Genomic DNA, 142,818 nt, shown 5'->3' with positions numbered 1-142,818 from the left:
TTTTCTTTTCTTTTCTTTTCTTTTCTTTTCTTTTCTTTTCTTTTCTTTTCTCCTCTCTTCTTTCTTTCTTTCTTTCTTTCTTTCTTTCTTTCTTTCTTTCTTCACCCCCTCTTCCTCCTCCTTTTACATTTTTAGGTCACCTCCAACATTTATAACAGGGTTCTATTTTGCTCTATTTTTTTAAGTTTATTTATTTATTTTGAGAAAGACAGAGACAGCACAAGACAGAGGGAGAGAGAGAGAAAATCCCAAGTAGGCTCCACACTGTCAGTGCAGAGCCCAATGTGGGGCTTGAACTCACGGACTGTGAGACTATGACCTGAGCTGAAACCAAGAGTCGGATGCTTAACCGACCCACCCACCCAGGTTCCCTATAACAGGGTTTTAAACAAAACTTTAAAGCTGCTTCATTTCGTGCTGGCTTACAGAGATCTGCGGAGATCTGTGTCCCTGACTCCATTGCTATTTGCTGACCCAACAACACGACTCTGGAAATTTGGGCCTCTTTTCCCAACCCCAATTCGTAGTACTTTCTTTTCTGGAGCTAATTTTACTTCAGGATAATATATTTGCCCTCCCCTCTTGTTAGTTTGTTTCATTTTATTTTATTTCATTTCATTTATTGTATTTTATTATTTTTAATGTTTATTTTTGAGAGAAGCGGGGTAGCGGGGTGGGGGGGGGGAAGGGGACAGAGAGAGAAGGGGACTGACGATCCCAAGGAGGCTCCATGCTGACAGCACAGAGCCCGACTCAGGACTGGAACTCACAAACCATGAGATCATGACCTGAACAGAAGCTGGACCCTCAACCAACTGAAGCACCCAGGCACCTTGTTTTTTTTTTGTTTTTGTTTTTGTTTTTTTTTGTCTTTGTTTTTGTTTTTTTTTGTCTTTTGTTTTTTTTTAAACCAATGTGCGTATGCAATTCATGAGAAGGCTTCATTTTTTCTACTTGTTCCTCCCTCAAAATTTGCTCTTTCTTACTTGCCCCCCAAACTTCCCGTCTCAGTCCAGCTTTCTTCATAAATGCCTGCCAGTCTCCCGATCTGAAGATAAATAAGCCGTAAGGATGTAACACACAACACAGTGACTGTAGTTAACAATAGTGCATAGATCTTGGAAGATCTCACATCACAAGAAAACAAGTTGTAACTATGTGTGGTGATGGGTGTTGAATAGACTTTGTATGGCGATTACTTCACAATATACACATATATCAAATCCTGCTGTTGTGTACCTTAAACTCATACAAAGTTATGTGCCCATTGTATCTCACTAAAACTGGGGGGTAAAAAATTCAGTCCCTTTCTCCAGTTATGGGGAGAATTCCTTCCAGCAATTCCTCATAGTCCAAAGTGAGTATTTTGAAAATAACTAATCCCTTTCTCATACAGTTTCTTTTTAAAAATTTTTAATGTTTTATTTATTTTTGAGAGAGAGAGCGTGAGTGGGGGAGGGGTGGAGAGAGAGGGGGGACAGAGGATCTGAAGCAGGCTCCAGGCTCTGTGCTGACAGCACAGACTCGGGGCTCGAACTCATGAACTGCAAGATCATGACCTGAGCCAAAGGCAGACGCTCAACCGACTGAGCCACCCAGCCATGTATTCTCAAATACGATTTTCAAAAAGACCAAATCAATAAGCGTGCCATGGTTAATTCACAGGGTGGGAGGCAGGCTTGCATGTGGGGAAGGGAGCAAACACAATGGTTTCTAAGGTTCTCTTCTCCCTCCCACACTTGCCCCACAAGCACAGGATTTCTGAAGCATGCAGACTTTGCAGACCCTCCTAGTATTTTCCTCTGACTTCCTTTGGCAATTTTCCCCGGCAAGGCATGTTGATGTGGGCTACTGTACCTGGCCGGGTCTCACCAGTTGTCAGGACCCCGCTGGAAAATGACTCTGGTCGTTGTCTTTCCCACCGTCCTTCCCCGGAGGTTAGAACGCCTTTCTGAGTTCCATCGCCCTCTGAAATGCGAGCAGGCACAGATGAATGGGATCCATGAGTATAATCCAAACAACTAGGTGAGGGGGTGGAGGGGAGAAAAAGGAGAAGGATTTTCACCAAACTAGGTTGAAGTTTTCATGGACTGGGAGACGGACAGGAATGAGAAAGAGAGAGAGAGAGAGAGGAGTTTTGAATTCTCTTCTAAGATGTTCCTCTCACTGACCACTAAATTCAAGTGCACCTGTTTCTCACTGTCAAAGGTCAGAGCGGTCCGTGTGTCTGGCGTGCCTCCATTTCAGCATGCGTCGTAAGTATAATCTGAAAGCCCTTTTAATCGTCTGACAACGTCATCTGAATGCTCACTAGGTGGTAATGGTAATGCCACGCCAAAAATCACACATGAAAATCAGCAGGTGTCCGTGTGGAATTTAAATGGCATACATTGCTATGATAAAGGCCAAAGAGGCACTGTGATGCATTGTGCTGTTAGACACCAAGGTAATTCTAGAGAATATTAGATCGTGTTGGGGGAAGACAGAAAGCATAACAACAGAACTGTTGCCAGTGATGGCAGACTTGCGGAGTCCAGGAGTGTATTTCTCCTGCCTTAAGTACACTTTTAAAATAGGTGGGTTTTCCAAGAAAGCATCTTTGCACCAAACATGGCATCCACGGTCACTGATGAGACTCCCGTTTTCACATCTCGGGACTGCTGACCACGAGGGACATTTATCTAGGCTCTAAGATCTTCGCCCAGTCCTGGTCTCCTCCTTGCTGGTGCGAGGTCCCAGAACAACCACCAGCCCAGGTGCAAAGGAAACCTGGGGTGCTGGAGGGGACAGAAGGTACCAGGAGTTGGGGAAACCTCTCTCGTGTGTCTTTTGGTGGCAAACAGCACTGACCTGAATGGTTCCAGAAACCCATGAGCCGTGATGAATAACACTTCCCTTTCACTGACGATATAAAAGAATCAGTTAAGTTTCTCCCTTCAGAGACACTGTGATTGGATTAATTGAAGTGAGAACTTCTCATTCAATATCAAGGAAATCTTCAAGCTGAGAGAATAATCAGAACATAGCTCGAGTTATCGCACCAGAGGGATGTAAGTTTTGACGTGGGGGAAAAAAGCAAATGCAGAAATCGGGTATTGTGTCATGTGTGAAAATACTCCCTAGTGGTCGGTAGTCAGTCTTCTGCGGCACGATAGCTTAGCATTAAAGATTTACAGAAGGCACTGTGGGTGGGCACATTTCCTGGAATTGGGGCACAGCCTCCGGGGATTGTGCCTGTGATGATGGCAGCCACCACCGAAGAGTGATATCCTTTAGAATAGGCATCCATGAGGGTGTCATGAGTAGAGTGTAGACTGAAGCCAGAAATAAACCACAGAGAACTCACAGAAGAACCCAGCACGCAGCCACTAGGGTCAGAGCTGCAGGGTATTAATGATAATTAGGGAGATCAGTAAAGTGTTAAAAATAAGGGCAACAGCCCATCCACCAGGGATTCCTACTACAACCACTTGAAATACTTGTGTAGACAGATTGGGGGAAAAACAAGGCAATTTCCTGATTTGCTCCGTTGGGCAGGATGTCCTCAATTCTTCCGTAGATGACTCTTGGCAGAGAGACCTTAGTCATTCCCTCTGCCAGGAGCTTCTGGGATTAATGGGGTGACATCCTTTGGCTGGCAAGGATTTCCTTCTGGAATAAACCAGGAGTTGAGGAGTAGAGCCTTACTGATGAAATCAACGCACGTCTCACAACCCTGACCTTCTCATCTTTTCCCAAGTCCCTTTGGCCAATGCTGTTTTCACACTGTCTTATCTTGATTTTTTTTTGCTTTCTCTCACCCACCTTATGCCATCCCTGCATCAGAGTGAGTTTAGCATGCAGTAAACTCCTTCCATCTTTAAGCTTTCTGACTCTATAACTACAGCTTTATTTGTGCTAGACTCTGGCTGTATGAGTTGGAGCAAACCTCTCTCTGTCCCCACACCACATGTGGTTTGCATTAACATCAGGAAGAATGTCTCATGCCAACCCTTGAGCTGAGCCCAGTGTGCCATACAATGCAATGGTATCCATTTCTTCCCTCCCACTCTGAAGCTCTCTAGTCATTGCAGGTAAACGCCCTGATGCTCTCTGTATTGAGTCCGAAGGTAAGTCAGAAGGAACCTAGAACTCAGCAGACAGCTCAAATAACCCACGGGCTGCAGACATCATGACTAGGAGTGTAGTATGCCAGGAAAAGAATGAGCTAAAGGTGTGATGAGTGAGACAGGTGGACCAAATGACATTGCTCGGGCAAATTATATAGAGTCCACAAAGGCAGGTCTGGATGGATATCCAAAAGGCCAAAGCAAGGGTGCCTGAACTATGGAATTGTCGTGGTAACAGGCAACTTCTAGAGAAAGTACTGGATTCTCCCCTCCTAATCTAAAAAAAAGTGCTTCCTCAGTGCTGCTGGATGCAATTTGAAGTTGCAGAAATACAGTTAAAAGCTCCCGTTGTGTCATGGAGGGCCCTTCTAGGATGTCTCTGTACTTCCGAACTGTTAATAGAGTAAGAGCGACTGAAAGGGTCTTCTCCTCTGTCCTCTTAGAAGGTCGAGAAAATCTGGATGTGACCCCTGGAAAGAAGTGCTAAGATAGACCCTTGGGGGCTTGGGGTAGGTCTTGACAGTGCTGGAACGGTTAACCCCAAAGATCCCTTTGAACTCCAAGATTAAATTGAATTCAAAGTTAACTGAGATTTTCTGCACCACGGTTGACATTTTATCGACAGTTCTGGGCATTTGCTTATGCCCCTGGCCAATCGTATCGAATGCTTGGATTTGGGTCCACGGGGTTGGGACAAAGATCAGATTGCTTTGCTGTCTTTCAAATTCTGAGTTGTTAGAAAATTTTAAAAGTTAATGTGTCGTTTGTTATTCCTGAAGAAGGTAGTGTAGGTTGAGGATATAATTAGGATTGAAGCAGAGAACATCGTTTAGTGGCAATAGTTGGAATCACTGAGTTCATGGAGGTTTTTTTTGGTTTGTTTTTTCATTGCCTTCAAATACTGTTTTTTTGTTTGTTTGTGTTTTACTTAGAGCACGGGCAAAAGAGAAAAAGACACTGTGATTTGCCAAATTCTTTAATATCAACCCACCTTCCCTATTACAGCCCTTCGGAGTGTTACAGTGAGTGGCCCAAAGGAACAAGGAAGAGGACATGATGTACCTTCCAGGTCCAGAATGGAAGTTGAAATCTCAGAACACTTCATAAATCTGGGGGGTGGGAGGGGGTCCCTTATGCCTGTTGCCAACACTGAGCCTCCAATCCCAGGGCCGGGCTGAATGGCGCCTTTCCTTCCAGCCTCTCAGACCTGGAGCGTGACACCGAGGTGCCACAAGAAGGTCCCTGAGGGCCAGCTGGCTCCACCTTTCATTGTTCTACTGAAAGGAAGTCAGAGTGTTCATCCATTCTTTTTATTTTTAGGAAGCAAAATGGAGACAAAGATAGGCAAAGAGGTTGAAACCCTGACCGCCATTAGCTTCAACCCCCAAAATATAGTAGAAACCTGTGACCCTTTTGTGCTTCAAGGCTCCAGCTAAGCCCACTGAAGCTGCCATGTATTGCTAAGAGTATGATGACAAAATTGCTTTTCTTAATTGCTCTTAAATGTAATGAAGCAGAAAACGGAAGGCAGGCCTTTCGATTCTTAGCCTCATCAGTAGCTAATGAATCAAGCATTCCGTCCCTGGATACCATGGGTTTTAACTAGCACTAGGTGCAGGATTTATTGGGGCGGATGGCTACGACGTGAGATGCCGCTCTGGAAAATTCCCTTGGAGTTGGAGAGCTGTGCACCCACCGGGGCAGCCTGGTGCTGCGGGACAGATGCATTTCCTGCCCTGGTTCCTTCACTTGGGCTCTGTAACCAAAGAGGTCCCTCATGACGAATTCCTCCAACACTTTTAAAACCACATTTCCCATGAAGGTCTTTCTGAGGTGAGGTAAAAGCTAACGGGAAGCACAGTGAGGGGCCAGGGTCAGGTTGCACTTGAGAAGTTTATTATGATTCACACAATGCTGTGGACCCGGCAGACATATCCACTCCTCTGTGACATCGTAAATGTAGAAGCAAGCAAGTTTGACAGTCCCTTTCCCTGACTTGTCCCTGGAGCAGAGACAGAATCCCTCCCAGCCCACACAAGGAAGGCTGTGTTAGTGGGAAAAGGTATTTCCCAAGCCTCATCGGAAGGGTAACTTCTTGGAAATCCTAACCAATATTACTGTCGGTGATAGCTAATATCTATCAAGGACCTATGCCATACGAAGCACTACTCTCAGCACCTGATGTACATAACTTTATCGAACGTTTACAACAATTCTACAGACTTGAAGCCATTGTTGCTCTTGATTTACCAATGCGAAGGAAGCAAATTAAAACCACGATCATCCGCTTCTGTGATCTTAGTGGACCCAGATATCTTCCAGGTACCCATATTCGAGGTATAGGGTGGGAGGCTGAAGTGTGGTGAAGTTAATCAGGCTATAACAAGAGTAAGCTGTCATTTGAGATGCCAGGAATCCCGTCCATTTTCCTTTATAAGCCTCTTTTCCTCGTTTTATCCCTTTGTATTCCCTGAGCTCTAGAGCAGGGGTAGCAAAGAAGTTGTCATCACATGCACCAGCTTCAATCAATTGGTAGTGGCTCCCCAAAGCGTATGGTTGGGGAAGATTCTTGGGGCAAATCGGGGTTTGCTATGTCAAAGTACTATGATCAGCTAGCGATGTCTTCTGTGGGTACGAAGGGAGCATACAAGGCAGGTGACCCAGGTAATGTACGTACCCACAGTTGTGCCATTGTACCTCTGCTGATGCTCCACTAATGACCCAAAACAATAAACTCACATATTAACTTAGGTATTCTGAAGAGCTTCTCTGTGGTGGCACTGTGCTGTTTCCTGCCCTCACGCCACCAAAAATAATCCCACCTATCTTCTGAGAGCACAGTCAAAGACGACTACACTGAAGAATGGGTTCACTGTCCTAAGGCTGGAGATTCAAAGAAAAGTCTCAACAGAGACTGGCCAGCAATCCGAATTATTTAACTGGAATCTCAGAGTAAAACTGACCTAGCTCTGCATTGTATCTCAGGTTTGAGAATGTTTTTCTCTCACCAGGGAGGCAAGAGGTGGAGTTGGGGGTGAGCGTGGAGAGTAGAACAGACTGAGGAGGAGAGAAGAGGGCATTAGGGCTTCAGGAACGGTTCTGTGAACTTAGCCCAGGAGTTAAAGAACCTAGTGTCCCAGGTGGGGGTGGAGAGGGGGAGGAAGGGGAGGGAGAAGGTCTTCCCAAGTGTATGGACAGTGACCAGAGTGGCAGCTCAGCAGGAAACTGGAAGTAGGAGCATGTAAGTTCTGAGCTCTTCGCTCCCAGAGGACATCATTTTGAATCATAAATAATATAGTAAAGCTAGCTGCATCCGTGCAAGAGTAACATGGAGACCAGATATGATAAAAGCAACCCAGGGAAGGGAAAAACAATATGATGGGGACCTTCTTAGCAACTAGTAGGTTATATCAAAAAGTGATAGTTCTGGAATTCACCTTTTTAGAAGCAAGGGATTTGACGATAACTTCAGATCAGCAAAGGAAGTACTCTTATTCTTCAAGGGACTCCACATGAGAATGTATCAAGAAAAAAAAGACAAGAGTGCTATAAATGCAAGTTATTCTACTCAGTCAGAGGAACTTGAAAGCCTTGTTGTACACAGGAATTAAAAGCCACCTTACATTGGTTATAGAAGCCTTTCTATGAGTGGTTACCAATCTTAGCAAATGTAGTTGATAAGTCTGGGTCTTTTATTGACAAAAACACGGATACAGTTATGAACAGCTCTGTGCTTACAAGTCAGAAGTGGGACGTAATGGGTGGGGGAAGAGATTGCCAGCAGATGTAAACTTAGGGGTGAAGGATCTCCCTAGACATTTAGATACTAGAGCTGAAGGAAACCGTAGCATCAACTTTATTCCCTTCATTCATCAGACAAGGGAACGTGTGGCAGACAGACTCTAAAGTGCCCCCCAACATCCCCCACATCCTGGTGTACATGCCTCTGAATAATCCCCTCCCCATGGCGTATGGTCAGGACTTTCTTCTGGCCAACAGAATATGGCAAGAGTTATGAGTCTCATTCCTGTGATCAGGTTATATGACACAAGATTTCATCTTGCTAGCTGACTCACTCAGGAGACTCTCCTTGCTGACTTGATGAAGCAGGCAGGCATGTTGAGGAAATCTACATGGAGAGGAACTGTGGTGGCCTCTAAGAGCTGAGTGGCTTCCAGCTGACAGTCAGCAAGAACTAACTGGGTCCTTGGTTCTATAACCTCAAAAACCCAAAATTCCACCAACAAGTTGTATGAGCTTGGAAGCAAATTCTTCCTCAGACTAACCTCCAGATAAGATGGCAGGGGCACCTGGGTGGCTCGGTCGGTTAAGCGGCCGACTTCAGCTCAGGTCATGATCTCATGGTCCGTGAGTTCGAGCCCCGCGTCAGGCTCTGTGCTGACAGCTCAGAGCCTGGAGCCTGTTTCAGATTCTGTGTCTCCCTCTCTCTGACCCTCCCCCGTTCATGCTCTGTCTCTCTCTGTCTCAAAAATAAATAAACGTTAAAAAAAAAAATTAAAAAAAAAAAAAAAGATGGCAGCCTGAGTGATTGCAGCTTTGTGAAACCCCAATCAGAAGATTCAACTAAGCTGTGCCTGGACTACTGACCCACAGAAACTGTGAGCTAAGAAGCTTGTGGCAATTTGTTCTGTAGCAATAGATAACACACACACACACACACACACACACACACACACACCAGGGGAAATAGATAATTATTCTATGGTGAATTTAGTGTACCTCAGTAAATATTTATTTTAAGCCCTCTGAATGTATGGTACTTCTCAAGATTGAATTGTGTTCCCCCAAAGAGATCTGTTAAAATCCTAGTCCCAGTTACCTGTGAAATTGGCTCTGTTTGGTCTTTGAGAATCTAAACAAGTTAAGATGAGGTCATACTATTTAAAAACAGTAAAGTTTGAAATAGAACTATCATATGACCCAGCAATTCCACTTCTTGGTATTTATCTGAAGAAAATGAAAACTCAAAATAATACGTGTACCGCCATGTTCACTGCAACATTATTTACAATAGCCAAGATAAGGAAACAACCTAAATGCCCATCGATAAATGAATGGATAAAGAAAACGTGGAATACATACACAATAGAATGCTATTCAGCCATAAAAAAGAATGAAATCTTGCCATTTCTGACCATACAGAGGGACCTAGAGAGCATTAAGAAATAAGTCGGATAGAGAAACACAAATACTATATAATTTCACTTATATGTGGAATCTAAACAAACAAACAAAAAATAAGCTCATAGTTACAGAGACAAGACGGGTGGTTGCCAAGGACAAGGTGTGGGGAGTTAATGAAATGGGTGAAGGTGGTCAAAAGGTACAAACTTCTAGTTATAAAATAGGTAAGTTATGAGGATGTAACATACAGCATGATGACTATAGCTAATAATACTGTATTATAGACTTAAAAGTTTTCTAAGAGGGTAGATCTTAAAAGTTCTTACCATAAGAAAAAATTAATAACTATGTATGGTGATGGATGTTAACTAGACTCATTCTGGTGATCATTTCACAATGTATACAATTATCAAATAATTATGCTGTATGCCTGAAACTAATACAGTGCTATATGTCAATTATACTCCAATAAGGAAAAAAACCCAAAGAGCTTAGAGCATACTACACTAGATGGTGGGCCCTGAATCTAATGACTTACAATGTTTTTATAAAGACAGTGCATTTGGACAGAGAGGGCTCACAGATACATAGAGAAGGAAGATGGCTATACGAAGACAGAAACATAAATTCCAGTGATATACCAAGGAAAGACAAGGATTCTGGAAACCACCAGAAACTAGAAGAGGCATGGAACAGACTCTCCTTCAGAGTCTACAGAAGGAACCAATCCTGCCAACACCTTGATGTCAGACTTCTGGACTCTTTACCTATAAGAGAATAAATTTCTGTTGTTTTAAGCTACTCAGTTTGTGGGGATTTGTTAGGGCAGCCCAAAGAAACCAAAGAACATGCCTTGGAAGTAAGCTTATTGATGCACATTCTCAATGTTCCCAAATCTGAGTGCTTTTTTAAAGTGATAAGATCCCAGGACAGAGTTTAGAGAGGTGAAAGACCAAATGAGAGCAGTGCAGAAATGAGGTGTGTGCACATGCTTATTTAAACCACATGTGATCAACCGTAACAAGCAGATGGTAGGTAGGATTTAATGTTAGATGTTAAATAGAAGAAACATAGTTCTTTTGTTTTTGTCACGAAACTATAAAGACGAGGCAATGTGACAAGCCCACTTTTCTTACACATATCACATAAGAATAAAACTCATTATGTTAAATAATCCACTTCCATGAGCAAAAAAGATAAGTTGGAATCATAAAAATAGCCAGTTAATCCAAAGGAAGACATCAATACATAGAGAAAAAAGCACAGATGAGTCAGCTAGAAAACAAATATCAAGGTGATAGATTTAAACCTAATTATATCAATAATCACATTAAATGTGAATGTTCTAATTACCTCAATTAAATTGCAGAGACTGTCATAATGGAAAAAACAGGAAGACCCAACTATATGCTGCCTACAAGACAAGTACTTCAAATATAATGACACAAAGTGATTAAAAGAAAAAGAATGGAAAAATAAGACTTGCCATGCTAACACTAATCAAAATAAAGCTTGAGTGACTATTAATTCTAGACAAAGTATATTTCCAAGAAAAGAATATAACCAGGGGTAAAGAAGACTACTTCATAATGGTAAAGAGGTCAATTCATCAAAGGTACATAGTAATCCTAAATGTATATATGTACCTAATAAGAGAACTTCAAGATGTATAAAATAAAATCCAATAAAACTGTAAGAAGAAATAGAAAACTTTTTGGACTGTTGGATGTATTTGTTATTTTGAATATAGTGATGGTTTCATAGTTTTTATGTATCTCAAAACTTCTCAAGCCATAAGCTTTAAATATGTATAGTTTATTATGTTCGACTGTATTTCAACAGAGCTGTTAAAAAGTATTTTTGAAATCCAAAAGAATAAAATGAACAAATAATAAATAAATTAACATTAATTTTTGCTTTGTCAAAAAACCCAAACCCTCCCATGTTTTGCTTTTGGACCAAAAGGAAGTTAGACATAGTTGATTTTAAGGAAGGAAAAGAACATATACAAGTCTAAGGTTTTGGTCATTTTCATTGTCAAAAACATAAGACTAACTTTAATGTTGAAATAATGTTTACCTCATCAGTAATATTGGGATCTGTAAGCATTATGTTCTATAAATAAGCATCAATAAATGAGAGCAACTAACCTATTGTATGAAATGGGTGCCTTTTATTAAATAAAATAAAAACAGAAGCAAAATTATTTTTTTAAACAGAAATAACACTGAAGGGAAAATGTTCAACAAAACCTGTGAAGACGAATGTTTTAAACTCTTTAAACCTTTATCACAGAAAACATATGTATTTCTGGTTACATAAAAGGAGACAGAAAACCTGGTGTCATGATACAATTTGATAAATACATATAAAATGAGATTTTCCAGCTTTAAGTTTAAATTTGTAATCTGTTGTCATTGTCTATAATTTTCCTGATAATTTTGCCATAGTGAATTTACATGTAATACATGAAATAGTTCCCAGTTTAAATTACTGAAGTACAAAAGGTACAGAATTAAGAAAATTCTCAGAGAAGCATTTTGAATAAGAGGCCTTCACAACTTTTGTAAGAAATTATCAATGAGGATGGACATAAAACAGGAGAAGAAATTGTATTTCCTCAGAGAAAGAACCTGATGAGTTCTCTCAGATGGGCTAAACTTTTGCAATACTAAAAAAATTCAAAGACTTGAAGCATATAAAAGCTACCTTTTTGACGACTTAGTCACAGAAAAATATTTTAAAAGACCTTTGAGAGGAGCTTTTTTTAAATGTTAATGATCATCAAATATGGTCAAAAATCTTGGAACTTCAAATAGAGCACCTCCTTAATATAGCATATGCATAAATATAATTACTACTTCAACGAATATGAGAAAACAAATTGCATCAAATCACCACCCACCACCACAAATGATCTTTCAGTTCCCTTTCCACTACAGGGGGAAGAAAATAAACAGAAATATACAATCGGCTTCACAGGACCAAACCAATAAGGGAAACTATTAATTTTCTTGTTTTTTATGAACCTTGATATATTTGCAAAAATCCTTGGGAAGCCCACGTTTACCCTTGAAAAGCTACAACTTATAATTTAAGAAAAGGCAGGGAAGCTAAAACTGTTGAGCCAACTTGATAGATATATAAAATGCTAATCGCCCTAGTCTATAAAGCTGGGAGCCTTGTAAAGTTTTATTTCATAGCATAGAAGTCCTATTTCATGGTAAATATCTTCATCTTGTGAAACCACTGCTAAGACCATTTCATCATGTGGAAGTTTTGCAACTGTAAGCATGAATTAATTCCATGACCTCAAAGCATTCTGATAAACAGAGCATCCCCGTTTGATTAACCTAGTTTTTAGAGTTGTTGGGTTGAACAGCAACCTTGTCAGGGTATGAATCATCTCCCATCAAGCCTTTTTCTCTAAAGCTTATTACTTGAAAAACCAATCAATTTTTAACTTCTGTATCACCATCATTTTCCTCTTCTAATGAAAATATATGTTTCTATCCTAGATGATTCTATACTAGATGATTGCGGGGTGTGGCATAGACTACTTAATCTACCCGATTGCTGTGCCATGAAATGATTCTTTTTAAAAAATGTTTATTTATTGGGGCACCTGGGTGGCTCAGTCGGGTAAGCATCTGAGTTCGGCTCAGGTCACGATCTCACGGTTTGCGAGTTCGAGCCCTGCGTGGGGCTCTGTGCTGACAGCTTGGAGCCTGGAGCCTGCTTCAGACTCTGTGTCTCCTTCTCTCTCTGCCCCTCCCCTGCTTGTTCTCTCTCTCTCTCAAATTTAAAAAAATAAAAATAAAATAAAAACATTTATTTATTTTGAGAGAGAGAGAGAGAGAGAGAGAGAGAGAGCGCTCATGGGGGAGGAGCAGAGAGAAAAGGAAAAAGAGAATACCAAGCACGATCTGAGCCACCAGCACAGATCCCAACGCAGGCCTCAACCTCACCAACCATGAGATCATGACCCGAGATGCCATCGAGAGTTTGGCACTTAGCCACCCAAGTGCCCCTGAAATGATTCTTTAAATAAAGAAAATACTCTGCCACGTTGCTGCCAAGGTGTTACTGAGGAAGTGTCATTGAACTTAGGTGTTTTAGGAGTATACAGTAATGAAAATGGAAATATCTCACCTTTAGGGAGACTGACCTCTAACCAAAGAAAACCCGTAGTCTGTGTCGTCAAGACTTGTGCAAACTCTAATGTGGTCTACAAGTGAAATGTGACATCACTAGGATTCCCCCAGCAGACAGTTTGATGAAACCTGCATTTATATATTTGCTCACAGCTGGTAGGGACCTTCAAAACCATTCAACCTACTCCTTGATGAGAAAATGGAGACTCTAAGAGCCCTGAAGGATTGATGTAAAACCACAGGATAGTTCCAGGCAGAGCAAAACTCTAGGACCTGCTTGGGGTTGCTCCTTACAGAGCCTCACAACTGTGTAGTGGGATGACCTACTCTATCAAGCAACCCCAAGTGTTTACCTTCTTTTTATTGAAAAAAAAAATGTTTTTAAGTAAGTCTTACCCCTAAAGTGGGGCTCAAACTCACGACGCTGAGGTCAAGAGTCGCCTGCTTTCCTGACTGAGCCAGCCAGGGAGCTCAGGGATTTGCCTTCTGTTGGATGACTGATGGTGGGGAAGCCTAGCTGGTGTCCCTCCTGCCCACGACTTGTTTCAGGAAAATGTGGGGATGTAACTATGGAATGACGAACATGAACTCTGTCAGTGAGTTGAAATGACTCCTCTCTGTCAGTGAGTTGAAATGATTTCTACTTAGTTAATTAGACAGATTTAAGGTTTGGAAACTTTTGGTGCGTTTCTGAACAATCTTCTAGTTTCAAGGGACAATGCTATTAAAGTGTAATCCAGTGATCCCAAGTTGCATTATCTCTGCGCAGAGGCCCGAAAGTGCGTAGAAAGATAGGATGTGGACGTATGTGGGCATGTTCGTGCAAACTACAGTCCTTTTCCAGAATCCAGAATCATCCACAAATCTTCTAAACAAAAGCTGAAACTCATGTTCTCTTGGCTATGTCCCAGGCATTGAGATAAGCACTTTTTTCACATAATATTTCAATCCTCTTAACAACTGTATGGGGTGTTAGTATTATCGTTCTTTCTTTACAGGATAGAACACTGGGGAGCAGAGAGATTAGGTGTGCTTCTCAGAGTCACACAGCTCGACATTGACAAATTTAGAATCCAAATCAAATGCCCACCCTCTTAATAATCCCCACTAACTCTCAGGAATAAAGATGTATGGCGGAAAAATCAGGCCCTTTCAGAAGGGTCTAAGAAGGGTGCGAGGTGATTTTTTGTTGTTATATTAACGTATCTAGTGTCCCTGGTATCACTGTGGGTTCAGGCCTGTGCTGGTCAGTTTTATCTGGTCCTATCAGTTCAAACTAAAATACATCATCGGGCGCCGGGGTGGCTCAGTTGGTGAAGTGTCTGACTCTTCGTTTCGGCTCAGGTCATGATCTCCCAGTGGGATAGAACCCCACGTCGGGCTCTGCGCTGGCAGCACGGAGCCTGCTTGGGATTCTCTCTCTTTCTTTCTCTGCTTCTCCCCCCTTCGTGCTGTCTCTGTCTCTCTCAAAATAAATAAATAAACTTAAAAAATAAAATAAAATGAGGCACCAGGGGGGCTTAGTCAGTTAGGCATCTGACCACGGCTCAGGTCACGAGCTCACGGTTCGTGGGTTTGAGCCCCGCGTCGGGCTCTGTGCTGACAGCTTGGAGCCTGGAGCCTGCCTTGGATTCTGTGTCTTCCCTCTCTCTGCCCCTCCTATGCTCATGTTCTGTCTCTCTCTGTCTCTTAATAATACATAAACATTTAAAAAAATTTTTTTTATAAAACAAAGAGACAGGCTTGGACATACCTCCTGAGCCTGGAGTTACTGGAGGAAGAGGCTAGAAAGGAGGAAACCCAGCTATAGAGATAGAAGACAACACTAACCTACTGGGTGGAATTATGTGAGATTGGAAGCTTGATCACAGAAAAGCAAAATGAACCTAACCGTTAGAATTTGAAGGCTATGTTGGGGCGCCTGGGTGGCTCAGTCGGTTAAGCATCCGACTTCAGCTCAGGTCATGATCTCGCGGTCCATGAGTTCAAGCCCTGCGTCGGGCTCTGGGCTGATGGCTCAGAGCCTGGAGCCTGCTTCCGATTCTGTGTCTCCCTCTCTCTCTGCCCCTCCCCCGTTCATGCTCTGTCTCTGTCTCAAAAATAAATAAAACGTTAAAAAAAATTAAAAAAAAAAATTTGAAGGCTATGTCAAGGCAGGTGGGACCTCAGTGTGTGTGGCTGTCTACTTAAGACTTAGGCATCTATTGGGGCACCTGGGTGACTCAGTCGGTTGAGCGTCCGGCTTCGGCTCAGGTCATGATCTTGTGGTTCATGAGTTCGAGCCCCACATTGGGCTCTGTGCTGACAGCTTGGAGCCTGGAGCCTGCTTCGCATTCTGTGTCTCCCTCTCTCTCTGCCCCTCCCCCATTCATCCTTTGTCTCTCAAGAAAAAAATAAACATTAAAAAATTAAAAAAAAACATTTAGGCATCTATTCCCATCTAAAGACAGGATGAGGCTGTGAACCTGCTGGGGTGGCTCTGCATTTGTTCCCAGTCGTATTTTTCTGATCTGCATTTTTCAAGAGACAGCAGCAAGAATTCACACAGATTCTTTATTCGTGGTAACACTTGTTTTCTGATGCTTTTTTAAAAAGCGAAAACCATGAATAACTTTTATTCACAGTGATTCTCCTAAGGAGGCTTAAGCTTACATTTTGCTTATGTGTTCTGAATAAAGGAGAAATCATGACCAAGTGAAGAAGCAGTGGCTATGAAGAAGCAGTGGCTATGTTTACAGTTCCGTGGAGCCCAACAAGCCAGCCCAGAGACTCTATTGGTGAATATATTATGTGAAAAGGAAATGTGAATGGCATCTGCTCTCTGGAACTTGCTTGGTCACGGCCGGTAGCCAAAGACACGGACCACTCACTGAAGTCCAGAGTAGGTGGAAGGGGGTCTCCTGAGTGTTATATACCAACAAAAAAGCATCTCCAATGTTCAAACCAAGAATCTGGCAATACCTGGGGTAAAGGCGAGATTGAACATGGTCTTTGGGGGAAGGCTGTGTGCCAGTGTGTGCGTGTGGGTTCATGAACGTGGGCGCCCTTTCCGCGTGTTTACTGTGATGAGGCAGAAGAAGGTACAGGGTGGTCGGCTTCAAGAGCCCAGAAGGAAAAGAACAGACAAGTTGGGCAAATCAGGCACCAGTCAATTGAAGCCACCATATGCTTTCATGGTAGATGATCAGCAGAGTGTCCAAGGTGTGGGAAGTTTGAAAGAAGACAGAAAAAGCAGTTGAAGAAAGTAGAGGAGTTGCAGTGTCCTGTTGTGGTAAGAAAAAAAGGGAAGCTGATTTCATCTCAGGGACAGAGATGGGGAGAGAGGACAGAAAAGGGCAAGAACATGAGAAGCAAGTTTGGATATTACTAGTTGTTAAAAGTCCCCCTAGGAAAATTTTAGGAAAGGGGCCTCCAAAGACTTTGAGTTAAGGAATAAGAACAGAAGAACAAAAACCCTCCTTTTTCCTCATACCTACTAGGATGACTATTATTTTAAAGAAGGAAGGGAGGGAGGGAGGGAGAGAGAGAGAGAGAGAGAAAGAGAAAGAAAGAAGAAAGAAAGAAAGAAAGAAAGAAAGAAAGAAAGAAAGAAAGAAAAGAAAGAAAAGAAAGAAAAGAAAGAAAAGAAAAGAAAAAAGAAAAGAAAGGTTAAAGAAGGAAGAAAGGAAGGAAGGCAGTAGGAAGAAAGGAAAAGAAACAAAGAAAAAACGACAGGTGTTGGGGAAGATGTAGACAAATTGGAAACTCATGCATTGCCGTTGTGGAAAATACTTTGGTGGTTGTTCAAAAAGTTAAGCATGGAACGACTCTGTGATCCAGAAATCCCACTTTGTGACATGTACCCCAAAGCCAGAGACCCTAGCACATATTTGCACACCCATGTTCATAGCAGCATTATTCGCAATAGCCAAAAGGTAGAAACAACCAAGTGTCCATTGACAGATGACTAAACATGTGAAATACACATGCAATGAAATACTATTTAGCCTTAAAAACGAAGTACATTCTCATCCATTCCACAATGTGGATGACCCTTATCAACATTATAAGTGAAGTGACCCAAGCACAAAATGACAAATGGCATGATTCCGCTTCTATGAGGTACCTAGAAGGGTCAAACTCACACAGACAGAAAGCAGAACAGAGATCACCGAGGCTGAGAGTAGTAGGATGGGGAGTTATTGTCCAATGGGTACAAAATTTCTGTTAGGGGTGATGACAAAGTTCTGAAAATGGTTGGTGGTAATGGTTGCAGAACAACACTGTGGATGTACTTAATGTCACTGAATTATCCACATAATAATGGTTAAGATGGTAAATTTTATGTGATGTGTATTTTATCCCCAATTTGTCTTAGATGATCCTTTTTGGAAAAGGGAGTTCAAAAGACACCTTGGGACCTGAGTCAATTCCCACAAATGAAAATTGACTGGATTTAATGGTCAGGACCGTAGAGGCAAGGACTCAAAGCAACAGATACTGGCTTTTGTGGTCACTCAGTGACACTCTTTGGACAAACTCTAGACTCAGAAATCATCTTTATGTCCAATCAGGAGGCAAGGAACACTGTCCCCAATTCCAAATGGTTGTCAAGGGTGAGTTCTCTCAGTAGTAAAGGATTGAAGGATTCCTACCTCCTTCTTTTGCAAAAGTAAGGGATAGTGCAGGGGGTGGAGGGAAACAAGAATATGAAAATTTGCAGAGAACAGCACATGTGAAAGGAAAAACATGCCCTATCTGGACCAGATCAAAGTGATGGTGAAAGCAATGGTTAGAGCAAGAATGAATGAGTTTCTTTATATTTTACTGTTCAAGGTGGGGGCGGGGGTAGTCTGTAAATTAAAGGCCTAAAAGGGATGGGTTAAGATAGGCTCAATTTAGAAGCTGTCATTAAGGACTTCGTTTTCCCCAACAGAACTTTTTCAGAATCCAGAAAAGATGGGACCTCAGAGCCAAGGGGACATGGTAATGCATGGACTTCAAGGAAAATAGGCAGAAACTCACAGTTCAAAGACAGTTATCACTCCTCCGACGTTGACAGGTGTCACCAAGTGATACAAGGAAGAAAGGTTCCGTGGCCAGCCAGCACTGAGTCTTACTGATAAAAGCACATTTTGCTTACAGTTTTCAGTGGCCCATGTGAAATAGGTAAGATGATTGATTTAATGACAACCGTTTTGAGAGACAGAAGAAAAATAATTATTAGCGATGGCCCCAACCCTAAAATGTTTCCAGACATTTCAGTTGTGACGAGCACAGTTTATGCTCTGCATTTTTTTTAGTAAATCAAAAAAGTAAAAATCCAAACAATAACAACAACAACAACAACAACAACAACAACAAACCACCCTGAAGTTCAGTAGCACTGAATGATTCATGCAACACTTCCTTATTTGTGGTCAAATCAAGACTATTCACCAAATTATGCACAAGATATCGGGTCTCATCATTAAGGCACAGGAAGCTGATGAATTAAAGGAACATCCTTTTTTTTTCTTTAAGTAAGTAGGATCAAGAAAATGGGTGATTTGGATAAGCTATGGTTTCCTTTCAAGGTATAAATAGGTGTGAAGAGCCAGGGAAATCTCATGAGTACATAGTCACATTATTTATCACGTAGCTGTTTCCCAGGACTCAGTGAATGGACAAACATCTTCAATAATGTAGGAAATGAAGATGTTCCTGAAGACAGACAGACAGACAGCACTGGGGAAAGGCAGATTCGGCGCAGTTTTAGACGCCTAGAAAGCATCGTAGTGGTAACAGCAGAAATAAGGGAAACGATAGTAAAAATGATGGCAATCGGGCTGGAGAAATTCGAGCTAGGGTAATTGCAGTGTAAACATGGCAGGAATGAATGGGCATGGAAGAGTAGAGAACAGGCTGGTGACAAAGCTAGGGACGCACCCTGAAAGACTGATGTGCACGACCGACTCAAGAAGGGATAACACGGCTACATCCCCAGAAAGTTTCCAATGCCATATGCTGGAAGGCTGGCGGAAAGGAGATGTTTCTCTAAAGAGAGCTTTTCTCGAAATGGAAAGGCACCATCTGAGAAAAGGTAAAGGAGATCAAAGGAGGTAGAAAAAAAAAAAAAAGGCCAACTTTTGAAATGAAAAATAAGGTATAATGCTGGGGCCAGATGGTTGCCAAAAAAGGGGAAGGCATAATTATGAGTCCCATTGAAAGCCAAGGAGGAATAATGACAGAAATAACTTTTCACTTAAGGATCTGGATACAGGGAAGTAGGAGAATATTAAAGGGTAACAGTTCACGCAGAAGAGAAATAATATGGTAGGAAGGCAGGTGGAAAGAAAAAGAATGAAAAGACGTCTGCAAGGAATTCTGTGGAGGGGATATGTGGAGTTTGTTGGAAATGAGAAAATATGATCACGTATAGACTCTTTCTTAATCTAGAAAGAAGGGAAAACAAGAGCAAAAAAGTTATTCCAGCCTAAAGTTGGATGTAAGAATGCTCGGAATCATTTTACATAAAGTAAGTTGTTGTTGTTATTATAGAGTATTTAGTTGGATGTTGCCTAACAAAGAACGGATCTGGAATTTAAAGACTAACATCAAGTGGTCCAGTAGAATTAGGTTGGAACTCTAGGTGCGACTGGATGGCTCAGTTGGTTGAGCATCCAACCTTGATCTCAGCTCAGGTCTTGATCTCAGGGTTATGAGTTCAGGCCCCGTGTTAAGCTCTGTGCTGTGTGTGAACCTGCTTAAAAAGAATACGTTTAACCTCTAAAGGTCTCGGTTGATGGGAGACTATCAAGAACTCTTGTTCATGCTGAAAAATGGCAGTGAAAGTCTTCTCGCTTCCTACTGCTCTCTGGTTGACCAGCTGTTGCTGGCTCGAAATAAAGAAATATGAGCTTAGAGAAGACTTTCTGGGAAAGCAGGTGGTGCTGGGTGGGGGGGGCGGGGGATGCCACTGCCCAGGCCAGAGGCAGACAGCCCTTCAGAAGTGGGATGCCAAGTTGTTGACCCCGTTCTTCAGGTCTATGGTGAGAGGTGGGGTACTGGAAACCTGGTTATGTGTCCTTCCAACAACGTCTCTGTCTCCCGTCAAAAAATGTGCCCACATTCTTGCATTTTCTGTGTCATCCCTCCTGGTGTCTACATCGTTCAGACTATCTTCCCCAAAGCCAAAGCCGAGAGCAGTTTCCCCAGGAATCGGAAGTAGGAAGTGGACGCCATTGCGCATGGTGCATTTGAAGAGAGGGACGAGCGTAGGCTGGTAGAGGCGGGGATGCTGGAATCACAGGACACAGGTAGCACATAGGAAGAGAAGGCGCTAGAAAGTGAAGGTAGCATGGAGTGGGATAGGTGGGACAAGTCCTATTTGCAATGAAAACAAAGCCCCAGGGATGGAAGTAGACACTCTGGGCTTACTAGAAAGGGGCTTCAAGACAGAAGTGGGGGCATCTGGGTGGCTCAGTCAGTTAAGTGTCCGACTTCAGCTCAGGTCGTGATCTCACGGTTCATGGGTTCGAGCCCCGCGTTGGGCTCTGTGCTGACAGCTCAGAGCCTGGAGCCTGCTTTGGATTCTGTGTCTCCCTCTCTCTCTGCCCCTCCCCTAGTCACATTCTCTCCCTCTCTCTCTCAAAAAATGAATAAACGTTTTTAAAAATTAAAAAAAAAAAAGGAACGTGAAGCACAGAGACTGTAGTGTGTCCATGTGTGGACCAGACAGTGACCTAAAAGCCCTCTTAGGAGTTAACGGCTAGCACCACGCTAAAAATCCAACCAGGCAGAGCTAATTAAGGGTACCATTCCTCCTATCTGATCCTTCTGACGCACATAAGATATCAGACCCAGGGACAGTGGGATGAAAAGGGCTGACAGCAGAAGGTATGTCCCCTATTAATTGTCACCTTTTATTCTGATAGTAACACTCAAGGGGACGAAGTTGTTGAACATGTAACTATTAAAGGAACACGACTGACAGCTTCAACGGAAGGGGAAAATGAGGGTGGTAGCCTGAAACATACTCACATTTCCTAACAGCCCACAATGGGTCCATACATTAGAAACAATTTCTGTTTTCAGTTTTATTTCCTCCTGGCATAACTAAAATCCATCATTTTGTTACTCTGGGTATAAAGTTGCTCGGTCCCATTAATTGCTCCAAATTTTCAGGCTTTAAAGGGTGGGTCTCCCATGCCAACATTCCATGATGGGACGAACGGGTTTGGGAGTTTCCCGATCCACGTTTTCCTTCCATACACTTGAGAGGCTGAATGCAAATCTGCTTGCCCGTTGATGTGCCAAGCACCGGATAAGCTACGATAATGTGGATGTTTCCCCAACAAGGCTTGAGGTTTGGGTTTGAAATGGCCCATTCTTCAGGAATTGTAGGATAGGACAGGAAAATAGGTAGGGTCCCTTATTTACACAAGAAGAATTGTATTGGACTGACCCTCAGCCACGCTTCCCCATGTGTGACACTCCTAAGCTCTTCTCTTCCCTGATTCTGTGGAAATCACACACAAAGTTCTGGGCTTTCTGGAAAGCATGGCAGTTAAGAATCTGCCTTTCTTTGCCATCGCTCAGCAGTTTGGAGCCCTTTGTAAACCCTAGCACCCCCGTCTGACTTCAGCTGTTTACCAGAAGTGGGGCCATTTACTTCTGTCTCTGGACACGTTGGTTACGTCAGGTAACAAGAAATATGGCTATGGCGCTGTCGTGGAGGCACAAGACACCGCAAGACTTGAACGTAAAAAAGCCTTCAGACACGTTTTATTGGGAAGCTGTTTTTCCCCCTCGAAGTTGATGGATTCCACTTCACAGAAATGCCATTGTCTGTTTGTTGTTAGGAGCTCCTGGACCTCGGCTGGAAAAACTCAGTTCAGTGATGTTTCTCTTTCGTGCTCGTCCTGACAAAGTGTGACACGAAACATAGATCTGCTTACTACGATGGGATCACTCTCGGACTTGGAGAAAGAAGGGTTTTCAAGAGCAAAACCTAGAGTGACAAGGGAAAGAATTACTGGGCAAGCGTTCAGTAGAATCTGGTTTTTACACCCGCTTTGGACCCGCACTCGCTGGATAGGCTTTACTTCTTCTTAAACCAGGAATCTCAGCACCGCCGAGATTTGGGGTAGGATGATTCGTTGTTGCGGGAGCTCACCTGTGCATCATCGGTCTTGAGCAGCATCCCTGGGATCTGCCCACTAGAAGCACCCTACACTCCATCACTTTTGAGTCAACAGAAGTATCTCCAGACACCCTTCCTGGGAAGCAAAGGCGTCTTTTGTTCTCTTAAGTGTTCCTTTCCTTATCTGTAAGGTGCAATTCAACAGAGCGGAGAGCTGCTGTTGGTTTAAGGGGATGCCTCTGACAGGGCAATCTGCCACGTGAATGGAACGTGCTATTATCTAATACACATGTTTAGGTATTCACACACTGAATTGGAGATATCTCCACGTGGAACAGATTGAGCAGGTCTCGGCCGACAGAACCGGATGAAGGGGTTTAGGAGAAATTATTCCTCTTTGCAACAACAGCAAAATCAAGAGTGAAGAATGTCCAGACCCAGGAATGGTTTAAACCCCCACGTAACCAGTTATAGAAAGAATTTAAGTGCCAAATGGTGACCGGATCCGTGAGGTTTGTTCCGACTTTGGAGCTCTTTGAAGATAAAATCACAGTGGGATTAATACTCTGCAATAATGAAGGAGCTTATTAATGTCCAGTGGTTAGGATAAATGAGTTCCCCTTGAAAGTTACCAAGTTACCTAGAGAATTATATGCTCTTCTGGAGACAGAATTCTCCACCTCTAAGAAGCGTGTAGGAGGTCAGCATGGCTATGGAACAGACAACTTAAGAGAAAGCTTGGCTAAGATGTTCACAGCAAAGACAAAACCTGGGGCGCTTAGGTGGCTCAGTAGGTTGAGTGTCTGAGTCTTGATTTTGGCTCCGGTCATGATCTCAAGGTCATGGGATGGAGCTCTATGTCAAGCTCTGCAGGGGGAGTATAGCCTGTTTGGGATTCTTTCCCTCCCTCTCCCTTTGCCCCTCCCCCACTTACTCTCTCTCTAAAAAAAATCTTAAAACCCCCCTACTATTTGATATAGCTAAATGGACAAAAGAAATGTGAAGCCAAGTCCACACACAGCAGGAGTTAAGTGCAATTTCTGCTCTGGAGGAAACTTCCAGTACACTGACTCTAGATCTGTTTGGCTGGGATCTATAACTTCTGACCCTCTTATGAAACTTGAGAAGTTAGAAAGCTCTCCTGGCTGGCTCTAGAGTCATTCATTTTTTTAAAAAATAATATGAATTTCAAAAAAAAAAATCTACATGCAAGAAGAGGTGCTTTGAACTCAATTCTGTTCTTTTATTATTTCTTAACACAACAAGAGGAAAATGGCGGAATCCAACTGTCAGATGCGCTAGGTTCCCTGCACAAGGCACATCTGCGCAATGCCAGGCAAATGCTTACCAAGGAATCAGAGGCATGAACAAAATGAGTTAAGAGAAAAGATGCAAAGAGTTTCAGATGAGTATCTCGTTTCTCAAAGTGAGGATTTAAGAATAACAAAACCAGGGGTGCTGCCTTGGAAAATTAAGGGCACGGAAGGCAAGGCAATCAACTGGGCAAAGGAGATGGGGAATTGGGGTTTTCTTAACTCTCCTAAGTGGTATATTCGTACAGAAAATTCAAGGGTCTGGAGCAATGTTGGAACACCTTGAAACTTAAATAATTTTTTCCCCTTCATTTGAATCCCGTGTTCGGTCTCTCCGGAAAGATTTACTTCCCTTGAGGCAGCGTCTATGGTTGAGGCACATTTGGCTGCACATTTGCAGACAACTCTAGTTTCTTTTCGTTGACCGCGCCGGAGAAGAAAAAGAATTATTATTTTAGGAGACTGTAGGGTCTGGTCCTTTAAATTTTTGGCAGATACGGAAAACTTCCATGAGATGGGAGACATTTTCCTCTTGGGTTTACAACTGTAATAAAAGGTTGCTGACAGACTAATTATAAATGTTTTATATATTTCGTGCATATGTGCTTCTCTCTAAACCAATTTAATTCCCATTAATGCTAGTCTTGTTAATGCCCACTCAGAGAGGAAAGGAATACTCTTAATAAACTATTGATTTATTTGAGCTATTTAAAGGGAGGGGGAGGAGAGAAATAGATGGGGAGAAGAAAAAAACTGCCATTTTACCCAAATCTGTGTTTCTTAGAATATTTTCCGAACATTAATGAATATTCGGTTATCCCTGGTATGAATAGGAAACAGGGGGAGAAAGAAAGTGACAGTGACAGTCTTCGACCCGTGAAAAATAATAACATTTATTTTTTTTTTCTTAGTATTAGCTCCAAGATTAGAAATGACACATTACAAAGAGAAGCAGGTTTTCTTTGTTAAAAAAAAAGAGGTAACAAAAAAGGAGGTTCATACGTATAAGCTCTTGCTGAAGTGGGTTTTTCTTTAAAAAAAAAAAAAAAAAGGACAGTGAACACCACACATAGGTAACTTATGCTCCTACCATTTTTTTCCTGTTCCTAGTGTGAGTGTCCGTCTGGTTCTCCAGACACAGATCCAGTAATTTCTCTCAGCCTCAACAAAACCAAGATTTCTAGATCTCAGGGTACTTCAACAAGCTAAGACTGGCCCTTAAAAGACGTTATGTCCACGTCTGAGCGGTGTCCTCGAACACGGGTGACTCCTTGTGGCTTAGCGTGTCACAAAGCTAGCCTGGAACTTCAGAAGGCGACAGGAAACCCTCGCTGTCCCATCTCCGATCGTCCTCAGACTAGCTAACCGTCTCTAAAAGGATACATGCCTCACTTCCAATTCTCTCTGGAACAAGTGGCAGGATATAGGGAACAGGTAGAAGATGGGGTTTTGCCCAAGGTCCACCATCTGGCCTTACAAGAAGTCATTTAACGTCCCTGAGACTCAGTCGCCTTCTCTGTAAAAAGGGAATCATAATCTTTATGTGCTATGTGCTTACCTCACCCTCGGATGAGGACGGGAAAAGGTGCTTTATTCCAAAGTTCTATGGTAACTGGGAAGCGGTGTACAAATATGGGAGTATTATTAACTGGGAAATGCTTTTTGAAAAGTGGTGCAAGAAAAAAAAAGTGACAAGGGAGGAAATAGAAGCAGAGATCATTTTATCTGGGACCTGTGGAAAGACAGACAAGAGACAGAGAGGCAGAGACAGACACCGAGATCGATCGATTTACCCTCAGGATTTCCCTCAATGGCCACCAACGCTCATGGTTTATAACTGTGTACAGAACACATAAAATAAAAGTAGAAAACTGAAAGTATTTAGACCAGTGAGGTTTTCCTTTTTTGCTGGTCCAAATGTCGGCACGTGGAAGGCGAGACGCGGGCGGAGGCCAGAACACTCTCTTTAACATTCACTGGGGGGAAAAAAAATTTGGAAACAAATATTTTCAGCACAAATATTAAACTGCCTTTTCCCTACCGAGTGGTAAAAAAATATATTATATTTTGATATTTTTCTTTTTCTTTTTAAATTATACTGTTATCCATCCCAGCCGAAGTCCTGGCCGGTCATCTGGTAGAACTTCAAGTTGAACGGCCGGTAGAACTCGCGCAGCAGGCGGACCACCTCGCGGTCGATCTCCGGGTGGGTCCTGCCCTTGGTCTTGCCCAGGCAGTGGGGCTTGCTGCTGCCCTCGGCCTTCTTGAGGCAGGGGAAGCCCTTGGTCTTGTTGAAGTAGAAGTGCTTGTCGGTGATGATCCTCTTGAGGCCCAGGAAGTCCTGCACGCGGCCCAGCTCGCCGGCCGGGTCGCTGATGAGCCGCTCCCCGCTCACGAAGAGCATCTGGCCGATGGGGAAGTGGCGCAGCCAGTGCTCCAGGTGCTTGGCGTAGATGCCGATCTGGATGGCGCTCCACGACGTGTCGATGAGGCCCGTCGTGCGGTTCTTGAACGTCAGGCTCTCGAAGGTGGGGATGTCGGGCCGCTTGGACAGCGTCTGCGTGTAGTCCGAGATGGCCCGGGTCACCGGGTCGCGCACCACCACGATGAGCTTGGTGTCCTTGGACATGGCCGAGATGCGCGCGGGCGCCTCGCGGGTCACGAAGTAGCTGGGCGTCTTCTCCATGGTGATCTGCCCGTCCAGGGTCCTCGGCATCAGGTCCCTGGGGAAAGCAAAAGGTCACGTGAGAGCCTAAAAAAGGAGCGACCTCCCCAGCTGTACAGAGAGAGCGCATTCCGAGGAGGGACGCGTCCTGTAGACCCGGGAGCCAGGGTGCCGGAGCTCAGGGCTGACTCTGCCACTTCCTAGATGGAGAGGTTGATCCAATACTGTGCCTCGAGGGAAACAACAACATTATGGATCTCATACAGCGTTAGTGATGCTTAAGGGAGTTAATATATCTCAATCCCTTAGAAGAGTGGCACAGAATAAGAGCTATGCAATTTAGTATTATTATTTAAAAAAGTTAACATTTATTTATTTTTGAGAGAGAGATTGAGAGGGAGAGAGAGGGAGCATGAGCAGGGGAGGAGCAGAGAGAGAGAGAAGGAGACACAGAGTCCAAAGCAGGCTCCAGGCTCTGAGCTGTCAACACAGAGCCCGACTTGGGGCTTGAACTCAGAACTGGGAGATCATGACCTGTGCCGAAGTCAGACGCTTGACGGACTGAGCCACCTAGATGTCCCTTATTATTATTATCATTATTATTATTATTATTATCAGCCCACAATGCTGTAAAAAAATAACCCTGATCAAATTCTTCAGGCAAATTAGACATAATAAACACATGACTACTATGAGAAGGTATTAAAATACCCTGAACATTTTCTGCAGTTTTCTTATAAACAAAGCAATTGGATTTAACCTAATGCCCCTGCATAGTACACAGCATACTTCCCTTTAGAATTTCTGAATGTTCCTGTAACAGACAAGACTTATTAAACTTAATCTAATAATTTGAAAAGGTGTCACTCCAACAGTCTACATCCATTGGCTCGATTATGGCATTATTATCATGTTATATTTTCACGACAACAAAGTGAATTCTGGCTCTCTGTTCAGAACATTCTTGATTCTTGTCTGCTCATTTTTCCTGATGAACGTTAGCATCACTTGGCCACGCTGAAAGAAAAATATGCCACTGGAGTCTTGATGGAGCAGACATTGCTATCCAGTTCAAGCACGTGGTCTTACTGGGAACTGATGGGTTTCAGGACCAGTCAAAAAGTGTGAGTAAGAGAGGGGCACCTGGTGGCTCAGTCGATTAAGCATCCTACTGTTGACTGCAACTCAAGTCATGGTGTCACAGGTTGTGGGATCGAGTCCCAGGTCGAGCTGACAGTGCAGAGCCTGCTTGGGATTCTCTCTCTCTCTCTCTCTCTCTCTCTCTCTCCCCCTCTCTCTGCACCTCCCCCACTCATTCTTTCTCTCTCTCTCTCTCAAAATAAATAAATAAACAGGGGCGACTGGGTGGCTCAGTCAGTTAACGTGTCTGACTTCAGCTCAGGTCATGATCTCACAGTTCATGAGTTTGAGCCCCGTGTTGGGCTCTGTGCTGACAGCTCGGAGCCTGAAACCTACTTTGGATTCTGTGTCTCCCTCCCTCTCTCTCTCTCTCTGCCCCTCCCCTGCTTGCTCTCTGTCTCTCGAAAATAAATAAAAGTTAAAAAAAATTAAAAATAAACAAATAAACATGTTTTTAAAGTGTGAGGAGGAGAGTTAACCTATTTATTCTTCCATTTTAAACGTACTACTTACCATTAAACCCCCCCATCTGATATAAAAGCACTGTCTCCCTAATTACAAGTTTTATAAGAAATAGCTGTTGCACAAATCATTACTAGAACAAATGTATTTTGGAGATTTATTTCAATGACTAAATTTGTTCTTTGATCCATCATAAGAAGAATCGAACTTCTAAATGTTCTTACACTGGATTCACTTTTATTCCTGGAATACAGACCGTTTCTGATCTATTTTTCTTTTAATATAGACCTGTATTTGGCTCATCGTTATTTTCTTTTGGATTTTCATTCATATTCATTATGAGCTGTTCCGGTCATTTTTCTCTTGATCAATAGCTTAATCAATTGTTAGACTATGAAATATTACACAAATGAGTTGAGCAATGTTTTGTATTTTTCCATTTCCTAGAGAAGTTTAAGTAGAAAATAATTTTCTGTTCTTTAAATTTGGGGGGCATTACCTACAAAGCCATCTAATACTGGTTCTTGCGGGAGGCAGGATAGGAAAGAAACTAGAATTTTCTTTTTTTTTTTTTAACGTTTATTTATTTTTGAGACAGAGAGAGAGAGAGCATGAACAGGGGAGGGTCAGAGAAAGAGGGATACACAGAATCTGAAACAGGCTCCAGGCTCTGAGCTGTCAGCAAAGAGCCCGACGCGGGGCTCGAACCCACGGACCGCGAGATCATGACCTGAGCCGAAGTCGGACACTTACCGACTGAGCCACCCAGGCGCCCCAGAAACTAGAATTTTCAAAAACCTTTTCAGTTTTACTTACTTATTTTTTGTAAATACTCTGTCTTGTGTCAATTTTGGCAATTAAGATGTTTCTAAGTCACCCAGCCTTACATCCCAGTCTTGACCGTAATTTTACAGTCTCCCATAATTTTGTGTTTTCTGCCTTTCTTTCTGCTTTCTAGATTCGTTTATCTTTTTAAATTCATTTATTTGCATTTTAGCTTTTTTAATGCTCCCTTTTGTCTTTTTCTTTTTCTGCTCTGTTGTTCTTCAAATTCATTTCGCAGGATGCTTCATTTATTTTCAATCTCTCTTCTCCAGTAATAAAATCATTTTGAGACCATTATTTCCCCTTGACGTAGAAATTTGGTCAAGTTTCACGTTTTCACACACTGTTGTCATTTTCATAAATATGTTAATTGTGTTTTATACTTTTTATTTCCTTTTTAATCCAGGTATTATCTGGGATTGCTTTTTACTTTTATTTCTAAAGGTGGGTTTACTGTTTTTTCCTCTTAATTTGGTTATGCGTTTCTAGTTTGCCTCTGGAGTAAAATAATGCTAACGTTATATTAAGAAAAATTTCAAACACACCCCGAAGTAGAGAGAAAGGTAATGCAAATCTCATGTACGTTACATCCAACGTCAAAAAAAAAAAAAACAAAACTAGTGGCCAATTTCACGTCATTCATAACACCCTCCATTTCTACTCCCTCCCTCCACAAATAAATTACCCGAAAGTCTGTCTCAGATGTCATATCAACTGGTTCATAAACATTCTGGTTCCCCAACAGCTGTTGGCAAGGATGTGGAGAAAGGGGGATCCTCACACACTATTGGTGGGCACGCAAACTGGTGTAGCCACTTTGGAAAACAATAGGGAGGCTCCTCAAAAAGTTAAAAATAGAGCTACCCATGACCCAGCAATTGCACTACTAGGTATTTATCCAAAGAACAGAAAAATACTAATTCAAAGGGATACATGCACCCCAATGTTTATAGCAACATTACCTACAATAGGCAAACTATGGAAACAGCCCAAGTGTCCATCGGTGGATGAATGGATAAAGAAGATGTGGTATATATACAACAGAATATCACTCAGCCATCAGAAAAGAATAAAATCTTGCCATTTGCAATGACATGGATGGAGCTGGAGAGTATTACGCTAAGTGAAATAAGCCAGTCAGAGAAAGACAAATACCATATGATTTCACTCATATGTGGAATTTAAGAACTAAAACAAATGAGAAAAAAAGGAAAAAAAAAGAGAGAGAGAGAGAAGCAAACCAAGAAACAGAGTCTTCTTAACTTGGAAAACAAATTGATGGTTATGAGAGGGGGGGGATGGGTAAAATGGGCGAGGAGGATTAAGGAGGGCACTTACGATGAGCACCGGGTGATGTGTGGAATTCCTGAATCGCTGTATCGTACCCCTGAAACTAGCATTATCACACTGTATGTTAACTGACTGTGGAGTTTACATGAAAACTTAAAAAAAGCAACAGCAATTCTGCTTCCTCGTGGCAGATTCCTCAATATTTGTGGCAATACGCCACTGACGTTGGGTCAGTTTAGTAATGCTGGGTATTCTCAGATTCTTGCGGTCTTGGCTACTTCAGTCAGGTTATCTTCACTTTCTTCCTTGGAGAAGGACTTGAGAAGTAGATATCTGATTTCTGTTGCTTTTCGTTGTTTTAAGAAATCTGCAATTCTTTCTGCAAAAGGACCTTTCACGTTACCCATCCTCTCCCACTCCTTAAATACGCCTTCCGGTCGGGGTTAAGATTCCGCCAAGACCAGAGTTCAGTGTTGCCATGAGGAAGACCCAGATTGCGGTCACTGCCTTATGCAGCACTGGTGTCTCTGTGTGACCTCCATTCACGGACTCGTCACGGTGACGCTCCCCACAGAGATCTGACAAACTGGCTAGGCCAATCCCCTTTGGAAGCTTAGGTTACGCTTTTCCAAGATGAGCCAGGAGATCCATCCAGATACTGTTGGCATAAATCAGTGAAGGAAATTTGAGCACCTGTGTGAAAAGGTCTGGGGCAGCAAAAGCAAACGTTCAATGTCAGTGACGTGATACGAAAAAGGATTGGCTGATGAAAAAAAAAAGTACACATTCTTGCCTCCTTTCCTATGATCTCGGACTTTCAAACTACTCTACCTCCTTTTTTGGCCAGTAAAATAGAGAAAACAGAGTTCGCTCAGAAACTGCTGGTTGGTGATCTCAATCCGCCCCCCCCCCCTCCTGTCTCTGGAGAACGCACAGATTCCCCAGCAGCCTTTCAGCAGAGATTATGGCTACAGATTGTGCTGCACCAGAGGAAACCCGGCTAACGTCCCTGAAAAAAGAAACCATATTTCAAATGATCTCAACAGAGAAGGGGAAAGAGCTATCCAAGATAGGCGTTTAAAAGAGGAAACAGCTCAAATGGGATTTCAGAAGAAAAACACATTCGTTACTGTCATCCACAGGATGAAGAAACGGACTGGTTTTAACAGGGCGGGTGGGGATGGGGAGTCGGAGTTAACTGGAAGCTGCCTGCAGGCTACTTTCTTCAGAAACCAAGTAATCATCGTCTACGCAGATCCTTAACCAAGCTGACGCTGTAAAAGGACTCGCGACAGGATTCGCTGAAGAGGAATCTCCTTTTTAATTTCTTTATTCCTTTCCACACTGCAAGTTGAATTGTCACGGTCAAACTCGAGCTCATCTATCACAGGAAAGGAAATGCACGTGTAATTTGGAATATCTTACTTCAAACTGTTGAGGACAACCTGCAAACCAACCTTCCTTATTGAGTGAGGCATAGACTGGGACCCTACGCCGTGCCAGGACTTGGGCCCCGAATGGGCAGGGAGAAAGCCATCCCGGTATCATGACAGTTTTGAAGAAACACCAGACAGGCTAAAGGAGAAGAAAGGTGTGTGCAGTAAGACGCGTGAAGTTTCCCTAAAAACAGAACGAGTTGGGGTGGGGAGTGAGAAATTCAATTGGTAGATAGGAGGGTATGTCCTACGAGGCCTCAATTCCCAGCTATGTACCCTATCCCAACTTCACCTCTCAACAGTGACACAGATTTAGAGACAGTGGTAGCAGGTATGGAGATAGGGAAATGGGTAAAACCAGAATTTCGAGGGGCGCCTGGGTGGCTCAGTCCGTTGAGGTCATCATCTCACAGCTTGTGGGTTCGACCCCGCGTCGGGCTCTGTGCCGACAGCTCAGAGCCTGGAGCCTGCTTCCGATTCTGTGTCTCCCTCTCTCTTGCTGCCTCCCCCTCCCTGCTCATGCTCTGTCTCCCGGTCTCAAATAAAAAACATTAAAAAATTTTTTTAGAATTTTGAGGAAACATTAGATAAGCTTGTTCCCCCCCGCCCCGAGGAAGCCAAGGGTAAGAGGGGATCTCACAAGCAAATGAAGGATTATTACAAAGTGGATGGCACCAACAGGGACACAGCAGGAATCCCAGCGGCCAAAAAGCGAAAGCAACCAAGTGACCATCGGCAGATGAACGGATACACAAAACAGGCCCCATACGCACAATGGAATATGCTTCAGCCTTAAAAAGCAAGGGGAGTCTGACATGTGCTCCAACAAAGGACGAACCTTGACAACATTATGGTCTGAAAAATAAGCCAGTCACAGAAGGACTGTGACTCTATGTATGTGAGGTCTCTAGAGCCATCACGTTCATAGGAACAGAAAGTCGAATGGTTGTTCCCACGAGCTGTGGGGGCGGAGGGGAGAGCTGTTTAACCGTACACAGTTTTAATTTTGTGAGATGGAAAGAGTTCTGGGGAATGATTGCTCCACGATGTAAATGCACTCAACACTACCGAACTGTTCACTTAAGAGCGGTTACGATGGGAAATATTACGTTCTGTCGATTGTTATCATGTTGTCATTCGTTAAAGAAAAAAACACAACGCACCAAGAAGACAAGGCTTCCAATTGCATCCACAGAATTTAATCAGACAGAAGAGCCTTTCTGGTTTTGCAGATCATGAAGAATTCAGCACAAGGTACTGAGAGAGGCTGTGGTTTTCGCTCTCCTCTTGCTAGACCAAAGGGGAATATAAGAATTTATGTCGTATCTGGAGCTGTCTGGTTAAGAAATGAGGTTTGTGGCTTGCTTCTTGCCCACTGCTGGCTGGGTGACTGTGAGTGAGTCATTCAACCTCTCTAATCTCCGCTTACTCACCTCACCCGAAAAAAATCAAGCCAAAGGGCTCAGAAATCTGGACCATAAGCAGTACTGACACGACCATTATAGCAAGGGACATACCAAGATTGTTCTCGAGAAGGGGATGCCTGGTGTTTAGAATTTCCAGCTTCCAGGAAAACCCCATCCAGTCCAGATCACAAGGGTCCAGAGAAGATCAGAGACCCTCTGACATGTTCCCGGGACATCTGCACACCTGTCCACTAGAGGCCCTGTGTGTATGATGTTCAGACAAGGACAGTGCCTGGTTTGAAAGCCACAGCCTGGCAAAGCCAAGTTATTTGGAAGGACTGGCCTGTTCCGGTGGAAGAGAGGTGAGCTCAGTTCTTCAACTCCTTCCCATGCCATGTGGCACACCTGTCCCCAGAAGGAAACTGTTTGGGAATACTTCCATGTGCCTCGGGATGTTGTGCTACCCAGATGCCCTAGGATTTCACTTTGGATCTGATCAGTCTCACTGGGATCAATCTCTGTGGGCCTCCAGTTGTATTTGAGCAGTTTTCCAGATGTCTGTGGTACAGGAAATGGCCAAGTAGGAACCATAATACACCTGCTAAATAGTCTGTTCTTTTTTACCTAAGCCCTAAGTCAACTGAGTACTTTGTGATAGGAGTACTCAGGTGACCCAGAAGACTTTTCCTTCTGCCACACTGCTGAACAGATAGATCTGCCTCCATGTCCAGTGACAGTCCCAGAGACAAGGCCACCCGCCACTCTAGTGCTGTGTGCACCACCATCACCTGGCACAGTCAAGGGCACCACCAAGAGGTAGCCCTTGATGGCACTCACAACACATAGTCATCACGCGTGTAATACATTCAAGAAAGTATAAAAGAGAACCGACCTCATTATGTGCTTCACCCTTTGTATTCATTTGGGCCATTTCCTCTGAATTCACACTGACCTCATATTGCCTTCCTGCTGGAACTGCTGCTGGCCCTCTCCAGAGGTACTTCTTCCTTAAAAAATTACCCTCCCTCATTGTGTTTTTAGTTTGGTTAACCAGTTATTCACATGGAAAAATAAATCTCGGTCTCTCCCCACAGAGAGAAGGCAACTCCAGATGGCTGGTACACATAAACACGAATGACAAAATAATAAAAACTTTTGTAAGGAAACCTAGGAGAGCATCTTAATGATTGAGGGGGGCAAGTATTTCTGAAGTGTCTTAAAAGAATAACCACAAAGAATGATGAATTGGACTATATTAAAAATAGGAACTCCTGTTCATCAAACGGTTCCATTAAGAGAGTAAGAAGACAGGTGTTAAAAGAAGGTATTTAAAATACATTTACCTGACAAAAGATGCATATCCGTAATACATGAAGAGTTCCTACACCATCAACGAGTTAAAAAAAACTAGACATCATAAAAGAAAAATGGGCAAATGTCTTGAACAGGCACTGCATACAAAAATTAAAGTACCCAAATCGTCAATAAACATATGAAAAGGTACTGCACTTCATTAGTCATCAAGGAAATGCATATTAAAACACAGTAACACACACCCAACGTGGATGGCTAGAAGAAAAACCACAGAGAATTCCAAATATGGGGAAAGATGTGCAACAACTGGCTCCCTGTTGGTCTGAGTATAAACTGGCATAAAGACTTTAGAAAACTATTTGGAACTATTCACCAAAGCAGAACATATGCATACCCTATGGCCTAGCAATTGTGCTCCCAGGACCATATGCAATAGAAATCATACCCTATGTATGCATAGGTGGCTGGGTGGCTCAGTCGGTTGAGTGTCCGACTTCGGCTCAGGTCATGATCTCACAGTTCGTGAGTTCAAGCCCCACGTCGGGTTCTGTGCTGACAGGTCAGAGCCCAGAGCCTGCCTCAGATTCTGTGCCTCCCTCTCTCTCTGCCCCTCCCCTGCTCATGCTCTGTCTCTATCTCTCTCAAAGGTGAATAAACATTAAAACAAAAATTATAAATCATACATATGTTCATCAAAAGACATGGTCATGAACATTCACAGTTAATCACAAGAGCCCCAAAGACAAGCTCCCCAAATATCCATCAAAAATAGAAGCATATATATGTATACATGTATGTATACATATATGTAAATTCATGTATGCATATGCATATACATGTGTGTATGTGTGTGTGTGTGTGTGTGTGTATCGTTTTTGATGATGTAAATTGTGAGTGAATCCCCAAAACACAACGTTATTAACAAACACAAGCCAGAGACAAAATTGTATATACTGAATGATTTCTCTTCTAAAAAGTTCAAAAACAGGCAAAATCCACGTACAGTGTTAGATGTCAGGACAGTGGATGCCCTTGGGGGAGGGAGAGACTGGAACAGGGCACAAGGTGCCTCTGGAGAGATGGAAGTAACCCCCCCTCCATAATGCAGGATTTGTGTCCTTTTCTGGATTCGGTTACATTGCGGTAAAACGTTTCCAACACTTATAAAAAAATAAATGGACCAATTCTCCCTAATTCTCCAAGAAAAACATGCCATTCAAAACAGTGCGTTTGCTAAACCAACTGCATCTCCAACTGGTGGAAATTCAGATCATAAAGGAAAAGGAGCTCAGCTCCCATACACGGGAATCAGTGGTCCTCTCAATGACCTCTCCCCCCGCCCTCGCCCAGATCAGTGATCAGAACAGGAGCCACCTAACCTCTGTCCCACACCCGGGCCACTGATTCTCATGGCTCTGTAAGCACAGCAGTGTTCACAGCATCAGGCATCACAGCGGATGTGTCTCTAGAGCGTCAACAGCGGTGATAAAGAATGCATTATGTTTGCAAAAACAGTTTAGCAATTGCTTCAAGCTTTACCCGGATCCAGGAGGGATAAGACAGGCATCGTGCTCCCCAGTTTTTCTGACGAGCAGGCTGAGATTCAGAGAGCCTAAGTGGCATACACAAGTTCCCGTAGGCAGTACGGAAGGTGACGGATGGGTGCCCCAGTGCCTAGTGCAAGCTCATGTCCACTGCATCGGATAAGAGGAAGTCAGCAGACAGAAGGAACGGGATGAGAATACACTGAAGATGGCTTGGATGGGCAAATCCGACAGGTGGAGAATGTGGGATCGTGAGACACCTGCCCAGAGGGTATCTGTGAAGACCCTGGGAGCCCCAAACTCTGAACTGAATGCAGATAAGAAATGTGTCTGCACGCTGGGATGGACGAGGAAACAAAGTAGGTGGTTAGTTGGGGTAGGAGGCTCTGCTAACATGAGCTAAAGACCTAGACTGTGGGCGGGGGGGGGGGGGGGGGGGGGGGGGGGGGTTGGGGGGGGAGGCTTATGCGGGAAAGGAAGAGGTCTTTTGATGAGGCTGAAAAGCTGAATTACGATGGAAACAAAGCAGTTTTCGAAGAAGATCCCAAAGGCCTACACATGGAAAATGCCAGGAAATTTACTGAAACGAATAAACACTCCCCCCCACCCCCGCCAAAAAAAAGTTATTTTGAAGAAAGAAGTGGGCTCCCTTTTCCCCCAGAAAGGAAAAGAATATGTTTTTCTTTCAGTAGAGTTGAGGCTAATTTTTAAAGGTTAGGATTTCTGCTTAAGAATTCTAATGAGGACAAAGCATTATTGATTTTACAATAAAATATGGCCCGGATGGATCACCTACCTCCACGAGGACAACATGGTTTTACAGGAAACTCAAAACTGGGACTAGGAAAGCGAATTCATCTTGATTTTGCTGTTCCTAAAATGTGCGACCTTGAGCGAATCACATCAGTTCTCTGGGCCTCGACATCAAAACAAGAGGTCACTGCTAGACCGGCTAGGAGACGAAGATTCACAGATAGGGCTTTGTGAAAAATAACAGACACAGGGCAGCCAAAAATTCAAACGGAGGTATCTGAAGACAGAAGCCAATGAACACTTACTAAGCATTTACCGTAGGCAGACCCCCATCTGACGTCTATTTCTCGCATCTCACGACAGCAGCGAAAAGCTAGAATTGTTAATATCATTTCCCAGTTGGAGATCGGTTCAGAGAGGGAATGGGACTTGTCCAAAGACACACGGTGATGAGTGAAAAGAGACAGAATATGAAAATCTTTGAACCTCCCCAGGCATGCCAGCAGCCTTAGCAGGACTCTTGCGGTTGCTGTAACTGGCCACCTTCGATATTCTGTCAAAATGTATCAGCATGCCTGACGTTTCTTCCCTACTCGTCACACCGTCACACCGCGAAAAATGTTTCTGCTTGGAATCCTGCAAACAGGCAGGAAGAGCTAGAACGTGGTTTCCAAAGGCTTTCTTCCTAAAGGAAAGTCCCTGAGCTGTAACACACAGGTAATTTACCTTGAGGAGTCAATAAATCTGGCCCTGGTGCTCACGCTCACCACGCATTTTCTTACTCTGTACAACCAGTGTGTCTGCTTTTGGAAGCCTCTGGCAGCAGAAAATGCTAGGAAACACATGCTCTTTGCATGGCCTTGGCGTGAAGGTGGTTCCCAGGGGTCCCTGATGCCGTGAGCCTGGGGCAGGAAAGCTCCCAGCGCTGTCAGCCCGCCACCCCTCGGGCCAAGGTCCCAACACATCAGTATTTCTTTTCCTGCTGCTGTGATGTCGGACCCCCCTCCAAACGTGACTTGTAAGGCTGGAAATAAAACTCCCTTTAGCTGTTGTTTGAGTTGGCTTCTGTGGGAGAGGAAGACTTATGTTCTTGAACCGGCTCCCACACTGACCGAATCAAGATATAGGATTCTTTTTTTTTTTTTTTTAATGTTTATTTATTTTTGGGGAGAGACAGACCATGAGCAGGGGAGGGGCAGAGAGAGAGAGAGAGAGAGAGAGAGAGAATCTGAAAGCAGGCTGCAGGCTTTGAGCTGTCAGCACAGAGTCCAACGCAGGGCTCGAACTCACGGACTGTGAGATCATGACCTGAGCCGAAGTCGGACGCTCAACCGACTGAGCCACCCCAGGTGCCCTAGACGTGCGATTCTAGTAACCAAACTGTGGTCAAGGTACGTCAACATCAATGCTAAAAACCTGGTATACTTCCTAGGGCCACTGATAGCAGATTCCTTCTAAAACTGTGAACGGCCAAGTAAAAAAAGAGAAAGGGTTCTTCACTCTCCCCAGGCTTGATGACAAAGGGAGAAAGCTCATTTAAAAGAACCGACTGGGGCACCTGCGTGAGTCAGTCGGTTGTGCGTCCGACTCCGGCTCAGGTCGTGATCTCACAGCTCATGAGTTCGAGCCCCGAGTCGGGCTCTGTGCTGACAGCTCGGAGCCTGGAACCTGCTTCTGATTCTGTCTGTCTGTCTCTCTCTCTCTCTCTCTCTCTCTCTCCCCCCCCCCCTCACGCTCTCTCTCTCTCTCCCTCAAAAAAAAATAAACAAAAAAAAAAAAAAAAAAAAAAAAACGACCAAACAGGGGCACCTGGGTGGCTCAGTGATTTTGACACAGGTCAAGACCTCACGGTTTGTGAGTTCAAGCCCCACACCAGGTTCTGTGCTGTCAGCAGGGAGCCTGCTTGGGATCCTCTGTCCTCTCTCTCTGCCCCTGCCCCACTCATGCTTGCTCTCTCTCTCTCTTAAAAAAAAAAAATATTAAAAAAATAATAACCAAGCAAACAAAAAACACATTATGTTCCTTGGCACTCCAGGGGAGGAGAGAAAATTCAATGCTTCTTGGTTGATAATTGGGGCAGGGCGGGGGGGAGGGCTTCATGAAATGGCAGAAAATACATCTGTATCCAGGTCAGAGAGGAGGATAATCCTGAAAGGGAAGGAGCTGGGGTCATCCTAGATCATAAATTCAAGCACTAATCCTTTATGTCTGTGTAGGACCATGGGTTTCCCAAGCAATGACACAAATTATCTCATTCATCGACTCTTAGGAAGTACAGAAATAGACCAGTTTTTTACAAGGCTCGTTGCCTCAACCCCCTGATTTTCTCCTTCCAAGTTTACTTCACTGGGGAATTTAGGCATTTGTCAGATTTAAAATATCATTTTTAACTCTGTATCCATGGGCCCCCAATTCTGTTCTTAAAAGGCGTCTGGCTCTTGGGAAGTGACACACTTGTCCCAATGTTGTATGAAGATATCAGAGAATATCCAGGGTCACCTGCGGGGCTCAGTCCATTGAGCATCCGACTTCGGCTCAGGTCACGATCTCACGGTTCTTGGGTCATCAGGCTCTGAGAGCCTCACATCAGGCTCTGTGCTGACAGCTCGGGGCCTGGAGCCCACTTTGGATTCTGTGTCTCCCTCTCTCTCTCCCCTTCCTCTGCTCGTGCTCTGTCTCTGTCTCTCTCCAAAATAAACATAAAATGAAATAAAATAAAATCAGAGTAGAAATAAGTCTTAAAGAATGATTCTACATTTCGTTACAATAAAGGACTATACATAGCAAAGGTAAAGTATAATTAAATTAGTGAGGATCTCAAGGTTGTTATTTATAGACCCTTAGAAGTGTGTGTGTGTAAGAGAGAGAGAGAGAGAGAGAGAGAGAGAGAAAGAGGGAGGTTGAAAGAGGAGACTGCTTATAGGGAGACAAGAGATGGAGAAAGTGAGAACAAAGAAGTCAAGAATGTTCTAGAAAAGGCTAGTGCTGAGTATTAGAATAGGAAGGATCTCAGAACCCTCGCTGATCCAGCCCCATCATTTCAGGTGCAGAAAGGTCTGAGAAGTCAGCTGAAGGGAGACAAAGCTTAGCACAGACTCTGGTCCACTGAGCCCCTCCGGTTCCCTCTCTTTCTGTAATAGGACATTCTTCTCTAATCCTAGAAATACCCTACGCACAGGGCTCGACCACCTTTACGTTTCAAGTCCCTGGAAGATAAAATCCCCCCGTAGAGGGAAAATTCCCTTACAGTGCTTCTGAGGCAGAAAGTGACATTGAACGTGAGCCCTGATTACAAGAATTGGTTTTTCTTGGTCCCGTCTGGTAGTTTACCCGGCGTTAGGAGATCAACAATCTAGAAGGGGAGTATGGGGTTGCTAACCGAAGTGGGGGCCGAGGGTGGGCACGTCTCCCGGCTCTGTGGCGGCTGCCCCCACAAAGCCCCATCAAGGCTTGTCTTGGCCTTGACAGGAGTTTTATAAATGATCCGTTTGAGAGCTGTGCTATCAGCTGTGTGCTACTGTGGACAGCTGCTTCGATGCAGAGCTCTCTCATAGCCTGGAATTATCAGCTCTTTGCATATGTGCTGCTGGAGATAAGGAAAGAAACGTGTTTTCCTTGCCTGGAAATGGACAATCTAAGGACAGTGGGAAAGGTAAGAGAGAGGTGCGGAGGGCAGGATGCAGAGAAACCAGAAGGAAGGTCCTTTGTTACATTTGTGCAATGTTTGCTTCTTTCCGTTGCTTTATTTTTTCCCTTCTGTTTGTTACAATCCGGACACAGAGTAGGTGCCAAGTCAATGTGTCTCTCTTTAATTTTTTTTTAAACTTTATTTATTTCAGGGACAGAGACAGAGCACAAGCAGGGGAGGGGCAGGGAGAGCCAGACACAGAATCCGAAGCAGGCTGCAGGCTCCGAGCTGTCAGCACAGAGCCCGACGTGGGGCTCGAACTCACGAACCGCGAGATCATGACCTGAGCCAAAGTTGGACACTTAACCGACTGAGCCACCCAGGCGCCTCTCAATGTGTCTTTTAAGTTTCCAACAGGAAAAGCGACGCTACGGTTTTGCATGATCTGGGGGATTAGGACTGCCTGGAGGTTCTTACTAAAATTGCCAGCAGGTGACCCCCGCCACCAGCTTTTGGTTTTGAACAGTAGAAAAGGATACACAGTCTGTCCCACGCACAGAATGTCACCCGTATGCTATAAAGAAAACCTCCAAAATCATGACATCATCGTGAAACGAGGCACACAGACAAAATAAACTTTGGGAAAGCCGTCAACGAGTGTCCATTAGACACGGTCGGTCGATGTGGCTGTCCCACACGCCATTCTGAAGGGGAAAGCCATCAAAGCTCCTCCAGGGACCCCGGGGAACGGCATCAGCGGTGCCCTTCGACAAGAAACAGCCCTGCTCAGAGCCCTCCCCTCGCCCCAAATTCAGAAAGTCCTCGCTGCACACATACAAATTTATTAGCCTATCGACACAACCTATTACCACAGACATCCACTCTCACGACTAACGCTGCTCAGGTCCCGGAAGAAGCTTCCACAAGTCTCCCCCCGTGTCTTTAAAGCAAACGGCTGAATGCCGACAACTGACACGGGTCTGGGCTTCTGCTGACTTGGACACGAAGGTGGACACAGATCTGGTTCCGGGAAGGTTTGAGGGAGGGAAGCAGTTCGCGGCGAGAAGAGACAAGTGGCTTATCGAATGGTGCTGATCACAGAGCACGCAGTACCTACTGGATACGAAAGTAGCAGGTGCACCAGCTCGGCTAGTGATGCTGAGCGTTCATGTCCTGGCTTCACCTCTTCTTCCAATTCACGGCCCCAGAGGTGCTCACAGGCCAGCTCTGTGCTCACAACAGGTGCATTGGGAGGTGGAGGGACGTTCCGCATCACAAAGCGAATGGTGCTACTCAAAACCTCGTGAATACGTAGGGTCCGGGGGAAACAGGCAAAGCAGGACACGGAAGTCTTTGCCTGGGCAGCCCGGTGGATGCTGAAAGCCAGGCTTCGGAACGGTTCTAATTTTATGAAAATGTTTCATAATGTGCAATCCCCATTTTTAAAAACGAAGCGTTAAGGAAGACGTTTGTTGGGATGAGCACCGGGTGTTACGCATAGGGGATGAGCCAATGGATTCTAACTCCTGAAATCATTATTGCACTGCAAGGTAACTAACTTGGGTGTAAATTAAAAACAAAACATCGGGGCGCCTGGGTGGCTCAGTCGGTTAAGCGTCTGACTTCGGCTCAGGTCACGATCTCACGGCTTGTGAGTTCGAGCCCCGCGTCGGGCTCTGTGCTGACAGCTCAGAGCCTGGAGCCTGCTTTGGATTCTGTGTCTCCCTCTCTCTCTCTCTCTCTCAGCCCCTCCCCTGCTCACACTCTGCCTCTGTCTCTCCAAAATAAATAAATTTAAAACATTTAAAATAAAATAAAATACTATCTGGGCCCTTTCAGAAAAACGCCTTTTCCAATCCCTGCTTTGGATAGTTTTTGTCAATAGGACAAAATTATAACAGAATCAGCATCTGCCTGAAATTAAGCATAAAAAACGGAAGATACCGTGGAAGTACAGACTAGCTCATGATTTGTGTGTGTCCTAATTTTACGACCCGTCTAAGCATTGCTGACCCATCAACAGAATACCCAGCTGAGCAACAGGAGGACATCTAGTTACCTCTGGCATTTGACCAATACTTTCAGACATGTAAAAAAAAAAAAACAATAGATTTCAACATACTTTTCTGTTCCGTTGTTAGGAAAGAATATCCCTAAATAGAGGAGAAGAGAATATATGTCATTTAACAGTTTATTAGCTTACGGGACCTCCACTTGCATTCGTGTTCAGGGACCGGACGGCGTGGAGGTCAGGGCTGAGGGAAGTCACGGGACTCAGAAATGTCATCCTAAAAAAGAAGCAGGCACACAAAGGAGGCTCTGGTTCCAATCAAGCCCGAGGGCCCTCAGGAGCTGGACTTTCCAAATGAGAGATGTCACAGACATGCTCTCACAATATCTGAGTGATTGCACAGGGGAAGAAAAAAGTCACAGGATCTAGGGTGAGACCATCCAGAAAACACCTGCATTCCGAATGTACGTTGTTTTAACGTTTTTAAGTTTTACTTATTTATTTTGAGAGAGCGAGCGACCGAGCACAAGCAGGGGAGGGGCAGAGAGAGGGAGAGAGAGAGAGAATCCCAAGCAGGTCCCCCTGCTGTCAACACAGAGCCTGATGCGGGGCTGGAACTCACGAACTGTGAGATCACGACCTGAGCCAAAACCAAGACTCAGGTGCTTCAGCGGCTGAGCCACCGAGGCGCCCCTACTCTGAAATCTTTACTAATTAGAATAGCAGGTCAATAGTGGAAAAGGGAGAACAATACAGTAGTAACTATTGAAGTCTGAAGTTTAACGAATAAGAAACAAAGACAACGGAAGGGGTACGTTGTCTTTTGTCTCCAGAACACTGGCAGATCAGACTTACAGATTTTTAATAATTATCGCGATTTCCACCTACTAATATTCCAAGGAATGCTCTACAGAGTTCTGGGGCCAAAACACCTTTCCATGAGTGAGTGATAGGACTCTTTCATGGAATTTTGGAATACGTGGAGGGTTTTGTTTTCTTTGGTCTCTTACACCAGACAAATGCCAGTAAAGAGAAGGAGATCTTCTGGCTTCCGACCAACAGAACTGTGACAGACCTTAGGGCATAGAATTCTGGCAACAGTGAGAGAAATCTGGAACCCCTATTCATAGACAGACCCTTGGGAAGGGGGCCACAGGGAAACACCGGGCTGGGGTGGGAAGGATCACAACAGGCAGGAGGTTGGAGGAAGGATGCTTGACGTTTAAAGCCACGAGTATATTTTTAATATAAAAAAAAATGAAATAAAAATTGCACACGTCAAAAAGCTACACCACAGAAATAGGAGAAAAATCAGAGAAGCATGCAATCCTAAAAAGGAGAAGTACCCAAAACCCATCACTCAGATGCAGCATTTTAAAATATATCCATCTAGACTATGCATTTCTTCATAACTGATTTGTAAAATGAAATTATTTTGTGCATATGCCGTTCTACACTGCTTTTTAAAAGCACTAGGGATAAACAGAAAACATCACTCCTGGTACGAACTACGCATCGACTTCATTTTAAATGACTGTGCAGTATCCCATTGTACGAATCGCCATAAAGTGTTTGCTGAATCCCTTACCATTGGGCACTTAGGTTGTTTCCATAGGTAAAGATTCTAATGTTTTATTATTTTCTTGACCTGGAAAGGAAAGCATGTGTATTTTGTTTGTTATTTATTTTTATTTCTTTTTTTGAGAGAGCGAGCGAGTGTGCGAGCAAGGGAGAGGGGCAGAAAGAGAGAGAGAGAGAGTCTCAAATAGACTCCACACTCAGCTTGGAGCCCGGGAGCCCGATGTAGGGCTCCATACTACGACCCTGGGATCATGACCTGAGCCAAAGTCAAGAGTTGGGCACTCAACCGACTGAGCCACCCAGGTGCCCAAGGTAGGTATGTTTTGAAAGTTTTTAAATCGTGTTGCAAACTTGTCTTCTATGAAGGTTATTTACACTTTGTCCTTGAATTTTAATGTATTTTTTGAATATCTTATTTCTACTTCAGTAGATTAAGGTACATGTTTTTCATGGCCTAATTAATACTATGCATTTTGGCATTGCACAATAACTGCTGATAAACATAGGAAAATGATGTTTCAATATTTTAATACTTACATTTTAAACTAGTGAGCATTTTCCCAGATGTTTATTAGTTATATGATTTTTTTAAAGACATTTCCTGGTTATGTATTTCTTTTGCTGGGATGCTTTCTTCCTTAGATTTTAAGCATTTTCCTTATATTGACAATACTTACACATTTTTATGTATGTGTTTATATACACTTACATGTTTTTGTATATATGTAGCAAATGTTCTGATTTGTCATTTTTAATCTCTTTGTTTACGGTATTTACAATTTTTTAGTATTTATTTAATTTGAGGGGGGAGGGGCAGAGAGAGAGAGAGAGAGAGAGGGAATCCCAAGCAGGCTCCTTGCCATCAGCACACAGCCTGTCGACCAGGAGATCATGACTTGAGCCAAAATCAAGAGTCGGTGCTTAACCCACTGAGCCACCCAGGCGCCCTGGTATTTACAGAAATTTTTAATTTTTTAAAATGTTTATTTATTTTTAAGACAGAGAGAACAGAGCAGGAGCAGGGGAGGGACAGAGAGAGAGGGAGACACAGAATCCGAAGCAGGCTCCAGGCTCCGAGCTGTCAGCACAGAGCCCGACGCGGGGCTCGACCCCATGAACTGTGAGATCATGACCTGAGTCGAAGTCGGACCCTTAACCGGCTGAGCCACCCAGGAGCCCTGGTATTTACAAAAACTTTTAAACGTCTTTACATCTTCCAGGTCTTTTCTTTATGACCCTTGTTTTTCTTTGATGATGTTTTCTACGTAGGGTTGTGCTGCTGCTAACATGAAACAGACATTCATCTCTGATTTTAAGTTTATTCTGAAATTCATTTTCAGTGACTGCTGAGATTGAATTCTAATTTTTTTTAAATGACAGATAACTGACTTTTCATCCAGGACTGACACTCCATATTTGAAATCCCATGTCAATGTCGTGTGTGTTAAGTTCTGCTATTCTATGTTTATGTTGGCACTAGAAGGACACTTTTAAAATTATTATAACTTCAGGATATGTCTTAAATCTAAAATGACATGGCTTCTGTCTTCTATTCTTGAAAATGTTTTCTTTTTATTTTATGTATTAAATGGGTTTTTTTTCCAAAAGAAGGAATTACAAAATATGTGCATCAACTCCTCTTCCCCTCTTCACCTCCACTGGCACCAACAACACCATTACATGCACGGACTAATTTAGGAAGAAACGACAGCTCGCTGTATTGAATCCGTCAATCTACAAAGATGAGCTGGCTTTCATTCATACAGATTTTCTTTTACGTTCCTAATAAAACTTATCTTTTATTTCGTATTTAAATGAACACACGGCAAAACTGGCTTTTTTTAGGAGCATGGTTCTATGAAATTCGATAGGTATCTAGATTCGTGTGACCATGACCTCAAGTCAGCGTATAAAACACATCTATCACTCTGATGTTGTGCTCTCGCTTGGTAGTCTTACCCTCTCCTTCATCCCTAACCCCCAGCAAATGTTGATCTGCTTTCCATCACTGCAATTTTGACTTTCTGAGAATATCAGATAAATGGAAATTTTTGTCATATAACCTTTTGAGCCTGGCTTCTTTCACTCAGCATAGTGCCTCTGAGAACCATTCAAGCGGCTGCATGCATCAAGAGCTTGTTCTTTTTCAATGTTGAGTAGTATTCCACTGTATGGACATACCACAGCTTTTTTCTTATTCATTCACATGTTGAGGACAGTCGCGTCGGGTCCAGTTTTCAGCCATCATGAACAGAACTGCTATAAACCATCTGGTGTAGGTTTGTGTGAACTGATTTTTTTTTTCTCTCTCAGATAACTAGCAAGTTGTCTGGTTTCCAGGTCGTTCAATAAGTTATATATTTAACTTCCCAAGAAACTGCCAAATTATTATTTTTTTATTTTACAGAGAGAGAAAGAGAGAGTGTGGGCAACAGAGACAGAGAGAGAGAGAGAGGGAGAGAATCCTAAACAGGCTACATGCTTAGTGCGGAACCCGATGTGGGGCTTTGATCCCACAGCCCTGGGATCATGACCTGAGCCAGAATCAGGAGTCAGCCGCTCAACCTACTGAGCCACCCAGGCGCCCTGCCAAATTATTTGAAAGAGTAGCAATACTATTCACATTTCCAAAGCAATGTATGAGAATTCCAATTGTTTCAGCCCTTGTCAACACTTGATACTCTGTGAAGGTTGTGTTTTGTTTTTGTTTTGTTTCTTTGGTGTGTGTGTGTGTGTGTGTGTGTGTGTGTGTGTGTGTTTGGTCTTTCTAACAGTTATGCAGTGGTATCTCATCGTGGTTTTCATTTACATTTTCCTAATGGCTAATGAGACTGAACATCTTTTCATTTGCTCAACTGCCTCTTTGGGGAAATGTCTGTTGAAGTTTTTGGCCCATTTTTTAAATTGGGTTGTTAATTTATGTTTTTTTACTTCTGAGTTTTGAAAGTTCTTTATATATTCTTTAAAAAAATTTTAAGCTGTACATTTATTTATTTTTTAAGTAAACTCTACTGGCAACTTGGGGCTCTAACTCAGGACCCCAAGATCAAGGACCACATGCTCTGCAGACTGTGCTGGCCAGGTGCCCTGTAAAATTCTTTATAAATTCTACCTAGACGTCCTTGTTTAGATACGGGATTCTGAAATGTTTTCCCAGTCTGTGGTTGGTCTTCTCGTTTTGTTTTTTTTTTTTTCATGACTGCTTGACTATTTAGTGATGATTAAATTTTGAACTTTTTTTTCCCGTTCTTTTTTATTTGGGGGGAGAACATTTAAATGCTACTCCCTTAGCAAATTTCAATTATGCAACTGTGTTCCCAACTACAGTCACCATGTTTTATGTTAGATCCTCAGGGTTTACTCATCTTGTAAATGAGAGTTTGTGCCCTTTTACCAGCCTGTCCCTACCTCCCCAACCCCAAGCATTCAGTAGCCACGTTTCTTTTTGTTTTAAATCTGATTTTAATGGTCTATTTATTTTTGAGAGAGAGGGAGAGACAGAGTATGAGAGGAGGAGGGGAAGAGAGAGAGGGAGACACAGAATCTGAAGCAGGTTCCAGGCTCTGAGCTGTCAGCACAGAGCCCGACGTGGGGCTCGAACTCATGAGCTGTGAGATCATGACCTGAGCCGAAGTTGGACACTTAACCAACTGAGCCACCCAGGCACCCCAGTTTTTTTGTTCTTAATGTTAGTTTTGGGGAAGAAGGGGCAGAGAGAGAGGGAGACCTAGAATCCAAAGCAAGCTCCAGGCTCTAAGCTGTCAGCACAGAGCCCGGCGTGGGACTCAAACTCATGAAGTGCAAGGTCATGACCTGAGCCAAAGTTGGACACTTAACCAACTGAGCCACCCAGGCACCCCTGGTAACCACTTTTCTGTTCTCTGTTTCACTTTGACTTTTCTTTTTAGGTCCTCATAAAAGTGATACTACATAGTACCTGTCTTTCTTTTAGCAGTGTCTTTGGCTGAGCAAAAGTTTTAATATTGATGAAGTTCAATTTATCCATTTATTTCCTGGATTATGCTTTTGGTGCCATGTTTATGAACTCTTTGGTCACAAGTCCCCAGTGAAGTTTTTTATAGGCAGGTTGTGTGTATTTCTTGTTGCCATTATTCCTAAATAGCTATTTTTGCTACTATTTTGAATGGGTTATTGACTTTTCATTTTATCTAAATATACCTTAAAATGTTTATTAAGATGCAGAAGTCCTATGTCCTACGTGGCAATTTTCGTTGAAACTCTTTCTTCCAATAAATTGAACATATCTTTGTTTACACAGAATTATGGTTATGTAATGTCAAACAGGTCACATGGCATATTTGTGACAGATGTTTCCATTTGCATCTATCTCATTATCAATAGCCTACAAGAATACATGAGTGTCAAAAATATTTTAGGGGTAGACTAGATATCTAAAATATAGATTAAGAAAAATAAAATAAAATATAGATTAAGATATGGATATGACAGAATACATATTCTGGCCACTTGCACACTTGTTACGAGGTAAGAATTAAGAACTATGACGGATGGGCAAGTCGGTCATAATGATGATCTAACCTCAAGTACCCAGATTTGCCTCTGGTGTAGTCAAGTCTGACATGGGGCCATGCTCCTACGAACTGAAGGCAGTAAGTTTTTAACCTAAGTTCTGAGAGTAAGAATCGAGAGGTAGCGAGCCCACGTGAGTGTATGTAAAAATGTGAGGGTGAGCATATGTGCATTTTTCTGGGCAAAAAGACTGAAATTTCATCATTCTCTAAAAAACACCATTCCATTCCAAGAAGGCACATGCCTGTTCTCTCCCCATTCTCTCATTTCAAACATATCCAACTCACTGTACAATTTCAACAAGTATGTTTGAACGAATGAACGAATAAATATTTACTGAATTACTCTTATATGGTCAAGACATTACAAGTGTATCTTACATCTGCATCTTACAAGCGTAAGATTTTTCTTGTTTATTCATTTATTTTGAGAGAGAGAGAGAGTGCGCAAGAGGGGCAGAGAGAGAGAGAGAGAGAGAGAGAATCCTAAGCGGGATCCAGGCCGTCAGCATAGAGCCTGACACAGGACTCGAACTCATGAACCTGTAAAATCATGACTTGAGCCAAAACCAAGAATCAGAGGCTCAAGTGACTGAGCCACCCAGTGATTTTTTATTCAGCAAACATTTAGTGACTGCCTCCTTTGGCCAAGGACCCTAACTGGAACATGGAACTTCACGGACAAAAGGGCAATGATCCTCCTCTCAAAGAGAAAGGCGTAACAACAAATGTATTTCAGTGGGAGAAGTACCAGGATGGGAGTGTTCATTATGTTTGGAGAAGGAGCGCCTGACCTGCTTAAGGACTGTGGAGAAGCTTCACAAATACAGTGGTGGTTGGGTGGAGACCAGAGTGCTGATGACAACTGAGCTCTAAGTAGCTTCCAGAACACGTCAATGGCACATGCTGGGAACTTGAAGTTATTGCAGAGTGAGTGTGATACGGAGGCTGGGAGCCCATCTTCAATTGTGTACATTCTCTTTACCATGGATTTTGCTAGTGTTTATCAAAGTCAAATCAGAGAAGCGTGAGCATTCCAGAAGAAATAGCGTTTGAAAACACAGAGCTGTTAAGAGACAGTGGCTCAGTCTTGCGGGAGGATAAAGTGCGATGGATCCCTAAGTCCTGAATATACAGGTTCAATTTCCAGAAATACCAGTATAAATACACAAGCATTTATGCAATCAGGTGCACACGATAGCACTGTCAAAATGGTCTCCAAAACAGGAAACGACTTAAATGTCCATCATTAAGAGACCGGATAAAAACTTCTGGTACGCTCCTATAATGGAATATTTTCAGTGTTAAAGAGATCGAATTACATCTTTTCAAATTAAGATCTTTTCAAATCTGTTTGAAGTTAAGTAAGGTCTTCAAACTAGCGTAAGCCATGAAGTGATAGGGTATTATCTCATATTTTTAAAAGCCTACAATATAAAAAAAACAATGCTTGTGTGTTACGAGACGTTCAGTGATCATTAGGTGGATAGTGCTGATGGCCCCGATTTTTTGCACCTGTCTCCATCCTTGCCTTTTGCCATGGATTTTGCAGCTTTTTTGAATCCTGAGTGGAATCTCTTTTCCCGTTCCTTGGTACTGAGTTCAGTCACGTGACTTGCCTTGCTCTGGCCGGTGGACATTAGCAAGGGTATAGTTACTTCAAGGAGAGGCTTGAAAAGCCTCTGGTCTATCCCACTCGTGCTCTTGAGCATGGCCACTACTGTGAGGACATGTCTGGACCAGGCTTCTGGAGGATGACAGACAAGGAGGACAGAGTTGAGTCACCCAAGTTATCCGAGCAAAGACCACCCTAGATCAGCCTTCAGCCAGCGGATTCCCAGACATGTGAGCAGACCCAGACAAGATCAGAGAGCCATCTGGCTGAATCACGGCTGACCACAGACACATGAACAAGGCTGGCTCAGATCGCAAACCAAGCGTGGAACCCAGCAGCCTTGTAAAATAAAGAACTGTATGTCTCTGAGGTTTTGTGGTAATGCCATGGAATATTATTTCAGCCACAGATAACTAATACGCTGTATTTGTATATAACACAGGCTTACCAAATATCTGGACAGATGCACACCGGCTATTAATAGTGGTTACCTCCAGGGAATGGAATGGGCGGTCAAACACTGAAAGCATTGCTGTACTCTCTAAGAAACGGGGTTGCTGCTTCTGATTTGATTCGTTGTCCTTCTCTACCCCGTTCTTTAAATGTCAAAAATAGAGTAGATAAGAAAATAGATCCTGATTCTGGCAGCTGCCTGCCGCCTGAAGGGTAAGTCTAAATGGTTACAGCACCGACTCTATGTGCAAAAGTGTTAGAACAGCCCGCTTTTGTTCTGGTCTGGACACTAATAGAACATCGGTGAATGAGCCACGTAACCACTCTTTTTTAGCCCATTTTTCTGCTGTAAAGGTGCAAGGGGTTCCTGGGGGGGGGGGGGTGGTCACTGAGATAATCATGGTGTCTACTCTGAATGATAGAAGCCATGACGGAAACTGTTCAAGCTACCTGAAACGACGTACCAATGAGCAAATACTCTGAAGGTACTTAGCATGCCGATGATGATGAGGATGATGACGACGATGGCGGTGGTGTGTGTATTTCTAGCCCCAGGGACAGCCACCTGATCTCTTAAACCCCTTGAGGTTGATCTAGTTTGTGGACTAGGTGATTAAAATAAATGAGATCAGGTGGCTGGATACTGATGCGTACAGTTATTTCACTCATTCATACCAACCATCCAGAAGAAGATGTGGTTAATGCTTAACCTTCACCAAGTCTAGAAAAAGACAGTAATTACAAACTACTATGGATTTGGTTGGACTTCCCTCCCCACGTTAAGCTTCAACAAGTGCTGTTAACTGCCTGCGGGGCGTTTAAAATAACTGTAGAAACCCAAAATATCAGGGAAGCATCCCTTGGTGAGAAGCACAGAACTGAGAGGTAGGAGGTATTTGGTCCCATTTCCTCATAGGTGGATGAGCCACAATATCAAAATTTCTCTTTGTCTATGTGTCCTCATCCATTTAATGGAAATAGCCAAAGTTCTCCTGTTATGAAAATCAAATTCAGCCATTTGCCATCATCTCCCTACTTCTACGTTAAAAATAGTGAGACGTCTGGCAAAGGATCAATAATGAACCGATGAGCTATTGCTATGGACCCTCTCCCTATCTCTTATAACCAAAAGATTTTCACTTTATTATTATTATTAGGAAGTACGAGTGGGGGGAGGGGGCAGCGAGAGAGAGCGGGGGGGGGGGGGAGGAGGAGAATCCCCAAGCAGGCTCCACACTTAGCATGGAGCCCGACATGGGGCTCAGTCCCAGGATCCTTGGGATCATGACCTGAGCCAAAATCAAGAGTGGGAGGCTCAACCGACTGAGCCACCCAGGCGCTCCTTGACTCGTTATTAATGTCCCTTTCTGGTATGCTTTACTTTCCAAATGTCCACTTGGGGAGATAGAAAAGATCGGCTAGAGTCAGGGAAGTTCCATGATTACCCAGTCCTCTTAAACCCATAGTACAGTCAAGGGAAAACACACCTTTATGAATCATACCAGACCAACCATACACTTACATTTAAATGTAAATATAAATGTTTATTTACAAGTGCCTACCTAAGAGACATAAAATAATTTGTCCAACATCATACGAATCAAATAGGGACAAAAATCTAAGACCCTGCCCTCCATGTCAGAACAGCCTCTCCAACATTCCCCAACCAGTGCATGTCTGTAGAAGCAACCCATAGCGATCTGTAGAGCTAAAAATTCGAAAGAATGTGCAAAACATTTCCACTCAGATAAATCGCTTATTCCCAGAAAAACTAGAATAACATCCCTACATGTTGAGTTTGTTGAGAGCTTGCAGAGACAGCCTCAAACCTTTTATTTTCTAGTCTAAAAAAATTTTTTTAATGTTTATTTTTGAGAGAGAGAGACAGAGGCAGAGCATGAGTGGGGAAGGGGCAGAGAGAGAGGAAGACACAAGACTCCGAAGCAGACTCCAGGCTCGGAGCCATCAGCACAGAGCCCGACGCGGGGCTCGAACTCCTGAACAGCAAGATCATGACTTAGGTTGAAGTTGGATGCTCAACCGACTGAGCCACCCGGGTAGCCCCTCAACCCCTTTAAATAAAAGCAACTTCATATGCTTCCTCCCAGATTCTCAGTGGCTCATGCGAGCTCTGATGAACGTGCCCAGGGCCACTGCCGTCCCTTCCTCCTCCCCAGCAGCAGCTGTCTGTGGTGGCACAGTCCCCAAACCCACATTACTGAGTTGTACCCACAACCTGCTTCTTGGCCATGTTGTTCTCCAGATCACGTTAAAAGTCCCCCCGCCTTGCGTGGCGTCTCGCCTTCTGATTCTTTGCTAAACGCCCATTTCTTCTGAAGGGTACAAAACCGCCTCAGCGTCCCTGCCCCAGCAGTCAGGATGTTCTCTGCTTACAGATGTCTCCAGCCCTTTCCAAACTCTAGTCTTGATCTTGGGAAAAGAAGTAATTAGCCTGATGGGGAGTAAACTGCCATGTCAGCAATTTTCTCACTACTGGGTTTTGAAGAAACAGAGGCGCAAGCAGGTCAGGAAAAAGTGGACCGCTGCTGGGTGTTCATGCCCCACTAAGCTCAAATACCAACCACTCCACCCAGAGCTCATTAGTTCTGACCCAACACTGCTAATTGCCCTGAGCGCTGAATCAGCTTTCATGGACACTTGGAGACACACTCATTAACGTTTTAACCTCAAAGTGCCCCGTACTTTGAAGACCTAAGTCTCACAAGTTGACGTAAACTCGAAGAAGAGCATACACCGGGCACTCGAATAAGGCAAAACGGGTCTGCTTTGTGGGGTCCCCATGAAGACAAAAGTTGTTATTATCCCTCCGGAAAGACCCCTGGCATATTATTATTATAGGCAACGTTCCCCCTCTCTTGGAAACTCGAGCATAGAGGTGTTTCTAGATTGGTAGGTTTTCGATCAGGGTTTCTCAACCTCAACGCTACTGACACTTTGGGATGGATAATTCTTTGTTGTGGAGCTGTCCCGTGGAACGTGGGGTTTGAGCAGCGTCCCCAATCCCCACCCACCAGATGCCAGTAACACGCTCCCCCCTGCCCCCAGAGCATGACAACAACCACACATGTCTCCAGACATGGCCCAATGTCACCTGGGAAGCAAAATCACCCCTTATTCAGAGTCAGTGCTTTACAAGATTGTCACCTACATTAAAAAAATAGAATAAAATAGGGGCGCCTGGGTGGCTCAGCCAGTTGAGTGTCAGACTTACACTCAGGTCACAACCTCACAGTTCATGAGTTCGAGCCCCACATCGGGCTCTGTGCTGACAATGCAGAGCCTGCTTGGGATTCTCTCTCTGTCTCCCTCTCTGCCCCTCTCCCGCTCGTTCTCTCCTTCTTTCTCTCTAAAATAAACATTAAGAAAATTTTTAAAAAGAATTGAATAAAATAAGATAGGATAGAAATTATCAGAGTGAATTAAGGGAAAGTATTCTTTCATGAACATATATTTCACACTTGTTTACTTGTATGATTATGCATATAAATAATGTGAATTTTAAAAATATGAATAATACTGGGGCGCCTGGGTGGCGCAGTCGGTTAAGCGTCCGACTTCAGCCAGGTCACGATCTCGCGGTCTGTGAGTTCGAGCCCCGCGTCAGGCTCTGGGCTGATGGCTCGGAGCCTGGAGCCTGTTTCAGATTCTGTGTCTCCCTCTCTCTCTGCCCGTCCCCCGTTCATGCTCTGTCTGTCTCTCTCTGTCCCAAAAATAAATAAAAAACGTTGAAAAAAAAAATTTAAAAAAAAATATGAATAATACTGATAGAGTACATCAACTTTCAAAAAAGTATTTATCTGTGTTACTGCTAAATTTCCCACTTAGAAACGTCTAATTTTTTTCTCAGTGATTTATGGCATGCTTTTTGGGGTTGTTTTTAATTTAATATAGTTTTCTACCAAAACTAATGAAATTTTGTCTTCTATCAAGTTAAGGCAATTATGGTAATATATCTGTACCGTAGATACACAAAACTACCAAAATGGAACATCACGGGTCATCTAGCAAATTAGCGAGTCTTTGTGCTGAAGGACAATGTGTGAAGCCAGATCTTGCCATGTGAGGATTTATCGTCTATTTCAGGATAAAATCTATTAAATAATGTCTGTGAACATCTCACTTTGTGGACAGATCACACAGAGTTCGTTGGTGAATACTGGAGTCGTACAAGAAATGGTATTTGCTCAGTTAAGGCCATCCGACACAAATCCATAAAAACTAGAACATGCATATAATGGTCAAATAATGTTTAACAACACCAAAGCTATTTCAAGTTTCATAGGCCACTCATGTACACACATGTACACACACACACACACACACACACACACATACACAAAGTGAGTTCAGAAGAGGACGCTCCTGGTTTGTGCCATATTACCACGAAACATTGAAGTGCGATTTTGTAGGTATTGGTAGAGCGAGTTTTTAAGCTGAAATGGGTATCTGGAATGAGCTATAAATGCTGAGTGTTTGGAAATGAAATAAATGGGGGAAGATAGGAATCAGAGGCAGAAGGAATATCAAAAGGGAGAAGTTATACCAGCCAGCAAGTTCATAAAGGACAGCGGAGTAACTCGATCTCAAGGGTCCAGCATGTAAGACTCTGGGATCAAGCAAAAAGATCAAGCCAAGTTTTGTCCATTCTCTTCTTACGTGCGATCCTTTCTGGGGGAAAAAAAAGTGATTTCAAGATCTGGTCATGTAGTTGTATAGAAAGCGGGTGAAATAATAAGAAAAAGGCCAAGAATGAGGCCAGTCCCGTTATTTTCTTGAGAAGGAAAAGGATGGGTTCCTTGAGACAAACGATTTAACAATTGGTAACGACAAAGCCTGGACTTGGGGTAAAATCAGAAAGAAAAGACAGCAAAGGAAGAGGGTGGTGTTGGTGGGGAACAAAACCAGTGGGTGGATCTTTAAAAAGTGGTCCTGGGGGAGCCTGGGTGGCTCGACATCAAGCATCCGACTCTTGGTTTTGGTTTAGGTCATGATCTCATGGTTCATGGGTTCAAGCCCCACACTGGGCTCTGAGCTGACAGTGTGGAGCCTCCTTGGGATTCTCTCTCTCTCGCTCCTCTCCTGCCCCTGTGGTGGGGCAGGGTTTCTTAGGCTTCAGATAAGAGATGTGGGTTAGTTTTATAGGGAGAAACTCCTAACAGTTTTCTCTCCCTTAGTTTTGCCTGCTCTTCTTTAGTCGTTTTCAATTTAATTTGGATTCTCTTTCAACAGCTGATGTCCTCTCTGCTTTCTGCAGACAGTTTTGGTGATGGGTACCTTTTTGATAGAGAACGTATTTCTAGTCTGTTTCAAATTCATTACCTTAAAGTTATATAGTGTGTGTTTTCCGTGGTCTTCGATATTTCTGGCCACAGCTATTCTCATCGTTTTACTCTATTTTGCTTCTTTCTTAGTTTTTGGATTTCAACATTGACTCGGCTCATTTCCATTCTTTTCTAGAGTGATATTAAAATATATAAACGTGAATTCATTCCACTTACGTCACTGACTACAGAGGCATGACAGCTATTTAGTTGATCATCTGGCTTTTCTCTAACTGACCTGTAACCGAAGATTTGATTTCCTCTTGAATTCAAGGATTTAAAGAAAAGAGGTTTTAATCTTGTCATTACTTTCATTTGTCCTTGTTATTATTATTTTTTACTTGTGGTCAAAGTGTGAGTTTCATATTATTTAAACTTTCAGGGAACTTACTATGCTTTTTATGGCCAAGTATATAAACATTTCTGTAAATGTTTCACAGACTTTTGAAAAGGCCACCTGTTTTCTGTTTGTAGGATTAGGTAGCCTTCTGATACTTATTTTTTTAAGTGTATTTTGGAGACTCCCATGTTTTTTATTCATACTTTCCCAACTGCTCTGGCATAGATTCAAATGGATGTGTTGGAATGTTTTACTGCTATTGTGATATTTTAAGCAATTTCTGCTTGTTCTGTGAATTATATCAGTGCTAATTTCCTGGTTAGGATATTGTACTATAGTGACACAAGATGTTTCTATTGAGGGAAGTAGGTGAAGGGTACACAGGAACTTTCTGTCCACTTATTTGCAATCCTGCAAATCTATAATTATTTCAAAATAAAAAGTAAAAAAAAAACCCCACAAAACGTAAAATGTATTTGCATTTCTAACAGCTTTCATATACCTTGGTGCTACATGGTTATGCCATCTGGTACATAAAGGTTCACGAAAATTAAGCTACAGGTTGTACTCTTGATTATTGTTTTAAAAATTTTTTTAACCTTTATTTTTGAGAGAGAGAGAGAGAGAGGGAGAGCACAAGTGGGGGAGGGGAGAGAGAGAGGGAGACACGGAATCTGAAGCCGGCTCCAGGCTCTGAGCTGTCAGCACAGAGCCTGACACGGGGCTCGAACTCACGGACCGTGAGATCATGACCTGAGCTGAAGTCGGACGCTTAACCGACCAAGCCACCCAGGCGCCCCATCTTGATTATTAACAGTAGATCTCATTTTAAGTGTTTGATCTTGAATTTTATATTGATGCCAATTCTGTCATGCCAGCTAGCTTAATTTCCTTTCTTTTTTTCCTTTGAGTGTGTGTGTATGTGTGTGCACATGCGTATGTGTGTCCACGTGTGTGTGGGCATGCACATGCCCACACACCTAAGTCAGCTTTGGCCCTTCTTCTATTTGTAAACACTACTCCATATTGTTTTTTTAAGTCTCTTGAAAACAAGAGTAATCACAGATTACTAACTCCCTTTTCTTTTTAAAATTGTTAACGTTGACTCATGTTTGAGAAACAGAGCGAGATTGAGCAGGGGAGGGGCAGAGAGAGAGGGACACACAGAATCCCAAGCAGGCTCCAGGCTCTGAGCTGTCAGCTCAGAGCCCGACATGGGGCTCGAACTCATGAACCATGAGATCATGACCTGAGCTGTAGTGAGATGCTTAACCGACTGAGCCACCCAGGCGCCCCTGCTAATTCCCTTTTCTACTATAGAACTCCATCCAGTTAACTCGTTTTTATCGTAAACTGTCTTTACATTAACCATGTCTTTTTCTCCCTCGAAAGTCTGTAGTATCAGGCTACTGCTTTTTGAAAGACGATATTTTGAGAAAGACGTCTCAGGGAAACATCATTTTTCTTCTTTTAGGGGAACCTGTGCTTGTCATCTAGATGATTAAGATTTTTTGTTTTTCCCCCTTCATCCTTTGAGAAACTTTTCTCTGTGGAATCAGGATACATGGAGGGCCGTGTTCATTACTTCTGCATGGTATTTGGTTAGCCTTTTGAACTGAAAACTTAAATCTTGCTGGGAAATGAATGAGAGATTTTTCCAAGTTTTCTCTTATTTCACACTGAAACTCTAGATCCTGGGGGATTCTTCCAGTCGGTGATATTCTCTGAAAGGACTAAGCCTTATGTTTGATCATGTGCCCTTGCTGTTGCCCTTACAGGGTGCCAGAGGTGAATCCATATTTGTTCACAGTTAGGGCAGGGATGGCTTTTGTTTTTCTGAGTTCCTGCTGAAATCTGTCAGGGCCAGAGGAAGGGAAAAGAGAAATGTTACCTTATTATCTGGGCTTTACTTGGTCTAATTAAAAGTCAAATGGGGGTTGAGCATCCGACTTCGGCTCAGGTCATGATCTCATGGTCCATGGGTTCGAGCCCCACATCGGGCTCTGTGCTGTCAGCTCAGAGCCTGGAACCTGCTTCGAATTCTGTGTCACCCTCTCTTCTCTGTTCCTCCCTTGCTCACGCTCTGTCTCTGATTCTCAAAGATAAACGTTAAAAAAAAATTTTTTTTTTTTTTTAATTTATTTTTGGGACAGAGAGAGACAGAGCATGAACGGGGGAGGGGCAGAGAGAGAGGGAGACACAGAATTGGAAACAGGCTCCAGGCTCCGAGCCATCAGCCCAGAGCCTGACTCGGGGCTCGAACTCACGGACCGCGAGATCATGACCTGGCTGAAGTCGGACGCTTAACCGACTGCGCCACCCAGGCGCCCCTAAAAAAAAAAAAGTTTTTTTAAGTCACATATATATATAGAGAAGGAGGGGTGTGAGCACAGGAGCTGCCGGGTCCAGGGACACCAGGCATGAGCTGTGCTGAGCCCCCACCTGCCGCTGGAGGGGGCGGGATCAGGGCGGCAGGACCCACCTAGTTGTCTGCAGGTGTGAACGCTGCCCCATCAACCTTGGCCCTTGGGGTCTCCCCAGGGTACACCTGTGTCTGCCCTTGGGTCACTGCACTACAGCCTACTCTCCCCAAGGTCCCAGTATCTGAGGGTACAGGCTTCCAAGTGGGTCCTTCTGTTCTCTTCCCTGGCTCCTGGGCTGCCTGCCCTTTCCCTAATCCAAATTCCCCTGCGTTGTATCTTAGAGGGGTTTACGAGTTTTTTGGTAGATTGATGGCGCCTTGCTTTTGTTTCATTACGGATACTGTTTGTTCCTCATTACTATTATTTCTTTGGCCATTTCATTGGGGATTTGGGAGAAGGGGAAACTTGCATTCATACTAGCATATTACCATTCTACCATATTCTCTGGTTTGGCCTGTGATTTTTTTTAATGTTTATTTTTGAGAGAAAGAGAGAGAGAGAGAGAGAGAGAGAGAGGAGCAGAGAGAGAGGGAGACACAGAATCGGAAGCAGGCTCCAGGCTCTGAGCTGTCAGCACAGAGCCCGACACGGGGCTCGAACTTCCAAACCATGAGATCATGACCTGAGCCAAAGTCGGATGCTTAACCGACTGAGCCACCCAGGCGCCCCCTGAGGGAATTTCTGTAGTAAATGCGGCCCCATTGAGACAAGCGCGTCACTATTCTGGGGATAAGGAGCCCCATTTCCAGAGACTTCCTGCACATCTGGATGTGCCAGCCTGAAACACCCTGCCCCCTTTCCACGCCTCAGCCCCAAGAGCTACGGCCGGCCAGGAGAAAATACCAAATCCCAACAACTGGAACCCAGCAGTCTGCGTCTGCACTCAAGCTTCCGCTCCTCACGTTTATCCTTTCAATTGATTTCCCCCCCCCCCCTTCTGCCTGGGCTTTAAAGACACAGACAGAATAGAGGCGTCCTATGTCCACAAAATGACACTTTAGGGGAAGGGGAGGGAGGGAATGGGGCATGACAAAGAAAAAGACACAGAATGCTCAAGGGACCCAGAGTTGATTCTGTCTAATTATACTTTTTAAATTCCCCTAATTGTTCTGTTTAATTATTGATGTGGAAAGTGTTCCCTTTTAGGGAGTTGAGCCATCAAGAGCCCTCAGGACCAAGAAGACAGACATCACCTGCTTTGGGTTGGGTAATTAAGGCATTACTGGTCACCAGTAGAGGGGGGAAGACCCCTGTGGGAGAGTGGAGCCCCCCCCTTCCCCACCACCACGCCCTCAAAGAGCACCAAGAGCCAGTGAAAAGACAGCAGAGCTTTGAAAAGTGCATCTAAGACAGCCTTGGAGCCACTACGGTTTCTAGAAAGAGCGATGGATAAACAGAAAGGAAAACAGACACTCTGCTGTGATTCAGACCCATTCTGCTTATTGATTTTCCTCCTTCTACAAACAAAAATCTGTTCCAATTCCCAACTATGGCCGCAGCTGATCTGCTGTTGTTGGGTTCCAGGTCCCTTCATTATCCATAATTGTTTGGGGACTGCAAGTCATAAAAGCCTACTATTTAAAGTGTCAGGGCTGGGTTTTTTTGATGTGTCATTGAACTATTATAGCCTATTATAGATATCATTAATATTTGCCTCATTTTCTACCCAAAATCCATCAACAGGATGAATACAGTATCTTTTGGCCCCCAGGAAGAGAGTGCTTGCTGGGTACAGATAAATGGATACACAGATGTCAGTGGAATGAAAACAGCTAGACTGACCTACTAGATTCTGATTTGGGACTCAAGTCAGTATGGATCATACAAGGAAGGAAGTCATAATCCAGTGCGGGTGAAAAATGGTGCCGTGTCCTTGTCTGTAAAACGTGGAGGCTCACCTGCATGATAACGAAAGCCCCTTCGAGTTCTCACACGCTGGGTATGTGGGTCATGGAATAAAAAGTCCGAGAGGCAGCAAAAAGAGAGAAGACACGAGATGAGCTACTCTGATCCTTCTTCACGAAAAGGACTCGTATCGTAGCCCAGCTGTGGGAAGTGCCATCAGCTGACAGCTTCCAGCTGTTGCGAGTCCTTCCATGGGGTCAATCTCAGCGGCACAGGAGCTGAGCCCCGTCTGCGGGAATTGGGACCTTCTTCGATGAGCAATCTTTACGTTGGCTCTGTCCAATCCAGCTTACTTCCCTGTTCCTGTGCAGGTGGCTACCTCCAAGACCTCATTTATACTCCTAACTCCTTCTAAGGATCTGCTTTCTGGAGAGTTCAAATGGTGACAAAGCATGAATTACAAACGAAGTGGCCTACAGCTCCGGAAAGGAAGTCTGGCCACCGGAACCACACTGGGGCCAGCCAAGTCATGAAGAGAGTGGCATGTGAATGTATCTTTGAAGAATGAGTTGGTGGAGGGGGGATGCCTGGGTGGCTCGGTCGGTTAAGCATCCAACTCAGGTCATGATCTCACGGTCTGTGAGCTGGAGCCCCACGTCCAGCTCTGTGTCTTCCTCTCTCTCTGCCCTTCCCCCTTCTGTGTCTCTCTCCAAAAATAATAAACATTAAATTTTTTTTTAATTTTTTGAAAATAAAAAGAACGAGTGGGGGTTGGATGGACAGAATAAAGAAAACAGGCATCTCAATCACGGGGATGGACACACGCGCAAAGGAACAAGGACGTAATAGCTGTGGATGTGGGACAATGGATAGTGCCTGGGAATGAAGTATATGCAGTGGTGGGGGCGGGCAGGGAGATAAAGCTGGAAAGTATGGGGTCCAAGATATATAGCTGTCACAAATGCCTTATATATATACACAGTCCTATTGGTTTGTAGACTCTGATATAGGGAAATGGTAACCCTGGGAGAATAACGAGGCACCCAAAGCAATAAAATATGGAAAATTCCATAGCATAGTACTTTTGACAGCCCTAGAGAAAGATATTTTATCTCTATGTAGGTGGTTTCCTTGAACCAACAGCACCTGTTATTTGTTAGGGAGAAAATAAACTGCTTGTCCCATGGTACAAAAAAAAATCTATCATATCATAATAACACCAACCTATCATGTGAAATTCAGACTCTAGGCCCATGTTTTCAGGAACGAAACTGACAGTCAACATTCCTGTCGGTCTACTTATTCAGGAGAAAAAAAGGACCTGCCCATATGGGTCCTCAGTTAACCTCCCAAAGGCCACAACCAAAGTCTAACAACGAAGTTCGTCTATCCTCACGAAGTTTTCATTTTATCAATCACAATTTTTGCTTTATTAAAAAAAAAAGGTAGCCTTTCCCAAACTGTGTTCCAAGGAACACACCGTCCCGACAGATGTTCATGAGAAATGCTTTTGCGCCGTCACTGTCCTTGGAAAACAGTGTCGACGACAAATCCCATTTGGTTGGTCACAGCGAACCTTACACATACAACTATTAAAAGTCCACTATCAAAAAAATCTACCCCAGAAAGAATTCATTTCCCATTCATATTTGACCATAAATCCTCCTTCCTTCAGGATACCATAAAACACTATAGAAGTAACATTATAAAGAATACATTTTGCAAGCTGACTTTGAGGATTTCAAAAGCATTTCATATCAAAATGGGCTAGCAGTAAATAAAAGAGCTGAACTTATTCTTTTTCTTAAAATTTGTTTATTTTGAGAGAGAGAGCGGGGAGACAGCACGAATTGGAGAGGGGCAGACAGAGAAGGAGAGAGAGAGAATCCCAAGCAGGCCCCACACTGTCAGCTCAGAGCCTGATGCGGGGCTTGACCTCATGAACCGTGGGATCATGACCTGAGCTGAAATCAAGAGTCAGACACTTAACTGACTGAGCCACCCAGGTGCTCCAGAACTGAACTTATTTTCTTGAACTTGCTGCCTCTGGACTCAAGGATGAAGTTAAAGAGATTTGTCTCCAGCTAGATACGAGGACGGTCCTTCCAACTGGTCATGACGTGGAAGGTCCAGTCAATGGCGGGACCACTGTTCCTGTTCCTGTGGTCCAATGGCGGGAACCACTGTTCCTGTGGTCGAAAAAGAAACGCTTAACAGCCGGGAAGCACAAGGTATGAATGAGAAGTTCCAGGCCTACGTTTTGCTGAGTCGCCGAACAACCATCTACGGAAAGAATTTCCCGTTGTGCGAAATGAAGGAACATTTATGACGGCAGCACGATACTCTCGTGTTCGTTTCAAGTTGCAGTGATGTGATAAAAATTGCACATTACTAAGACCATGATGACAAATATGACCAACACATGCTAGAGAAAATGTGAGCCGGTGAGTTATGCATTCAAACCAGGCTGAATACAGCCCTAGAGGTCCCCTGGAAAGGGTTTAGGGAGACCTGACCAAGGGAGAGGGTAAGCCGGTGGGTTCCTGACACACCCCTCCCTCAATCAACTAGCACGTACTGCATTATAAGTAAGTAATTGTATTATAAGTAATTATAAGTATTGTATAGTAAGAGTTGGCAACACAGTGTTTGTTTTTGTTCTTAATTTTAAGACTGAGTCCCAGTGGCACAAACATTTAAAACCACAACTGTACTCTATCCATCTACACACACACATACACACACACGCAGAGGAACATACATCAGTCATTGGGAAAAGAGACATGATGAGAGGCTAGATCGCCAGGAAAGAAATGCTTTTCTTTCAATCTCCGAAGAGATAGAAAACAAAGTTCCCAAGGAATTCTCTTGGTTGCATATACACAATTCCACCTACACTACTATTTTTATTTTAACTTTGAAAATAAGTAGAGAGTAGAGGGTCCAATGTCTCTAGTCATTGGACTAGGCACTCAAAGTTTAGTCACTCAAAGTGTGAAGGATGCTCACAAAGGATGGGTCCAAAAATGGTGGCTTCATGGGGTCATGGGAGAAAGGATACAACCACAATGATCACAGTAAGGTAGTTCACATACACATCTCTACTCCTGACCAAAGCCAAACAAGGCAGACATTATGATTTCTACTTTTCCAGAGGCTAAGTGACTTGTCCAAAGTCACCCAAGGGATCACAAAGGGTGTTGGGACTTAAACCCACGATGGGCAGAGTCCAAAGGCAGTGGGTCACATTAACTAACTTTTTTTTTTTTTTAATTTTTTTTTTTTCAACGTTTTTTATTTATTTTTGGGACAGAGAGAGACAGAGCATGAATGGGGGAGGGGCAGAGAGAGAGGGAGACACAGAATCGGAAACAGGCTCCAGGCTCCGAGCCATCAGCCCAGAGCCTGACGCGGGGCTCGAACTCACGGACCGCGAGATCGTGACCTGGCTGAAGCCGGACGCTTAACCGACTGCGCCACCCAGGCGCCCCACATTAACTAACTTTTAAAAAACACCGTGTGTCACGATCTGTTCAGATGTAGGACAAAATAGATCCTCAGTTTGCTCTGTGGAACATGGGGGAATCTGTCACCATCCAAAATTAAACGATCCTTCAAAAACCTTAGATCCCTGAATCAGGGCATCTTCCTAACCCTCCCACTGGCCCCAGTCAGTACAACCCACAGTCATCACAAGCGGAAACACTTTGTAATCTCTGAGGTTATATTTTATTTAATGTTTATTTATTTTTGAGAGCGAGAGAGAGAGAGAGAGAGCGTGCACAGTGGGGGAGGGGCAGAGAGAGGCAGACACAGAATTCGAAGCAGGCTCCAGGCTCCGAGCTGTCAGCACGGAGCCCGACACTAGGCTTGAATCCATGAACTGTGAGATCACGACCTGAGCCGAAGCCGGATGCTTAACCCGCTGAGCCACCCAGGCGTCCCTATCTCTGTTTTTCTTTTTATTATTTATTTATTTATTTATTTTCCTATCTCTGTTTTGAAACGTGGCTTTCCATGTTGTCAGTGTAACAAGAGGGTAGGAGGGAGGCATTTCCTCTCTTCCTTCCACACAGTGGTTTTACAGCATTGACTCCAATCCTCCTCTCTCTTTCCTGGAGACCTCAGTGAGGGTCCTGCTCACCCCAGTCTGCCCAGGAATGAATCCCCTGGCTTCCCCACTCTGAGAAACAGCATCAAACGCTAGTATTTATTTCCATTTGACCCTGTTAAGCAACTTCTCCTGAGGTCACTTTAGTGTCGTGCAGAGTTCAAGAGACTCCGTCCGTCTACTGCACGAGCCTGAATGTCTTGATTAATTCAATCAAACACTTAGGGAGTAAAGCATACAAAGATGCCTGTGTAACTGCATCATGACTTCTTTCCTAAGTGAATTCAAAGCAAAGCTTGGGTTGAGTTTGTTCAAGGAATGGCCAGCTCCTTAGTAAGTAGCTTGTGAGTAAATAGCTCAGGATTCAAAACCCAGAACCCAGCGTTGGTTTTCAACGCTCCATCAGTTTTTGCTATAGGTGCGATTCCCGAGTGACCAGCCACCCTCCACCAATGTCGTTTCTGGTCCTAGGAGCAGGATTTTGCAAATGGCAGCTGTGTGCATGGGGGTAGAATGGGGGCGGGGGGTGCTGATCCGAACCACATCTCAATATCTGAGAGAGCAAAACTAAACAGGTTTTGTCCCTTTTAAAAGTGTTTCGGACGGGAAAGACCTCCTTGAATGTTATGAACTTGAATAGGAAAAATGTCCATTCTCCTTCCCCAGCCCCCACCCCGTTCCCAGAATCTTTGTTTGCAAGAGCCTCAGAAAACATGTAAATCTTGGCCCAGACTAAGCAAATCACCTTAAAAAGGAAGGTTAGAGAACTGTTTATTATTTGAAATGTCTCTCCCTAGACCTTATTTTTGATAAATTGGCTTCAGCTTCATTACTTCATGATCTATCTCCCTTGACATTTAATTATACTTACTCCAAACACATTAAGCGAATCAGTCTGAACAGCTTCTTATTAATATGCAAATTTCTCCTTTGAAAACCCATGAATCTGTGAAAAATCTCTTTAGACTTCCATTAAACCCACTCAGGAAGTTGTATATCTCACACAGACCCTTGCTCTATTCACTGACTCAATGATTCAGCATTTACTAATTGTCTGAGTTAACTATTCTGGCCACATCAAGGGGAGGTGGGGAGGGCCAGGAGGGGGGATAGGGAACCAAATGGGATTCAGAAGCTGAACACTTAAAAGACGAATGATCAGAAGGCCAGGCCTGAATGAGCGGCTGTAATTAAGAGTTCCGAATCAAGCCTCTTTGCAAGCACAGGGAGCCAGACCAGCTGAAACGGCCCCCCGCCCAAGTGGAGACGCCATGGACACAGTTCACCAGTGAGTGACTTCTCCGGCCACCACTGTGAAGCCCGGGGTAGGGAACGTGGTCTCCCGCAGACGCAGGCAGAGGGCTCTCGCTTGCACTCACGAGTGATCCCTGCACACGCGTTCATTTACAAAAGACCTGGTTGTCACGGAACAGGGAGAAGGCCATGGGTAGGCTCTCCTAGTCAGCAGAGGGACCAGGGGAGACCAGGAATGGGCCCCTGGGAAGTTCAGATTTCAAGCGGGCCAATGAATGGTCCTCAGGCTGTCAAGGGCCAGAAGTAAGTTCCAGAAGAAGGAAGCTGAACACCTGGGACCAAAGAAATGGAGACCATGAGATGGGCAAATTGAGCTTTCCAGGAGAACCCAAAGCCCGAGGTGTCAGAAGGAACGTGGAAAAGTATGGGGCGCCCGGGTGGCTCAGTCGCTTGAGGATCCGACTTCAGCTCAGGTCATGATCTCGCGGTTTGTGGGTTCGAGCCACGCGTCGGGCTCCGTGCCGACAGCTCGGGGCCTGGAGCCTGCTTCGGATTCTGTGTCTCCCTCTCTCTCTGCCCCTCCCCTGCTCACACTCTGTCTCTCTCTCTCAGAAACTACATAAGCATTAAAAAAAGATTGAGAAGGAAAGTGAAGGAGAGACCCACAAAGAAAAGGGATCTGGATGTTCAGAGTTTAGAAGAGGGTTAAGAAATTCTCCGGTATCCGGAGAAAGGATACCCAAGATGGAAAAAGGCAACCATTTTCTCTGGCATCCTCCAATAAAAGTGTGAAATGTGGGACATCTGGGCAGTGCAAGATAAGAACATCGAACAGTGGCATTCTGCAGTCCAGTTCTGGTGATTTCCAAGAAGCATCTGCACCCGGTAAACAATTTGGTGACATATGTACTTGGACTCATAACGAAAATGGAAGAATTCTTGAAAATGGAAGAATTTTATCAAGTTATTTTCAGTGACATCTTCGATCTTATCCCAAATAACCTCATCTTCTGTAGACCCCGGCCTCACCATCTTACCTTAAAAAAGACAATGGCATCTGTTCTGTCCTTTTCTCAGGGATGCTGTAAGGATTAAATTGAATGAAATATGTCTGAGAGTGAGAAGGGGGCTCTGTAAACTATAGAGAAATCTACACGTACAAAGTTATTATGTGTGGTTAACAGCTGTACAAGTTAGGCTTTCTGATTTATACACTAGCCTTGTAAATGACTTTATAAATGCTAAAGAGAAATAAACTGCTGACTAAGGTCTCTCTGCCCTTCCCCTGTGCTCGCACGCTCTCTCTCAAAATAAATAAATAAACATTTTTTTTTTTAACTAAGGGGAATAGAAAAGGAACAAATTATTTAAGGAGTCCAGTTCTAGTATCCACTGAAGGTGATTTTTATAAATGATTCCACTCTGTCCTGACAGCAACCTTTGAGGAACATTGAAACGTTGTCACTGTCCTAAGTCCTGTTTGGAGGGGAAAGGTCTGAAACACAGACCCTACTTTATAGAGAGTCCCCGGACTTTTCAAGGAAAGACGACAACAGTAAGAACAAGAAAAAAAAAATAAGTCATAATCTGAAAAACTACTAAACTTTTTATTAAGTCCACAGGAAATCCACCTGTATCTGTCCTTTGAGGTTGGTGACATCCATTGCAAATCGGTTAATTCAAAATAATAAATAATAGGAAGAATCTGTATCTCAATAAACAGATGTTACTTTCATAAAAACAACTCCCTAATGCTTTAGGTGTGGCCTGTAAATTGATCAGATGAGACAGCAATAACCAAAACAAACGAACAAAAAACATTAAATGCTATTTACTATGATCAAGGATCACAGACTAGAGTATAAAGTTCTTTTCTTGTTTAAAATTCTTGTCTTATATGTACTGCAACCAATCAGAAGAAAAGGGACAAATGAAGGATGGTAAATTCTAGAAAAGCTTCTCTCAGAACAGCTTTACAGGTATCCCAAAGCAGCCCGGAGAGAGAAATGAGGACGAACTTGGGGGTGTTTTTTGCGAAAACCAACCAGAAATACCCATTTTGGTCCCTTCTTTTTCTAGGTCCAAGAGTGACAGCAGGTGAGTGGCCTTTTCCTTGGCTAGCTAGACAGAAGAGCATGGGACAATGAATTGGGAGAGCCCATGAATCGAATCAGGTCCAAATCCTAGCTATTCCATTAGTAGCTGTGCCAACTTGAGTCTTTGTTCCTATAAATAGTTTAATGCCCAACTTAACGTTATCACCGAGATAAGTTAAGGCAGGTACTGTATTCAGGTGCTTGGAGTGAGTAATGCTCAAAATGGTTACTACTGCCTTTAAACACACTTCTTTTTTTTTTTTTTTTTTTTTTTTTTTTTTTAACGTTTTATTTATTTTTGAGACAGAGAGAGACAGAGCATGAACGGGGGAGGGGCAGAGAGAGAGGGAGACACAGAATCGGAAACAGGCTCCAGGCTCTGAGCCATCAGCCCAGAGCCCGACGCGGGGCTCGAACTCACGGACCGCGAGATCGTGACCTGAGCCGAAGTCGGACGCCCAACCGACTGAGCCACCCAGGCGCCCCTAAACACACTTCTTGAGAACAGGATACATTCTATTTCACTTCAGGGCTCTTGAACAGGGTGGGCTCTCCACACCTCTATAGTCTGTGCTCATTATCCGAGGTCGTTACGGTCCATAAAGTCCCGGGAATGCTGAATTAGTGAATACCAAACCGATGAATCTCAGGGGAAATGTAGGGTTAGCTTCCCATGAGCCTCTGGTGACACTGCTGTCAACAAATTAATACAAAATCTTGTTTTTCTATGTGTTTCTGTTTAAACCTCCTTATTTAATAGAGACTACTGATGCATTAACCTCGAGCTCACAGCCAACCGCACTGTAACTCTTGCCTGAACAAGGCTTATCTAACACACGTATTTTCTCCACGGGGAACATCACAGCCTTCCTTTACTTAGAAACACAAGGCAGCACTTTGGCAGTATCTTGGGGGAGGGGGCACTAAAGAAACACAGAGAATATTAAAAAACATGGCATCCTACAGACCACGAAAAGGACACTTCTTGACAATCTGAGAGGTAAAACAAGGAGGCAAAGCACCACTTTGTTTGACTTCAACTCGGAACACACGTCCAGGGTGACTGAAGTATCTTGTTGCTCTGAGCATGTCCAAAAATGGCCACCAAAGCACCGCAGGTGTTAATCTGGGGGCTGCAAACGAATTGTAACAAGTGGGCGAATTCACAAACAGAAACCGGGGAGTAACAGAGGTCAACTTTATTCATTAGGCGGCTGAAGAGAAAAAAAGAAATTAAAACCCTGTAAAAGTGACCCCAGGTACGGCAGGACTCCTGCTCCTCCCAACTGGGGCTTCCTCTCTTCCAAAAGAAGGAAAACATCCATAGGTCGGAAACACATCTGTTCCTACACAACAGCCAGCTGATGTCAAATTGCTATCTTTATGCTAATGAGGGGGATTTAGTGACCCACTGTTCTCTGGGGCAAGAAAGGGGTGGAGGGGGGCGGAGAGAAAAGAGATCCACAGAACTGTATTAGATTCTCTCTTCAAGACCAGAAACTGGAAAAGCAGCATGTTTTTGTGGCGATTCCAGAATCTTTCCTAAGTGACCCGGAGGACCACAGAAAGTCACTCACTTTGCAGCTGCTGGACAGAGAGTGATGTTTCTCCGAAGTCACAGGCCAAGTCTCTATGTTCACGTTTCATGATCCTTTTGCGGCGAGAGCAAGAAAAACGTGATGCTCCATCCAAATCTCACCTATCATCTCCCTGCGGGTCGGCCTCAAGACCTAAGCTTTAAAGAAGGCACTAGGGTTTCAAGGTCTCTTTTCAAACAGATAGACCTGCCAACATTGCCTGCAAAGCCAGTTCTAAGATAAATGAGCTTATGTTATTATTTTTTTAATTTCGTTTGGGGGCAAAAAGTGGTTTACGTTGCCTTAGAAGAAAGGCAAGGAGTAGTTTTTAAGGCAACTGAATAGACTTGATTTTAGTTTATGGATATGAGAAGATATGTTCTTTAAAAAAAATTTTTTTAGGGGCACCTGGGTGGCTCAGTCGGTTGAGCGACCGCCTTGGGCTCAGGTCATGATCTCACGGTTTGTGAGTTCGAGCCCCACGTTGGGCTCTGTGCTGACAGCTCAAGAGCCTGGCGCCTGCTTCGGATTCTGTGTCTCCCTCTCTCTCTGGCCCTCCCCGACTCGTGCTCTGTCTCTCTCTGTCTCAGAAATTAACATTAAAAAAATTTTTTTTTAATTTTAAATGTTTACTTATTTATTTTTGAAAGAGAGACAGAGCAAGCGAGAGTGGGGGAGGGACAGAGGGAGAAAGGGAGAGAGAGAGAATCCCAAGAAGGCTCTGTGCTGTCAGCGCAGAGCCTGATGCGGGGCTCGATCTCACCAACCGTGAAATCATGACCTGAACCGAAATCAAAAGTAGGGCGCTTAACCAACCGAGCCACTCGGGCACCCCTGGCTCTTTTGTTTTTCAACTAAGTTCTCCTTTGCCTCACGAGACAATAGCCACACACTCTCTGTTCCCCACCTCCTGGGGACCCAAGAGGGTCCACAGATACGTCTCTTTGCACAGATACATCAGATACATGGTTTGAAGAACAGCATGCCAGGAAGGTTCTTTGGAATGAAGACCTGGGTTCTATGACGGAGAGAAGATCCAACTTAACAATACGGCTAACCGCCTTCACCAATGTTCCAGTACTGTCCCCAGCCCCGATCGGTTTCTTTTCATACAATGGAAACTGACGACTCCAGACGAGAAGCTTCTTGTCACAAAGTCCTAGAGCCAGGATGGGCTTTCGAGGCATGACACCAATGTGATCTCCCAGGAGCCACGCTTCGGAGAGCTTCAGCCTTTGTTCTGTGTCCCACTGTCAAAGCCACGATATTCAGCCCTGTAACCAGGAGCGCTACACTTGCACTGTGAGCTCTGCCTCCCACACGATAAGCCTGATCGCTGACGGATGGAAGAATCCGCGGATTCCTGGAGGAGTGCTTCCCTCCCACCCATACTGAGCGATCGACGTCAGGTCCGCGAGACAGACAGGTCGCATACACAGACTTCCGTGCGGCATCAACTTTGCGCCCCCAGCCCATCCGTCTGGCCCAGGGCGGGCCGTGCGCCGATCTCTCTTGCACGACCCGATTCAAACACACAGGAATGACAGCCTCAGCTCGGCTCTGCACCGACCCACTTTATCTTTATGAAAGGAATGAGCCGGCAGACAGGCAGGTTAGGAATACAGGCGTTTCCCGGACAAACAGCGGGGCCCCCGCTCACTCCTTCTGTGTCATGGGGCGTATTTTATGCATATGTATTTTTATAAAGCAGCTAGAGAAACAAAGCAATCTCAGATCATCTAAGAACAACAATGAGACTTTCTGTTTGGCAGGCTGCCCCAGCGTCCTTCCTTCTGCGGGGTCTGGAACAGTATCCCTCACGTGCCCCTTAACTTTGCACAAGGATGAATAAATCAACGTGAAACTCTGATTATCTTATTTTCTCTCTGCGCCCTCCTGTTCTGTCCTCCCAGTCTTGAATGGGTTGGGAAAAATTAATGCCCGTGTCTCTGGCAAATGTATTACGCCTATAATTCAGTTTTAAAACAAGCATTCGAGCAGTGGCCAAACCTTGGGTAGGACGTTCATTTCTCATAGGAGTAATTGAATCCTTCTCTTCCATTTTCTTTCAAGTCTTAAAGACAAACTCGTGCCCCTCGAAAAAATCTTCGAAAGTTTCCACCAGATGCTTATCAACTGAGGGGAGAGATACCTCATGCACAGGATAGGGATGAAAAGGGCAGGCAGGGGGGGGAAGCATTTTCCTATACTGCACAGGTAGAAGGTTATTCCAAGGTACCAAACGTGATGACAATTATTTATTTCATCAGCCTCCACTTCATGCCATCGATATTCCAGGAAAGCGAAAGTCTGGGCTTTGGTGTTTCCTTAGGTGACAACAAGGCTGAATTTAACGGAGGTTTTCGACTACCACGATAAACATTCTTGAGACGTTGCTTCTCCCTGCCAAGGTCTTAAAAGGCGTTTTCTGTCAAGAATTATCTATTTGGCCTATAAAGTGCTACGTTTGTGTATTTTAAGTGACACGGTGATTTTATAGTGTTTCTCTATCCCACAGAAGTGACGCGTCTCGCTACTTAATCTTCAGACATCTAGCAACTGTGTTTCATGGAACCAAGCTCCCTGTGGGTACTGCCTGCGAAAATCATCCTTTTGTGTTTACAGATGGTGTTTCCACCTTCCCCCCCGCCCCCGGAAAAACTTCTTTTCTAGTTGACTGAAATGGCTCTATGATGGACTTACTCCCAGCCACTCAGAAGGCCCACTGAGTCACCCAGGAGAGCTGGATTTACCATCCTGCAAGCCGCTGAGGTTGTTTCTTGACATTTTCATGGTGGCCCTTTGTTTTCCTAGAAATTCATTTACCCTTCCTTACCCTGCAAGTGTCTAGTTTTTCCATTTCAGATCCTTATCGCTGACTCCTTCTCCCTGAGGATTTGAATCCTTTAGAAAGTAACTGTGTGCCACCTGTCACCGGGTCCCTTTGCAACAGGAATTGGAAGAAGGTCTATTTGGAAGAAAGAGAGAGAGGAGCGAAGCGGCTATGAAACAAAACCCATTAGAAATCTCCTGGCCAACTGTCTCGATCACCTACTGCTGTTTTGCAACATGCTCAATATTTAATGCTTAAAACTATACAAAGCATTCATGTGTTCATGCTTCCGTATTTTAGGAAGGGCTCGACTAAGTGGTTCTTCTGTTCTGTGTGATGTCAGTCGTACCCATTCACCTTCACTCATCCCGGAGCTCAGCAGGGGCCAGAATGACCAAGATGGCTACCCTCATGTATCTAGGTGCTCAGCTGGGAGGCCAAAAGACCTGGGGGCTGGCTGACCTCTCTCCCCAGTGGGGTGGCCGGCCTCTGAGATGGTGGCTCAGCGCTCCAAGGCTCAACAGAAGTCGTCATGCCCCCACATGGCTAAGCCTAGAACTGACACAGCATTGCTTCTGCCTCATTCTACCAGCCTCTGCAAGTCAGAGACCAACCCAGATCCAAGGGGGAGGGAATAACCTGATTCTACCTCTTGATGGGAGACGTGGAATGCCCAAATGTGTATTGCCATTGTTGGAGTAATCCCACAACTACTGTCCGTGTTCTTCTAGATCCAGACCCTACTTCACAGGAGGGTACTAATGGCCAGGTTTGGGGGTGGGGGTGGGGTCATGGTGATTCTCCATAATTTCACTCCACAGGTTAGAAACACCGCCCAAGAACACTTTTCTCCTTGTATTTGTTATTATGTCCTAATTTCAAATTTATTTAAGTCACAAGGTAGTTCCATCACCATGAGTCAATCTGTGGCTAAAGTAGGACATCTGTATGGTGGAATCAGATCATGTGCAAACCCATCCACATACTCAACCAATCAAGGTCACAGAGAACAAAACGCATAACATACTTATGCCACCTTGTTCCGTCCAAAAGAGACCCTGGCTTCCAACATCACAGGAAAAGGAACATCTCAGCCAAATTTTCAGAGACACAAATAACAGATGATAGGTCTTTGAGCTCCTAAGAGTCGAAAGGACGTTTAAAAAGGGTGGGGTGGAGCCTGGGTGGCTCAGTCGGTTAGGTGTCTGACTTCAGCTCAGGTCACGATCTCGCAGTTCGTAAGTCCGAGCCCCGCGTCACGCTCTGTGCTGACAGCTCAGAGCCTAGAGCCTGCTTCGGATTCTGTGTCTCCCTCTCTCTCTCTGCCCCCACCCCGCTCGCACTCAGTCTCTTTCTGTCTCCGAACGATGAATAAAATGTTTTTAAAAAATGAGTCCAAAGGATTCTCAGAGATACTTTTGATTTTGTAGGATCTTTGCCTTTTATACTGATTTTAGAAACTCACCAGCAACCACATAAGATGAGAGTCCACTCTACATTTTCCAACATGTATCACTGAAGAGCTATAAAGAGAAGGAAGGTGCCCCTGTGCTCCCCAGTTTGGGCTTAGGTCAGTCAGCTTCCATGCCCTCCATGAACAGGCTTCAGACTTACAGGTCCAGTCTGATGGCCTTGTCTTTTGTGTACCAACAACAAACATTTCCTTGGGATTCATCTCAGGTAGAGATGAAACGCACTTTTTATATGAGAGAAAGTATTGTCCTTTCTGACTGGCCTCTGACCAGTAGGCTTTTGAGACTTGATCAAAACGTCCTCAAGCAACAATCTATGTTCTAGCGTCCCCTGTGTCACTGACTAGCTGCTTGACCCTGGGCAAGATATTTTCCCCTTTTCTGAGCTCCATTTAAGGGGGTCAGGGGCTAAACATCAAAGGAATATTAAAGTTCCAGTTAAAGGAAAGGAGGGAAACATCACCATCAACACTCTTGCAAAACGTTCTAGATGTTACAAAAAATAGTTTTACGTAATGATCTCACTTGATGTCAATATACAAGGTCTCCTCCATGTTCAAACCCCCCCTCCTTTTTTTTGAGCAGTTTGTTTTAAACAGTCCGAGTTTTAAATGTTCCCGCTGTGAGGAAAATTCACCTCCTTTCGTTTCTGCGTTTATGTTGGAAGACCGCATCGCTTTCAAAATATTTTTGCAAAACTTAAGGAGAGGTGTGACTTACTATTTAATGATCGACTGTCGTTCACACATGTTCTGTGGTTCACTGGGAGACATTCACTGTAGAGTAATAATCTCTAAGAGAACAAGTGTCCAATCTATCGTCTTCGAAGATCTGGCATTTAAGGGTTACCCAAAAGGGTGAAACAGGAACACTGGGGTCTCTGAGACCCCATATCCCGATCTAAACAAATCCACTTTCCTTGTATCTATCAATTATGTTTCATTTCACTTCAGTGTAAAATTTCATTTGAACCAAGACTTCCAAGGTCATCAAATATCTGAAAACTACTGCTTAAGGGAACACATGTGGATTTGTAAATCCTGCTAAGTCTACTTATATACTGTGATAGAATTCTCCCTACTGATGTTGTAAAAGAATTTTTTTTTCCTGAAAATATGATAGAAACTATTCAGACTGACCCTACATATCCCAAAGGCCACCTTTATAGTTCTACCCTGTGGTTTGAATGAGCTTTGAATGGATGCCAAACATTTCTATCTCCCTGGCTAAAAAGACTGCAGAAGAAGTCAAGCCAGGAAAAAAAGAAATCTCAGCCCTAAAGTTTTAAAGAATTTTCGGATGTTAATTTTGACCCCAGTGCCAGAGTGATTCACTGGTCGGTGATGCTGAGTAATCTGACTTTGGGCTTCCTAATCCATGTTCTATTAATGGATTTTAGCCACAGCTCAAAAGGTTAGGAATTAAAGGCCCCATTTCCACCTTTTTTCTTATTAAATTATTCTAACCTCATCGCGGGTAATTCATCACTGTCTCACTCACTCTTGGGATACACGTTGGGAATGGAAGGGTCAGTTTCTGTAATTACCCTCACCACCTTCCCAAAAACAGACTGTAAGAAAACAAGATCTGAGTCCCGTGTCTTTGAGATTTGAGAGGGGCGGGGGGAGCCTTCCGATTTTACATCCTGTGCTTCTCCTAGAGACTCGGGTTCCTGGAGAGCTCTCTCTCCTTCGTGGAATCATACCCCTTGCCTTGGGTGTGACCTTGCGATGGGTTTGATCATCCTCAATGCTGATCTAGCTTGAGTTTTTGAGTGCCATGGCCAGATAGCCATCTGTTGGCCACTGACACAGAATGCACACAATGGACACAGCCCCTGAAGGCTACTCAAATCTATTCAAATAACAGAGATGTACCTCGGGGCCTTCTCCACCTGTGAATGGTGCTGGCTTTCTGCTTCCTGTACAGGTGACAACATAGGCTGAAGACACGGACGCCTTAACCGTACCTGTTATGGAGTGAGTCATGCCCCCCCCACCCAAATTCATGTGTTGAACCCTCAACCCCCAACGCGACTATATTCAGAGATAGGGCCTTTAAGGACGTGTTTACAGCTAAGTGAGGTCCTAGGGGTGAGCTTTCGTCTAATAAGACTTAGAGACTCTTCTAATAAGAAGAGAGAGAGAGGGGCGCCTCGGTGACTCAGTCGGTTAAGCGTCCAACCTTGGCTCAGTTCATGATCTCATGGTTTGTGGGTTCAAGCCCCACGTAGGGCTCTGTGCTGACGGCTCAGAGCCTGGGGCCTGCTTCGGATTTTGTGTCTGGGTCTCTCTCTGCCACTCCCCTGCTCACACTCTGTCTTTCTCTGTCTCTCAAAAATAAATAAACATTAAAAATATATATATTAAAAAAAAAGAAGAGAGAGAGAGACACCAGGGCGCATGTGCACAAAGGCAAGGCCATGTGAGGACACAAGAAGGCAAGGAGAGAGGCCTCAGGAGAAACCAGCCCGGCTAACATCTTGACCTTGGACTTCTAGCCTCCAGACTGTGAGACAACAAATCTCTGTGGTTTAAGTCACCCAGTCTCTGGTACTTTGTTATGGCAGCCGTAGAAGACAGAGACACTACCACATACCTCCATACCTGAAATTAGCCTGAAGGAAAGAAAATTCCAGACTCCTATGTCTGTCTTTAAACCTCTGGCGGGCTACCAGAATCAGATTTTTTCCACGTGTACCTAGAAGGAAATCTAGAATAGGCGGGAAATGACAAAGGTAAAGATTCTTGGCTCAGGGCACCTGGGTGGCTCAATTAAGCATCTGACTTCAACTCAGGTCATGATCTCATGGTTCGTGAGTTCAAGCCCCGAGTCAGGTTCTCTGCTGTCAGCACAGAGCCTGCTTTGGATCCTGTGACCCCTCCTCTCTCTCTGCCCCTCCTCAGCTCGTTCTCTCTCAAAAAAATAAACAAATAAACTTAAAAAAAATATTTTGGCTCAATTATTAAAAAGAGGATTTCGGGGCCCCCAGTGGCTGTCGGTTACGCGTCCGACTCTTGATTTTGGCTCAGGCCATGATCTCACAGTTCATGCGTCTGAGCCCCACGTGGGGCTTCTGTCTCTCCCCTCTCTCTGCCCCTCCCCTGCTCTTGCTCTCTCTCTCTCCCTCTCAAAATAAAACTAAAACTTTAAAAAAATTATCCAAAATGAAGAAATAAAGAAAAAGGTAACCGCCGAGACTCCTTAAAAGCCAAACTCTGAAAATCGTTGGTCCTCCAGAAGAACAACAAAAAGCCTCGGTGAAATCGGACGGGGGGTTCTTCCCCGAAATGGGTGAGAGATCACCCCAAACCAGCTGTGGATGCAGAAACCACCTATCCTTCATCAGAAGGGTCTAGAACCAGACTAGGACGACCTCTCGATCGTGGGCAATGCCGTCTGTCCTGCCTCTCCCTTCCAGGGCAGGGGATCTCTGCCTGGGAGCACTTCTGTTCCCCCTGCTCCCGCTCATCCTTTGCAACGTCTGGCCCGGCCCCCTCCTCTTTATTTGCTCTGTTTGGCTCGTGCTGCTGTGAAGTGATGCTGGGAGGCTCTGACTCAGGTGACCCGTGAGGGGCAGATGGCACCCTCCACAGCCCTGGATCCTCTCCCCGGGCCCCCGCTCCTTGGAACAAGAGTTAATTATTACCAACGGGCAGCGATGGGATGAGCAGAGAGTCACGTTTTCCACGGGGATCTGGAGAGCGGCCTCCTCCAAAAAGCCAGGCAGCCGCTGCCCAGGGCAACACAAAGGCACCCTGATTGGCTATTGTTTACGAACGTGGTGCCCACTCCGTGGGTTATTGTCCCCATCTGATTAATGACACGGTGACGCTGACGGGGTGGCCGGCCTGCCACATCCCATGGCTGACCCACACCGGGCGATGCCCCCGGAACATCAATTCTCGGCGCCCTTGTCACAGGACTGCTTACGGGAAGACGGATGCATGCGGCACTCTCGGGCGAAGGAGGCTGATGTATGTGTTGTTAATGATCGAAACGATCAGTCGGGTAATAAGTGGCGTGTGGGTTTGTCAAGTGGCGAGCTGAAGAGGATTAGCATTCTTCAGGCGCCTCGCCTTTATCTCCGGGCTGGTGCCTGACAATTCCCCAAGATCCCCATGAATAAATACCTAGCCTTACCCAGACATAATGAAACTGCCAATGCAGATACACCTAAATAGCGTTGATATCTTAATGACAGCAGATAGTGTTCAAATAATGAAAGCAGCGTGCGAGGGGACCGTGCACAACGAATGGAGACATCGATTGCTCCCCGCGCTCCACAGAGAGCGCCGCCCCGAATAACTCGTCCTAGGCTCTGCTTGTCCTCATGGCGGAGCTTTCACGTCTCGAATTTTCTCTTCCATTGGTTTGCCTTCACCATCTGAGAAACCTTTTCTCCCTTCTCCCTATCTATGCTTGGGAGCTAAGCATCTCTCTGCAGGGAGGAGGTTTTATAGTTTCCAGAACAGTCCACTGGCCCTGGAGGATGTAGTCCTGTGATCTCTGAAATGACCCAAGTGGGCTTGGGACAGGGAATACGGTTGATCCCGGATCTGAGGCGGAATTGCATCTCCCACGAGATCATGGAGAAGTCCTCTCTTCCACGGAAGGGATACGCTGTCTTCCTCGTGTCTGCGTCACCCAGGGCATCTAACACAGTAACTCAGAAAGTATCAGATGAATCCTTAACTCCAATCTCTTGCCATTTTGGAGGTTGCCTGAGGGTGGGATTACGCATATGTATTTCTACCAATCCTTTTACACCGATTCTCTACGAGACCAACCTTTCACAGCACCGTGCCATCCAGTAGATGTTCAGTAAATAGGTGTTAAATGGATGAAAATACACGTACCATGAAAAATCTCCATCTCTCCCCTCAGCATCTAACACTATATGTCGTGCCTTTTCAAGTCCCCATTATTTAATTACACTAACAAGTCCACGTCTCATGTTCATACTCTGATGCTTTCCGATAGTCATTTCCACGGTCTTTAAATGACTTCGCAGCTGTACTGCTTTTATGTATTATCCAGCATCGGGCTGCTGTTAACAAAAGTCTACAGACTAGGTGGCCTAGGCAACAGACTTATTTCTTACAGGGCTGGAGGCTGGAAGGTCCAAAATCAAGGCGCTGGCAGGCCTCGTGCTGAGTGAGAGCTCTTCTTCCTGATTTGCAGATATCCACCTTCTTCCCGGGTCCTCACGGGGCACAGGGAGAGTGGATTCTGTCTTCCTCTTCTCATAAGGACACTAATGCCAACCTGGGTGTTCGCCCATCATGGCTCGTCTAAACCTAATCACGTTCCAAAGGCCCCACCTCCAAATATCATCACGTATGAACTTGAGGGGGATGCATATTTTCAATCCGTAGCCTATAACCACCATGTTTCTTAACATCCTAGATAGTATTCAGGTTAATGGAACCATCCATCACCTTGACCTTGGTTCTACCATCTTCTAAGACTTCACTGATAGCCTCCATTCCACACCTGCCACCCATCGACAAAGGCACAAGCTTAATTAATGGTACAGCAACAGTCTCTGAGCTCTCAGATGCCTCTTATGGGGATATTTTCTCTTGCTGTATTCTGTTTGCTCACCACCACTCAACAATCCCCTGACCTCAGGGAAATTGACCTGACACTGATCCCTCCCCCATGAACCAACTGCACCGTTCCTCACGCTGTTGGGACCCCGTAGTTGAACTCATCAACACTACCATACACAAATCCCCTCAACCACCACAAAGACTTCACTATTTACAGTTGTCATAGCTGGAACTCTCTTGCCAGGTCTTTTTCCATTCTAACCTCTAGGAAACTTACTGCAAAAAGTCACAAAATCTGCCTACCGTAAGTCCCAACAAATCCTTTAAAAAAAAAGATTTTATTTTTATTTTCTTACATAATCTCCATCCAACGTGGGGCTCAAACCCGTGACCTCAGGATCAAGAATCAATACGCTCTACCGACCGAACCAGCCACATGCTTGAACATAAATTCTTGCCAATAAATATAACTGGGCTGTTAATGGTTAATGATTCTCGGAGGACCTTTTATTCATTTCCTATTGATTATCTGAAAACTTTCCTTTCCTCTAGACACACCACTTCCCAAAATGCCCACAGGATATTGACAGACATTCTATGAGAATGTCCACGGTCCTATATATTTGGGGAACATAAGGTTAAATGAAAACAAGCTTGTTTCATTTATTGTCAGAGCTTTAAAATGTTATCATGCATTATGGATCTGCTAAAGGGTACAACAGAAACATTTAGAAGTTTATTTGATACAGGATCGCCATTTATTTGCTCCAGTCGCCATGTTTCCCAAACTGACAGAAGTTTCGACCAGACACACAGCAGCAGGTTAAACTGTCCTGTTCTAAGGGCACCAGATACCGCCAAACTACTGAGCCAGAGTGCTTCCCTCTCAGGCTCCAAACCGTTCTTCCTGCTTAAATAGATCTCTCATTCTCTGGGGGGAGAAAAAAGGAATCTTCTAAAACATTCTTTTGAATAAATTGCATTTTCTTCCATCTTTACGTGGTACTTGAACGGCTTTTGTCCTTAGCTCTTTCTTCTTTACCGTCTTCATCCGACCAAACCCCCCTCGGTGAAGGTCCAAGCGTCTCCTCCACGAGACTTCATCATAACGATCTACTTGTCTTGTGTCATTTCCTTGTTCTCTTTTATGGCTTCCGTACCTTATGTAACCCAAGAATTACTACTGAACATTCCGGGTCTGAGTCTACTCTGTCCAACTCAGCGACATGCTTTGTGAAAGTCAAGAATCCTGTCTGCCTCCTCCTTCTAATCCCCAAGCACAAAGATCTCAATTGATGGGCACTTACTGATTTGATTTAGACCTGAGTTTATGGCTGTCTGACTGGCAATTGCTGTATTTGCTTCTCGAACACTTTAATTTTCCCTCGGCTGACCACAGTGCTTATAACCTAAGTGCCAGGTATGACAGGGCAGAATAACGACTGCAGCACTGATCAATATAGCTTCCCCAAGAAAGCGTTCTCAAGGGCAACGTCAAACGTGGATATGTGCGTGCCCTGAGGGAGGGGGCTCTTTCTGCCTCCTCTTAGGTGCCTGGCTTCAGCCCTGTCACCTCTGTTCGTAAATATGGAAGAAGTTCCCATCTGTACTGAAATGTATTTTTCTCCAGAACTACGTCTACCTGCCGAGGGGCTCGAGGGAGAGTGTTAAAATCTACCTTCGTGATTTTTCAGTGGTGCATCGGTTAGAAACATTCGAGGCGGGTCTGGGCGACTTTTGAAGACTAAGAAGGGTACAGAGAAAACTTTTCCTCATCCAGCCTCATCACCAGCCATTGTACTTGAGGTTATTCCAACAGCAGAGGGGGGTGAAGGGCTTCCCACGGCTTACCTTTTCCACAGCAAGCAAATCATTTGAACCTTGAGTAAACCCAGTCAACTACTTCTCTCCGTGGTGGTTCCTGACTCACACATAATCCTTCCCCTTGAGCAGGGAGGAGAACTGCAATCGACTGCCCCAGAAAGTGGCCTTTCAGTGTCATTTGGACTTCCAGTTCCCAGGGTCTAAGGGTTCCTGGCCTTTCCGTAATCACGTTTAACTTAAATTCGTGTTTTTGTTGTTGTTTTTTTAAATTCCCATGGAGCAGAGACTACAGAATAAGCCTAGATTTTTCTAGAGGCCCAAAGGCACATACCAAAGCCAGAGCCCTGTTAAGGAGCGATTAGACTGTTTTTAACGCGGAGTCATACAGCGGGGGCCCATTCCTCCGGCTTCTTGCTGGTAGGGAGAGTACAGGTGGGACAGGAGAGTGAGGAGGGGGCCCTTTCGAGTCCCAGGACAGGACACACGCTGCTCCCCACCTACAACAGGTGCAGCCAGGATGGCCGAGGAGAGCCCCTGCGCAGACCCGGTGCGTGCAGAGCCCCTGCTTGCGGGAAGGAGCAGTTCTCCGCCGCTGCACCTGCTAACGCAGAAGCTGCCAGAAGCCATCACTGTGCCGGCGGCTTTACACCAGCACCAGTAAAGACCCCCCTGTGAGAACGATACCGTGCTCTCTAAGTGGATGCAACTGATAACTTGCCTACTGTGCTTGGTGCAGGGTCCTGTCCGGATCAGACTACTTTCTGAACCACCTCCCTGCCGTGGGCCAAAATTCTAAGCAGTTCACATCTCCCTACAAATCTCTGAGATGAGGATGCCTCACCAATCAAGATCAAGCTCCAATTCAAAGCAATCTCTGCCTTAAAGACGTTTCTTCTGGGGCGCCTGGGTGGCTCAGTCGGTTGAGCATCCGACTTTGGCTCAGGTCATGATCTCCCAGTTGGGGAGTTCGAGTCCCACATCAGGCTCTCTGCTGTCAGCACAGAGCCTGCTTCAGATCCTCTGTCCTCCCTCTCTCTGCCCCTCCCCGACTTGCTCTCGGTCTCTCTCCAAATAAATAAATAAACTTAAAAGAGAAATAAAGACTCTTCTTCTGAGGTGCCTTGGCCAGTTAAATTACTCCATTCTCAGTGCTCCTAGAGTTCTAAACATATGAAATAGGATGGATTCTTCAAAATAAAATAAAATAAAATAAGCTCTTGATCCCTAACTTTCTACCCTTCTTCTTTCAAGTACTTTCTTTGAAAACTGTTCGTAGGCTTATAGCCTACCTACCCACATCTTTATCAAACTTCCCTTAAAATGATATCCAGAGGGAATTTTCTTTCTCTGATGCTGATGCCCTTTACAGATAGATACTTGATTTTTAAAATGTTTTTATATATTTATTTTGAGAGAGAGAGAGAGAGAGAAAGAGAGCAGGGAGGGGCAGAGAGAGAGAGAGAGGGAGAGAATCCCAAGCAGGCTCCAAGCTGCCAGTGCAAAGTCCGACGCAGAGCTCAATCCCATGACCTGAGCCACAAGATCATGACTTGAGCCAAAACCAAGAGTCAGACACTCAACTGACTGACCGCCCAGGCGCCCCTACGGATAGGTACTTTAGAGCAACGGACAATCTGATTACTTTCCTTTGAAAAGTCTAGGCAAGAATCTCAAGGAAAAGTAGACAGCAAGATACAGGAATGAGGCCATTGACATGATCACCCCCAAGGATGGGCCCTGGGCACTGTGAGAAAACTTCAGGGTTCAAAAGGAAAAACCACACCCTTGGAGAATTAACCAGAGTTGGCGATTTCCTGCCTCGTAAACAAGACATCATATCCATTTGACTGTAGGTTTATTTGGTGGGGGGGGGGGGGGGTGTTTGTTAGTTTGCTTTGCTTTGTTTCGCCTGGTTTCTGAGTGCTTCTGCTGAGTGGCCAGCCTGTGCTCCAGGCAGGACGGGGCTCAGCACTGTCCAGCCAGCCGTTTGGGGAGCTCAGAACCTTCCGCCGAAGGCAGACGAGTAGCAGGGAAATCCACGACGCTCAAAAGAGTAAATTGCCGGGTCGCTGCTCTACTGGTTGCAATTTTAGTAGCAAATGAGCGCTGTATAATGTATCCAGCTTATTAAAAATAAAAGTGGGAAATCCAAGTGCTTACCAGGGGAAATGGCAAATCCACAAAGTTGTCCCAGACATCACCGCTACCAGACACGCTAGTGCACAGCACGAGGTCCCGTGTAGTGCTGATGTCACCGCGATGCGGTCCTTGATGGACACTTGCTCTCAGCCTTGACCCGCACTCCTTGCTAAGCGCTGTTGGCTTAGGAACTGTCAAGTCCCAGACCTATGAGGCCAACCTAGCCAGAAGCACGTTCAGCCTTCCTTCGCAAGAGGAGCCAGAGTTGCGTTTTCCAAGCGAGAAGAGGAGAAGCGCATCCAGATTTTCCAAGCCCGCCAGCGTGGGATAAAAGTGTCACCCCTGAGATTAAAACAGATCCCACCTCCCTGGCCATCCATCCAACTTCCTTCCTGCCTTATAATCTCGAAACGCAACGATGGCAATATCCTCCTAAGTTATCTCCCTGCAGGCACACGGCCCCCTTTCTGTTCCATCCTACATCCGGGTGCTGTCAACTTTGTCCTCCCTAAGTCCCCCAAGGATGGTGTCACTTGAAGCCATTCAGTGGCACCCGGCTGCTTAGCAAATTGTGATGGAACCTTTCAGTCTGGAATTCACAGTTGTCCCTCAGTAGAGCCCCAGACCGCCTGCCTCTCTGGCGTGATCGCGCACCCCTCCCCAGCTTGAGACCCACGTTTCTGCTGATCTGGAACACCTAGGGCTCCCCGAGTGCAGCCTGAACCATCATGCCTCTCTGCGGAGCCCTCTGTCTGACTGAAGCTCACCGTCCAGCCACTCCCCTTCCCCAGATCCTTGTCCTTCTAAACCCGACCACGGGCTACCTGCAGTGTGGGAATGAGAAGAAGCAGATGGAAAAACATCACCTACCCTACCCTTGTTTAGTCGGTGAAGCGTCCGACTTCGGCTCAGGACGTGATTCTCACAGTCCGTGGGTTCGAGTCCCGCATCGGGCTCTGTGCTGATGGCTCAGAGCCTGGAACCTGCTTCGGATTCTGTGTCTCCCTCTGTCTCTGCCCCTCCCCTGCTTGCACTGTCTCTCTCTCTCTCTCAAAAATAAATTAAACATTAAAAAAAAAAAAAGGTGTCATACTAAACCCAAATCCCTGAGATAGATTTCAACTTGGTGGCAGAGAAAGAACGTAAGTGAAACAGAGCAGGGGATTCAAACTGACGGTCATCTGGGAGCTCATGACCTAGAAGGTTGGGAAGGGGCTGACACTCCATGATTTCATGGTTGGTGGGTTCGAGCCCCGCATAGGGGTCTGTACTGGTGGTGCAGAGCCTGCTTGGGATTCTCCTCTATCCCTCTGTCTCTGCCCCTCCCTGACTCACACTGTCTCTGTCTCTCTCAAAATCAATAAATAAACTTAAAAAAAAAGAAGACCTAACACCCAAACAAGACATGAACCCCCCCCCGACCCCCCCCCAACACACAAAGTAAAGGTGGGACGATCACGTAACTATTTGAAATAAGAAATAAAGTTCCATCTGTACCTCTGGCCACACACAGAAGTTCGTTCCAGATGCGTGAAGAGTGAAATGTGTATATGACTGTATTATATTACGGCAGAAGACCTTGAACCCAGAGATGAATGCCCAGGCATCCCTGGAGAGGTTTTTGTCTGAAGTATAAATGACAGGAACAAATCATGAAGGTCAAAGATACCTCTGGCTTCGTTACCACCCCTCCTTCTCACACCCTTCATCCATTTTAGGCAAAACGCCCAAAGGAAGATCAAAGTGTGGGAAACCTCCCTCCAGCACTGAAAGTCACGTTCAGTGCCCAGGTCCTTCTGCGAGGGATCACAGACGGAATCAAGCCAAGGGATGGTCATAGGGCTATGGTACCCGGTATCCTTCCTAAACAGCAGTATGCTGTGACGAGCAGTAAGCAGGGAATATCCTAGAAGAACATCTGGAAACATCTGGAATCCCCCTCAATTTGGGGAGAGGTCAGAGAGCAGGGAGAAGTCCTAGGATCCACAAAGAACCACTCAGAAACTCATTGGTGCTTGCACCCCGCAGAAAATCCTCAGGCAGCAGAAATTCTCCCTGGAAGAAAAGGCAGCCACACAGGAGGATCAGACACAGTCACATCATCTACCCGAAGACAGGGCTCAGCCCAGCGAATCGGACAAAATGCACAGACTCGCAAGGGACGCCCATGGAGAAGGAAGCCATCTTGTCCAGCAGATCCGCAAGAGTGAACAGGGGTCCGAGGGACAGCCCAGAAAGGCTCTCTTGGTGGGTGCTCTGCCCTGTGGCCTCTTTTCCCTCCCGGCTGCTGCCGAAGCACTTCATCAGAATGTGTTTCATTAACTGGACATCCTGTTTATCGGAGGTGGCTCGCCCACCCTGTCCTTTTGAGCAAATTAAAGGGCTGAATAAAACCTTGAGCATTCAAGTATGAGTCAACAGATAACAACCGACATCAGTTCTAGAAAGGGAAGCCACAGAATTAAAGGAAAGGAACAGAGCCCTAAATAGAAAGAGACAACAAAGGTATGTTTTGGAGAGGAAAAAAAAAAAAAAAAGGCACAGCAGAACAACAAAACCCAAATTAAACCCCATATGCTCACAAAAGTGAAATAAGGACTCTAAAAATAGAGCAGGCATGAAGCATGAAGACTAAAAACAGGCTAAGAAGGAGGTGCTGGAGGGGGTTGAATATCTGACTTCAGCTCAGGTCATGATCTCAAGGTTCGTGAGTTCGAGCCCTGCGTCAGGCTCCATGCTGACAAATCAGAGCCTGGAGCCTCCTTCGGATTCTGTGTCTCCCTCTCTCTGCCCCTCTCCCACTCGTGCTCTCTCTCCCCCTCTCAAAATAAAGGAATAAACTTTTTTTTTTTTTAAGAAAAAAGAAGGAGTTGCTGGATAGAGAGACAGAAATGAAAAGCAGATAGGTCAAAGACATCGGTAAAAGAAACCGAACCATCTGACAAGTTAACCATTGGAGGCCAAACCTGAAGTCCTTTTGGGCTGCTCAGAAACGCCATCAGGAGACCAGAACAGGAAGGGGGGAGAACAGAGATTAGAGCTAAGGGAACAGAGTCTGAGGATGCAGGTGACTTGATGTTCCAGAAAAATCTCTCATAATCTGGAATCTGCAGGCAGAAGGGATTTACCACTGACGAGGCAAACTTACCGAAAAGGGACCATCGTGGGATGTGGCCCGGCAAATGTTTTGAATTTTAAGAACAAAGACAGAATCCCGTAAGTTACCAGACAGCGAGACACAAAGAAGCTGTCCAAGGCACCGGTGTCCCAACATTAAAATGCCGGGAGACCGGGGCCTCCGATCAGGCAGAATTTCTGGAGGAAGGATCTGTGACTCAGGAAAGCTATACTCCACCAAAACTTCCCTGACTATGAGAAGACTTTTTAAAAAATTGATGTTCAGAGGTGTCTGGGTGGCTCAGTAGGTTAAGCGTCCGACTTCAGTTCAGGTCATGATCTCACAGTTTGTGAGTTTGAGCCCCTCATCGGGCTCTGTGCTGCTAGCTCCGAGCCCCCTGGGGATTCTCACTCTCTCCTCTCTCTCTGCCCCTCCCCCACTTGCACTTTCTTTCTCTCTCAAAAATAAAGAAACAGGAACAAAATTGATGTGCAAAGATTCATAGCGAAATGCTGAAAATATTACTTAAAACTAGCACTACAACGAAGACAGAAATCAGTCCTTTAATCAAAATCGAAATGCCAAATATGTGATACGAATTTTAAAATTAAAAAAATAGCTGTTGTTATTTACAGTATACGTAACAAAAATATCAAAATATGCAAGCAAAGGACTCAAAAACAGATTGAAGAGTGGGTTTCCTCAAGAAAGGAGGGGGGGGGAGAAGGTACAAGAGGCCTACATTTAACTACAAAGTTTATGTCTCTTAAAAATATCTCTGTCCATCTCCATCTAAGTCTGAAGCAAAGTATCAAGTCTAATACCCAAAAGATTATCTGTATCGTGTGTATGCTTGAAGAAATATATGTCTTTTTATTTATTTATTTATTTATTTATTTAAAAAAAAATTTTTTTTAACGTTTATTTATTTTTGAGACAGAAAGAGACAAAGCATGAACGGGGGAGGGTCAGAGAGAGGGAGACACAGAATCTGAAACAGGCTCCAGGCTCTGAGCTGTCAGCACAGAGCCCGACGCGGGGCTCGAACTCACGGACCGTGAGATCATGACCTGAGCCGAAGTCGGACGCTTAACCGACCAAGCCACCCAGGCGCCCCAATATATGTCTTTTTAAATAACGGCATAACGGAGAGAGCAGAGAATAAAAGCCTTATCAAACATGCGAAACCCAACAGTCCATATCATTGTCATAAAAATGTTTATACAGAATGCCAGTGTGAGGAACAGCTCTTGAAAAAATGGCAACGGCATTGAAAAGTAATAATAAAATGCCAGGTGGTATAATACAGTTAAAGATTTGAGCTCAGGAATAATACAGAACCGGGTTCACAGCCTGACTTGAGCCCTTAGTGGCTGTGTGACTAGAAGACGTTGCAATGCCTTTCTCCCTTTCTGTAAAGGTGAATAATGCCACGTCACAGGGTAATTATAACAGATCTGTAAAACAAAGACTACAAATCTCTTATCCCACAGTCCGGAAATACGAACTCTCAATTAGTATTAGTTATGGATATTATTATCACCACAACAAAAGAAATGGGACCAGGTAGAAAAAAATGTGCTAAGAGGTAAAAGCAGGAATATTAGTTCATTTTATAGAGGCAGAGTCAATAGATACTTTCTCTCTGTGCTCTGATGATAAAAGAAATGCATCTTCCATTTTTAAAAATATTAAATATAATTAGCAGATAAGAAAAATGAATACCATTCAGATTACGTTTACAGAGTTAGCAAAAATCATAGTCCATATAAGAAAATGATGATCGTTTGGCCCAAATACCCCACTTACAGTGACATCAGTGAAAGAAAGTGAGGTAATCCTATCAGACCGGCAGATGTATTTTTAAAAAAATACACGAATACATTTCTCTGAAAAGATATATTAAAACAAAGTGGCACCAAATGGCTTTTAAAAGTAAAACTCAAGGCAAAGCTGACCAAGCAAAAATGAATAAATCACTGAAGCGGAAAAGGAAGAGTTAAAGGGAAGATGCCCTAAGGAATGGTTACGAGTTAAAACCTCTAGGGTCTCCTGGGTGGCTCAGTCGGTTAAGCATTTGACCTCAGCTCAGGTCACGATCTCACGGTTTGTGGGTTCGAGCCCCACGTCGGGCTCTGTGCCGACAGCTCGGAGCCTGGAGCCTGCTTCGGATTCTGTGTTTCCTCTCTCCGTCCCACCCCTGCTTGCACTCTGTCTCTCTCTCTGCCTCTCAAAAATGAATAAAAATTTTAAAAACTTTTCAAAAATTAAAAAATAAAGAGTTAAAACCTGTCACCCCTATAGTACCTTGATGCAAACCTAAAAAAGCACCCCCCAGGCTGTATATATATGTGTGTGTATATATATATATACACATATATATATGTGTGTGTTTATATATATATACACATATATATGTGTGTGTGTATATGCATACATATATACACACAATATATACACACACAATATATGTATTATATATATTATATATGTGTATGTATATATATATAGGTTTAAGTAATTTATCATCTTTCCAGCATTCTTCCTCTTACAAAATCACAGAAATTAGCCAACCATGAACAGACAGCCTCAGTGAAGAGCTGACAGCGGCTAGCGCGGTTTTCCTCGAATTCTCGGCCCGGAACGTAGGAATGTACTATCCTTAAAGCAACAGAGGAGACTCCTGAACAATATGACAAGATACTGATTGACTGATCGACGGGACAGATTTTTGCTGGGACTGTGCAATCAGCACTATTCATTTTTCAAAGAGTCGCTTTAGAACTGGAATGCCAACTTTTTTAATCGACCCCAAATTTTCATTTTGAAAACTTTCAAAGTTGTAGGAGAGTCGTCAGAGCGAGTGTCTGTAATACTCCTCGCCCAGAATCACCAACTGTTGTTTATTTTTTTTTTGGTTCTGCCACACTGGCCTCGGCGTGCATGGGAATGTATCTGTTCTTTTCGCGGAGGCACAGCAGAGATGGTTGGAGGCCTGGTGACATCTCCCCCCTATAGACTTCTGAGGGCACCTCTTAAGAACAAAAACATTCTCTGGGGCACCTAGGTGGCTCAGTCAGCGGAGTCGTGATCTCCCAGTTTGCGAGTTCAAGCCCCGTGTCGGGCTCTGCGCTGTCAACACAGCTTGGGATTCTCTGTCTCCCTCTCTCACTTTCAAAAATAAACTTAAAAAAAAAAAAAAAAAAAAAAGAACGAAAACATTCTCCTAGGTAACTAAACCATGATCACACTCTGCATATTTAACCTAGAGAGACTTCTGCTTTTTCGTCATAACACGTGTCTGGATGTCTGGTTTAGAATATAGGGTTTTCGTTAGTCTGGATACCCCGTGTCTTCTGCCCACGCTAGTGAGCTGACCTCTTTCAGGACAAAAAGAGCCAGCTCCATAACTCAATACCATAGATGAATATCTCTAAGTAATTAAATGCTAGAATTCTATTTTGCTCAAAGTACACCTGCAGTACAAGTCCCGGGGAAGAACTTCACGTTGAACTACAATACTTGGTACTTTGCAAACTTTTTAAATTTTTTTTTTTTTTTAAAGACAAAGACACCAACGTTTGAAAATTAAAGAGGCATGCCTCAAGTTTACTGGCTGAGGAAACATCAGTAAAATTCAGACTTAAAATTCCAGCAGTCTTGTCCAGCAAAGCCCAAAACCCTAAAACGCACAGCCTTTGGGGATGGGGGTGCGAGAGTGTCACCCCAGGCCAGGCGCAAACTGCTTTCATGTCCCATATTTCTGTTCATAACCCGTCTACACAGAGGTGCCCATCCATCATGCCCTTTAGAACCATCTCGAGGGGCGCCTGGGGGGCTCCGTCAGTTAGGCGTCCGACGTCGGTTCAGGTCATGATCTCACGGTTTGTGGGTTCGGGCCCCGGGTCGGGGTCTGTCTTGACCACTCAGAGCGTAGAACCTGCTTCGGATTCTGTGTCTCCCTCTCGCTCTGCCCCTCCTCTGCTCACGCTCTGTCTCTCTCAACAATAAATAAACATTAAAAAATTAAAAAACAAACAAAAAAAAAGAACCGGGACCTTTGAAAGGACACATAGATGCCTGGGAGACTACCCTGGGCCAATTAAACAGGAGTCCCGGGGACAAAGCCAAGGCATCAGTATTTACAAGCTCCCCAGGGGATTCTGAGAAGCAGCCAGCTCGGGGACCCAATGTCCTGAAGGGACAGAAGCCCAGACACTGGCTGCAGCTGTTCATTTCTGTCCGCCTCCAACAGTCTCTGGTCTCAGCACATCATGCTACCCTGCATTTTTCTCTCCCCTGCTGCTGATCTCCTCGCAAGCGTTCACCCCGAGATGCTGCCGGGCCAGAACCGTTCCTAAAGGCGCTGACCGCAGACCTCCCACCGGGCCGGAGACACCGGGGAATTCTCTAGCAGGGTGGACACGGCAGGTCTTTGGGTCCCACCAAAAAAGAGCTGTGCATTCTGCCAGCGGGAAGGTCCCGCATCGCCGGGGTGGGGACGGGAGGAACCAAAAGCAAAGGGAGGACGAGGTGTGCTGGTCCGTGCGGGGCTTTCTCAGCTAAGTCCTTGGCCGTGAAGGGTGGTCACTGCGCCAGGATGCTCAGCGACAGGAGAAATCGGTAGGCACCGAAATGTCCCTTAAGGACAGTTCAATCCTCAAGCAAAGCCGGGTGTTGGTGCTAAAATACCTAAAAATGAGAACACAGGGCAGTGCGACTCTGTCCCTTCTTTCCCTTCTGCCCATCACAACTGCCACACTGTCTTTTCTAGAACCTGGGCCCCAGCTTCAGGGAAGGCGAGCCCTGCGATGTGCCAGGAGTTTCCTGGGCTCCCGCGACAGGCCAGGAGAGGAGTCTGAGACAGCCCACTCTGCAAGAGGTGGGGACACCCAGACCCTTCTGTGGACACCTCACATCCTGTCACCAGGGAGGCCCCCGGGGCACACACGGACAAACAGCGGGCCGGGCCGGTAACCTTATCCGATTCCTGACATTGTGGCCCCCTCCCGCCCCCTCTGATCTCCCTTACATCCTGGGATTGAATGGCCCTATAAAAATGTCCAGCGTGAAAGACAGATTCAAAAACCGAAGAAACATTATCCTGATGGCAGTCTTTTAACATCCTCTGTCTTCAGGCCCTTCCCCCAACCCTCCCCGCCACCCACCCCCAGCCAGGCAAGAGAATTTATGGGCTGTAAGTCCTGTTTTTCTACATTGATGGAAACGGCTGGCAAACATTTCCACTGGGCCAAACTCCATCCAAAGAGTCAAATATCAAGGCACCCAGCTGAGCTCCCGGAGTCAGGGTTTATGAAGCCAATCGATGTGCCCCGCGACCGTAAACCATCTTATATTTACTATGACAGGACAGTATTTGAGTTCATAAAAAGACGATTTTTGTCTAACTTCGGGTGCCTGCAAGACTGTGTATGAGGCGCAGATACAGAGCCTGAAAAGCTAAGTCAGCCAGCTGTTGTGGGCTCATTTTGTTGGAGAAAAGGGGTCGGCGTCAGAGGTAAAGGGGCCCTAAGCAAGATCCCAGTGATCGGGGGTGCGCTCAGAAGTGGGAAAGAGTTACCTGGTCTGAGCGCGCTCCAGATGCAAGGTGGGAGGAAGAGAACCGATTTCCTCAACCTTCCAGACCCTACTTCCTCCAGGGATGGATCCCATTGGGAAAGGAAGAAAGTCAGTTAGGAACCTCTCCAACATGCCACCAGAATCCCGGGGCAGGTCAGAGTCATTGGTCATCATTTCGTGGGGGACCGTGGTACCAAAAGGGAGTAAAATTAAACTACAAGGGGTGTTTTGAGCAGGGGGGTGACAAGGGCAGCCAGCGCCTGCCACAGAAAAGGGTAGCGAGTTCTCTGCTGTTTCAGGAAACTGAAGGATCTGTGTGTTGGTTAGACCAATGTCATGATTCACTAAATCATTAAGCCACGTTACAGGACCTGGCGTCGGCTGGAGCCAGCGAAACCCGAGTAGGATTTTTGTACGTCATTTATTTTTAAATGTTTCTTTATTTTTGAGACAGACAGAGAGAGAGACAACAGTGTGAGCCAGGGAGGGGCAGAGAGAGAGGGAGACACAGAATCCGAAGCAGGGTCCAGGCTCTGAGCTGTCAGCACAGAGCCCGATGCGGGGCTCGAACCCGCGAACTGTGAGATCATGATCTGAGCCAAAGTCAGACGCTTAACCAACTGAGCCACCCAGGAAGGAGCCCCTTGTACCTCATTTTGTAATAGGAATTTGGGCAAACTATGAAAGTATCAGATGTCCAGCCATTCCCCTGATCCCATGAGGGGGCTGGAGGTGGGGGGGGTGGAGATGTAAAGTTTTCTTCACCTTGACAGTGGCTTGACGGGTTGGAAATTCAGAAGGTTCTTTCCAGCTCTGACACTCTCTGCCTCTAAGGAATCAGTAAGTGGATGGAGTCCAGAAAGTTTTTAGCCTAGCAGAACATGAGGAAATGTCCTTCCCTCAAGACATATGTCCACGATGCTGGACTGAAGGCTGTTGTTCTCCCCCCTTCTGGCTGTGGACATTTCTCCCTAGAGAACATGGCTGGCACTCCTTCCTTTCCTGAGTCTACGTTTCTGAACTTTTTAAATGCTTTTTCATGAACTGTTGGAGGGCAACGTAAAAATCACGAAATTGCAACTGTTAACACTGGGGCCAGGGTTACGGTTTTTCTTAATTAATTATTGTCGAATGAATGGTCCAATCTTCTTTTACACAAAGAAACATTTGGACCCGTCCCACTGACCGAAAAGCTGCCTTACCACGGCTCTGTAGGAAGTTTAAGAGTTTAGAATTGGTTTTAGAAAGTTTTTAATGTTAATCCAAGAAAAGCAGTCAGTTCTTCCATCAGCAACACCTCAGGACATGTGTTCATGTGTTTTTGGTTGTTTTTTTTTTTTTTCTATACCCTGATTTTATTCGCCCGCGCACTGCAACATGTATTTTTATCCCTTGCTGTAGAAAACACCAGAAGTGGAATGCAATGAGGAAGTTTGCAGGGAGTAAGGATCTTCTCTAAAGACCCAGGTGCTTTTTGACAGAGATTTATTTTTCTGAGGAAATTACTCAATCCAAGAATCTTTCCATATTTGAGTTTAATCCATTTACGTTTATTTTGATAAATTACACATCTGAACTTGTTTTCTACCACCTTATTGGGTGCTTTCCGCCTGCTAGGTCTGTTTCTTTGCTCCTTCCTTAACTTCTATTGGATTGAACAAATTTATTTGTATTTTGTTCTATAGTCTCTCCAGCTTGCATTTTATTCTTTTAGCGGCTGAGTTGCAATGTTGCGTGTGACAAAGGACTTAAGAACATTGAAAGTTAATGTCGCTATCCTTCTTGCCATCCACACAAAGACTTTAAAATGCCTTGACACTGTCCCCTCTTCCCCGCCCCACTTCACTTCTTTATCCCTTCTGTTAATTTTATATTCACTGCTCATTTAGACCTCCTAGTTTAACAATTTCTTGCCTCAACACTGCTTTGATTACACCACGCTTTCTTCACGGAGTCAGTCTTTCTTGCTAAAGTACGTCATCGAGTAGTGGTTTCATTCAAAGCCTGTGTGTAGTTAGTGCACTGTCCACATTCTCCCTGCTCCGTCCTAGGGAAGTCTTACTAAACAGATCTTAGACCTATGTGGTCTATTCTCTGTGCCTCTAAACTGCCTGATCTTAGTTTCTATCCCATTACCTCTTCGATAATTTTATCAAATCTTTTAGTTATTCCTATTTTTCAGCTCTCTTGCTCTGCTGTTTGGAAAACTTATCAGGGTGATCCTTTATTTATGACTGTGTTTTCCTGTTTCACTCCGAGGGTTACCTCATCCACAGAGTTGCTAATCTCAAGTCTACTTTTTATTTCACATTCTCTCTGGTTCTTTTTCAAATCTTCTTTGTGCGGTCATGAGTCTTCATCCTGGATTTTATATTTCATTTGACTTCTTTACTCATTTGAGATAAGCATTTCTGTATCTTTGGGATGTATTATATGAAGTCCGTCTTGAGGTTTATAAGGCCTATAGCCCCTCCCTCGTGGTTGATGTCTGTCCGGAAGTAACTGAGATTGGTAATGGTGCACTTGTCCTCAGTCGTGGTTGTTCATTCTGGGGAAGTGATGAAAAGCAAGGGAACCAAGTTACGAAAATCACCCAGGGGCACCTGGGTGACTCAGTTGAGCTTCCACCTCTGGATTTCGGCTCCGGTCGTGACCTCATGGTTCATGGCTTTGAGTCCCACATCGGGCTCTGTGCTGACAGCCCCAGAAACTGCTTGGGATTCTCTCTCTCTCCCTTTCTCTCTGCCCCTCCCCCGCTCTCTCTCTCTTTCAAAATAAATAAATAAAAATTAAAAAAAAAAAAAAAAAAAGAAGAAGAAGAAGAACAAAGAAAATCACCCAGGGTAGTTTCAAGTTTTCTTCTGCCAAAGATACGGGGTGTTCAAGGCAGGTTCTTATGTTCATTTCTCAGCTTGGACTTCTCACACTTCACAGGAAATATAAATTCAGACCACATGCAAACATACAACTCCTATAGCCGTGGTTTGAATTCCCTGGGGGCAAATTTCTTCTTGTGTCCAAAATCCTAGAGAGAGGGAAAGCTTCCTCAGCACTTTTTGTTCTGAGCTGGGAGGCGAGCCATGAGGTCAAAGAGCACGGAGTTTGTCAAAGCATTTTGGTTTTATGTCGGGGGCAAAATCTGGATCTCCCGGCAAACCCAGGCCAAATCCCAGAACCCCGGCCTTTCCACCTGCGGGTCCTTTTTCCTGCTTCGCCTCTGTGGGTTCCTGCGGCCTCGGGCTCTCCTTACTGTTCTGGCAGGATTTCCTTTCTTTAAACTTTGACTGGGTGTACTTGTTTTTACTGTGGTGGTTGTTAGATTTTTATGCAACATTCCTATGTGTTTATTGTTCATCGTTGGAGGGAGGCAGGAAGGAGATCTCATCTTTCCCCAGCTCCATCCATCTCCTCGCTGGAAGTGTTTCTGAGATAATGAAAGGCTTTAATAACGAGGTTATATTTGTACAGCATCTCAGGAGCCGAGAGGCTAACGAGCACCCAGCACCTACATGCAGGGCCCTCACACAGCAGACGTCCGCGACAACACGAGCCCTCCGGTGGAGACCGCTATGGAATGCCGTCGGGGGCACAAAGCCCGATGCCCCGAGATGATACCAGAATGAATCAGATGATTCACTGCTCACGTTCCCAAGCTGTGCCTTGCCAGCTCCTGCAATCTCTACCTCTCTATGTAACCATTAACGATTTTTAAGGCTCTCATTTTTCACAACTATCGGCTTCTGAAAACTTTAGTGCGGAAGACCAGACTGGAAGTCAAATTCTTGATGTAAATTCAATCCCTTGGAAACGAGAGCAGGGGGGAAAGGGTAAAAATGGGAACTTCTGAATCGCACACCCGAAGAATCTCAATGATGCCTCCCCTGTGACCTTCCTGGGGTTCACATTCTGTGCTCTACAAATCTCAAATGGATCTGTAGCCGTTCCACACTCCTCCCACCTTCCTGCTCACATAAACTGTGTCCTAGATGGGTAGACTGGAAATTCTATTCTGGGAGTCACCACTAATCCAGCTTGGAAAGTAGCACAGACAGCAGTTAGCAGGTTAACCAACAGCTAACCCCACCTCACAAAGTCGTCTTCTAGCTCAAAAGTGGTAAAATCTGCTAGAAGTTTTGACTTTCAAATATTCTCAGCACATTTGAGAGATTCCAGGCCTCTCCCCTTTGCAGGGGTGCAAGTAAAGGAATGTTCTTAGGATATGGAAAGCATAAATCAGGAGTCAGTGTTCGTATTAGGCAAAGAAAGGTCATCTCTATAATATTTCAATTTCTCTCCCAAATGACTGGTCATTTTCTTCTTCAGCTATCTACTACAGAGATCATGTCTTGCCTTTTGCCCCCAAATGGTAAGAAAAGATGCTTAGTCCTAATGCATTTTTTTAAATGTTTTCTTTATTTCTGAGACAGAGAAAGACACAGCATGAGCAGGGAGGGGCAGAGAGAGAGGCAGACACAGAATCCGAAGCAGGCTCCAGGCTCTGAGCTATCAGCACAGAGCCCGACGTGGGGCTCGAACTCACAAACTGAGAGATCATGACCTGAGCCAAAGTTGGACACTCAACGGACCGAGCCACCCAGGTGCCCCTGCATTTTAAAAAATAATAATAATAATAAAGATAGTATCACCTGATAAATAGCTCTGGAAATAAGAAGAGGAAATAATCCCTCATCGATAATTCTAGCATGCTAGCCTCTTAATGTATTTCCTTCTAGTCATTTTTTTTGCCTTATGATTTTTATTTCAATTTTCATGTATTTATAGGAGTTTTAGGTTCCTAAACTTCCTCTTCCTTTCTTCCTTCCCTTCTCCCTCCTTTTCTTCTTTCCTCCCTTTCTATCTCTTCTTTCTTTTTCCCTTTCTTTCTTCCTTTTTCCTTCCTTCCTTCCTTCCTTTCCCTTTCTCTCATTCTCTCTCTCTTCAATAACAACAACCCTCAAACTAGAGCAAGGTAAAAATTCCTGGCCATGTTTTACAGAGAAGGAAACTGAGATCCAGGCATTTGACAGTCCGTTGCTCGGTATCAGAGAGACAGGAGGCGTCTGTGGTTATTAAAGCTTTTCTTCGCTGACTGCAGACCCAGGGAGCTCACATTTGCTACTTCAGCCCACACAAACTCCTGGGTGGTGAATGGTGAGCCACTGCCAGAACTACAGGGAGAGAGGAGGACAGGTGGTGGCTTGAGAAGTGCCGATGACGAGTCTAATCAGCATGTGCCTACCAAGAGGCAATTAAGCCAGTTTTCTTGTGAGCTGGACAGTTGTGAGAAGAAAAAAATCCCTCTCCCCCCCCCCCCCCGCCCCTGCCCCCGCCCATACTCTGTGTGATAGCAAGGCTGCTTTGATGAACTTCAGTCATTTAAAACAACAAATCTTGTGTTTCATAAAAAAAGGCCTCCGTGTCCTTATGTTCGTGTTTTATGTTATACAGTTGACACATTACTTTAGTAAATGCTGGCCTCTGTAGACTGAAGGACGACAATCTCCCGCACAGGACATCCAAGATGGCACTGGTGACCAATTGGCCAACTCCAATTTGTCTCAGAGGTTAACTGGCAACTTTTCCTAACCTTCCCTTGGCCCTGTGGTGCCTCGGGAGATTCCTCATGCCCTGAGGGCTATGAAAATGGAAGAGAATTCACACTGGACAGAGGATAAAGAGATGGAAAGGTATGCAACAACACAAGTGCAGTCAAATGTTAAGTAGAACGTAGGCGGTGAGTGGATGCACGTGCCCTGTACAATTCTTTCCGCTTTGCTACATATCGAATTTTTCTTTGTAAGAAAATGCTATTTTAAAGAAGAAAACTAAAGGGAGACCGCCTCCCCTGAAAATGCTTTCCCTAAGTAACAAAATGCTGCTGGTTAGACTTTTTTTCCACGTCTCCTCGTCTTTGTTCACCTTGCCCCCTCACCGTGTCCTTCTTACCTCCACAAATTGCTTGGGAACACTTCTCTAGAGATGACCAAACATGATCAAAAAGCATTGAGCCGAACCCATTTTGGGGAGGACAAAAGTGAGTCCTAAAAAGGGGAACCGACTTGTCCCAAATCAAGCCGTCACACGGCAAGTTCAGGAGCATAAGACAAATCTTCTGTGATCTAGAACATGCAGCATTGCTGTATACTTTCCTTCCAAGGGGATGAACAGTTGGACTTCCTTCTTGTGGGACCTTAATCAGGAGGGACTAGAACACTACGTTTAGAAACTTTAAGTGGAGGTTTTACTTATTTATTTATTTATTTATTATTTTTTTAACGTTTATTTATTTTTGAGACAGAGAGAGAGAGCATGAACGGGGGAGGGTCAGAGAGAGAGGGAGACACAGAATCCGAAACAGGGTCCAGGTGGTCAGCACAGAGCCTGATGCGGGGCTCGAACTCACGGACCGCGAGATCATGACCTGAGCCGAAGTCGGCCGCTTAACCGACTGAGCCACCCAGGTGCCCCTAAGTGGAGGTTTTAAAGACGCTGGGATGCTGAGGGCAACCTACGAGCTAGCCAAGGGGACGGGAGTGATTTGATTTGATTCTGTGGTTGACACCGGGCGCACAGCTAAAGTGGTTGTTCTTGAACTTCTGTTCATAAAGGCTGGGCTCCCTAGAGGGGAACGTCTGGGCTGCCCAGAGGCGATTGAGGTGACACTCATCTGCTAAGGTCATTCCACCTGCCTGACATTCAGACCCACTCTCTTATTTTGCAAGAACAAGGAGATGGGAAATTCAAGAGCTAAGTGTCTGAGTTTCTACCAGGTGTGGGGCACTGGGCCAGAAACCACAGGAATTTTTTTTTAAAAAATTCAGCAAAACACACACTCAAGGAACTAACCATCCTATTAAGGATACAGGAGACACGAAAAGAGTAAGTTAAAAGGTTATGTATTGAATTGCAGGAAAGTGATGACCCGTTTTCCAACCCTATGATCATGCTTATTTAATAGCTCAATCCCAGTGGGCAGGAAGCGATTTTTACGTGTGGGCCTGGAGTTGAGGAGATCCTGGAGAAGCAGAACCACCCATTCCGTTGGCGTTTTCCCGCTTACATCTGGATTTCGGTCAAGATATCGAATGCCCATCAGATTGCTCACCCTGACCTCCTAACCGCCAAACCTACTCGATTCTCACCGTTCTGGGTTCTCCAAGCCTCCTGCCTGTCTGCACGGAAGATGAACACCGTCCTGGCCTCCGCGGCATGGCAGTGACCCTTCATTTCATCTGACCCCTCTTGGACGCATTTCAAATACCCTTCTGTGGCCCAATGGCCCCGACGAAGGCTTCTTCCAAGGCCTCCTGCTACCCATCTCTTGTAAGTGCAATCCATCCCTGGTTTGTCCCCTGTGATGTGCTCCAAAACATCACTCCAAGTCGGCCTTGCAGTGTCACTCCTCCGGCTGAGGACGGTTCGGCCTGGAACTCACCTCCTGACCTCTCTGAGAATCCAGAACCACAACCTTTTACCCATGCTCGCTTACCTTCCCCTGTTGCCATACAATCATGATGAACATCGAAGAACGCTCACTTTAAGCTTATTTACTTATTTTAAGAGACAAAACCCAAGCGGGGAAGGGGCAGAGAGAGGGAGAGACAGAATCCCAAGCAGGTTCCGCGCCATCCGCGTGGAGCCCAATGTAGGCTTGAACCCACGAACTGGGAGATCAGGCCCTGAGCTGAGATCAGGAGTCGGAGGCTTAACCGACCACGCCACCCAGGAGCCCCAAAAAGGGTCACTTTTAATTCCTTGTTATTCTCCCAAACCAATCAGACACCGACATATGGGATGATTCGGCCCCTGCAGGTGTCTTCCTGCTACGAGACCGTCTCTTCACCGCCTCTCGCTCAAATGACGGAAATGGTGGCCTGGTGGGAGTTCTCACCCCCCACTACGCTCCAGCCCACACCCGGCACCCCCTCAGTTAATTCAATCTATCTTCAGTGCTGTAACAGTCTTCCAAAAACACTGAAGGGCACCCGTCATCACCCTGCTCTGAAACTTTCCCTACTTCCGTGGGAAAGAATTTCCAAACTTTTCAAGGGACTTTCAAGATCCCCCACCACGAGGTTCTAACTTTTCTTTCTCATCTTGTCTCATAATCCCCTTTGTCGCCAAAACATTACGCCCAGTTAAATGAATTCTCTTGCTTCCCCACTACAACAGCCCCCAAGTATAAATCCCCCTTCCCACGTTGCCATTGCCCCTACCTGGAATTTTCCCCGATGTTTCCTTGTGTATCTAATTTCTATCCGTTTGTTAAAGTTTATTTATTTTTGAGGGAGAAAGAGCATGAGTGGGGGAGGGGCAGAGATAGAGGGAGATTTGGATTCTCACCTGACATGAGAGAGCCTGACGCAGGGCTTGAACTCATGAACCGTGAGATCGTGACCTGAGCCAAAGTCAGATGCTCAACCGACTGAGCCACCCAGGTGCCCCCTACCCATTTTTAATGACCCAGGAGGCTTTACTCCAATGCCCCGCCACACAAAGATCTCTCCTGCTCTCTTAGCTCGAAATTCTCTGATATTTGCCACCTGTTCCCCCTCGCGGGGCATTGTGCCTCCCACCCTCTACCGTGATTCTTTCCCGATTTCTCCACCAAACTGCAAACTCCTGCACGAAGGGGTAGAAAGTATCAAAAAAGTCGGGTAATGAAGCTTGAGGTCAGAAAGGAATGCAATTCCCAGGCTTCATCCTGATTTCACCCTTTGCCAAATTCATGAGACAATGTAAACAGAACTGCATTGCTTAGATAAAGATGGAACCACAGAGGCACACAAAGGAGTCTGTATCCAGTGGATTCCTAGCTCCAGTCGGGGAGTTCTTGCACGCGCTCTCGCTCTCACTCTCTCTCCCTCTCTCCCCTAATTAGGTGACTCGTGTTGGGAGAACAAAAAGTAGGAAAACCATTCTTACCCTTCAACTCCCTTCCATTGTAGCTTACAGCTTATTCTATGAGTGTTCCGAGATTTTAGTTCTTTTGCATTTGTCTAAGCGATTCCCAGACAGCGCAAGACCATGCCAAGGGTTGGCAAAGAGTCTGCCAAGATAAGAGAGAAACTGTACTGGTAAAGAGTGAGTGGGAAAGTTGACTCATTATTGGAATGGCTACCAACACACCAGCAGATTTAGAAGCCGCAGAAGGCTTCACTGTAAGTATTAACCTTCATTCACAGCTTCAATACCAAATAGCCTCAGGTAGATTAGGAAGGCTGGAAAAATTCCCCAGGACAGTGCCATGGAGAAGCTCTGCTCTGCTGTGAATGAGATGATCACAGCAATGTTTTCCAGGAAGGAGATAAAGGCCTTTGCGCTTAACAGATGGTCCCTGACCATCGTTTAAATAAGAACTTGTTAGAAATGCAAAGCCTGAGGCCCCACACTAAGCCTCCTCAATCAGATTCTCAGGAGCTGGGGCCAGGAGTCCGTATGTGTGTGTTGGGGTGGGGGCGGGGGGGAGGTTGTGGTTATTGAGATATACTTGACATACAACATTGTGTTAGCTTCCGGTATACTCCATGATGATTCGATATTTGTACATATGGCAAAATGATCACCGCTGTAAATCTAGTTAACGTCCTTCATCGCGCAGAGTTACAGAATTATCTCTCGATGAGAACTGTTAAGATTTACTCTCTTTCTTAGCTGGGGCGCCTGGGTAGCTCACCCGGTTGACCGTCCGACTCTTGGTTTCGGCTCAGGTCGTGATCTCACGGCGTGTGAGTTCAAGCCTGACATCGTGTTCTGTGCTGACAGTGCAGAGCCTGCTTGAGATGCTCTCTCTCTCCCTCTCTCTCAGCCCTTCCCCCCCTGTATATACTACATTCTCATGACCGACTTACTATAAATTAAGGTTTGTAACTTCACCCATTCTGCCCACCCCCGCCCTCTGGCCACCACCAGTCTGCTCTCTGTATCTTACCATCTTGGTTCTTTTTCTATTTGTAGATTCTACACAGAGGTGAGATCATATGGTATTTACCGTTTTCTGACTTCCATCAACTCAGCATGCTGCTCTCAAGATCCATGATGTTGTCACAAATGACGAGATGTCACTTTTTTTTTTTAATGGCTGATACATACAGCTCTTGAAATTGGTGTTTCTGTTTTCTTTGGATAAATATCCAGAAGTGGGATCTCTGGATTATAAGGGTGGTTTTATCTTTAACTCTTTAAAGAGCCTCCATATGGTTTCCCAGGGTGGTTGCACAAAATTACGTTCCTACCAACCATGCACAAGGGTTCTCTTTTTTCCACATCTTCACCAACACTTGTTATGTCTTGTGTTTTTGACAACAGCCATTCTAACAGGTGTGGGGTGACAGCTCATTGTGGTTTCAGTTTATAACTTCCCTGACAACGAGTGATGTTGGGCAATTTTCCACATACCTGATAGCCGTCTATAGGTCTTCTTTACAAAGAATGTTTATTCAGATCCTCTGCCCATTTTTAAATCAAATTGTGTGTTTTTCTTGCTACTGAGCCGTTATGAGATCTTTATGTATCTTGGATACTAGCCACTTCTCACACATAGGATTTCCAAATATCTTCCCTTATTCAGTGGGTCTGTTCATTTTGTTGATGGTTTCCTCGGCTGTGCAAAAGCTTTTTAGTTTGGTGTAGTCCCAATTATTTATTTTTGTTTTATTGCCTTTGCTTTTGGTTGTCAAAATTATCTCTAAGACTGATGTCAAGGAGCCTACCGTCTATGTCTTCTTCTAGGCATTTTAGGATTTCAGGTCTTACGTTCGAGCCTTTAATCCATCGTGAGTTACTTTTAGTATAATGCAGAAGAGAGAGGTCCAGTTTTCCCATCACCATTTATTGAGGACACTGTGATTTCTTGGCTCCTCTGTCATAAATTAATTGACCATCTATGCATGGGTTTATTTCTGGGCTCTCTATGCTGCCATTGATCGAGGTGTCTGTTTTTATGCCAGTACCATACTGTTTTGATTCCTATAGCTTTGAAATATCATTTGAAGTCCGACAGCATGATGCCTCCAGCTTTGTTTTTCTTTCTCAACATTGCTTCCACAGTACAGGGCCTTTTATGGTTATATACACATTTGAGAACTTTCTTCTATTTCTGTGGAAATTGCCATTGATATCTGATAGGAGTTGGACTGAATCTGTAGATTGCTTGGGGTAATAGAGACATTTTAACGATATCAGTTCTTCTGATCCATGAACATAGACCATCTTCCCACTTATTTGTGTCTTCTTCAACGTCTTTCATCAAAAGAATCTGTGCTTTCATGGCTGTCTCTAGGAAATTCTAATGCCCACTTAGAAGAGCATCACAAATGGTGCTACGTTGTGTTAGGAACAGCCATGGAGCAGATAACTCTAGAACTTAGTGACTGAAAACAGCAGACATTGATTACCTCTCACAGGTCTAAGACAGCTTGTCAGGCTCAGGGTTATCTCTTAAGATTGCAGTCGAGTTGTCAGCAGGGGCTGCAGTCACACGGAGGCTTGACCATGGTGAAGGACCCACTTTCAAGCCATTAATGTGGCTGTGGCAGGAGGCTTCAGTTCTTCACCGTACGGGCCTCTCTACCAAACGTGGCAGCTGACTTCCTCATGTCAAGTAATCCCAGAAAAAGGGCACACCCAACCTGGAAAGCACAATCTCTTAATAAATGGACCCTGAGAAACAGCATTCTATCGCTTCGGCCATATTGAATTTGTTGTCATAAGCCAGTCACTGGGCTCAGCCCACACTCAAAGAAGAAAGATTAACCTCCACCTCTTCAGGGAAGGACCATCAAAGAATCTGTGGCCCAGTCTTCAAAACCACCACAGTAATGTTGGGGGCGTCCAAAAATCATTAAGAGCGCACAGCACCCATTTTAATGAAGACCTCTGCAGCCTGTGAGATCAAGGGACGTGGTCACCATCGGTTAGTTATTCTGAGAACAAGCAACTACTCTACTTGTTTTCTTTGCCATTAAGCTGATGAGTGTCACTCCTCCCAAATTCCATTCCTTCAAGAACAGGCATGGGGCTTTGGTAGGATGGCCTACCCAGCATGCTGTCATTTAGTGGAGTTGAGGTATCTTCATCCTGATCCTGCCTAGTCTGGGTTAGATGCGATCCTCTGAGCTATTAGGGGCTCTGTCTCCAACATGGGTCCATAGGCTTGCTTCCCAGCTGCTTCCATAGGGAAGCCTGTCTTCCCCCCAGCCTTTCACCCTGAAGAGCCTTTAGGGAACAAAGCCCACTGCCCCCTCCTAAAAGAAAGGAAGAATGGGACCTTGAGAATATTGGTCATGATAGAAAAGCCCAGAAGCTTTCCTCAGCCTATATTCATACAGCACAGTACAGAATACATGCGGAACAGCACAGTTTTAGGCCAAGGGAACAGAAATCCCTTCGTTTGATGTAATTCTGCAGAAGAAGGAATTCGGCCACAGGGAAGTCAAGTTTAAGTTCACTCATCAATGTCAAAGCCAGGACTAGATCCTGGGCTTCTCAACTCCACAGTGGTTGGTTTTGGGTTTTTTTGGTTTTTTTTTTTTAATGTTTATTTTTGAGAGAGAGCGCGCAAGCACGGGAAGGGCAGAGGGACAGGGGGACAGAGGACCTGAAGCAGGCTCCATGCTGACAGCAGAGAGCCCGATGTGGGGCTCCACTCACGAACCCGTGAGATTGTGACCTGAGCTAAAGTAGGACGCTTTACAGACTGAGCCACCCAGGGAAATGATGCTTAGTTTACTAAGCCATCCAGGTGCCCCTGTTTTGTAAATGGTCAGATGCTTAACTGACCGGCGTCTTAATGCATTAATTCCGTTGGGACACATTCGTGCTTTCAAAACAAGCCTGACCGCAGAACTGACTGCATTCTCTTTCTAACAAGTAAATAAGCTTTAATAGGAGCTAATGAAACATTTGTAATACATTCGTCTACACACTCCGCAGGGTCTCAGAACACCGAGTCCCATGAACGAAGAATAAATAGATGTGAATCTGCCTGGCACCCAGTAGGCAAAAGAAACAACAGATGACTTAATAGTTCGCTCTGCAAGGAAGTTGTGTTAGATCAGTGTTTTGGAGACATCTCTCAAAAGCACTACTTGATGATTAGAATAGCTATGAAGCTGTTTTGAGAAACTTCCGTCTATCAGATAAGAATTGGACTAGATGATCTGGAGGTCATTCCCAATGCTAATGATGAGATTTTATGAGAGGGTGCTGTTTTTCGCTTAATGTAACAAGGTATTTATTTTTGGATGAAGAGTAAAGGAGTTCATGTCCCAAAGGGCTGAGATTTAGTACAGGCTCCATAAATTCCAAACAGGAACTGAATATAATAACAGTAAATCCAATCACGCCATTCTGAGCCTAAATATTTCACATTTTGCAAACAAAAAAAAAGCCCCCAAAATAACATTTAGAACACATTTTGTGTTTTGTTGGGGCAGCATCTTAAACAACCGCAAACATGTGAAACATGTCTTATCTCTGTCATTTTTAATAGTCCAAATTACTTTCTTCTGATTATGGAAGACACTTCTTTCCTTTGACTGCTGTCTTACCATCTCTGTGCCGATAGAACAGAATCCACAGACTCAATCCTTTTCACTTCCTGAATGTCACTGGAGAACAATATCAAGTTTTCCTCTGATTTTAAAATTACCTTGACTTCAGCAAATACACAAAAAAGCCTTTCCTGGGAAACAGTTTGTCTGACTGGACACTTCCTTTTTTTCTGATGGATGTTATAAAAGGGGAAGCGACTCATTTGGCAAAGTATAGTACATCATTACTCAGATCTGAGTTCAATAGTTCAGATTTTTAGAGGCCTTGGGGAGGAAGAAAAAGAACTTTCTGTTTTCAAGGAAAATGATGTTGCCCAAGCCTTCACCACTAAGCTAACATATTCTACAAAATTCTGATAAGCATATAGAAGTCAGATGTCCAGATCAATATACTGAAATTGCTTACACATCTGATTACTTACTTTCCAATTTTTAAGAACTTCCTGTTTTGAAGGGCAATGATTTCACCCAAACCTTTCAAATGATGCTGGCATATTATGATAACGGGTAGACATAATTCACATGTTCAAGCCAATATACTAATAGAGTTGTCTAAATGAACTATTACTTATTTTTTTTTAATTTTTTAATGTTTATTCATTTTGAGAGAGAGAGAAAGACCTTGAGCAGGGGAGGGGCAGAGAGAGAGAGGCAGAGGGAGTGAAAGAATCCCAAGCAGGCTCTGTGCTGCCAGAACAGAGCCAGATGCAGGGCTCGAACCCACAAACTGTGAGATCGGGACCTGAGCCAAACTCAAAAGTCAGATGCTTCTCTGTATGGCTTATTTCACTTAGCATCACACTCTCCAGTTCCATCCACGTTGCTACAAAAGGCCATATTTCATTCTTTCTCATTGGCACGTAGTATTCCATTGTGTATATAAACCACAATTTCTTTATCCATTCGTCAGTTGATGGACATTTAGGCTCTTTCCATAATTTGGCTATTGTTGAGAGTGCTGCTATAAACATTGGGGTACAAGTGCCCCTATGCATCAGTACTCCTGTATCCCTAGGGTAAATTCCTAGCAGTGCTATTGCTGGGTCATAGGGTAGGTCTATTTTTAATTTTCTGAGGAACCTCCACACTGCTTTCCAGAGCGGCTGCACCAATTTGCATTCTTATGTGGATCCTGAGAAACTTAACAGAAACCCATGGGGGAGGGGAAGGAAAAAAAAAAAAAAAGAGGTTAGAGTGGGAGAGAGCCAAAGCATAAGAGACTCTTAAAAACTGAGAACAAACTGAGGGTTGATGGGGGGTGGGAGGGAGGGGAGGGTGGGGGATGGGTATTGAGGAGGGCACCTTTTGGGATGAGCACTGGGTGTTGTATGGAAACCAATTTGACAATAAATTTCATATATTGGGAGGAAAAAAAAAAAAAAGTCAGATGCTTAACCGACTGAGCCAGCCAGGCCTTCCTATTTGATTTTCTTATACATGCAGGTGAAACATGCTTGTGAAAACAGAGCCAAACTATAATTTATCCATTTGAGGTGGTTTGCTACACAATCAAGGGGGGTTACACGCGGAACCTTCAACATCCCATGGATTTCTAAGCATTTTCTAACAATCACCTTTTACACTTACAGAGCACTGCTCCCACAATATACCATTTGATTAACAATTTTCATGCTTCCTCCCCCTGAGAGATCAATCATCTATTATCAGAAACAGTATCTGAGATACCAGCCATGTTTCTGAACGCCTTACTTTTTTAAACTAGCATCCCCACGTAGAGTGACCCCGGGCACGCACTCTGATAACGTGTAAAGAGACCGCACAGTTCGTGAGATTCTACCATTTGCTAATTTTTGTAGAAGCGGATGATTTAAATTCCTACAAAAGACAGCACAGCCATTCGGCATCCAGAAACAGGGGGACATGTTTCTTTTCAAAAAAAAGCGAGGGGAAAAAATTATGGTGGAAACTGAAAAGGCAATACATTGAGGGTCTCGGGAAATTTACTGGAAACCCATGGCTGCAGGGAAAAAGCGGGGAGACAGACACAGAGGGGCAGGAACGACATTTCTGCAGCTGAGAATTTCAGGACGCCAAAGCGTCTCCAGAGGCTTCTGCTGGAAATGCCAAGGTTGGCCATGCACAAGGCCTGTGTCTGCTTTTACATCCCGTTCCCCTTGGTGGCAGTCCCTTTGCCCGGTGGCTGGTGGCCCTCCGAAGCATCTGTCCAGTGCTGCTGTTTCTTTCATTTTCCCTTCTGGGTCTCTACGTTCTCCTCTGCTGTCATTATGCAGGGTGTCTGGACATCCAAAGAAACGCTGTCATGTTCTGTCACATACATGCAGAGGCCACATATGGTGGCTGGCTTTATCTCAATCAGGATATTAAATGTTTAAGATTTCATGCAGGTCTTTGTTTCGACTCTAGCCCCCTAGCTCTTTTCATCATTTTCTCCTCTGGGCTCTGTACCCTCTCCCCTCTAGGGAGAGAGGAAAGGATCAGTAGCAGAATAAGGAATGTCTGATCCTTGGTGTTCATAGTGAAGAAATGAGAGGTCGCTGATGAAAGAATATTTTATGGTTGAAACTTAAAAAAAAAAAATTTCAGTGCTGATGATAGAAGAAGAAAACACAATTGCAGTTAAATTTCTGCCTTCTCTCATGGAACTTCCAAGCGAGTGTTCAAAAGATAAATGCTCTTTTTTTTTTTTAAGGTTTATTTATTATCGAGAGAGTGCAACCAGGGAGGGGCACAGAGAGAGAGAGAGGCAAAGGATCCGAAGTGGGCTCTGATGGGCTCTGAGCTGACAGCAGCGAGCCCGATGGGGGGCTTGAACTCATGCACCGCGAGAGATCATGACCCGAGGCGAAGTTGGATGCTCAACCGACTGAGCACCCCCCCAGGTGCCCCAAAAGATAAACGCTCTTAAGGCAAGTTAATTTTCCTTTGCACACTTGCAGGGGAATTTAGGATAGGCTGGTGCAGCGTTGCCTTGAAAATTGGCTAAAGTTTTCAAGAAAACAGGCATAGCAGACACTACTTGTGTCGATAATTAATGCTGAAAGCCTCAAGCATCCGGTAAAAAAAAAAGTCCTAGCTAAAGCCCTCTGATTAAAAAAAAAAGACAAAAAAACTGTCGATCAAGTCACTGCACATTAGTAATCACATCGGGGCAGAAAGCAGGTTGTACAAATGCAATAACCCAGATAAAAGCCCACTAAACACGTTTTAAGCCCTCCTTTCACACAGGGCAGTTTTTATCTACATGGATGACCCACTATAATGGTCATAAAGCATGTTTGAAGACCCCACTGGCTGACCCCGGTCCAGGCAAGAAGCAGGAGACAGACACATGGGGGACGTTCATTTACATTCCCTGTGTATTTCTAATTTTTTTTTAAACGTTTTTATTTATTTTTGAGATAGAGAGAGACAGAGGATGAACGGGGGAGGGTCAGAGAGAGAGGGAGACACAGAATCCGAAACAGGCTCCAGGCTCCGAGCTGTCAGCACAGAGCCCAACGCAGGGCTCAAACTCACGAACCGTGAGATCATGACCTGAGCCGAAGTCAGACACTTAATGGACTGAGGCACCCAGGTGCCCCCTGCTTTTTTTATACAACATTTGATAACACTGACCTTAAAACTCTTCCCCTCTGCCGCCAACATTTTATTATAAAAATTTTCAACACGGCAAAAACTGGAAGGAATCGTACAAAAAAGAAACACCCTTTGCCCACCAGCTAAATGCTCAATCTGTATTTTCTTTAAAAATCATAAGAGACTCTTACGTATGGAGAACAGACTGAGGCGTACTGGAGGGGTACTGGCGGGGGGGATGGGCTAAATGGGTGATGGGCGTTAAGGAGGGCACCTGCTGGGATGAGCTTTGGGTGTTACTTGTAAATGATGAATCACCAAATTCTACTCCTAATACCAATACGGCACTGTATGTTAACTAAATTGAATTTAAATTAAAAAAAGAACCTAGGGGCGCCTGCATGGTTCAGTTGGTTAAGTGTCTGACTTCCACTCAGGTCACGATCGGTTCACGAGTTCAAGCTCTACATGGGGCTCTGTGCTGACAGCTCAGAGCCCGGAGCCTTCCTTGGATTCTGTGTCTCCCTCTCTCTCTGGCCCTCCTCCGATTGTGCTCTGTCTCTGTCTCTGTCTCTCTCTCTCAAAAGTAAATAAAGATTAAAAGAAATTTTTTTTAAAGAATCTATATTTGTATTACCACATTACCTATCCATCCCTCCACCCAATTCATCCTCTCTTTTTTACCGTGTTCCAAAATAAATTATAAACATGAATCCTGTTCCCTCTAAACACTTCTACGTGCATGACATAAACTATAGAAACTATATTCCTTTGGGGCAAAAATATAAACGTGTTTTCCTGGTCCCGCTCTCTTCTCCCCCCTTCCTTGTGCCTGCTACACACTGTCACGTCTCAGCTTTGTGACAGCTGGCAAAATCTCAACAGTCATGCCTTACATGCTCCCAAGCCTGACCTCACTCACGAGCTCCAGCTTACCCCAAAAGCCCTTTCCATTTCACGCCTAAGACACGTCTAAGTTGTTTGTTCTCGATGGTGCCTGGTGTTTCAGTGCTCCCTACCACAGTCACAGTTATTGATAAATAAACCTGAGCTAGCAATCTTCAAAGATTCTCCAATTTCTCCTGCCTCCCTCATGCCTAGAATTCCACGGGAAGTTTTGTAATTCCTACTACCAAAACTTCCAGCAAATCTTTCTCCCACTTACCCACGCCCACTGCTGTGCTCCAGTTCAAGCCTCCTTCATCCATCTTCTAGACTCTGAGACAGCCACGCAGCTCGGTCTACCTGTTCTAGTCCTCTTATGCCACCTGGGATTAGGTGTCCACAGCAGAACCAAAGGCGGTCTGTAGGATCAGTCCTCTGCTGAAAGCCTTCACTGCCCTCTCTCCCCACCCCGGCCCGGCTTCCAGAGCTATGCCATCTAATATGGTGGCCACTGGCCTCACGGGGCCATTCAAACTGTATGACATGTGGCTAGTCAGAATGGAGATGCATTGCAAGCATAAAACGTGTAGATTTGGAAGATGCTGCATGAAAAATGCAAAATGTCTCCTCGAGAATGTGTTTTTGATTATCTGTTGAAATCACTGTATTTCAGACATACCGCCTTTCAATCTAAATCGTTATTGGAATTAATTTCGCCCCTTCGGTCTTACTTTTTATAAGGTGGCCACTAGGAAATTTAAAATGACATATGTGGTTTCCATTATATTTCTATTGGACAGTATTGCTCTAGAAGAAAACCCCTCAAACATGCCACTTACTAGCCCTCAAAACTCTTTCCCCGTGCTTGCTTCCCGACATGATGTCTCACCCCCCTTCTACAAAGACAAAGTTGAATTAAACCACATAGTGGGATTGTTCCTCATAATGGTGATCCATCAGGGGATAAGTATGACCTCCTTGTGTCCCCCGTGACTCCTTTCAAATGCTTCATAGAAGGCCCAGGCATAACACAAAAGAGAAAATGGAGGTGCAAGGGAAAATCTATAAACCAATCACGCACTCAAGTACAAAGTCAAGGAAACCTCAAAATGGATTATTAAGATGCCCAAAGGCTGCTTTGATTTGTTTTCATAGGGTATCTCTTCCAAAATAGAATGCGTGTAGTTGAGCGTATAATCCCCTTGACATGAAATGCCACCATCCCGAACAAATCCACAGATTTCAAAAAGTTCCCACAGGTCGCTGCCATGTTGTTCTGGGGTGAACTATTCTGCTGTTACACAACCACAAGGAGGTCCTCTATCTGAGTCGTATCTCAAGTGCAAGGTTACTTCTGCATCATGTGTTCAAGATGCCTGCAATGAATGTTGGGTGGGGGTACTCACCTGAGAGCAAGATAAGTAAAGAAAGGGAAATCGGCAGGTTTGAAGCCCTCAGCTTCCCCTAGAAGTCTTCAATCCATAGCCAGGGAGCCAAAAGCTTATTTTGCTAAATAAAGTTTTATTGGCACACGGCCCTGACCATTCATTTACATACTGGCTAAAGCTGCTTTTCTGTTACAGAAGCAGTGCTGAATAGTTGAGACCAGAGAGCCCAGAAAGCCTAAAATATTTACTACCTGGCTTTTTCCGGGGGGGTGGGGGTGGGGGGGGGGGGGAAGGCTGACCTCTGGCCTAAGGGTCAGTTTTTCTTTACACCAATAAAGAGGGGCGCCTGGGTGGCTCAGTCGGTTGAGCGTCCGACTTCAGCTCAGGTCGTGATCTCACAGTCTGTGAGTTCCAGTTGCATCAGGCTCTGTGCTGATGGCTCAGAGCCTGGAGCCTGTTTCAGATGCTGTGTCTCCCTCTCTGCCCCTCCCCCGCTCATGCTCCGTCTCTCTCTCTCTGTCTCTCTCTCTCTGTCAAAAATAAATAAACATGAAAATAAAAAAAAAATTAAAAAATAAAATAAAATAAACCAATAAAGAATGTCTTAGGCAGAAGGAGAGCTTCCGGCCCTGGAGATACAAGGTTGAAAAACACAGAGATGATGAATCTGCAGCCTGGAACACTCCCATTTAGTTTCTCGAGGAACCCCGAAAACACATTCTTTTTGGACTTTTCAAACAGGACTTCAGTTCACACTCGTCAGAATTTTTCAATTATTTTTTTACGTCGGGGGCCACTGTTAACAAATACTCTGGTCTTCACCACAGACCAGAGGCTACGTTTCACCTTCAGATGAGACTGACTTGCTTCACCCACGCAGAATTTTGTTTTTAGCATTGCTTCGGGTTTTTCATTATGATTAAATTATTTCCCAGTATTTTTTTTTTTTTTAATCAAGAGTCCAAGATTCTTTTGAAACATCCGAGGGCATGGCCATAATGAGTCTACTTTCTTACTTGGTAATAACAATGAGCTAGAGCTGAGAAGTAATTTCTTCAATGCTTATTTCAATGCAACTCACCACCCTTTGCCACAGGGCAAATGCACCTGAAAATCCCAAGAATTTCCACCACCCCATCACAGGCATTAGCTCCCCATGACTTCCCCCCCAAGATAAATATAAAACAGATCCAATTTGTTTTGTTTCCATCATTAAACCCTCCCAGGGCATTCTAGTAGACCCGCTGGGTTGAGGGTAGGGCTTTTTTAACAGATACTTTTGTAATCCCAAATCCTCCCACACTAAGAAGAAAGAGTGAGAGCTCATTAGAAAGAAAAACAAGTAGCTTTTATTTCTTTAAAAAAAAAAAAAAAGGCAACCACAGCATTTGATGAAAGAAACTACAGGAATAATTAGAGTCCGCCAGGAAATTAAAAAAAAAAAATCAAAAAAACAGACGCCAGATTTTGTTTACTGAAAAGCTTTGCTGGGGAAACGAAGTAACTTCATCTCTGCAGCATCATCCTACAGCCAGAGCTTTTCAAACCATCAATACAGCAAACGTGGCCTCAGTCTGGAAAGGTGAGGAAGCCCAATGTTTAGCTCCAAGGATGTCACTTTAGTTAACTGCTTAATCCAGTTCTCTCTTTATAAACACCTGAACTTCGTGAGAATCTATAAAGATTTATGACAGCACCAAACACACCGTTTTTGACTTTGTCCTTCTACCCAGCTTGGTACTTTGGCTATTTCTTATTGAAAGGAGAGACCTACTCCAAGTAAAAACGCTGAAACAGGGAAAAGGAATTTTATTCCCATAATCTGATTGATTACTTCCTACTCTGAGCACTCAGGAGAGAAAAAGCAAACAAGAGAAGAGAAGAGAAGAGAAGAGAAGAGAAGAGAAAAAAGAAAAGAAAGAAAGCAAACTTTTACCTGTCTGTACTTGGATTTCCCCCACTAATCTTTTACAAGCAGGCAACGTCCATAAAACACAAGTTACTGACGAGAACCCATAGGCCAGTCATCCTAGCTGGGTCCCCTAATCTATATGCATCAAAATGTGGGGGAAGACATCTGAGATGAAAAGCAGACATTTAAAGATGTCCTGACCGCTGACTCAGGTGAATTCGATGCTTTAATTCACCCATTCTGGGAGGAGGAAAAAAAAAAATCTGTGACTTGTTCCATTCTCTGGAATATTTTTAATATTTTGTCATTGTTGCAAAACTCCCCAAGTGGAATTTTTATCATTTGGAGTCTGTAATTTTATTCTGCAGAATTCTACCCTGGGAATTAGAACCCCTGGGTTCCTATTTAGCTGAACCTTGAGCGAGGCACCTCGCTTTCTCCATAAACCAAAGACCATCTTAATCTCTCGGATACCATCGAACGCCAGCATCCTTCAGAGTTTATGATCCTATCTGGCTCGAACCAATGGAAATGTGAATCAGCAACCATGTCTTATGCAGCAATGAATGACCTGACCACTACAGCAAAGGGCTTGGGGACTGGTAACGACCAGCTGCCAGGAAAGCAATTAGATGACGGTTATTGATAACAACGATAACGAAGACGGACAGGACAGTGCTGTGGGGTAACAACTGGGCTGTGCCCTGACTGGGAGGACTAGCATACCTCAAAGAATTAAAAAAGGAATGCCAATCAAAAGATGCAAGCACAGAAGAGTGAGAGAGCTGGGCTTCGGCAGTGACACAGCCACGTCCGGAGGAGGGGGGTGCCTGCAGGGAAACAGAGCAAAGCACCGCTTGGTAACGCCACCAACTGGGCACAGCCACCAGCTCGGCTGGCCCCAATTTCTAGGAGCAGGGAGAAGCCTTCTGACTGTGTTTCCGACAGCATTTTGGCTTTCCCACACGGCAGCGTAGGAGGAAACTGGCTCATTGGGGCCACGTAATAGTTAAGAGTTGTTTTCACGGATACTGGTCGTTTTTAGTGGATGGGGAGAAAAATCCATTGAATGGCCCAGGATGTTTTTTGTCTTGTTTTGTTTTAACGTTTATTTTTGAGAGAGAGAGAGAGAGGAGACACAGAATCCAAAGCAGGTGCCAGGCTCTGAGCTGTCAACGCAGAACCCAACACGGGGCTGGAACTCGTGAACCGTGAGATCGTGACCTGAGCCAAAATCAAGAGTTGGACGCTTAACCGAATGAAACACCCCGGCGCCCCCAGGACTTCATATATGCTCAATAAGATGAATTCTGTGATCAAATTACTTTTTAAAAAGAGAGAGGAAGAGAAGCTGAGAAAAAACACAAGTGATTTTAAGTTATTCCATACAGGCTAACACTCACAAGGATATATAATTACCCTTAAAATTTTACTTTTTCAACTATGCTGATACATTGCCCAATCTTTTTTTTTTTTTTTTAATTTTTTTGAAAGAGAGAGAGAGAAAGGTAGGGGCAGAGAGAGAGGGAGAGAGAGAATCCCAAGCAGACTCTGCACTGTCAGCACAGAGCCTGATGCAGGGCTCAAACTCATGAACCGTGAGATCATGACCTGAGCTGAAATCGAGTCGGACCCTTCACCACCCGGGCCACCCAGGTGCCCCTACATTGCCCAGTTTGGAGCAGCCTTGACCCACAAGCTGTGAGCCACTGATGGCTTGCTGTCTGGGCAGGAACCACACAGAGCAATCCTGAGAACATGACAGATTACCCCAGTGGCAAAGCAGTGACACGCGGGAGGTAGACAGACCCGGATCCAGCACTGGTCTACCATTCACTTGGCTAAAAGACCTTGGGCAAGTTACTTCACCTTTCTGGGTCTCTGTTTCCTGATCTCTAAAAAGCAAATGGTGACATGATCTCCCCAATATTAGTCACCACATTAATAAAATATTCAGACTACACACAGCAGACCATTCAGCAACAGGGTGAAGCCGCACCCCAAGTGGCTATGGTTACCTTTCGTCTAAAATGATAGATCATCCATGGGGAGCTCGGGTGGCTCAGTCGGTTAAGCGTCCGACCTCGGCTCAGGTCATGATCTTGAGGTTCGTTGAGTTGGAGCCCCCATCGGGCTCTGTGCTGAGAGCTCGGAGCCTGGAGCCTGCTCAGATTCTGTGTCTCCCTCTCTCTCTCTGTCTTACCCCCTCTCACACTGTCTCTCAAAAAGTGAATAAATATTTGAAAAATTTTTTTAGCAATAGATCATCCAGACAGAAAATCACAGAGGGAACAAACACTGACTTGAGCGACACTTTAGACCAGATGGACCTCACAGATACACGCAGACCATTCTACCCAACAGCACCAGAAACACACATTTCATCTCTAGGACATGTAGAACATTCTCCAGGACAGATCACCTGCTGCTCCACAGAACAAGTATCAACAAATTTAGGAAGACTGAAACCCTATCAAGTATCTTTCCCGACCAAATCACATGAAACCAGCAGGTAATAACAAGAGGCAAACTGGAAACCTCACAAATATGTGGAGATTGAACAACATGCTCCTGAAACAGATTTAAGAGGGACGTTTATAGCCACAAACGTCTAACTACCCTGGAAAAAAAAGAAAGCTCTCAAATGAGCAACCTAACTTGACATCTCAAGGAACTAGAAAAAACCCACTTAAGCCCAAAGTTAGTAGAAGAAAGAGAGTAACAAAGATCAGAGCAGAAATAAATGAAAGAGAGACTAAAATGATATATTTCATCAGGGTTAAAATATTTTGCTATTTAAAAAATTAAAAAAAAGTTTCAAGATGGGGCACCTGGGTGGCTCAGTCGGTTAAACAGCCGACTTCGGCTCAGGTCATGATCTCTCAGTTTGTGAGTTTGAGCCCCTCGTCAGGCTCTGTGCTGACAGCTTAGAGCCTGGAGCCTGCTTCGGATTCTGTCTCTATCTCTGTCTCTCTCTCTCTCTCTGCCCCTCCGGGACTCACATTCTGTCTCTGTCTCTCAAAAAAATGAATACACGTTTAAAAAAATTTTTTTTAAGGTTCAAGATGCATAAAGAAAAGTATATACAACTGAGATGGAAAAAAGCCAAACAAGTAAGGAATTAAACCACAAAAATTATTTTATCTATGTCAGCATGAGTAGCCTGTCCTTTGCACAAAACAGGCTCATAAAACTGATCTGATAAAGATAAGTGAGGGATGATTAAAAGGAAACACTAAGTTCTTGAGATGCAGTCGAGGCTGTTTTGTTTTGCTTAAGTCAAAACGTAACGTGGATAAAACTATTTTTACAGTTGTTAAAAATATCAAAGGAAACGTTTCGAAGGAGATCTTCATTACTGTGTCAAACCAGAATCTCAGACGCACAACTGTGTGTTAAAAACAGAAGCAGAAAATGCCAGCCTGTCACCTGGGCTGGACATGGGAGTCCAAACGGACAGTGGCACCGGGCTCAGCAGCCCCGGCGGGAAGAACCACCCAGGACACCCTGGTCCGGGTTCTCCAGCACTCCAGAAGTTGGATTTTCTCCGATCCTTCCTCGTCCGTGAACTCTGTGGTCATTCCACGTCTGTTTTGCTCCCAGTGGCTGGTCTCATAAGCCACTAACCAAAGCCAGTGTCTAAATCAAAGGCGGAAAGCACCAGGTCAAGCAAGCAGATAGAATAGGGAAGCTGGTCAAGAAAATGGGGGCTGTGCTGTCACCTCGAGCCACAAGCCACAGTGCCATGGGTCCACCCCATAACCAGCTTTCTAACCCCCCACAACCGCTCCTCCTACATTGTAGCAAAAAAAAAAAAAAAAAAAAAAAAAAAAAACCCAGATGCCCCAGACTGATCTTCCTCTGACCCCTCCTTCAGTTCTTTGTGTTCTCAAAAACCTTGTCCTTTACATCAAAGTTTCTGCTCTCCAGCACGAGGATCCGGTCAGGGTGCGTGACTTTTCACGCCTTCTTCACTTTACATGTGCCAGGCATTAGCGAAAAAGAGAGAGAGAGAGAGAGAGAGAAAAACAAAACCGTCTCTGTGTCTGTTTCAGGGACAAGAGAGTAGGAGGGGAGCCGTGAGCCAATTTTACTACGGAATAAGCCGAGAGAAAGATCAGCATGTCTGGAAGCAACAGGTGCTGGCAGTGCAGGGGAGAAGCTGGCAGGGCTGTGCCGGGGGCCTTCGGAAGGAAAGAAGGAGGAAGGCACAAAAGGGAGCTGGCGTGCGAACGAGTAGAAGCCTTTATCCCTGGATGCTGTCGGGCATCCTTTGGTTTTAGAGTAATTTGGGATGTTAAAACTGCTCCCAAATAATAGCACCGCGAATCCTCAGATACCCCTCCACCCAGATCCCAAGGTGATCATCTTACATGACTCTACGACGGTGATCAAAACTAGAAATTAATCTTCGTCTGATTCCATGAACGAAACCTAAACACGCGCAATACCCATTTCACCAGCTTTTCCACCAACGTCCTTCCTCCAACAGGATCTAATCAGGTCCCGCACTGTTTTTACTCACTGGTGATTAGTCTCTGATCTGTGACAGTTTACCGGTCTTTGGTTTTCACCATCCTGACTTTATTTGTTTTGAGAAAGAGAGAGAGAGAGAGCATGAGCAGGGCAGGGGTAGAGAGAAGGAGAGGGAGAGGATCACAAGCGGGCTCCGCACGGTCAGCACAGAGCCCGACACGGGGCTCGAACCCACAAACCGTGAGATCGTGACCTGAGCCGAAATCGAGAGTCATGATGCTTAACTGCCTGAGCCTTCCAGGCACCCCACGATCTTGATTATTTTTTTAAGTATACCTTTGGGGCACCCGGGTGGCTCAGTCACTTAAGTGTCCAACTTCGCAGCTCAGGTCATGATCTCGCGGTTCGCGAGTTCGAGTCCCAGGTCGGGCTCTGTGCTGACAGCTCGGAGCCTGGAGCCTGCTTCGGATTCTGTGTCTCCCTCTCTCTCTGCCCCTCCCCTGCCCACGGTCTGTGTCTCTCTGTCTCTCAATAATAAATAAACGTTAAAAAATTAAAAAAAAAAATACCGGTGGTCAGGGATTTACTTTGTAGCTACCCTGCCATTTGGGTTGGTCCAATGTTTTCTCATTAGACTGGGATTAGGGATTTGGGGGAAGAATATCCCCACAGGTGAGGTGCCCTCCTTGCTGCCACATACCAGGGGGCGTGTGATCTCCACGTGATACAAGGCAGTGTTAACATTATCGCCTGGCTACACTTGGGGTCTGCCAATCTCTCTGCTCTAATGTTCCTATTTTTCCCCTCCCCCCTGCCTTACTTTCACCTGACCCCCACCCCTCTCCCCCCCGCTTCCATCCTCCCCAGGCACCGGGCTGCAGTCACAGGAAGGGCTCTCCCGTTGGAACCCTGAAATCATCTTCCCGTGCAACTGTCCCTCATGGGCAGGATCTTCACGGTGTGTCTGTGGAATCGGGGTGAAACAGGCTTCTGTGCGGTGCCTGTTCCTGGACGGCTCGGGGGAAGGAATACGCCTGCATCACTGCTGTTGAACTAAAATCATCTGGAAGTATTTTCATTTGAAGCTGGCTTACAGAAAGGGAGGGGGAAAAAAACACACTAACCAAACTAATCTGGGGCACCAGGCATCCCGTTTCACTCATGCACGTTTCCAATATAAATCTCCTAATCACTTATATCTTGTTTCTCAGGTTTATTGTGAAGGCAAGTCTCTTTGATTTCTCTCCAAAGGATCAACCCCCTGCCTGAAAGGAGCGAGCTCAGGCAGACAGGCAAAAAAACACTGTTCAGCCACGCCCAACAGACCATCCTTGCTGTAAGATGCTACCTAAAGGCGACCCGCCCCCCCCCCCCTTTCCCTAATTAAGACTGCACTTTACTCCCTGGTAAGGGAGGTTTTTCTCCCCAAGTTCAGCGGCTTGGGTCCCTTGCAGACTCTCCCTCCCACTAGGTGGCACCAGATGTCACCTTCATCGTGGGCTGCTCTCCACTGATTTTCTTTTTCGGCTGTGCAAGAGGGTCCCGCGCCTAACGGCAAGCACTAAATTTCACTCGTAATGAACGCTTCCTCTTTTCTGACACGCACGGTCGTCTGACGGGTTCTGAAACAGGTCAAATCTGAACTTTTGGAATACAGTCCTCAAGTGATCACAGGGCGCATGTTAACGGTCACGGCCATGGTACTCACGACCGCAGGAGCAGAGGCGAGCAACTGGGAAGCGGTTTCAGGGGGCACTGAACGCAGTGCTTCCCCAATTTCTAAGCTCTGGTTTCACATCAGTTTATCTTACCAACTGTATCACTATCCCCCACCCCCCAGAGAGGGCTCAACTGTGTCCAGTTAGCGAATGTGCTATCAAACATTTTAAGATGTTCCTTCTACACGCCCGTAGTTACAATATGACTCCCATTACATATTAAAGGCACAGATTTAATGATAAACCTCGTTTTCACCACTGTTAACTCATCCCCTCGGCAGAAACCAATTTTCCAAAAGCGTGGAGGCGGACATCACCGGGAAACGTACCAAGAGAGGACGCTATCAGCCAAGTTACCATTACTTGGGTGGAAGAGGATGTCCCCTCCCCCAAGGGAAAGCGCTACGTGTGTGAAGTTCCCAACGGAGCCCGGCAATCTGACCCATGGTAACTGCGATTTACAGTTGTTCGAATGCATCCCTTAGAGATGTGAGGCCCTTCGTTGTTAATATTGTAGCAACTCTGTGACAGTCTCCTCACAATGTGAGCATCTGGTCTGTGGCAGGTCAGCCCCTGATGTCGTTAATTGCACAGGCTTATTGTTTTATTCCCATGACCCCTCCAAAATACAGACCTGGCATCTATTCTTTCCCCGGGCTGATCAACAGACTTACGTAGAAGAGACAAATATTTTGGCCCCAGGGCTTTCTTTTTAAGTGGAGAGCAGATCATATCAAGGAGGAGTTTTCAATCCAAGAGAGTTATGCATCTCACATCGAATGTATCCACAAAACGCATCCGTACGTGATAAATCTCATTGTTCTAAACGAGTATTCGCGCCCGCAAAGTATTCCAGTTCTGGGCTACACCACCTAAGTGTTTTTTGTTGCTGTTGTTTTTCATGCCTGGACTCAATCATCAAGAGGCTGTTCCATATGCTGGCTGTCTGATCTTGTCCAGAAGCTCCTCCCCCAATTAACAACTTGTCTGTTACCAATTTCATCACCTTCCCTACCTACCAGGTGTCTGCTTTTGCACGTACGCGTGGACACACACACGCACACACACACGAACTAGGCTGTCTGACTGGTACTGCTGGGGCAGTCTACTGGGATGCTAAGCCCAGAGTACAGACATTCAGCTAACAAAATGACAACACTGTGGCTTCTCAGCCCCCGGGAACTATATGTGCCAGAGAAATTACATCCCTCCCCTTGTACACGTGCACCCTCAGCTCGCGGTCCAAAGCAACGTCTTCCCGCTTTCCTCCTACCCCACACCCCTTCTCAGCGTTCTTCACTCCGATCTAAGGACAGAAGAGCCTCTCTGGACTTCAGTCCACATGACCTTGCATGGGTGGCCACAGACTTCGCAGCTCCCTTGGCTCGAATTTCATTTCCACCCCTTCATGCAGAAGGGGTGTGTGGCTCGGGAGGGGGGAAAATGGCACAGGGAGGTACTCTACAGCTGCTCCCAGCTGCTGAGAAATGCCAGTTTCCCCTGATAGGAACCGAAAGTTCCTCTGTTCTGTCTGCCTCTTCGGGGGACTTGAAAAACAAGGCACTGATCATTAGAGGCCAGAATACTTGAAATTTTGACGAAGCTGTGGTGGGGAGTGGGGGACGGGAGGCGGGGGAAGAACTCATTTCTACTAAACTACAAGCTGAGTGATCTTTGATCTTCCTGGATCCTGTAAGAGTACAATATTTTAGTGATATTCTTCTCCGCTCAAATTATCCAGTATTACTAAAAAAACACATCACAGCATAGGAAAGAAATACGCTATAAGAGATTAGGTACTGGACACTTACTATCTTGTCCAAAACTATGAGACAGAAGCGTTAACAGAAACTGAAGTGTTACGTATACGTACGTTCGCAGTCCTTTAAACACTACATCCTTTAAATACTTTATAAATACGTATCTCTTATCTTACATACACACACACACACACACACACACACACACAAACCGCAACTTGTTGGTGCAGAAATACACAGGGAGAGAGAGGGGCCTCTTTATTCCATTCCAGTTTAAGAGCTCACCTGCTCTTAAACTCCCAAAGTTTTAAAGCTAATAAAACAGTTCCCTACTTTCATTTACGAACCCGCCACCCCCATAATGGAAACGCAGACTGTTCGTTGCAAAGGATTGCTTTCCCATGATACGTAAGCCACAGACATTTGTTGCCCTGATATCATGTCTGCTAAATTAAGTAATGCGGAATGTTGTTTTAAACCCCATCAGGGTGGAGTTTCATCCCCAGAACACTCCACTGAAGCCATTTTTTTAGAGATTTGCAGTAAAATTTCATTTTCTTGCCATCACTACAAATCTGTTCCCACGGAGAAACAGATTATACTATTCTCGGGATGCAATTTACAAAGTACTTTATGTTTTCTCTCAGTGAGAGAAATTTACCGAGATATCCTGGCTGGGGTGGTTTTAATTCTCAAACTCATTGTCCATACTGTTTTTTTCCAACTTCCTAACAGGAACGCACTTCTCCTTCTGTCACGACGGTAGGGGGCGCTGCCACAACGAACTATTATGGCCTACTGAAAGATTTCACCAGGCAAAAAAAACAAGGCTGGGTTTACAAGATTGTCCCATCTCAACGAGCATCTAAAAAATATCTTACAGGGTTTTTTTTTCTTCCATAATTCACTTCGGGGCACAAACACTGGAGTTTTCCTTCTGTTCATGTGTGGGGAGGAAGTGAGGTGGGGCGGTGGGGGGAGACAGAAGTATGTGATAGAAATCCCATATTACAAATTTGGGGCTGGCTCCGGAAGGTCTCACCGAATCCCTAACTGTAAATATGGGCTAAACACAAAGCCGTAACATGCACTTAATATAGGTAAGTAGCATTCTGCGTAAGAGATTTATATATATATATATGTATATATATATATATGCACATATATTTGTCTTCAATCTTTCTCATGAACATCAGACTCGCAAGTTCAGAGACAAGATCAAAGAGAACCGTGGCAAAATTTCATTAACTAATCGCACGATCCTGGCTCCATAGGTGGAGGTTTTTTTTTTTTAATAAGATTTTTATACGTAATTGAGTTAAACTTAAATTTATGCATCCAATAAAACACCATTGCGAATGGTAAAACAAAGACATTACTCCAACACTTAGAAAATTAAATTCACCAAACCATGAAGTCTACTGTATTTTTGTAACCACCGTAAATTGCTTCACAGCACTCTTCTGCTGAAATAAACAATCCAAGGAGAGATTTACTTTACAGCGTGCATCTAGTTTCCAAAAGAGAGACTGACCTAAAAGCTTACGGCTCTTTCTTTTGTTAATACTTGTGTTTCTAGTTACCTTGAAACCTTCCTTCTCTTACATGAGCTTAGAAAGATTCACGTAAAGTAAGATCCACGTCTGTAGAGACACTGTGCCCTCAAGGACTCACTTCTGGAAGAAGAAACCATCCTACTTTGTGGAAACAAAGGCTACACAGCAATACGAAAATAAAGGGTTTTTAGGACTACATATTTCACCATATTTAATGGCACCTCAGAGTCAAAAGTTGTCTTAGGCGTTCCGCGAAGTTGGCTTGAAATGTGTTCACTTACAGCACCGTGCAAGGCCCGATTCAATGCAAACTGCTACAGATAAGAGTTTTAGGGGTCTTTAATCACTTTTTTCTTGTGTCCTTGATGGAAAAAACAGAGAAGTCTTTGTGCTAAAAAGAAGGACCTGTTGTTTCCAGATTCAACAGGTCATTTTTATAAGAACTTCCCAGAGGATACAACATAAATGTCAGAAACACAAGGGGATTTTTTTAAGTGGCTGATGATTTTAAATGATATATATTCTATATTAAGGGAAGGTTGTTTGTTTTTCTTTCCAACAAATGGAAAGTTACTGTTTTAAAAGTGTTTAATGTTTGAACTTGACTTTTAAGACCAAATGTTTTCTCATGAGTTGGATTGCTGTAAATTCGGCTCCCGAAATCAATCCGAGGGGTATGCATGACCCCTCAAGTAAATAAACTTGTCAGATCATGTTCATTTTTGTTTTGGAGATGAATTATTTACTTAGTGGACTTTTGAAATTTATCTGAATTGTGTTATAACTTTTGTAATGTTGTTTCAGTTAAAATAACAAAAAGAATGCATACTTAATGAAATAGATTACACTTTAAAAAATGAAAATTCCGGCCACACGATTTTTCCTTGTTCTCAGAGAAAAAAAGAACACGCCAATATTTTATGGCAAACAAAATCCAGGAGACACTTGGATTTACTGGAGTTTGGCTGATTCCTTTATTAAAGGTGGTCTAAATTTGAGAAGACTGGCAAATTTAAGATTACGATCTGAATCAGACCTGTTTCCTAAACTTTATTAGGAGAGTTGTTCACAATGTGACCAGTGTCATTCCCACCCCCCCCCCCCCCCCCCTCCTTTTTTTTCTTAAAAAAAAAAAAAAAAAAAATTGGCTACCTCATTTGTAAAGAGAAGTGCTTGAAGATGTTTAGAAAAGTTTCAGCCAGGCCAAAGACACAAAGTACTTTTTTCCCCTTTAAATATAGAAAACACTTTCCAAAACTCATTCCTCACTCCGAACAAAAGTTATTATCCAGGAAGCCTTTCCTTAAAGCACGCTGCCTGCCCGGACATAGACATAGATTTCCCGACTGCCTTAGCCTCAGGTTCTTGACACTTTTACTAAGTCTCCAGATTACTTACCACCTAGGACAGTGATCTGGCAAAGGGTCAAGGGAAATGAATGCCTGATGGCAAAGACCAAGCGTGAGCCACGGGGGTTTGTTCGGCAGATAGAGAAGAAATAAAGACAGGCTTTCTTGGGAAAGGCATGGAGTAAACGACGTGCCTAATAATTGATGAACAGGTTTCTAACTTAAGTACTCCCCTCCCCCCCTTTAGCCCACAGCAGGGATACTTTCGCAGAGCAGACGAAAAAGAGGAGGAAGATTGGCTGTTTGAGGGAAAGGAAATCCCAAAAACTAAAGAAAAAGTCATCAAGGCCAAAATGTCCCTCCCACCGCCCCCCTCAACACCTACCTCCCTGCAAACAGAAGGCACGGTGGGGAACGAGACCCCCAAACCCAAGAATTACTGATGATCCTCTGCCTTCTGCAGAAAATGGGGAGGGAGGTGAGTAGGGGGTTCCCCCCCCCACCTCGCCCACCCGAAGCCCCGGCTGCCCCCCACCCCCCACCCCGGCGGCACCCGGAGCCAGCTCACCGGTACCAGGCGAGGCCCTTGTCGTAGCTGCGGTCGAAGAAGTGGGGCTCGGCGCCCACGGCGCGCACGTCGGGGTGCACGCGCAGGAACTCGAGCAGGGCCCGCGTGCCGCCCTTCTTCACGCCGATGATGATGGCCTGCGGCAGCTGCTTGCTGCCCTCGTCCAGCAGCAGGGCCAGGGTCCCCGGCGGGGCCTCGGCCGCGCTGCTCCCGGCCCCGGAGCCGCCGGGACCTCCGGCCAGGCCGGGGGGCTCCTCTTCCCAGGCCGCCTCCTCGCCGTCGTCGCGTGGCGCGGGCGGCCGGCGCCTCCGCCGCTGCTGCCGCTGCAGGAGCCGCTTCCTCTGCGCCGCCGCGGGCCACACCGCCAGCTCCCTCGGGCCTCCGGCCAGGGCGCCGCGCCCCGGGGCCCCCGCCTCCTCGCCGCCGCCCGACGGCCGCACCACGGGGCCCGCCAGGGTCTGGCAGCGCTCGGCCAGACAGTAGAAGACGTAAAGGGACGTGAGCAGGGAGCAGAGCATCAGCAAGAACTTCCGGAAGATGCTGCGGGACAGCGGCTCGGCCGGGGTGGGGTGGGCGCCGGCCGGGCCCGGAGGGGCCATCCTAGCCGGAGGCGACGTCGGGCCGCGCGCGGGCCATGCTAGGCCGGGACTCCAACGGGGGCCGCGACCTCGTGCGGGGGGGCCCGCATCGCCCGTGCGTCCCTGCGGCCGTGCGCGCTGCCCCGCGGAGACGTAGCCGCGGGCGCCCGGCGCGGGATCCCTGCCTCCGGTCTAGGGGGCGGGAGGGGGACGTGGTGCGGTGCTTAAGAAACCATCGTCTCAGACTCTCCCGAGTCCTGAGCCTTGGGGACGCGCTCTGCGACAGTGACCGGAATGGGGAGTCCTGGCGGCGGCGAAGGCGCGCGTCTCAGCCCCGGCCCCGAGCGGCCTCCCGGCCTGGATCCCTGCTCAGCGATCGCGCATCCCTCGCTCGGTCGCGGGGAAGAGACTCCAGGCCCCGGGGCCGCGGAGCTCCGTGCAATGCAGACGACAGCGTGCGACAGTGCCTCTTCCTTCGTGACCGTGGCCGCCGGGACAAGCCCTCAGCGCCCCGCTGCGAGGTCCCACCGAGTCCCGCTGCCCGAGCGGGAGCCCGAGGCCCGCGCCAAGCCGTGCGCCCTTTCTGTGCGCTCCCGGCTGCTCCAAACTGCTCTCGGTCCCCACCTGGGTGCGGCGTGCCGGAGCCCGGCGGCGCAGGACCTGTCAGCGGCCGCGGCCACAGCGCTCGCAGACGCTCCCCCGCCGCCTCCGGGCGGTCGCCGCCGCCGCCACACGTGGGGCGCCGAGGGCAGCAAACTTGGCGGTGACGTCAACGTCCCGGGCCGCACCAGCCGCCTGACGAGCGCAGCCGGGCGGACCGGGTGGGATGGAGAAAAGGTGGCGCGGACCCCGCAGCGTCGGCCCAATGACATCGGAGAGGGCGGGGGCGATCGGGGCGACGCCCCTTCCCCACTCCGCCCTCCCTCCCCTCCCCGCACCGCCGCAGCCTCGCCCCCTTTCCGGCGAGCTGGGGGCTCCGGGGGAGTCTGACTGACAGCTAGGACCGGCCGGATCCCCGGGGGCCTGACTTCCACCCGGCGAGCCACCTCTCAGACTCGGCTCAGCCCATCGCAGCACTGACCTCCTCCGAGTCCCCGCTCCCGCCTGCGTCCCTACATTCTCCCCTACCCCGCCCCGCCCCCTGCCACCTCCCCGGCCCTCTGGAAGTTTTGTTGGCTTCAGTTGCGTGTACCGCGCTGCTCGCCACGCCCCCGTTTGTCTCGGGCGACCCGAATTCCTCCCAGCAGCTCCTACTTGACTTGCACCTACGGAGTTGGTCCGCTGCGGGCCAAGGGCGAGCGAAGCCTTTTCTCCCGAGGGCGGTATTTCGTCTTTGCTTTTGGTTGTTTTGGCTTGTGTTCGTCTAGGATGATCGAGAGTTCCCCAGGACCGAGAAAGGAACCACGTCTTGGGAAATGAGCCAGTAGAATCAAGGAGAGAAATGAAGAGGTTTATAAAAAAAAAAAAATCAGCTCCGATCCAAATCCATATGCCCAGCTTTTGACGAAGGAATTTTTTTTTATGTTGTTTGTATTGCTGCGTGTGTGTGTGTGTGTGTGTGTGTGCGCGCGCGCGTGTGCGCACGCGTCTCGGTAAAGGAGTTCAATTGCCTTCCATAAACAGCGGTTTCCTCTTTCTCTTGCCTCCCCTGACCCTATATCCTCTTCGCGCGTTCCGCTGAGAGTAGGTCAGGAAGGGATACAAATCACCCTGCTGTGTAATGGAGGGAGGTGGCCCGTGGAACCTGCATGAGGTAGGGTTGTTTTTTTTTTTTTTCCATTCTGATTTGTTGCTGATTTCCTAGCTTCCTGGTCGCAGCGGGACGCCCGGCAGTGTGGGCGGTAGCCTGGCAGCTGGGCACCAGCCCGTGTAAATTACAGAGGCAGCTCTCTGGGCCCGCTAACCTGGCCCCGCAGCAGGCACGGCGTCCTGTGCCTTCCAGGGAATTCTGCTGCCCACTGCTGGGACTTTCCAGCCTTCCTCTTGCCTGCCTTCCTGCGCTGCGTGCTCTATTTGACCCTGGAAGTGCAAGTCAGCGAAGACCGCCTCGACCTTCCAAAGAAGAGCTGGTGATTCTAACTCTATGCTTGGGTGGAGCTTGGGGGGTATTTGTGGCTTGCTAGACACGGTTTTGTGTCGAGAAGTACCAATCCCAACCTATTCTACAAACGAGCCAAGAGCTTATTATAATGCTTCTGATGCCTTAAAGCAATGAACTTTTACAAGGATGAACACCAAGGTCTGAGGTCTCGTTGTGTCCTAAAATTGGATATCGACAAACCAGTTCAGTTTTAATACTATTTTGAGCTGTAATATATTTTGAACTTTTTCTCTAGACGTTTCAGTCCGATTCAGGGGGGAAAAAGATTTTAAAAAATCAAACACCATTTTAAAGTTAATCTGAAAGCATATGCTGTCTCACAAATGCTGACAAACAGGCCTTGGTTTCCTCCTTGGGGAAATGATGGTCTCCAAATTCCCTTCTGGCTCCAACAGGTTAAAATGTCGTGCATTTCTGCTTTCACATTTCAAACATAGGTATTTTCTTTATGTGGATATTGAAGACCTCCCCTACTTAGGAGACATAGTTTCAGGATCACTCACAATACCTAGGGCGGCTCTGTACATTAGAAATAAAAAAATCTGGAAGGAAAAAGTCCTTTGGAGGAAACCCTTCACAGAGGAAGCAAGCTTCATTGCTGGGACCCAGACCACCTAAGGCAATGAATAGCTCAGGGAAACAGTCGGGGAAAGAAAGATCTTTGACAAAACAGCAGGAGGGAAGACTGTGGCATTTTGTCTCATCAGGAAAAAAACATGCAGAAACCTGATTAAAGTTTCTGGGTAACATTTGTGAGAGTCCCACTCCACAACTCCTTAGAAAATGCTTTTTCTTTGATCCACTCAGATGCATTTGTTAGAATGGAAAGCAATTCTAGCTAATCGTTATCGGGACTCTTTGAGAGAGAAAAAATGGCCATGAAAACAAGTACAATGGACTTAGTTGCAATTTCTTCTTATTTCTCCCTTTCCCCTGTCCTTCCATGGCAGAGCACACAGCCACTCCTTGAAAATGATCAGGTTGTGCCAGGAAAAGCGTTTGCTGTCAGAATCTGGTCTCCTACTGGTGGGGGAGGGGGAGTGACATAGATGAGGTTGATGTTTGGTGACTTCCAGCTTCTTTCATTTTCCCTAAAGACACCTCGTCTGGTGTCTTTACCCTCAGACCTTTCCCAGCCCTGGATCTCAAAAACCCGTTCACTCTACTGTACAGGCACTTGCTTACCTTCTCTCATGTGGCACCCACAGTGGATTTACATTTTAGGGTGAGGAATCCCTTTAAAAATGACTTTCTCCTACCTGCCCCAAAAGCAATCATTTAAGCTATTTTTAAAAATGCAGCACCCAGGGGCGCCTGGGTGGCCCAGTCAGTTAAGCATCTGATTCTTGATTTCGGCTCATGATCTCATAGTTCATGAGTTTGAGCCCGGCATGGGACTCTGTGCTGACAGTGCAGAGCTTACTTGGGATTCTCTCTCTCTCCCTCTCCCTCTCTCTCTGCCCCTCCCCCGCATGTGCTCTCTCCCTCTCTCTTTCTCTCAAAATACATAAAAAGAAACTTTAAAAAATGCAAAACACAATAAAGCATAAAGAATAAAACAAATCATACCCAAAATTTCAAAATTTTTTTGGCCCAGAAATGACCATGATTAATATACTGGCCAGTTATTTATATATATTATACATTATTTATATATATTTCTGTATAATGTTATATACATAAGTATATGTAAGTTATATATATATAAGTAGTATATATATATAACTTATAGTATATATATACTACTTATAGTATATATATATATAGCTTATAGTTCTATATGCTTATATATACTAATCGTAGTATATATATATATAACATATATATATATATAACTTGTATATATATGTGCTATATATATACATAAGTATATATAAGTTATATATAATGTTATATACATAAGTATACATAAATACATATAGAGAGGTGGACGTAGGTATATATGAGACAGATAGATAAAAAGATGAGATAGATGATAGATAAAGATATATATATAGGTAATAGATAGATGGTAGGTAGATATAGATGACAGATAGATGATAGAGCTAGATAATTCTTTAAAAATACTAAGACTTTCTAGCAGTGTGGAGAATACAGAGAGCATCCTTTGGACATCTGTAATAATGAGCCTAATTGATGTGTATGAACCCACAAATGGTCCTGCTCAAAGAACCTGCATGCTTCACTGGACCTGTGTTACCTCATTTACCCCAGAAAACATGCATATAGCACTCCATTGCCCCATTCCTTTACCATCCGTCCTACACTCCCGGGCCTCCTTCCAGGTCTTTCCAACCCCACTGGCCACACCAACATGGAAGCCAGAGAGTTCAGGAGCCCATTGATACAACAGATGAAAGTCACCTCCCCCTGGGGCTGGAACAGGGGGTAAAATGGATCTGGCAGAGCAGAGTCTGTCCTGCAAATGGGGCAATATGAGCCTTAGGAGCTTATAATCTTAATGAGACGAGACACGCACACACTCTTTAGCATGCAAATTTGCATTGTGTTCTACTGAAGTAGCAGATATTTTGCTACACGTTCACCAGATTCATTTTCGTTCTTGGTTATGTGCTCCCCTTCCTGTCTCAGCGTCCCTGGTGTCTCTACCTATAATATGCATCCCCTTCACCCTTCAGCTATCAGCTGGAACACATCTTAAGGATGTCTTCTGTGTCCCTCCCCCACCCCTATTTTGATCAAGTCTCCTGGCACGGATTCTCTGGAGTCCCCAGCTATCTTCCTTACAGACTCTATGAGGGTTTGTAACATTAAAGGTATGAGCTTATGCTATGCCCCCCCCTTAGACTATAAGCACCCCAAAGAGCCCAAGGCCATCGCTCAGTAGTGCCCGTGGACATCTAGCATATCACTTGGTGCAAGGAGATGTCCAATAAAGACGTGTTGACGAGCTAAGGGACCCAGGGAAGAATAGACCTGGGCATTCCCGTCAGAGAGCACCTCACGAAAAGGCCGAGTCAAGAGAGGGCACTGTGTGTTGTAAACTGCTCGTGTTTCAGCCTGAATGAAGCATGGGCTTGGCCTGGGGAAGTCACTGGAGGGGAGCTAGAAGGAACACAAGAAATGACAACAGAGATGAAAGCCAGGAGCCAGATCCCGAGGGCCTCGTGTGATTTTTCTTGAGAGTTTGTACTTTTATCGGACATCTGTGGAGATCAACAGGCAAATGCTTGGCTTTTTAAGGAAGATTTCTCCAAGAGAAGGATTTCTCAGCAGCATTGAGACTGGAGGGTGGGATTCCAGCTCAGTGACCGATTCCTGTTAGCACAGAGCCATTGTGGCAATAAATAATCAGCTAGAAATTAGGGGGAGGGTGGATTTTGAAATGGGTCCTGAGGAATTGAATGGGGGCAGGGGCCTGATAGGTTGGATCACAGGGGAAATTCCCAGTGTGGCGGTCACAACGGGCAGCCAATAAATGTTGAATACGTAACTGTGACCAAATCTTTATTTATACTTGTTTTAGCCCCCAAGAAAGTGTTTCTCTTAATCAACTAATTTATTTTTAATGTTTATTTATTTTTTGAGAGAGAGCGTGAGAAGGGGAGGGGCAGAGAAAGAGAGGGAGACACAGAACACAGAACCGGAAGCAGGCTCCAGGCTCCAAGCTGTTAGCACAGAGCCCGGCACGGGGCTCGAACTCACAAACTGTGAGATGGTGACCTGAGCCGAAGTCAGACACTGAACCGCTTAACCGACTGAGCCACCCAGGTGCCCCTAATCGATGAACTTAAGGAGGTTTTCTAGAAGCCGGAGTGTGATTTTAGTAGCCTCAGAACTTGCCTTAGGCTTCTGCATTGCTTTAGTCTCTATTTAACCACGTACCCCTGTCTTTTCTTTAGGGGACTCCCTATTCCTGAGAACGAAGTTACCGGATAAGATGCCATTTTCGTTTTTTTCTTCATGTTCTCACCTAACGCTTCTGTTATCATCAGCTCTCTCCCTCTCAAGACCTGCATCAGACATTTTGCATCTAGGAATTTTCCTGAAGACCCAAAATGATCAACTTCGGTCAGAAACAGCCTCAAAAAAGCCCTTGTTCATCAGAAGGCGGGAGGCAAGGACCAAAGGAATATCTACCGTGGGCCAGACTTTCGACGTACAGGCTGTCCCTTCCTTCATGAATTCCAGGAGACACATCCACATGGTAATCACTGCAGGGGTACAATTCCTTGTGACAGCTTCCTGCCCGATGGCAGTACAGTGTTTTGGGGATGAAACACCTTGATCATTGTCAACGGCACTCACACAGGCGCTGAACGCCTCCAGGATGAAGTTTGCTTATGACCTGTGTGGGGCCCTGGGAAGAGGTGCTTTCTGCCCCAAGTGTTGACAATTCAGACCAGAGATGGGTGGCTGTTGCAATGGATGTCTATAATGTCTGTCTGCCCTTTTTTCTAAAAACAGTTCCCAAGGCTTCCTCTAGGCAAAAACTCCTTCTTATGCTCATGCCGTGAAATTTCAGTACAGCTAAACTCACCCTTGGCTTTCGATGTCAGAGTAATCTATCTGCCAGTCTGTAGCGTCTGCTTTTCCAGACTTCGGGGAAATAAGCAAGACGCAGAATCCTTCAACGACAGGGCTTTGCCGGGCGGGGTGACTGCTGGACGATCCGTGCCCTTGCCCTAGGTTTCCAGGCGGTTACACTTTCCTCACTGAGGGGGAACATGCCTGAGGTTGAAGTCAACACAGGAATACGAAGGTGAGCCAGGGAGAGAGAGCGATTCCAGGAAACTTGCTCTGAGACCCTGATTCATCTCCACCGTGGAGTAAAATCTGCTCTTTCCAACGTTCTTTGAGATTTTAGGAAAGCATGCCTGTCTCTGTGTCATCAGATCTGGTTTCGCATTCCACCACACAGACTCTCTTGCCAGCCGACCAGACCGTCCCGCCAGTGATGTTATTAATGACCCCAGCCTATACGGGGCGTGCTCACCATTGAGACTGACCACGTGTTACCCCATGCACCTGACTGATTGTACCTGCCCTTTTGCCCGCATCCACCAGCCAGGCCTGAACTGCTCACCACCTACCTAGCCTGACTCCAGAAAGTGTAACCCAAACACAGTAAACTAATTCCGACATTTTATTTTTAAGGTCTATTTATTTATTTTGAGAGAGACGGAGATGGCGTGAGCGGGGTGGGAGCAGAGAAAGAGGGAGAGAGAGAATCCCAAGCAGGCTCCATGGTGCCAGCACAGAGCCCAGTGCGGGACTCGAACTCACGAAACCATGAGATCGTGACCTGAGCCAAAACCGAGAGTCAGATGCTTAACCGACTGAGCCACTGGGGTGCCCCTCATTTTGACATTTTAAGTTATCTCTGTATTGAGGCACCTGGGTGGTTCATCAGTTAAGCGTCTGACTTCAGCTCAGGTCATGATCTCACAGTTCGTGGGTTTGAGCCCCGTGTCGGGCTCTGTGCTGATAGCTCGGAGCCTGGAGCCTGTTTGAGATTCTGTGTCTCCCTCTCTCCCTGGCCCTCCCCTGCTTGTGCTCTCTCTCTCTCTCTTTCAAAAATAAACATTAAAAAAATTTTTAAACATAAAATAAATTGTATTTACCTGATGAGAGGTTTAACACATTGCTATTTTTTTTTTTTTACCATCATAGAAGAATGTTAGCCCTTGAAATCCAACTGACGACTCTTACACAACAGATACACCTGCTGCTTTGAATTCTGCATGTGCAACATTCCCATACAGTTTGTAAAAGCTTTATCATTCATGAATGGAAACCTTTTGCTTCTCAGAACTTCCTTCAATCACAACAACGTGAAGAGAATAGAAGGTTGGTACATCCTTGCTTGGGGTATAGACCTACCTGGTCCCACAGACTTGGACTTATTTATAAATCCACACAGACAAAAACAAAGAGGCAACAAGGAGGTCCAGGATCTTCAGACCTCAAATGCAAATGCCCAATTTCTTGTCCTCAGCCCCAGGCATAATAAAGGTAGCATTTTAGAAGAAGACGCTGAGAACCGAATTCGGGACAAGTGAGAAAAGCTTGCAGCCGACAACCTAGTAAAGAAGCTATAGTTAGATGCCAGCCATAGAATCATAGAATCCCAAACTGCAATGTCGGTAGAGGGTACAAACAGGAAGAGAAAATCTAAAATATCTCACAGAGCAAGGAACACGATAGAGTCGATACAACAGAGGAAGGAATAGCAGAAGTCGGGACCCACTCCACATGGAAGGAGGGTCAAGTGCCATTCAGAACCGAAGGTACCGTCTTGGTGTCGAGTCAGTTCCCACCAGACGTGGAGGCAGGCTTGAAACGAGGCCGCAGGGACTCTGCTGACCTTTATCCAAATCCTCTATGGTTCTCGCTAATCTCACGCCAAGGTAAAAATTGCTTCCTCGATCGCAAGTGACTTGATGGCGACAATTTATTATTATCGAGCTGTGAGTTACTGAGAATTCAGATCCAATGGAGAGGTGACCAGGAATTTCCCAAGTCAGTGGAACTTAGAAAGACCTTGTTGAAGAAGGAGTACGATTTTTTGCAGATGGGGATGAGCGAGGGGTGGTTGTTCCAGATTGGGAAACAAATAAAAATTAGGGCAAGGCAATAGTAAGAAGTCTCGAGCATTCCTGTTCAATAGTAGCATAGTCTAGTCTCTGAGACGACTTTTCAGTAAAGAAGACAGAAAGGAAATTTGCTCAATCCGATGTTTGCAAGCCTTTTGGACCACGGGCTCTCTTTACCCGTGCCCTAGCTAGTAACGGTCACTGTTCTGAGGAACACGGGTCGAGAAACATAATCCTAAACTGTACAGGACTTGTTATTGTCAGGAACCCCAGAGGACACGTGTTTTGTGAACGTCCCGGGGCCCCAGCTGCATACAGCAAGGGCTTGGTTTACTTTGAGACCAGGTGGAGGACAAGTCACCAAGTATCTGGGGTTTTCTTTGTTCTGTTATTTCCCCAGAGCCCCACAGCCCCCAAGGGATAGGGTTTTAACTAAGGACTTGACAAATGGCAATCTTCATGAATTATTGATTCGGCCAAAAATCATTGGAAAGATTGATAATTGCATAAAGATTTCCTCATGCTTCCTGCCTCTGGTCTGGGTCAATTATTTCACATATGAAAGGAAGGGGTGCAGGTTTTGAAAGACACCCTATCAAAAACTGAATTAGCGTGCAAAAGTGTGGAGACCTTTTTTTTTTTTTTTTTTTTTCAGGAGACTAACCATCCCGGCTTTCAAAATCTCTTGGGTACAATAATAATGATAATAAAAGAGCATCAGAAGAAACAACTGTTCGTTGAAAAACGGGTCCTGTTTAGATAAGTAAAGGAGAGCTGAAAGTCGATTCATCGAGGGTCATGCAATTATTTTACTTGTTCTGCGTTTTTTTTTAATGTTTATTTATTTTTGAGAGAGAGACAGAGGCAGAGTGTTGAGCGGGGGAGAGGCAGAGAGAAAGGGAGACGCAGAAGCAGGCTCCAGGCTCTGAGCTGTCAACACAGAGCCTGACGCAGGGCTCGAACTCAAGAGCCGTGAGATCATGACCTGAGCTCAAGTCGGATGCTCAGTCCACAAGTTTGTTTGTTTGTTTTAATGTAATTTAGGTACTTTCTTTTATTTTAAATATAGCCTACACTTTTCATAGTAGATAAAAATTACGTTAATCTTTCAAGTAAAGGATGTAGGATGTAAATAATAAATCTGAAACGTAAGGGGACTCTGGGTGAGTTTCCTTGGGTCCCCACCTCTATGAGAGATTAATTTTTTTTTCTTTGTGTTGTAAGAGAGGGGGATAAATCAGAGGGAAAGGGAAAGAGTGATATGCTGATGCTTTCTGAGCAGAAGCCAATGTCCTGTCACTTCTACTCCAAGGCATATATTCATCAGGAGCTGGAGGAGAGACGTAGACTAAGCCTGAGGGAATCTCAGAGCAAAGGAGGCTTGTACCTCAGTCCCCAAGGAGGGTTCAGGGAAGGGGCAAGTCTCCGAGAGCAGAAAAGAAGGGCTGTGGTGCTCCTTAGCACAAAGGACCTGTAACACCTCTTTAGGGGCCCCTCAAAGCTCTGGAGGCATGGGGGGGCGCCTGGGTGGCTCAGTCGGTTGAGCATCCGACTTCAGCTCAGGTCACGATCTCAAGGTCCGCGAGTTCGAGCCCCGCGTCGGGCTCTGGGCTGACGGCTCAGAGCCTGGAGCCTGCTTCCGATTCTGTGTCTCCCTCTCTCTCTGCCCCTCCCCCGTTCATGCTGTGTCTCTCTCTGTCTCAAAAATAAATAAACGTTAAAAAAAAAATTAAAAAAAAAAAAAGCTCTGGAGGCATGGAGAAGGGTCTGAAAATAACAGAGAGGGAGCAGGGGCTAGATAAGGGAGTGACATCCAGAGAAGCCTGGCAATCTGGAACAAGGCATAAAACAACTGTTTAAAAAAAAGAAAAACAGGGGCGCCTGGGTGGCTCAGTGGGTTCAGAATCTGACGCTTCTTTTGTTTTTTTTTTTTTTAATGTTTATTTGTTCTTGAGAGATAGAGAGATACAGAGCATGAGTGGGGGAGGGGCAGAGAGAGAGAGGGAGACACAGATTCTGAAGCAGGCCCCAGGCTCCGAGCTGTCAGCGCAGAGCCCAACGTGGGGCTCGATCTCATGAACCGTGAGATCATGACCTGAGCTGAAGTCCACGCTTAAGTGATGGAGCCTCCCAGGTGGCCATAAGTGACTGACTCTTGATCTCAGCTCAGGTCGTGATCTCACGGTTTTGTGAGTTTGAGCCCCACGTCGGGCTCTGTGCTGATGGCTCAGAGCCCGCTTGGGATTCTCTCTCTGTCCCTCCCCTGCTCACGCTGTCTCTGTCTCTCTCAAAAATAAATCCATAAATTTAAAAACAAACACACACACACACACACACACACACGCACAACTGTGACAGGCACGGACTAGTGACGGAAGATGGGTAGGGCCAAAGGGCAGCTCATCATTTGCCCCGTGGCTGGGTAACAATGGCCAAAGCCCAGATTCCCTATGATGTCTTGGCACTCTCTAAGACCAACCGGGAGATATTGGGTGGGAGCAGAGGGATTAGATAAGGGTCCAGGGGGGAGAGGATCAGGGAGTGCCCCTGAGATGACCCAGAATGTTCTGAGATTACATCTCTACCACTTGGGAAGATGGGCATTTGAATGGAAACTCAGTTCAGTTTTCAAAGGTGCAAGAGAGTTCTTTTTTGCCCACCCGATTTCCCAGACAGGGATTTTTGTGTCTGTGGCACTCACTGACGTAGGCATAGACGCTTAGGCTTGGTTTTCTCATGAGAACCTAGAAGGCGTGCCTTCAAACACCCATGGATAGCACATCTTTCTGTAGATGGTTTTTATTTTTCTTTTTAGTTCCGCCTATTATTTTCTGCGTAATAATATAGTTTTTTCGGTCATATCTTTAAGCACCTAAAAATTCAAGATTCATTAGTCTGCGCTGTATTATTTTTCCAAGGCCGCCATAACGATTTACCACCAACGGGGTGGTTTTAGACAACAGAAAATTACTTTCTCGTAGTTCTGGAGACTGAAAGTCTGAAACAAGGTGTCTGCAGAGCCATACTCCCTCCGTAAGCCCTAGGGAAGGATCCTTCCTTGCCTCTTTCCGGCTTCTGGTGGTTGCACGAATTCTTGGAGTTTCTTGGCGCATAAATGCTTAGCTCCAATTTCTGTCTCTATCATATCTCAAGGTCATCTCCCCTCAGTGTGTCCGTCTCTGTTTCTTCTTATCAGGAGGCCAGTGATTAGTCTGAGGGCCCACCTTAATCCAGCATGACTTCGTTTTAACGTAAATATTAATTGCAGCCGTGAAGACCGTATTTTTTTTTTAATTTTTTTTTTAACGTTTATTTATTTTTGAGACAGAGAGAGACAGAGCATGAACGGGGGAGGGGCAGAGAGAGAGGGAGACACAGAATCGGAAGCAGGCTCCAGGCTCTGAGCCATCAGCCCAGAGCCCGACGCAGGGATCGAACTCACGGACTACGAGATCGTGACCTGAGCTGTTGGACGCTTAACCGACTGAGCCACCCAGGCGCCCCAAAGACTGTATTTTTAAACGAGATCATGTTCACAGGTATTAAGGACTAGGAATCAAACATATACCTTTTGGGAGGACACAATTCAAAGCACAACAAATGTGTCAATGCGGTTAGTTTAATAATAACAGCTAACACTGATGAGCTCCCACCCTGTGTTAGGTGCCTTTCTTTTTTTTTTTTTTTTTAATTTTTTTTACATTTTATTTATTTTTGAGAGACAGAGAGAGAGAGACAGAGCACAAGTGGGGGAGGGGCAGAGAGAGAGAGGGAGACAGAATCTGAAGCAGGTTCCAGGCTCTGAGCTGTCAGCACAGAGCCCGATGTGGGGCTCGAACCCATGAACCGTGAGATCATGACCTGAGCCGAAGTCAGTTGCTTAACTGACTGAGCCACCCAGGCGCCCCAAGTGCCTTTCAACCAGGCTCTCACTCAATCCTCACGTGGACCCCTGAGGTTTTATTACCCCTATTTGACAGATGGAGAAGTTGAGGCCCAAAGACTAGGCAGCGTGCCCTGAGTTGTGCAGCTCAGAAGCACGTTGCTGTATCTTGTTCATACCTGTAGGTGTCCCAGAAATGTCCTCAGGTGGTAGAACTCCCAGGAGATTTCTGCTCTGGAAGCTTCTGCTCCTTCTTATCATTCTCATTTCCTGGGAAAGACCGGAAGTTGATTCTCTTACATCCCCCATCGCCCCCATAATTCTTGCAGGCTTTCCAGGAAAGAAAGGGGAGAGATAGAGAAAAAGAGAGAGAAGGAGAAAGAAAGAGAGGCAGTAGAGAGAGGAAGAGAGAGAGAGAGAGAGAAACAGACCGATTTTGCAAATGTCACTTTTCTGCGGGTAGAGGACCATTTTATCCATCTGATCGTCTCTTCTCTTTAGCATTCTGCCCTTTAACTGTTGAAATAATATTAGCTAAGGCTGCAAAGAAACTGCTTATTTTTACTAACCAAACACTGGACGCCCAAGGTCACCTCTATGCTTTTTACAGCTTGACCTCTGACACAGGTGCAGTCTTGTAAAGGGCCTAGAATAACTCACATCGCTACGTACGAATGTGACTTTTCAAGACCCATTACACAGGACAAAATAATGTTTTTCAACATGGTTATCTAGTGAGTTTAAGAACGGCCCCTTCTTTGCTTGGATATGATTAGGTCTCTTTGTTCTCGTTTATAAACAGGGAGAGAGTGACCAAGAAAGAGACCCTCCCAGTGAGCTTCTTACCTGATCAATTTCTCTGTTTGTAATGAAGGAACCATCTAACTTTTTTCTTTCCAAATGATGAACTAGTTTTCCTAATACCTATTCTTTTCTCGCTGATGTGAATCAACACATTTATCTTGTATTTAAATTGATACATACTTGAATCTCTCTTGGGACGTCCTATTTTGGTCCATCGATCTGTCATTGTCATGAGAACCTCACATTGTCGTCATGGTATTTATTACATGCTTTCACTCAAAGACTCCAAATGCTATCACTTCAAAACGTCTTGGTTATTCTCACATGGTTATTCTCCCCCAGATTTTAGGCTTATTAGGTCAGTCACCCTCAAAACATGCTGTTTACATTTTTATTGGACTTTCATTACTCTTATGGATTGTTGCGGGGGAGGGAATTCACTTATTTATAATATAATACATTATCACCCCTTCAAAGAACATGGAATGCCTTATTATATTGTATGACGTGGGAAAATTTTTCATTGCCTTCGTACAATTCCTGCCTTTTTTTTTTTTTTTTTTTTTTTTTGCTGTGGTTGTTCCTAAACAATTTGGATAAATGATTGCTCTGTGAATGAATCTTTCCCCCGTGATATCTTCATGATTTTTCCCCCTGAATCTAAGCAGGCTATGAACTTTTCCATATATATTTAGGAACTTGCACCTTTACTGGCCACGCCTATTACTTTCAATGTTTCAGTAGACAATTACCTAATTTCTCGTTGATAAAAATTTTTTTAAATTTTTTTAATGTTTGTTTTTGAGAGGGAGAGAGAGAGAGGGAGAGGGCATGTGCACAAGCAGGGGAGGGGCTGAGAGAGAGGGGGACAGAAGGCTGACAGCAGAGAGCCCGATGTGGGGCTCAAACTCACAAACTGTGAGATCATGAACCCCTTAACTGACTGAGCCACCCAGGCACCCCTAGATGGTTTGGATTTTGTGTAGGACCTTTTACAGACGCTTAGATACTTGAGGTTTGGGGGGTTTGTTTTGTTTATTTGTTTTGTGTGTGTGTGTGTGTGACTTTAATGCACTCACATTCACTTCTTTGGTAATGTGGTATTGTTATTATGTTATTTTGTTATTGTATGTTTTCTGCTAAGGTTTTATTTGCTTACATCTACAGTCATTTAAAAGGCCACCTTTTGCTGTGTTCAATTTTTGTCAGGTGTTTTAGTATGATTAAGCTGGCTTTCTAAAATGACATGAAAACTTTCTGTACTTTTGAGGGCTCTCCAAGAGTAAACATAACCGATGGGTTAACTATTTCTTGAGAGTAATATCAAAATTATCCATACAGCAATTCAGATCTGGGGCCCTAATGGAGACAATGAAAAATTTTTTCGCTGTTGTTATATTAAGAACTTCTAGCCTTTTTTGGAATCAGTAATGATTCCTTAAAGTCATTCGCAAGAAATGAGGTCCAGATGGCAAAGAGGACACCCATCCCTGTTTTCACCCACTCAAAGTGAATCAATTACCTTAAGGGTTGGGGGGGGTGGTGGTGGAAAATAATGTAACAAGGAGACCAGAAATGTTGCAAAATGCAGGCAAGCAGAATAGAAAAACAGATTAGTTATATGGAGCCGACTGCTGTCCAAAATACTGTAGGAGACACTGATTCAGAGATGAGAGTGGTCCCATGTGGTCCCAATGTCACGGTCGACAGGTGGGCTCAAAAAGCGAAGGGCGACTCCTCAGGATGATGAAATGGGAAATGACGCTCAACCCTCTCCCTCCTCCCCTTCCACCCACAGCCACTTGCCGTGTGGCCCAGCAGTGGGAAACCCTCAGAGGCTCCGGTTCACAAAGGGCTCAGCACACCTCACCTGGCAACAGCTCCTAACCCCCCATCAGTGGCCACACTACAGAGAAAAGCAGAGATGGAAAAACAAGAGATTCTTAAAATTCTTAAAGCTTTGCCAGATAGGAAACAGCCCTTTTTGTAGGTTACACCACAGCAAGTATCAGTAATGACATTTGGTTTAACCTGATTTGAAGCATCAAGACAGATCGATACCTAGTTGCACTCAAAGGAGAAACAGGGGCGCCTGGGTGGCTCAGTCAGTTAAGCGTCCCACTCTTGATTTCTGCTCAGGTCACGATCTTACGGTTTGGTCTTTGTGAGCCCGCTGCTGGGTTCTGTGCTGACGGTGTAGAGCCTGCTTGGGATTCTCTCTCTCCCTCTCTCTCTGCTCCTCCCCCACTGCTGCTCACTCACGCGCGTGCACTCTCTCTCTCTTCTCTCAAAAGAAATAAACTTAAAGAAAAGAAGAAACAATATTGGAGGAAAAATGGTTAACACAGGAGACAACTGTAAAAACCCTTTTCGAAAAGCAAAATGAAGATCACAGGTAAGGATCAAGAGAATATTGCATTCATAGAAAAAAAGCAACTCAATTTCTGCCTTAAAATGGAAACGTCTTCACAGAAAGTCTCTTTCCCAATACCTAAAGAGATGAGTAAAAATGAAGAAACAACATACCTCTTCCGCATTTCAAAATTCATCAATTAAATTTTAAAAAAAGAAAGAAAGATAGAGGAATCCTGATTCAATCAGAGCAGGGCAGGGGGATAAGGCTTAATTCTGCCCTATAGCTGCCTTTCAACCCCCAGAGACCGTTCTAGTGAACGGACATAATCCTGAGAACTTTTACTAATATTCCCAAATCAGGAGGGAATAAAACTGCGGGGGCAGATTTATCTTTTTGACTCTTCTGATCAATGAGGAAATGCATGGAATGAATTACGGGGTGGCCTCATCCAATTAGCAGAGTAAAAACATCGGTGATAGAAAATGTTGTCGAGATGAGCAGAACAGAGAAAATCTAAAACAGCTATACGGAAAGTTTATTGGTGCTGACTTTTATGAAGGCAAGTTGCCACCATCTATCAAAATAGAAATGATAAATCCTTCCAGGAATTTATGCTAAATAAATACTTGCACTTGTATCCAAAGCTGCATACACAGAGATGCTCAGTTTCCATGTTGTTTGTAATAACAAAATTGTTAACATCCTAAATGTCCATCAACAGAGAAGTGGTTAAGTAATTTAAAAGGCAAGCCTTCCTGAGGGGCACTCTGAGGCTGTAAAATTGGATGAGATAGACCCATATGTCAACACCAGATTTATCATCAACTCATTTGCTTAAGCGAAAAAGTACGTTTCGGAGCAGTATGGATAATATTAACTCACATGTGGATTTTTCCATATAACACAGAAGGCACAAATACATACATATGTAAAGGCACCAATGGGGGGGGAAGAATGAATCCCCAAGTCTTTAGTGGTTATTTTTAAAAACAACGCAAGCAAAGAAATGTGAAAAAGAGGCATTCTTTTTCTTGCTATCTTTAATTGCTTTTTGTGATAATCTATTCACGCTTCATTTGTATGCTATTTGTGCAATAAACATGGTAAGCATGGTAAAAGTGATTCTGTTGGTCAAGTCATTCAGATTGTGTATGTATTCAAAGATATTTTTTAAAAACAGGACATCTCTTTATAATTCTAATTCTTATGTAAGGCCCTTGTGCTGCACATACCTGACTCATTGATTTTTGCTCCTAACTTTATTATTTCCTTTCTTCTTTCCTCAGATGCATGTTTGTCGTGGCATTCTAAAATCCTGAGCAGGCAACGATCATATTTTATTCATTTTCCTTCCTTCTTGCTCAAGGGTACAAGTTTTGGGGGTTATGACTTCTTATCTCAGTAGATCTTTGCCCACATCCCAAAGCATTTCTGTGTGCTCTTTGCATCTGATGGGTTCCTGGCTATATGCTGGGCATTGTGTTAGGTGTCCTAACTAAGTCCTACCATGTGTCACATATGTGGTAGGAACTCTTGCTTTGTTTTAGGTGTGAAGGACCCAAAACATGTCTCTGGGGAACTGGTACTCCCTTATCCTTAGCCCATGTGGTTTAGGAAGCATGGGTGCACCCTGACTTTGAGGGGGGGGGCGGGCACATGAGCTGGTATGAGTCATTCCGTGGCCAGAGTCATTGATTGAGGACTAAGCAAATGACCCAGACCCAATTAGAGCTTTTCTTGGGACTTTTGCTAAAACGCTCAGAAAATAATAAATGTTCTTTCCTGTGGGATCTTCAGCTACATAACGAAA

General features: G+C 44.9%; 1 protein-coding gene across 1 annotated transcript; it reads right to left on the bottom strand.

The window, feature by feature from the left end:
• Positions 1–24,846: 24,846 nt before the first annotated feature.
• Positions 24,847–126,395, bottom strand: LOC125927592 (heparan sulfate glucosamine 3-O-sulfotransferase 3A1). Its single transcript, XM_049638096.1, has 2 exons — positions 124,730–126,395; positions 24,847–26,547 (listed from the first exon to the last, which is right to left on the bottom strand). The coding sequence occupies exons 1-2, from the start codon at positions 125,326–125,328 to the stop codon at positions 25,926–25,928; spliced, it is 1,221 nt and encodes a 406-aa protein (XP_049494053.1). The 5' UTR covers positions 125,329–126,395; the 3' UTR covers positions 24,847–25,925.
• Positions 126,396–142,818: the final 16,423 nt, after the last annotated feature.

Source organism: Panthera uncia, chromosome E1 (genome assembly GCF_023721935.1).
Source record: "Panthera uncia isolate 11264 chromosome E1, Puncia_PCG_1.0, whole genome shotgun sequence".
NCBI lineage: Eukaryota > Metazoa > Chordata > Mammalia > Carnivora > Felidae > Panthera > Panthera uncia.
This window is presented reverse-complemented; position numbering and strand designations above follow the sequence as displayed.

Excerpts from the sequence above, each read along its gene's own strand:
- LOC125927592 (XM_049638096.1), bottom strand. The coding sequence starts at position 125,328 with ATGGCCCCTCCGGGCCCGGCCGGCGCCCACCCCACCCCGGCCGAGCCG. Across the intron at positions 26,548-124,729 it reads AAGGGCCTCGCCTGGTACCG|GGACCTGATGCCGAGGACCC; the intron begins GTGAGCTGGCTC and ends TGCTTTCCCCAG.